Source organism: Mesoplodon bidens (assembly GCF_964165515.1).
Source record: "Mesoplodon bidens genome assembly, chromosome: 3".
Taxonomy (NCBI): Eukaryota; Metazoa; Chordata; class Mammalia; order Artiodactyla; family Ziphiidae; genus Mesoplodon; species Mesoplodon bidens.
This window is the reverse complement of record NC_138178.1, coordinates 141,226,115-141,348,010: the sequence shown is the minus strand read 5'-3', so window position 1 is coordinate 141,348,010 and position 121,896 is coordinate 141,226,115. Positions and strand designations below refer to the sequence as shown.

Here is a 121,896-nt window from a genome sequence, read left to right as displayed (position 1 = left end):
AAAGAAATCCATGCCACTCATAACCAACTGAAATGCAATTACTTATTGAGATCCAAGTTTTCTCAAATCTAGCAGATCTGGGAGTTTGCAACAATTTCAGGCAAAAATAAGATGAGCTTATGTAGATGAAGACAGGGTAGAATAGCTGTCTTATTAGGAAGTAACTGGAAATGAAATCAGCGATAGGTTAAAAGCAATAAAGGCCATCTTAATGACTTGTAAGATCTTATCCCACTTGTTCTTCTTAAAAAAAACCCAACTACTGAAAGGGAACTGAAGAGTGGTTTGAGGTAAGAGGTGAATTGATTTTGTATTTGAAGGGCAGATTTCTGTAAGGTGTATTACATATAACTCATCTCCAACCTCCAACACACACACTCACAGAGTACAGAACTATAAATAAAATACTGCGCTGTCGTTTTTCTTTAGAATATAACTAGAACCCGATGCCATATCTGAGTTTGAAAAAAATGTATCCAGTATCTCATACATGAAAGAAACCTGTCATCCTTGAACTCACTTAAGTGACAGTTAGTAAGTTATTACCCATATCATTGTCTGCTACTCAGTTAGTAGCTTTTCATTATATAATGAGAAACAGGCTCTAAATATATCTCCAATCTGATGAGAAATTATCCTACCTACAGCTTATCTTGTTAACATCACCAGATACAGCGTGCCAATAAAATCACTTGCTTATTTATCTGATCTCTACTGATCATACTGTTTCTCCCATCCTGGTCCCTATTCACCCACAGGCTGGGCCTGTAGCTACCAAACCATGAAACAACGGTTAAGTGTCCATCAGGACTGTTTAAATACTCCACAGCCACAAGAAACAAGATGAATCCCAAACTGCTGATGGAGCAAGACCTCCAAGGTATATTGCCAAGTGGAAAAAGCAAACTGTACCATTTGAATTTTTACTGAAGGCATATTTTACTTCTAGGAAAATTCTTGCATTAGTCCATTCACTCCAAGCAACACCTGGTAGAAACGATTTGGCTTATTTATTGTATTAGGGCTGTTTATAAACTTCTATCAATATTAAAGATTTAAACCCACACAGCAGGGACTTCCCTGGTGGTCTAGTGGTTAAGACTCCGGGCTTCCAATGCAGGGGGTGCAGTCGGGGAACTAAGATCCCACATGCTGTGGGGTGCGGCCAAAAATTTTTTTTAATTAAATAAATAAATAAACCCACATGGCTTTTGGTGATATGAGGAAGCCTAAATTCCTTAAGGTGATCTTTAAGTCACCACGTCTGACAATAGACTGCTTTCTTCCCCTGTTTACAAATTGAATTCCCAGCAAGTCCCATCTAGATGAGGTTTTATAGGACATTTTAAAAAACACTAGAAACAATGAACTCCATGCAGACAGACATCACTGAGTGTGTACAACGTGCCAGGCAGTATACAAAGCATGGTGGGGCTGGGGGTCCGTGCCCATGACCCCTTTGCCATATGCCCTCCGAAGCACTGTCATCATTTCTTTAAACTGCAAAACCGACACTATTACAATCACACCTAGGGGATTAAAAATAATAAAACCAAGGACACCAGGAAAAACACTGCCCTGCCCATGCTAGCAGTCTTTTAGCACTGGCACCGGTGGGGATGCAACATCTTCTGGAAGGATCCAATGCAGGAAGAAAAAGGGGGAAAGGGAGGAAAGATGGGAGAGGAAGAACAGAGATAGAAGATAAAGAACAAGAAGAGAAGGGAAAACATGTGAGGGAAAAAACATCCTGTAGGGAGGGAGAGAGAACTCAGGCACAGGGTAGAAGCTCAATAAATATGTGCTGAACCAACAGAGCAGAAAGAGCTACCCTACAGTTAATGTTGTATGACCATCCTTCCTGAGGACTTATTAAAAATAAATGGTGCTGGGCTTCCCTGGTGGCACAGTGGTTAAGAATCTGTCTGCCAATGCAGGGGACACAGGTTTGAGCCCTGGCCCGGGAAGATCCCACACGCTGCGGAGCAACTAAGCCCGTGTGCCACAACTACTAAGCCTGCGCTCTAGAGCCTGAGAGCCACAACTACTGAAGCCCGCTTGCCTAGAGCCCGTGCTCTGCAACAAGAGAAGCCATCGCAGTGAGAAGCCCGTGCACCGCAAAGAACAGTAGCCCCTGCTCTCCGCCACTAGAGAAAGCCCGCACGCAGCAACGGAGACCCAATGCAGCCAAAAATAAATATAAATAAAATAAATTTTAAAAAAATGGTGCTAAAGCTGTGACAGAAACGGGAATTCTAAGGAAATTCAGGACAAAAACCTGTGTAAGCAATACTTTCTCGGCGTAAAAAAAAAAAAAAAGAGGGCTTCCCTGGTGGCGCAGTGGTTGGGAGTCCGCCTGCCGATGCAGGGGACACGGGTTCGTGCCCCGGTCCGGGAAGATCCCGCATGCCCTGGAGCGGCTGGGCCCGTGAGCCATGGCCGCTGGGCCTGCGCGTCCGGAGCCTGTGCTCCGCAATGGGAGAGGCCGCAACAGTGAGAGGCCCGCATACCGCAAAAAAAAAAAAAAAAAAGAATACAGAAAAGTATATGACAAAAAGGCACGTCCTCCAGACTCTACTTCTCCCTCAGCCCTCTCAGGAGGCCTCCTGTCCTCCCAGAAACACACAAGCCATGCACCTTTCCCCCTTTAAACACAATGTATCACATAGTACACACTACAACTTGCTTCTTCAGTCCCAGGGGTCTCCCGGATCACACAGGACAAGAGAGCTAGGGCAGCAGTCTGTTAATGCTACAATTTATATTTGAACACCGAGATTGCAAAATTATTTACTTTTATTCTAGGAATTCAGTAAAGTAATGAGGCATGTGCATGAATGATTTGTGTTGACTTATACACGATGGTGGGAATTAATACTGAAGAAAGGCTTCTGGGGAAACTCCCACTACTTATTTTTCAGAAAATCTCTGGGGCCAGGACTGACTTCTCTCAACTTCCACACACTTCCTGATAGGAGGCCCAATAAACACTGGCCAAACTTTCAAAGTTGCTTCTTGAAGATGGACAATCTGGAAGGAAAATGAAACATGAAATAGTTTTCTCTAAGCGCTGAAACATCTCCTCTTCCCTTCCACACAGCACCATCACCCTCTCTCACTGTCAAAGTTGTCAATATTTACCTCCCTTCCCACTGCCAGCTCTTCTGGGGTCTGTCCATAGACTTGAAGACAATGCACAGCATTTACATTATGGCTGTGTGAATACTGTCAAGGGCAGACCAAGCATGAGCCAGGATGACATTTCTGTGTGCTCCCCCAGCATCTAGCACACGGTCTCTCTGCTGTGTAAGCAGAGGTGCTTCTATGAGCAATCATCCTTACAGTTGCCCAGATGATGGCCACGGTTTGCTTCCACCTGGACCTTTGCATTCTTAAACAATGTTAGAGCTTTTCTTTTGCATAATTACCCTTTTGACACCCTTGTCTTTCTAGCTCTCTCTACTCTTTGTCAATTCCTCCCTCCTCCTGTTCCATGTGGGATTTGTAACTCTGGGTCACCTGCAGTTGTCAGGACTCCCCTTCTTTACAGTCCAGACCAGGCTTTGGTTTCCTGAAAACCGGGTCTCCCTTTTCTTTGTTTGGTCTTCGCTGTGCTGGAGTACACTGCTAAATCCCTTCCTAGGAAGAGGCGTCGGGGTGCCAAGCTGTGCGTGTCTGAAAACCTCTGAATAGATTTGGTGGGTGTAAATACAGGTGGAGAGTCATCTTTCCCCGTAGACTTGGAGGGCATTCCTCCACTGTCTAGGAGCCTTTTACTGCTAAGAAGACAGGGGTTCAGGCTAATTCTCATTTTTTTTCATAGGCAAGCCATTTCTTCTTCTTTGGAGAGGATTTTTAGGATTTTCCTCTTTGATGTTTCTGAAATTTCACTTGGATATGTCCAGGGGTGGCTCATTCATTGTGATGAGTCCTTGGGGGCCCTTCACTTAAGACCCAAGAACTCCTGGACTGGTCCTGCTTCCTTCTCTTTTCTACTTTCTGGGACATTTACCACTCTTGTGTGCCAACTGTCTATTCAGAGTATACAGACCTTCAGCTGCTCCTGCCCTCCAGTGTGCCATCAGCTCCAAGCCCGGAGCCTCCTGGGGCTCCACAGAGGAGGTCTAACCTACACTGGGGTCCCTCCTTAGTTCACTGGATGGCACCTTTCCACCCTACACTGACAAACTGTGATGAACCCTGCTCTTCTTCCAAAAATGTTGAAATATAAGTATTTCATTCATTGGTTACTGCCAACCCTCACTACTGCCCCCTCTTCTCTCACTGATGTCTGGAAAGAAAACTTTTGAAAGCACTGAATTTGCGCTTTCATAGCTTTAGCTGGAGTCCTATAATTCATAAACATGCCTCATAAGGAAAAAAGCAGAACTTTCACCAGAAACAACTTACCTGTTTAGAACAGCCCATTCACCTGCTCAGTTTCAGGGTCCAAATCAATATCATAGAAACAGGGCCGGGTAGGGAGTCCAGGCATGGTGCTCATCTAGGAGATGCAAAATAGCATTAAAAACAAACTTAATATGATGTTTTTTTTCACCTTCCCTTCAGCTAGAAAGCTCAAGGCACAAAGACAGAATATTATTTTATAGTTAACCATAAAATGGCACGCTTCATGTTACATATTAAAAACCAAGTCACTGATCCTGTTATGATCTCAGAGAGAAACCCTCGAGTCCTCCAGCAAACCAAACACCAGGCTTCCTCATGGGCTCCCACACAGACTGGTGCAACAAGAGGCTGAGGAGGTGCCTCCACCTTCGTCCCACAATGGCAGGTGCTGGGGGTGCTGAGGAGTCAGTTATTCACCCCCTCGGTCCTCACATCACAAAATCAAAATGAGGTGCAGGGCTTGTCTGCTGTTTAATTTTGTTTTAATGAGTCTTGTGTAGATACCCATATTATTTTTGCTTCAGCAACACAACATTAGGAATCAGTATCCTTTAACTTGGGCCAAGACATTTCTGTACCTAATCTAGATGGTTTTACAATCACTGTTCTTACTGGTCCAATTTGGCCTTCTAAACCTGAACTTGCAATGCTCATGGATTTTATTTACACTTGCTTCTTTTTCTAAAGAGCTGGCTTTGACAAACATCTACTTAGATATAAATCTGTAAGGCTTGTAAGTGGAAAACTCAGTATATTTTTAACCTGTAACAATGTCCTTTATAATGAATACATACATACAAGTTTCAAATCAGATCTAGACAGGAAAAGAGTTAAAGTGGAACTTCTACAACTTAACTATAAAAATGTCATAGAAAAGGATGAGTCACCTTACATAACAAAACACTTATACTTTAAAAAACCTGGTTCTGACATCTGAGCGCCAATCAATACTTCCTAGAACGTACTACAGGTAGCTGACATCGGTCTCTGTTCTCACATTCTGTAAGAGATAAGCGACTGCTGAGTGTGGGGACAAGGAGGAAAAAGGAAGGGACTGGTCCTCCGCCCTAGCCTAAGAGCCTGAAGATGACACTAAAGATGAAGGACAGGGCTTTCCTGGTGGCGCAGTGGTTGGGAATCTGCCTGCCAACGCAGGGGACATGGGTTCAAGCCCTGGTCTGGGAAGATCCCACATGCCGCGGAGCAACTAGGCCCGTGAGCCACAAGTACTGAGCCTGCGCTCTGCAACAAGAGAGGCCACGATAGTGAGAGGCCCGCGCACCGCGATGAAGAGTGGCCCCCGCTTGCTGCAACCAGAGAAAGCCCTCGCACAGAAACGAAGACTCAACGCAGCCAAAAAAAAAAAAAAAAAAAAAAGATGAAGGACAGGTGCCCACTGATGTAGACACGCATGTGCACATGGGCAGAAAATTCTGAAGATAATCCCCAAAATAGCGATTAGTAGAATTATCAGTACTACTCTTTCCCAAAGAGGACTTTTTTCCCCTTAAACATTGGTCATGTTGATAATCAGAAAATTTTTTTAAATGAAAAGAGTATGTGTACATACATATAGGAACTTAGATATAAAACTCCAAAAAGAAGCCACCACACCTTGAATTAGTACATAAAATGCTCAAGTCCTCTGAACCCTGTTCAGGCCCCAACAGCAATCAGAAACCCTGAAGAACAGTAACTGTTAAGGCGTCTAGATTATGTGCGGAAATGTCTTGGTCCAGGTGGGCTTCTAAGGTGAGAGTCTGTTCTGGATGAGAAAGTCCCAGCCTGACACTTTCAGCTTTGCCTTCGTCTCTACAGCCACCCCTCTGCACCCACACATCAAAGTAGCAGCGACAATACTGCTCCTTCAGCTGCCAGGTTCTGACAATTTCTCTGGAAACACACATTCTGCAATATTCAAGGTGCTGGGGAAATGGTTTAACGTTCCTACTGAAAGGGAATTTCTACAAACCCCAGGCACGGATGGACCTCGGAGCAGAGCGATGCACGCCTCGTGCCTCTGGAGGGAGGGGCTGAGGGGCACTGGTGCACACGCCCTGTCTGACCACCACTGTGACGCATGGTGCTGCCCCACAGAGAGCTGTCAAGAGCAGGGCTCACACCTTTAAGAACCTGCCCAAGGCCAAAACCAGCAGGGGTGAAAGTGGACTCAGTTTTAACGTTCTGTACTTGCAACTATCCTATCACCTCCTGCTGCTTTTTTACTGAAAGAAGCTCCAAAAGGAGGCCAATCGGTTTTACTTGTGTATTGGCTTAGTTTACTATTTCGATCCTGTATTGCAGTAAGAACAATCTGCAGATGTAGGATACTGGGCGGATCTGTGGGGGAACCTGAGCACAGGATCAATGCAGACTCTGGGACAAAGTCAGTCCAAACTGCAAGTAGGTCCTTAAGCTTTCCTCTACCTCCCTATTAGTAATTTTCCTCCTTAAACATGCATGAAACCTGTAAGATAAGATTTGATAATCAAATCATCTCAAAGTGTAAATAAACCCCCTCACCTTTCATATCTACAGGGTTCACTCACATTTTAAGGGGGAAATTCTTTACTCAAAAATGATGCATTCCCTGAATTTCAGGCATAAGCTCCAGGCCTGTCAAGAAGAACTGGGAGGTGCAGAGCCTCAAAAGGGCTGTTGGGAGGACCGAGTCTGTGTCTGTGAAAGGTGCCCAAAAAACTCAGTTGTGATTATATATAAGCACCACCACAGCCTATGAATCAGGCCCATCCTGGATTCAGTCAAGGTCATACTGCCACTGGGAAACAGAGTTATTATTCAGTACAAGCAGTCATAGCATCATCCTTGAACTGAGGCCAAGATGGTCCATAGCAAGACGGCCGATTCATCGTAACGGGCCCAACTCCAGCTTTCTCCTCAGCAATGAACTCTGCTAATTCGGCATTTGCGCGATGGCTTCAGTAATCAATTTAAGAAGCACGGGTGAACAAGCAACGCGCTCTGCTTGCAGCACTCACTCACCGTTCCCACCAGGGGGTACAGAAAGCCAGCCCCAACGCTGGCGCGGATGTCGCGAATGGGGAGGACAAAGCCCGTGGGCACGCCTTTTTGCTCTGGGTTGTGAGACAAGGACAAGTGTGTCTTGGCCATGCAGATGGGCAGATTCCCAAAGCCCTGGGGAAAGACAGGAACAGAAGTGGGACAAATGAAAGGCTGGCAACGCAACGAAGAACATCCGGGCACTGTGCTGATATGGCTTCTGCAATTTATTTGAAACATCCAACTCCCTTTACATACATCTCTACATCACTGCCCTCCTCCAGCTTAGTTATTCTTGATTAAAAAAAAAACAAAAAACTTTGTTGGGTGAAGGAGGTAAGCACTCACAACCATATCCCACAAGTGAATATTTCACTTTCATTTATATAACCAATTAAAAACGATAGCTTGGGGCTTCCCTGGTGGCGCAGTGGTTGGGAGTCCGCCTGCCGATGCAGGGGACATGGGTTCGTGCCCCGGTCCGGGAAGATCCCACATGCCGCGGAGCGGCTGGGCCCGTGAGCCATGGCTGCTGAGCCTGTGCGTCCGGAGCCTGTGCTCCGCAATGGGAGAGACCACAACAGTGAGAGGCCCGCGTACCGCAAAACAAAACAAACAAACAAACAAAAAACGATAGCTTGGAGCAGACATGAAGGTACGACTGAAGGCTCTCAATAAAGACACCCCATATTTCCTCATGGCTTTCCCACACTCACATACCACCTCTGGGTAGATAAAGAACTTGGGACCGGACCACCTAATCCACACTCAGTATTTAAGAGGGGAGAAGGCTGCCACCCAGAGGAGGGAAGCAATGCCTGGTGGGCTGGAAGAATGCAGGTATTCTGACCTCAAGGCCTGCTGGATAAAGAGGTGAAAGAACCAACCAAACATCTACCTGCTTTGTGTAGACTTCAGCTTTGTGCTGTGCTTCGGGGAGCAATTCAATGTCATCTGCCCCATAGATCTTCTGTGCAATGATCCTGATTTTATCCTCAACTGGGAGCTAACAGACAGGAAAGAGGGGAGACCATGACTAGACACCCATGAGGACACGAACCTTTACTTACAGCCATGTTCCAGGTCAGAGTCCCCAAAAGGGCCAGAGAAGTTTTTATACACATACACAAATAGGCAAATAGTTTGAGGTTTATTGGATTAGAACTTTTTTTTTACTACCAAGCCCCAGATTTTATACGTGGAAAATGTCCCACAGGTGTAAAATTACTGTGTGTGTGTGTGTATTTAAGACCTCACTATCATAAACAATACTGCTCACTACTCAAGAATAACTATTTCTTCATAAATAAAATATAATGCTCCAATAACGAAGATCAGTCTCCTGTCAAAGCAGACCTGGGATACTGTTTATGAACTAAGGCAACTGATATCCATTCACAGAACCCCTGGTGTGTACAGGAGAGGCAGATGCTATCTTTAACACAACATACCGATCGTTAATCGCTGTTACTTAGAAATAGTTATAAAAACAAGATCATCTACATATTTAAACAACCTAGTGACTTACATAATCAACATGCAATGGGTATGATGGGAAAGGATATGCTTTCCATGGCACCTGTGCAAACAGTGCAGCAGAGGGAGGCCAGTGGTCCAACCAGTGACCTCTAGGTCTAACAAGGAAGCCCAGGGCTGCTTGCTCCAGGGCAAAGCTTTCGGATGTGGGGCTTGGCCTCTTAAATGCTGCTGCAGCCTAGCTCAAGGCACTAGGATTCAGAGTAAACAGCACAGGGAGAAACTACCCGAAGGAAATGGGAAGGACAGCTACTCACAGGTAACCTGGGTGAGCAAATCACTGAAATTAGGCAACATCAGACTCTATGCTCCCTAGCAACTAAGGCTAAGAGAATACTGAGTTTTGTTTTGTGAAAGAAATAATTATCTTAAATAATGAAAATAAACATTTTCTTTTGAACTAAACAGTGATCATTTATGAAGGGGCTTTGTATATGGATATAAATAAATATAATTGTCTATTCAATTACAGCTTTATAAAGATCCAATAGGAACTACTTTCATATGCCTCTTATAATTGGAGCTCTATAAATGCCAAGACATATTCAGGACTTCTGAAGCAAAAGTACTTTCGTTGAGGAGTGATTTAAGACCAACAGATGCTTAAGAGAAAAAGTGGCAGCCTCCTGTTTGTCAGAACAGAGAAAAGCTCCAAGTAGACATGGGTTATAAAGTCCTCATTACCCCACTTCTTCAGGCCTCCTGCTCGCCTTCAAGGACTGGGTTTCCTAATTCAGGTACTGTGGATGGGGGCTTAGAAAGGGTGTCTGTAAATGCTTTGTGTTTGTTGCAAACTTGTGTTTAGGGCATTTCCTAAAAAGATGGTTGGTTGAACAGGTTTTCAAACCAGTCTATAAAACTAAAGCTCAACAGGAAAATGTCCATGTCAGTAGGAGAATGTTAATTAATTGTAACTAAGATATAAGAGTATTATACCTGCAAGGGCCAAAGAAAACAAGAGATTGTTAAAATTCAAGAGTAATAGGGTTTCTTCCGTGTACCTTTTTATGGCTATTTTTGAAAGTTTATGATTATCTTCTAAAAACCAAGCCAAAAAGCAGCCTAGATAATACAAGCAGAACTAGCTTCAACATTCATTCCATGTTCCTAACAGTTTCTAATTATCGTGGGCATACTACTAATGTCTAATCACAACCTGAAATACACAGAGAACTGAAAACAAAATACAACCCTATAATAACAACACTTTTGTGAACTGTCTTTACTGCATCCCAGAATAAGCAGTGCTTCTGCCTGAGCCAGATGTACCGTAATTTACTCAGTGGTGGAAAGAATGCTGAAGCCTGCCAAGGTGCTTTGGTTTTGCACCTGAGTGCTTCTCTGAACTTGAGGCAGCATCCGTACCAGGAAGTGCACTTTGGACCACACTGCTTTCCCCTATATTGGGGAAAATGTTTCTGAGTTTGATGTAGCCCCTTGCCAATTTGCCATGACTGTTGCTTCTATATGTAACCCTCTCTCCTGCCAGCAAAGGGACTGTACTGTGAGTCTTTTCAAAGTTAGGATGTGAGCCAACCTCCCGGGGTGTTCTTGCCTGGACGCCCTCCTCTGCCCGTAAGCAGCAACGTGCGTTGGTAAGAAAGCTGTCTGGAGTTGAGAGTCCAGGCTGTGGTCGTGTAACTCACCTACATGGGAATCAAACCCACAGGATGAAGCTGCTAAACATAGGCTCTAAGCAGAAGCAGCCACACAGAAACTGCATTATGCTTTTTGTTTTTTTGCATACAGCAGGTAGCCCACCTTGAGGTCATAGAGGAGCTGGAAGCTGCTGGGTGCCTGAGCTGCCCTCTGGACGGCCTGAGCCAGCACCAGGGCACCCTTGCCTCCTTCTGCCCAGTGAGTGCACTTCACAGCATCAAAAGCCCCATGTTCTTTGGCGAGGCGGGTGATGAGGTCCAGCTCCGCCTCCGTATCTGTCCTGTAAAGGCAGTGCTTCATGTTAAAGCATTGACGATGGCTGGAGAGGACAGAATCTGTCATGTTTTTGCCATTAAAACCCATGTGAATTACCCACTGATAAACAGACACTAATCAAGTAATACTGCCTGGGTTTGAACCCTGGCTCCACAATTTACTAGCCGGGTGACTTTCAGCCAGTTACTTAAACTTTATGTGCCTTGGTGTCCACATGGGTAAAATGGGCATAATCATAGCACTTATTTCATTGGGATGTTATGAGGCTTAGACGGTAAATACATGCAAAGTACTTAAAACATTCTAAGCATATCATAAGGAATCGATAAATACTAGCTTTTCAAAAATGTTGCTTCCTATTTTGCTGTAGTTAGACCATCAGAACAAGACCAAAACCAGCATTACGATAACTAAACAACCCACACAAGTTCTCTTACAGGAACACTTCCAGCTCAATATGTTTAACAAATTATCAAGACAACATCCTACCAGACCTGGTGAACTAATGGAACTGTGTAGGGCTATGACCGTCTCTTAGCACAAAAGGCCTTTAAAGACCAAAAAGAACAGTTAACTTCTGGCCTGTGTGTTACCCACTTCACCTGGTGGAGAAGGGCACCCAGAGGAGCCAAATCTGACTCTGGACCCTCAGCAAGTGAGGTGATGAGTCCCCTGTGACATAACGTGGTGCCTGTCATATGGCAGGCTCTCATCAACAGCTCCCAAAGCACAGGCTTAATAACCAACAACAGTAACTGAAGAGAACAAAGCTAAAAGCTGGGCTGCACAATCAGCACCAGGAGATGTTTGCTGGCCGTTTTCCACAGTCCCCCTGGACTCTTACACTTTATACTTACTTGAAGGCGTTCACGGCCACTACCACTGGAACTCCAAACATCCTGGCATTTTCAATTTGTTTCTTCAAGTTACTGAAGCCTTTTTCAACCAGCTCCAGGTTCTGCAGAAACAACAGTGGAAGGTCTGTGAGGTCAGAGAGCAGAACTGAAAACAGTTGCAGGTTCTTCTTAAAAGAGGAACTGTCTCCTTGACCCAGAAGCCACTCACTGGCAGGACAAGCCAACAGAGACACGCTGGAGCCTGCAGCCCTACAGTGAGCTGTGCTGCCGTCCTGGCTGCACTGAAAGGGTGAGATTTGCTGGTGCATCTGCCCTCATCGTGCTGTATCTTAATAGCTTATTTGCTGTTTAAACAGAATCAGCTGCCTTTAAATAAATTATATTTACGACCCCTGTTTTATAGATTGTATGTATTTATATGGTACAGCAGTACAAACCGACTCTGTTCAGCATGGCACAGACCCTGCCATCAGAAGACAGGGCCTAGCACACATAGTGTGTGGCATTTGTCAGAAAACATGGAGTCATCAGTGATGCTTTCATCAGTGATGAACTCAACCACAAACCTTTTTTTTTTTTTATTGGTATACAGTTGCTTTACAATGTTGTGTTAGAACCATAAACCTTCTTGTGTCAGAAATGAGATAAATACCATTTTTAAGAACCAAATACTATGAAATTTAAAGGAAAGTAATTAAGGAAACACATTTTAAAATATGCTTCCTGGAGCACTGCTTGCAGCATGGGAAAACTGCAAACAACACAAAGCTCCTTCAGTAGGGGACTGAGCCAGTGAATCATGATATACACACTCGATAAATATGTATCAGGTACATGTTATGAAAAGTGAGAAAATCTGTATTAGCATGGAACCTCTCGAAGATGTACTGAAATGGCAAAACTATGAAGAGATTAATTAATCCCATTGTTGGACAAATACAAAAATACATGTGCATATTCATGGAATTTTTTAAAATGTTGAGATATACGCACCAACTGTTAACAGGGGACTCAAATCATATATATTTTATATTCTTGTATTATTTAATTTTTTTTACAAAGGGTATATTAATATATAAGCTTAAAATACATTAAGTATTTTAAAAATGAAAATATCATAGTCTTATATAAAAATAAGTACACTAGATCATGAGTAAAACCCAGCAGTAATAGCGCTTGGTTTGTGGATTCCATAAAACAGCAGAAAAAAGGTAAGATATAGAAAACAACTGAGATAATTATAAACATGATTTATGCTTTTTCCCCCTTTAATAACTGAAAACTGAGATTAGAATTTAGTTGACATTCTAAAGAGCACAGCTAATTCCTTACCTCTAGTCACATGAAAACCAATTAATACGTAAGATTGATTGAGAATAGTTTTAAATAAGTAGAATTTCTTAAATGAAGACACCAGCTGGGCCAGTGAGGGGCAGTTGCTCTAATTAGATGCAGGAAAGGCTGCTGGGTGGCAGGAGGGCCAGAACTGTGAATTCCCCTCCTACGCATGAATCAGACAAATGACCATAAAAGGCAAATCATAACTCAGAAGACAGGCAAACTGAAGGCACCAGCAATTCTTTGCTAGCTGCGTTTGAATTACTTCATTTGGGGGCTGAAAAGTGACCCTGTACTGCCTGACAATTTAAAAGCCTCCAAAAAAGGCAGAAGACTTGAATCAACAGTGATAGCAGCCGAACTTACCATCTCATTTGGGGGCCTAATCTCTCACACGATAACCCCAAACTGGTGCTAGAGATGTTTCTTCGATGGTTACTGATATAAATATGAAAAGGTTTGAGCTCACAATTCCTTGAGCTCCTGATTAATGCCATAAACCAAATCAGTTTATGAAAACTGCCTAGAAAAATAACCAGGATGCTGACCCTATCTTGGCCCCTTAATATGGATTTAACTCTGCAGAGGAAAAAGCATTTCAAAAAAGGCCCCTACTTGCTTCTGATATGAACGGCATTTGAGAATCAACGAGCTAATGCAGGGAAGAAAAGGAAGCTTCCATGAGATTAGTGCAGGGTTTCTCAATCTCAGCACTACTGACATTTTGGGCTGAATATTTCTTTATAGTGGAGAGTGTCCTATGCATTGTAGCATCCCTGGCCTCTACCCACTGAATGCCAGCCAGTAGCACTCCCCACCTCAGGTTGCAACAATCAAAAATGTCTCTAGACATTGCGAAGTGTTCTGGGGTGAGGGTTGGGATGGGGGGAATTGCTCCTGGTTGAGAACCAACCACTGGTCTAGGGGAGCGGTTTTACTGACATCCTATGCGGGCAATTGCTTTATGAGAATTTTCTTCCCTGTTTCATTTAGTACAGTTCTTCAGCACACTGCAGGCCTGTTAGCACACCCTGCTCCCAAGAGCAACCCTGGGTCATAGCGACAGCCCAGTCATTTCTAAATGGGCCAGGTTGAGAAATGCTGATTCAGAATGTGGTGCTTTCTAGGCCAAGTAATTAGAAGTGACTGAAGTTACCTCCTCTATGTAAGCCTTGGGCAGAGGAAGTCCAGCAGTAACCTGGAAGGAAAAGAAGCAAAGTCAGAGGCATTTTCTACTTACAATTAGAGTTCAGCTTCAAACAGTGCTTTGCCATGTGTTAAAGGCCAGAAGCTGCATGCTTGGGGGATACACAGCAGTAAAAGGTTGTTTTCTGCCCTAAGGATTTAGAGCTATGACCAATACTACGGCACAGAACAAAAATGACTGCTTTGAGCAGAGTGGGAGACCTTCGTGGCCTGAATTGAAGAGGTAAGAAGGGATGAATCTATGAAGGCAGGTGAGGGAAGGGATGTGTCCTTGGCAGGGGCAATAACCCCAGCGAGTGAAGCACACAGCAGTGGGGGTGGAGGTAAAGCTGAGTGTAGAGAACAAGGCAGCTGTGAGCCCTGCAAAAGCCACCCTGAGACATCTGCCGTGAAGTCAGACGCCCTGTGACGGGTCCGTGGGCTGGTCCATGGAGCCAGCCCACCCCCTTGCGGGGCTGAATGGGGCACGTGAGCAACAGGAACAAGAGGGAAACAACACACAAGGATTTTCTTCCTCTGTGAGTGCTCACTGTTCCAGAGGTACCTGGTGGGTCAGCCCTGATACATCCACAGGGAAGTGCAGCAAGGGTGAAGGCGCCAGTTCCAGGGACGCCACTGGGCAATGGACAGTGATTAGGAAGCCTTCAGCTTGCTTGGCTCCCTTTCCTCAGAGACACCACGGTGCTCCAGCTCCAAAGGGGCCTCGGAGAGGCGGGGCACGAAGCAGGGACCTGAGCCCGCGGTCCAGGCCGCACGTGGCTCCAGCAGGTAACAGGAGCAGCAGGCGAGGGTCCCGGCAGAGCTGTGCGCAAAGCTCTCCTCTCAGTGCTGCCAGCTTACGCACCCCAGTGTTTTCCAGACATGAGATCAGGAGAGGAGGTGCAAAGGCGTGAGGGTGAGTGAGGGGGTGCAAGAGAGAGAAATGTTGGTTATGATCAGGAAGGAAAAGGGAGTCCGTCCTGCACGCCTAGCACAAAGGGGCATCCTGGGTTAGGAGCGCCTCGGGGACGAGTACGACTGGAGAGGTGTGCTGGGGTTGTGACAACAGGGGCTCTCCCCTTAGTGGGGACCTAATCCTTTCATGGGGTCCAAGAGTTCAAGACTATTTTCATAATTCTAAGACATTATGGCTCTTTTCACTCTCATTATTTCCTGAGTATACAATGGACTTTTCCAAAGATTATGTGACATGTGATATCACAACAGATCAAATGCCAAAGATGAGAATCCATCGGTCTTTGATTAAGCCAGATACTGAAGAGATCTGAAAAGCGTACAATGCCTAAATGTTGTTTTGGAAAATATAGTCACTTTTCACTTAAAAAAATGTTATTTATGTTAATATTTATGTCAATATTTAATTTCTAATATAGTAAATATCACCTGAACAAAGAGCTCTTTTAGGCCCTTAATAATTTTTAAGAGTGTAAGGAAGTTCTGAGATCAACATGCTTGAGAACTGCTGTAACAGGAAAACCGCTGATCACTACACTAAGAAACAGTGATTTTCTTCTGTAGGTGAGGGAGGTCTTATTTATCAAGTTACTAGACCAGATCCCGGAGGACAGGAATTTAATACTTCAACTAATTTCTGAAAATGAGCACCATGTCTTCACATGCAGGTGCTGAAGAAAAGGTGTTAAAATAATAGAGCAGAAAGTACTATTTCTAAGCAGTATGAATTCAGGAAAACACAAAGTTCAGGTCGGAGCTGAAGATAAACCATGCTCACCTGTTTCTCCCCATCACCTGGAGGCAGTCTGGAGCTCCTTCTCCCCCGACTCCAAGCTGTTAGCGGTCCTGCCCAGCACCCACCTCCCAATAAGGGGCTGACCTCGATCTCAGCTAAATGGTTTGGTTGGCTGGCTGCCAGCATCACCATTAGAGGGAAAAGGAACTCAGATTTAAAAAGAACAGTCTGAACATAAAGGAGTTTTTTGTAAATATAGCCAAGCACATGTCCTTGGAGGGGTTTTGATATTATCAGGTGTTTTGCTCCGAAAGGTAGGCCATGAAGACAACCTCGGCCCTCTTAAAATGCCAAGAGCTGGCACTGCCTAGGAGTGATAAGGCGGCCAGCACAAGAGCCGTCTGAACATCCCCTGCTTCTGGCAACCCATTAGTCATGAGGACAAGAGCAGCTTAATGAAGAAACTGGCACAAGTCATCCAGTTTCCCTTTAGCCTTCAGAACATTTCTGAGAATCAGACTCTTCCAACTCCTGATCCTCACCGTGGGGCCACCTCCGTGCATTTTCAGAGCCCTGACAGTGGCAACAAGCACCACCACATGCGGGCGGAGACCAGAATACCGGCATTTGATGTTAAAGAACTTTTCCATTCCAATGTCTGCTCCGAATCCTGCTTCAGTCACTGTCACGAGAAAAGCAACTGTAAAAATGCCATCCCAACTCCCTTGATGTTAAAAGAAAGAACAGTCTATCACTGATTTTGCAAAAGCACTCGCCTACAAACCCTTCGGGACCAACAAGCTTGAGTGCAATCCGGTCTGCAATGATGGAGGAATTCCCGTGTGCGATGTTGGCAAATGGTCCCGCATGAACAAATACTGGAGTGCCCTGTGGAAATCAAGACATCATGAGCGAAGCTGCCCATCCTGCTTCAAAAGGGACCACTTGGTAAGGGGACCAAAATTAGCTGGAATCCAAAAGAAAAAGACTTCCCAAGGGAAAGTATGAAGCCACCTCTTTTAGATTTCAGTAAAGTCCCAGTCACAACTATGAGAAAGAATGGGAAGAGGTGACCAGGGAGAGAAGGTCTCTGACTCCCCAGGATCAATCTGCTTTACAACCAGTCCAGGAAGGCAGGAGTCACTCTGCTCACCTCTAACGTCTGCATGAGATTGGGCTTGATGGCGTCCTTCATGAGTACTGTCAATGCCCCGCTCACTCCCTGCAAAACAAAGGCATGAAGGGTTGTTTCCCACCAGCCAAAAACCTACCTTTTGAAGCCAAAATTCAACATTCTTAGGTCTTCCTTTTTTAGCCATCTTGGACCAATGAGTACTTTTACCTAAACTAGACCACCCATTCATTTGTCTATTTATTTTTCAGGATATACAATAAAGTTGCCAATTATCTTAAGGGAGAAGAGAGAATGAAAATGACATCCATATGTAAATTCTGGAAAAATACATAACCCTGGAAACAAGCATCTCAGTGAAGCTCTGTTGCTGATCGATGTGGAGAATCCATTTTAGACTCATTTACGGTATGGAAATGCTATTTCCTAAGAATACTGAATTATAGGTAACTTTGGTGTCTGGGCAGAATGGCTCTAAACCTGATTTAATATGTGTCTCCTGTACCTTAAACTGAAAATTTACCCAGGAGTTCAACACCAACTCTTATGTATCAGGTTCCTCTTTTTAAGCCATCCAACCACAGATGAACAAACCGGTATCACTGTAAGATAAAGCTATGGATCCCACTTATATTCAGTTTTAATGAGTTTCTAAGTTCCTGGCTTGGTGTAAAAATTTAAAACAATTTCTGTTCTTATACACATTAACTGTTGAAAACAGGAAATTAATATTTCCCCCCTTTTACGGATTCATCTGACAGACCGCTAATCATAGGCCAACCATTTTGGTGTATGTGAACACAAACAGGCTTTTAAAAAAGTAATCTAGGGGACTTCCCTGATGGCGCAGTGGTTAGGAATCTGCCTGCCAATGCAGGGGATACGAGTTTGATCCCTGGTCCGGGAAGATCCCACGTCACAGAGCAACTAAGCCCGTGAGCCACAACTACTGAGCCTGCGCTCTAGAGCCTGTGCTCCGCAACAGGAGCAGCCACCGCAATGAGAAGCCCGCGCACTGCAATGAAGAGTAGTCCCCACGTGCCCCAACTAGAGAAAGCCCACGCACAGCTACGAAGACCCAACGCAGCCAAAAAAAAAAAAAAAAGTAATCTATAAGATTATCTCATTTCAAACTCCATAATACCATGTAGATAGTTCAGAAATAATCCTGATGTGGACAATGAGTATAGCAGGATCATTAGAAGAACTGGCTGAGCTGTTCCCAATGTGGTCATCAGCGTGGATATGGTGCCGAGCCTCATGATGAGCGACCTCTGTGCAGGGAGGCCTGTTATGGGGAGAGTCCAGGGGGTGACTCAAAGCTCAGCTCTAAGGGCCTCATATGGACTCCTGATGCTCTCTGAAACCGAAGTCAGACACCCTCTCTTGGAAATACTCACAGGCTGAAGATATTGCTCAAACCACCCGTGGTCTATTATTGGAGCATACCATCTATCACTCACTATGAAGTACTTTTTATAAACTTCATAATTATCTAGTAAGTAGCAAGATCATATGAATTTATTAGTTAATTGCAGCATCTTAAGTACGCCACAGTTTTTGTCAGTGGTAACTGCTGAGACATGCTGGGACAACAGACACAGATGGATTGCCAAGTCTGGAGTGCCTGGGTACCCACCAGATCTTCTGCACTAATGGGCTCCCCTTTCCTGCTGGATGCCACCACCATTTTGCTCAGTCTCTCTCTCATGTCTTCTAGAGAACTGGTGAGAGCCAGGACTGCCATGATTTCACTGGCCACGGAGATATCAAACTGGGCCTGTTGGCAGGGAAAAGACGCATCAGGGAAAACTGTGTTAAACAGAAGCGTGGATTGCAAAAGTAATCCTTGTTTGCATCCCAGGCTTAAACAAATAGCTTAAAAGGACAGAATAAAAGAACAGTACAAAAAGAACTTAATGAAAATAACCTTCCAACAGCAAAAATTTGTAATAAATTATTCTAAGACCTTGAGTAGTCAATTTTTACAGATAAATGTTCTAGTAGGACCAACAATCCCTGTGAAGGCAGCTTGTAATCATATGATCATGGTTTCCCTAACATACAAAGGACTAACTCAGAAGCTCTTTCACCGAAGAGACATACTGCAAAATGGCCACAAAAAAGAAGCAATTTTAATCAATTCATGTACAAGGATATTCATTTGGGGCACTCCACCTCCAGGAAAAAATACTGGGGGAAAAATACACAGGTGACACATGGGATTTACTGCAAAACCTGTCAGGAGTGCTCAATACCACACACCTACTCGCTCTCATTTTACAAGGGAGAAGGCAGAACACCACCTGGCAGTATCAGCTGATCAGGAGGGGATGGAGGAGGATAGAAGCAGCAAGGATCTAGTGCCCATGAGCTAATTTACTTAGAAAGGAACAGGCAGTTACCGTCCGTGTGTGCCCCTTCTCCGTCGGAGCCTGTCCAATTGTGATCTTCCTCAGGAATCTGTCATTGGTATCCAGCACTACGGTAGAAAAGGAAGATACAGTAGAGAGGGAAAATACAGCAGATATAGTAGAGACGGAAAAGGACCATAAAGTCAAAGGAACCAGCAGAATTTTAAGCAACAAATCTAACTTAATGACTATAATATTTGATTTCAAAAAGCTAGAATATGGGTCCAAGTTTAGAAATGACGTTTGCATACCAGGAATTAAAGAACAAGACTGTAGAGTGGCTTGGTTTATTCTTCCTAGAGAATTCAAACAACTAACTAGAAATCTGGAATCTGTTTCAAAGCATATTCCACACTCCACAAAAAACAGAGCAGGACAGTTTTTCAAAAGGCCAAGATTTATGTTGTCCTGTGGGATGACTCACTGATCTTACATAACCCTGAGACACACAAGGCCCATAAACAGAGGGCAAAGGCAATGCCTTTTGAAGCAGGCTGGGTAACAGACCTGCTCTTTCCTTTAGCACACTTAGAAGAAGTAATTTCCATTCTGATGACAGAAATCTTTCCAATTGCATACCCTTGAAAACATGGCAAAGATCAACCTACTAACTAATCTTAATCCCACCTCCTAGGTCTAACTACGGTGAACATTTTAGTGTATTCCCAATTTTGTTTTTTGTATGACATACCAAAAATAACAAAACACAAAATGAAAAACAGCAGCAAACCAGTTCACACTCTTTTAGGGTGGGTCAAAGAGGAGAGGCACTTTCAAGGTACTTGATAACATGCCAAATTATTTTCCTTAAAGACTGTAATAATTTAAACACTAAAAGCAGTGTCTTGTGCAGCACTTGGAGAAACACACACACCACTCCATTTGATAAGGATGTAATGAGTTGCTGGAGTTTATCCTTATTATTTTTTTTTAAATGGTGTCTAGTTCCTTGCATCTAATTTCTGTGTATAAAACAGCCAGTCAGTGGGTATGATCCATGTTTTCCCTTGTCTGCTTCTACTTTCTTAGAAAGCATGAATTACATATAAAACAAAGGAAAAATGATTGCGATAATAAATTTTCGAAATGGATCTTTAGCTTATTCCTCATAAAATATTATACCATATGTCTAAAGCTATTGAAGCAAAGGAAGAGAAATATCAGTGTGGTTTTAGATATTAGGAGAGTTGCCTTAAAAATGCCATTAGCTAGCACAGTTACTGAGCCAATGACAGTCACAAAAACAGTCAATAAATTGCCTGTTAGCTGCATTCTGTGCATCTAGATGAAAATTTCTTCTCAGCAGTGACAGAGTTTAGATGCATACACTGTTGGTACAAAATAAAACTCTAAGCCATGCTAGTTGACACAGAGAAAAGCAACATCTGGCAGTGAAACCAGGCAAATCACTCACCAATCTGCTGGATGTTTAAACCTTGAAGGCTACCTACTTTGTTACAAGAGAGTTTAAGAAAATGAGGTAAAAGTGAGTAGGCAAGCTCCAGACCTACAAGAAAAATCAAGTCACTTATGCCAGACAAGAGTTCTAAGAATAAAGGGCAACCTGATTTAAGAAGTGATTAAACATCACTTCTCTACTTAATGACACCAAAACTTTCTGCATAAAATGAAAGTTGCAAAATGTTATTTTTGGTTTATGTATGAACTTCCTTAAAACCCTCCTCACGCCAATGAACACTGAAGAGCCAGCAAAATGTCCAGCTAACCGAACAAAAGGAGGTTTGATTACAGCTAATAAGGAGGGAGATTGATGGAGGTGGCCAGGAAAACGAGTGAGTCGCCATCTTAGTCAGGCCTTAACCATGAAAATACCAATACACAAGCTATGGACCTCCCATTTTACCAACTCTAAGGGAGGGCATGGGGCGTGCAGTATAACCAAACCAATGGGGTGTACACCCTGCTCTGGTACCTCTTTGCCAAGTTATAGTTTCTGGATCAATGTCCAATCTTGCAAATCTGTTTATCTCTTCATCTGTCAGTGTGGTAGGGTCAGTCTTTTCAATGCCTAGTCTCTGGAGAGGTAGGAAAATTAAAACAAAAATAAAACAAACCAAACAAAAGCAGATATGATTTTTTTAAAAAATTTTTTATCCCTATCTCCAGATAGGGGAAATATAAACCATGTTAAATTCAGAAGGGAAAACTATGACCCCTTTGGCTAAATCTTTATTTCCCATTCACACATGTACAAAGGTATTATTAACATGTTTGTCCCTATCACTGAGCACCAGAGGCATTTCCCTAAACCGAAGCCCTATGTAAACACAGTGACCAAAAAGTGTTGTACCTAACTCACCATATGCAAACATATTGAAAGGAAAAGCTTTTTCAATCAAACAGTTGAGAAGCCCAAGTCAAATGCAAAATTAGAAGGGCAAAAACAAACATCGATCAATAAAAATCAATGTAAATCACTTTTAATGCCTTTTTTAAAACGAATACGCTGACCTTTTGAATATATTTAAAGGGATAAATAGTCCTTTCAATGCAGAAGAACAGAACAGACATTGCTCTAGCACAGTACATGCTTTTTAAGTAGTACTATCCTTTCTCTGCCTTCTTACTATTCCAAAAGGCACAAGGGTTTGTTTCTTCCTCCTCACGGAACTTGGAAATTTATTTATTTACGTGTACCATGGTCAAATACTGAAATGGAAAATGCCTTTAAAATGTACTCTCTTTTTCTCTTAACTCATGGTAGATCCGAGTGGCCCCAGCAAACCCTACTCTTCCCATAGTTCCCTTCCTGTGTTACGAGGACTTTGTTTTAAAACCTCAGGTGTGTTTTCAGAGCTGGTGCTCACTGGCTTGTCAAATAGCGTCACAAGCCTGGAACATGACATTGTTTACAGAAGTCAGCAAAACCCTCAGTCACTAAGCTGAGAATTTGCTGCTGAGAACCCTTCTTGACTGAGTACCTGGTGGGTAGACTGTGATAACACAGCACAAGAGAGGATGCCTGGGGACCAGGAAACAGAAGATCAACGTTCTAGTTCCAACCTGGTGAGGGGTGCTGTGGCCATGGACAAGTCCTTTGATCTCAAATCCTAGAGCTTTTTAAAGGATCATTTAAACGTTGAGTCCAGCCCCTCCCCACACCTGACAGAAAGTTCCATCAGCAAAGGTAAGATTAGAAGTTGCCTGCTCTTCTACAGTACTTGCTGCCTTGCAGAACACAATTCTTTTACATAACAAGGTAATAGCTGACTTACCTTATGCAAGGATTTTTTGTGGGGTGTGAGAACAAGAGAAGCTAAAAAATATCAAACTGTGTAAAAGTCACTTTTTCTCAAGTCCAGAGAAAAATGCATATATATAAATAGTGACAGACTGTAAAGCAAGTAGGGCAAAATATAAATCATTACTGCATCTGGAGCTTGTGTACTATTCTTACAGCATTAAAATATAAAGTTGCAAAAAATTAAAAATAAGGTGAGTGTAACTACTTTTGATAACAAGGTAGCACATACCACTTATTGAATGCTTGTATGTGTCAGGCAGTCTAAAGAATATTTACAGATATATAACATTTCTTTCACATGTAAAAGTAACACAAGAATATATTTTGAATTTTATTTTGAAAATTCCCTGTGCTACCCCTTTATAGCCACACCTTTCCCCGACCCATAACTCCTGGCACCCACTGATCTATTTTCCATCACTATAGCTTTGTCTTTTGAGAATGTCATATAAATGGAAGCATACGGTATGCAACCATTTGCGGCTAGCTTCTTTCAAGCAACATAATGCCTTTGAGATTCATTCAAGTTGTGTGTATCAACAGTTCATTCCTTTTTACTGTATGGATGTACCAGTTTGTTTATCCATTTATTACAGAAGCATATTTAGGTTGTTTGTAGACTTTGTTTCTATATGAATACAAGTTTGCCTTTCTTTTGAGTAAATACCTAGGAGTAGAATTTCTGGGTCATATGGCACAGTGTATGTTTAATAACTATGTATTTGTAATAGAAGTTCAAATAAAATACAGAAGTAACCACTCTTGTTTAAGGCCCTGATGCTGCAAAGAGCAGGTATTCAAACTCTAGAAGCTGCTATGCTGCCACACTGGCATCCTGACTCCTATATCCATGCTATAAAGAAGTGTCTTTCTTCTTAGCTGAGAGCAGGTCATCAGTGCTCTATTGACTCTGGGACTAACCACTAAAAATTCAAAGATAAGTGAGAAACAACCTCTGCCACCCATCTTTATGTATATCATAACCTTATGACTATGGTTATGGATGAACTTGTCCAAAATAGGCTACTCTAAGGAGATTATAACCTCCTTATCGATCACCTAATTTCACACAATATCAAAAATGAACAAGGGAAAAGCTTACCCGTAACCTCCGGATTTGGATATCAGAGAACTTTCTCACTCCATTTACTGAGGGTACCAAACGATTAAAGAGAGCCTTAGAGAAAAGGAGGAAAAGGGCTTTTAAGAGAGAGGAACGCCACTGTCTTGCTACCCGCATTATTGGTACCCAAGGGTCCAACATTAATTCGAGTGCTTCAAACCTTCCGAAAGTGCCTGTGGGGGTCTCAGCAGCCTACCTTGTCTGTCTGGGTCTGTTCGTGGAACATCCGGGCATCGATGGCCGCAGCCACAAGGTTATTAGCCGCAGTGATGGCATGGATGTCACCAGTGAGGTGGAGATTAAACTACAAAAGGGTAGAAGCCACATCAGTCTTCCAACTTCTCTGCATCTTTTCACATTCATTCTATTGCAACCAAACCAGTCCCTATGTTAAAGCCAATGGAAAACTGATGGCAGCACAGCTAGTGGACAAACGCCAACACAGCTATCTCTTGAAAACAAACTGCTACCTGTCCTCAGAAGGAACACTGATTTTCCCTAAGAGACATGGCCAATAATCATAAACGCCACACTCCTGGGATCAACAGCAACACTGGATTAGTAAGAACATGCTCACGTCCTTTAAACAGTGAGCGAGAAGTACACTGGAGCGACCCAACTCCACGCCTATATGCTGCTCCCACTTCTGTGGTTATTACTTTGAATTCACTTCATGTTTGTTCTTCCCTGTCTCATGCTTCGTTTAATCACTTGCTTATTATTTTCACTGCAAGCCAGGCTTTGAAGTCCTTGTCATGTCAAAAAAGTAAACTGTTTAAAAGTTGGCAAATTAAGATGTTTTTCTCTGAAGTACTGCTTCTGTTGAGCAAACAAGTAATTTGCCTACTAAGATCTCTAAAATAAACTTTAATCCCAGGAAGGAAATCCCAGACCACATTACCTCTTCCATAGGAATGACCTGTGAGTAGCCGCCGCCTGCAGCACCACCTGGAGGAGAGGTCAAGGTTGAAGACTCATGTTAAGCATGTTTCACCATGACTTGCAAATCAAATGAAAGCAAATCGGTTTTTGTAACTGCTCCGCATATTATTTACTTTTTACAACCACTTTGACAGATTTGATCAAGTGCTTTCTAATTTTCTTGACCAAACTAAACCGCTTGATCTTGTTCACCCTGAGTAGTCTCTCAACTGAGATCTGAATCTAACTGACAAAACCATAAACACATAACATACCTCCTCATTATCTTTAGAAACAGGTTCCCCTTGATTCCTAACATTTGTTAAAAAAAAAAACCAGCCTACAGTTACATAAAGGCAAACCTGTTCAATTTCCTACCCTCATAAATGCTATTCTGGCATTTTAAAAAAGGAATATTTAAAATAAACACAGCAACACAAACAGAGAGACTGCAATTCTTCCTAAATAGGACACATATGGTAGAAAACAGCTTAACTGCTAGATTTTTGCTGGTGCATTTGGATTACTAATCAAAATCCAGTTAAAAATGTCCAGGTTATCAGGTTAACAGTGAGATAAATGTCAATCTGAGGTAGAGGTTTTGTGTGGGGTTTTTTTGTGGGGCAGAGATCACGCAATGAAAACGGGGCAATTTGTGATAAGAGGAAAAGGAGCATATTGGGTTCAATAAGGGGGAAAAGGCTCATTGTGAAATAAAAGGGGGTTATTAAGCTCAAAAGCAGAACTGAGTTAACGCACTTATATCAAAACAATAGGCTGAAGAAGGACAAAGGCGTACCCCGTGTCAACATTTGTAGTAATTGTTAGAACAAGCAGGATATGTGATACCCTATCGCCAAGCAAATGATGAAGCTAACTCTGAGAACCTATTTTAATTAAATGAACATGTCTGCAATACTGTTGGTATCAAAAACTGAAGGTGAAGTAGTTATTGATGTTGTGTTTTCATCTAATCAGAAGAAACACTGGGTTGATGGTATTATCTTAGAGCTTGAAGTAGACGTGGGGACTCACCCTGGTACTTGATAACACTGCCTTGAATTCAAACTACCTCTGAATCCCAGTTGCTGCTATTGTAAGTGGTGATAATACTAACCATCCTAGAAGATAAAGTAATAGGCATAAACTGCTTAGCACAAAACCTGGCACGAAGCCTATACTCAATAAGCATATGCTTTTCTTATTCCCTGTGTGAAACATCTGTAGGGTTTGTCTTTGTCTCTAGAAAGTCAGCATGGTGATCAGCAGCTGTGATTACCTTTACTGTTACTATGAGGGTCGACTATCAGTCATATAAAAGCACCCCTGGCTACATATTACCCATCCCAGGGAATCCCTGTGCAGTGTCAGACAGTGACAGCAGGAGTTGGGGTGATCCAATGAAAGCCTTCACCAAAAGCACCATGATGCTTTTCTGGGAGGTGATGAAGCTGTTCCTAGTGTCTAAATGAGCTGAAGACCCCGCAAACATTCATGGGCCAAGTGGGCCAGGAGGAATGAAGGAGGTGCAGGCGCCCTCTGGCCACCCAGGTCTGGTCTCACTAATACCTTTTATTCCGAAGGTGGGGCCCTGAGAAGGCTGTCGCACACATGCGAAGACGTTCTGATGGAGATGGGCACTGAGGCCCTGCACCAGCCCAATCGTGGTTGTGCTTTTCCCCTCTCCCAGGGGTGTTGGAGTTATTCTTCAAGATGAAAGCAAAATAGGAAAATTACGTTTATGTAAATTAAATTCATGTGTATCACTAAGTCAGCTCTGATCCTAGAGAGTGACTCTTAATCTGAATAACCAGAAAGATGAAAGACATGAAAGGGATCTTTTCCAAGGGTCTTAGTTGTAACTTCCCCCCCAGTTTTAAATTAAAAAAGACTTCTGCATTTTAGCTCTTCGGACAGTTAGGGGCAAATATACTCTACTTTGTAAGAGACACTGCTATACTTTTAATTTCTCAATTTAGTCTCAAAAACTAGCTTTTACCTCAGCCAAACAAAAAAATAGATGAATGCTCAACAGATCTACAGAATTAATGATCTGGGGTTAAAAAAAGGCAATTCCATCTGAAGATCAGATTTTAAGATTCAAACTCTTCCACCTACTAGATGAATAACCTTGACAAATTTTCTCATCTCTATAGAGTTATCTACTCTTCCTCACAGGGTCGCTGTAAGGATCAAATTAGATAAAATACATATGAAAATGCTAAAACCTGGGCTTCCCTGGTGGCGCAGTGGTTGAGAGTCTGCCTGCCGATGCAGGGGACATGGGTTCGTGCCCCGGTCCGGGAAGATCCCACATGCCGCGGAGCGGCTGGGCCTGTGAGCCATGGCCGCTGGGCCTGCGCGTCCAGAGCCTGTGCTCCACAACGGGAGAGGCCACAACAGTGAGAGGCCCGCGTACCGCAAAAAAAAAAAAAAGCTAAAACCAAATTAAAGGAACCTCCACATATACATGGCTAAGCACAAATGCAACCCCTGGTAATAATAATCAGGATTAATATTAAGATTCAACTGGCAAATGGACAAAAACCATACCCGGTCACCACCACGTATTTCCCGTCGGGCTGGTGCTTCAGGCGTTCCAGTACTGACAGCAGGACTTTGGCCTTGGTTTCACCATACAATTCTACCTCTTCAGAGCTCAGACCAATTTCTCGAGCCAGCTTACCAATGGGTTTTGGCTTGCAAGACCGTGATATATCAATGTCACTTAGGAGAAATACAGAAAATATGTATCAACCTTTATTCATGGGACTCAATCAATGCCATCCTAGCAATGACCCACCTCAACCACGTTCGGAGGGGGCATACACATAAACATGGTATCCATCAGCTAAAACCCCACCATCCACAGTGTGAAAACAGCAAAAGCTTCTTTTTACCTTGGCACGGGTGTCTTCAGGTTAAGTTTGTTATACTGAATGATCCACTTCCCTGGCTTAAATTTCTCCAGGAAACGCTTTGCACTCTCTACCGTGCTCTAAACAAAATGACACAACTGGAACTGAGAAGAGCTGATGATTTTAGCCTCCACCTCAGTTCCTAGTCCTGGTCACTCAAGTTCAATCACAAAATGAACAGCTTCAGGATCCACCTGTTAACATGCTTCAATTTGAGGCCGGAGTCTACAGGCAGCAGGATGCCCTGGGCTGCACGCCTCACCCCCACCAGCTGGTTTGTGTTACAAAGGGCAAGAAGCCAAAACATACTGAGTGAAGCCAGGCTGCTCGCACTTTTTTCCCCTTAAGTTATCACATTCCAGAGTAAATCAGAATCATGCTACCCCTACTTCCCTCTATTAATACGACTGATTCTACTTCTCTCTACTTCCATTTCCTTTTTTTCTTCAGAAGATTCACATCCTTACTTAGATTCTGAGTAGGTTCTATGACATTTCTACTTCGGGAGAAATGCAGTACCTGGAATTCTATCAGCTTCGTAGAACTGTTACAGAAACGTCCATTCACACTTACCTGCATTAGCATCACCACTGTCATTGGCCCGACGCCACCAGGGACAGGAGTAATGAAGCTTGCCTTCTCCTTGGCCTCCTTGTATGCCACATCACCCACAATTTTCCTCCCACTTGGTTTTGTATCATCTGGTCAAAGAGGTAAAAAAATCAAAGCACAGTCTCAGAATCACAATCCTGGGGCTTATTTCTAAGTTAGGTGATCAATTACAACAGCTTGTTCCAAAAACTAAGTCGAGTTTAGGGTGTGTAGTCCCATCTGGTTCAAGTGCCTACTTTACTTAAAAGCTGTGGGATGCAATAAAAGCTCCCCATTTATGATAAAAACTCTCCAGAAAGTAGGCATAGAGGGAACTTACCTCAACATAATAAAGGACAAATGTGACAAACCCACAACCAACATTGTTCTCAATGGTGAAAAACTGAAACCATTCCCACTAAGATCAGGAACAAGATAAGGTTGCCCACTCTCACCACTATTCTTCAACAGAGTTTTGGAAGTTTTAGCCACAGCAATCAGAGAAGAAAAAGAAATAAAAGGAATCCAAATTGGAAAAGAAGAAGTAAAACTGTCACTGTTTGCAGATGACATGATATTATACACAGAGAATCCTAAAGATGCTACCAGAAAACTACTAGAGCTAATCAATGAATTTGGTAAAGTAGCAGGATACAAAATTAATGCACAGAAATCTCTTGCATTCCTATACACTAATGATGAAAAATCTGAAAGAGAAATTAAGGAAACACTCCCATTTACCACTGAAACAAAAAGAATAACATACCTAGGAATAAACCTACCTAAGGAGACAAAAGACCTGTATGCAGAAAATTATAAGACACTGATGAAAGAAATTAAAGAGGATACAAACAGATGGAGAGATATACCATGTCCTTGGATTAGAAGAATCAACACTGTGAAAATGACTATACTACCCAGGGCAATCTACAGATTCAGTGCAATCCCTATCAAACTACCACTGGCATTTTTCACAGAACTAGAACAAAAAATTGCACAATTTGTATGGAAACACAAAAGACCCCAAATAGCCAAAGCAATCTTGAGAAAGAAAAATGGAGCTGGAGGAATCGGTTTCCCTGACTTCCAACTGTACTACAAAGATACAGTAATCAAGGCAGTATGGTACTAAAAACAACAACAACAAAAAATAGTATGGTACTGGCACAAAAACAGAAATATAGATTAATGGAACAGGATAGAAAGCCCAGAGATAAACCCACACACATATGGTCACCTTATTTTTGATAAAGGAGGCCAGAATATACAATGGAGAAAAGACAGTCTCTTCAGTAAGTGGTGCTGGGAAAACTGGACAGGGACATGTAAAAAAATGAAATTAGAACACTCCCTAACACCATACACAAAAATAAACTCAGGGCCTCCCTGGTGGCGCAGTGGTTGAGAGTCCGCCTGCCGATGCAGGGGATACGGGTTCGTGCCCCGGTCTGGGAGGATCCCATATGCCGCGGAGCGGCTGGGCCCGTGAGCCATGGCCGCTGGGCCTGCGCATCCGGAGCCTGTGCTCCGCAACGGGAGAGGCCACAACAGTGAGAGGCCCGCATACCGCAAAAAGAAAAAAAAAAAAAAAAACAACTCAAAATGGATTAAAGACCTAAATGTAAGGCCAGACACTATAAAACTCTTAGAGGAAAACACAGGCAGAACGCTCTATCACATAAATCACAGCACGATCCTTTTTGACCCACCTCCTAGAGAAATGGAAATAAAAACAAAAATAACCAAATGGGACCTAATGAAACTTAAAAGCTTTTGCACAGCAAAGGAAACCATAAATGAGACGAAAAGACAACCCTCAGAATGGGAGAAAATATGTGCAAATGAAGCAACTGACAAGAGGATAATCTCCAAAATATACAAGCAGCTCATGCAGCTCAAAAAAAACAAAAACAAAAACAAAAACAAACCAACAACCCAATCCAAAAATGGGCAGAAGACCTAAATAGACATTTCTCTAAAAAAGATATAGATTGCCAACAAACACATGAAAGAATGCTCAACATCACTAATCATTAGAGAAATGCAAATCAAAACTACAATGAGGTATCACCTCACACCGGGCAGAATGGCCATTATAAAAAATCTACAAACAATAAATGTTGGAGATGGTGTGGAAAAAAGGGAACCCTCTTGCACTGTTGGTGGGAATGTAAATTGATACACCCACTATGGAGAACAGTATGGAGGTTCCTTAAAAAACTAAAAATAGAACTACCATATGACCCAGCAATCCCACTACTGGGCATATACCCTGAGAAAACCATAATTCAAAAAGAGTCATGTACCACACTGTTCACTGCAGCACTATTTACAATAGCCAGGACATGGAAGCAACCTAAGGGTCCACTGATAGATGAATGGATAAAGAAGACGTGGCACATATATACAGTGGAATATTACTCAGCCATTAAAAGAAACAAAATTGAGTTATTTGTAGTGAGGTAGATGGACCTAGAGTCAGTCACACAGAGTGAAGTAAGTTAGAAAGAGAAAAACAAATACTGAACACTAACACATATATATGGAATCTAAAAAAAAAAAATGGTTCTGATGAACCTAGGGGCAGGACAGGAATAAAGACACAGACAGAGAGAATGGACTTGAGGACACAGGGAAGGGGGAGGGTAAGCTGGGACGAAGTGAGAGAGTGGCATTGACATATATACACTACCAAACGTAAAACAGATAGCTAGTGGGAAGCAGCCGCATAGCACAGGGAGATCAGCTCAGTGCTTTGTGAGCACCTAGAGGGGTAGGAGGGAGACGCAGGAGGGATGGGATATGGGGATATATGTATACATATAGCTGATTCACTTTGTTATACAGCAGAAACTAACACAACAATGCAAAGCAATTATACTCCAATAAAGATGTTTAAAAAAAAAAAAGCTGTGGGATGACAGGTGTTTGCTATTTCCTAGTGAGAAACTTACTTTACCTGCAAAATTCCACAAGATGCTTAAGTGGTTTTTCAGAACCAGGAGAATCCTTTTGTCTTCTGTCAGGTTGGCAAATAAAGTACCAACTGTTTTTTATTCTTAAAGCCAACCACCAAGTATACAATGAGCACCTTTTAAAATGTTAATTTGCCAAGGCCTTCAAAGGAATTTTTTAGGTGCACAAAGCTCCAGCTATATCACAGCTGCCAGATACGGTTTCTACAGCAACTGTCAGCATTTTGTAAGCTCCAGGCATGAGCTGGAGGAACAATTCAACATCCAGTTCCAAAGACGAGCAGCTACTTAAATGTATGCAAAAAGGCAAAGAATATAATTGCACTCCCATTAAAAGGATACAAGAACAACTACAAATCTTAGCAGCAAAGAATAGCTATTCACGAGAACAAAACCCCATGATGCATCACTGCTCACTCACTCCTACACTTGGCTTCAGTGTACTTCCAGGAGGGGCTGGGGACAGGGCTAGACCTTGTGGTTGGTTCTAAGGCAGGACCTGGTAAGATCTTAGCCATTTCACCTCTTTGATCAGATTGCCACAACTAAGAAAGGAAGCCTCAGGATTCAGCCCAAAAGCCAGAATTAAGCGACTTCGGCTCTAGGATCAGCTCTTTCACTAACCTCGAGTCTCCAGTCCCTGTGGGCTCCTTACTGATCAGAAGTCCAAAGGGGCAAAGAAGGATGAACACTACCTATTTCACAAGCTTGAGGAGAATCAAGTAAGAAATTGTGTGTGTTTCTTGAGGTTGAAAAAACACTCTCCGGGCTTCCCTGGTGGCACAGTTGTTAAGAATCTGCCTGCCAATGCAGGGAACACGGGTTCGAGCCCTGGTCCGGGAAGATCCCACATGCCACGGAGCAACTAAGCCCGTGCGCCACAACTACTGAGCCTGAGCTCTAGAGCCCGCAAGCCACAGCTACTAAAGCCCACACACTTAGAGCCCGTGCCCCGCAACAAGAGAAGCCACTGCAATGGGAAGCCTGCGAACCGCAACGAAGAGTAGCCCCCGTTCGCCGCAACTAGAGAAAGCCTGCGCGCAGCAACAAAGACCCAACACAGCCAAAAATAAATAAATTAATTTAAAAGAAAAAACACTCTCCAAACATAAGGGTTTCTCTTCCTACCCTAGATACATTAGATATTTTCTATATGTACTCTCAGGATCTGGTGAACACAACCCCTTGTGATGGTTTCAGGCTTCTAGATTATAAGGCAGCAAGCTACGGCAATGGCAGAACATTTCCTCTCATAATCACTAAGGTCGTTTCAAAATGCCAGGGAAATAACGATTGAGGGTTGCCCTTGTATGGGTTTCAATTGTCTAACACTGAAGTTAGCTAAAAATACCCCCGTACCTCCTTCTATTTATGAATGTTAGTCACTTTCTCCGTGTGTTTCTGCATATATAGGAGACACGTCAATGACTGCACAACCTAACGCTGCACTGCGTGAGCTCAGCTCTGCTCCTTAATCAAACGCTATCAGGCCTGGCTTCAGTGCCCTCTGATGTACGTACAGGGTTTCACGGAAGGTGTGATGTGGTCAGTGGAAAAGGGACCCCGTCTCTAAGCACATGGCTCCAGAAACCAACAAACATTTTGCTTATCTATCCCAGCCTTAGAATTTCTCTTTCATCTGGAACTATTAGTGCAAAACTACTTAAGATCCAGCTAAGGGACTTCCCTGGCGGTCCAATGTTAGGACTTTGCGCTTCCACTCCAGGGGGCATGGGTTTATAATCACTGGTCGGGGAACTAAGATCCTGCAAGCTGCACGGTAGAGGGAAAAAAAACCCCAATCCAGCTGAGCCTTGAGTCCTTCACATGTAATTTGGGGGCCCCAATAACAGGGTCCAGTATAGAAGACACTACGCTGGATAGGTTGAGACTGGATTGAGGGGGGTTAGGAATCTTTTCCCCCCTTTTATAACCCTTCCAAATAAAACACTATTAATCCAGCCCTTTTCAAATTATCTTTAATAAACCACCAGGAAGAACACTTTTACATGTTTCTCTGGCCAATACTTTCTGCTCTGTACTTGAATCTTAAAAAAATATTCCTCAAAAAAAAAACCACAACAAAACAAAAACCCGTAACAAAACAACAACAACAAAAAAAAACTACGTACCTTAATTCATCCTTAATTTGGAAAATAACTTAAGATGCTATCCCTGAAAGGACCAAGCAAACGATTTAAGTAATCAAAATATGAACCAAGAAGTGGCCCAGTTGTGGAAAGTGGTGTTTCAAGAATGAACATTTGAACCCTCCTACACTGTTGGTGGGAATGTAAATTGGTACAGTCACTATAGAGAACAGTATGGAGGCTCCTTAAAAAAACTAAAAATAGAGCTGCCATATGATCCAGCAATCCCACTCCTGTGCATATATCCAGAGAAAACCATAATTCAAAAAGATACATGCACTCCAATGTTCACTGCAGCCCTGTTTACGACAGCCAGGACATGGAAGCAACCTAAATGCCCATCAGCAGAGGAATGGATAAAGAAGATGTGGTACATATATACAATGAAATACTACACAGCCATAAAAAAGAACGAAATAATGCCATTTGCAGCAACATGGATGGACCCAGAGATTGTCATACTGAGTGAAGTAAGTCAGAGAAAGACAAATATCATGATATCACTTATATGTGGAATCTAAAAAAAAGGGTACAAATCAACTTACCTACAAAACAGAAATAGAGTTACAGACGTAGAAAACAAACTTTGGGTTACCAGGGGGTAAAAGGGGATGTGATAAATTGGGAGACTGGGATTGACACATTCACACTATTACATATAAAATATAGCTAATAAGGACCTACTGTATAGCACAGGGAACTCTACTCAATACTCTGTAATGGCCTATATGGGAAAAGAACCTAAAAAAGAGTGGATATATATATATATGTATACCTGATTCACTTTGCTGTGCACCTGAAACTAACATAACATTGTAAATCAACTGTACATCAATAACAATAAAAAAAAAAAAAAGGAATGAACACTTGCAAAGAGCAGTCTTTAGGTCCTCCTGCTCACCCTCGGGTCTGTAACAGTGATCCTGCCTTCCTTGGCCAACAGTAACGATACTTATTCACCTATATCCCCAGGATCAGAAAAAGTACAGCTGACCAGGAGGAAAGATACTGCTCTGACCTTATTCATATTTTACCTTCTACATGAGGAATAAATGTGAATAGGAGGTTAAGTTTCATGTGTAAGTCAACATTTCATTTCATAGGAGACTCAAGAGCCCTACCCAGGTTTTTCTTCTTCCCTCTCTCAAATCCAGTCTAAAACAAAAAAAGTCAAAAGCAGAAATATGATACAGAATATGCAAGGTTTTAAACAGAATGAGCTTGAATGTCACGTTGCAAGTACTGAAAGTGAGGAGTTGTAGGAGAGCAATTTCTTTATCACCCATCAGATAATTATACTACAAGAAAATGAGTGATCAATTATGAGCTACTGTCTTAAAAACATGGTACGGAGAGTGGGAGGGAGGTTAAAAACGGTGAAGGCTTGACAGTGACTCATGTTCCTGGCAGCTTAGTGTCTATATTTCAAACTTGAGATGGGAGGGGAGGAAAAAGAATATTCTTGCTATAACTCTTTTTAACATTCCAACAGATATGGGTGCCAGCAGTCAGAAGGCACAAGCTGGACACGGCACCTATAGGCAGATTAGTGGAGAAGAGGCACAGGACACCAAGCATGAGAGACACACAGTGAGAGAAACACCAAGTTCTGCAGGAGGGGAGGGAGGGAGAGAAGGATTTTCAAAGAAGGAGAGATCATCTCTTGCTGAAGGAAAATCAGACAAGGTTTGGAAGGAAGAATGGACATTTTGGACAGAGAGGAAGTGGGGAGGAAGTCACTGAAAGGGAAGATCACGGTTGAGCTTTATTCAGTTGTGTAGCCCAAGGCCTGGAGTGGTGCCTGATGCACAGAAACAGTCACTTGATTAAACATTGTTCCTTTTTTGAACCCACGAGGTATGTATACAAGTATTCACTGAATTGTCCTTTCAGATTTTACGTTTGAAAACTTCATGAGCAAAGGACAGCCTGCCCCACTAAAGATGCAGGCAGAGGAGCAGCAAAGTACAAACAGGCATGTGCAGGAGAGCATGTGGTCCATTTTACAACAGTTTAAGACAGGTATTCACAAAGTGTGTGTGCGAAAGAAGGCCACAGAGGTGGCTGAAAGTAGTATGGGGCTAAGGAGTCTGGCAAGTAACATGGAAGAAAGAGGCTCACAGGTCCACATCAAGACCCATAAACATGGCAAGAGCGCACAGATGGATCTGAGTGGGAATCAGCTGGCGGTAGGGAGACCAGGGAGAAATTTATAGCAGTGCATCCAGCAGAGAGGGTGACCCTCAGTGGTGACACTGAGAACAGAGAAGAAAGGGAAAAAAACTCATAAGATTTAAAAACGGATCCATACATGGAACGATTGGGAGGGAAACTAAAAGGTTTCAGACTTGTGGGAAGGAAGAATGGTGATGATATCACTAACCAAACAGTGCAGTGAGGGGTAACTTAGGGACGAGGATGCAAGGACAGTTTTGGACATGACTATAATGTTGGCTTTATCCTTGGCCTAGAAACAGCCCAGGCCAAACATCTTTGCAAAGCCCTAACTAGAGGACTCTTGACACAATGTGTCCCTCTCCTGGAGTCTCACAGCACTTTGCAAAGATCACACTATATTTTAACCATCCTTTGTTAAAAGCCATCTCTACGTGATGATAAAGCGAGAAATCATCTTGCCTCCTCTCCCACCTTCTCCCTGGACAAGGTCATCTTGGACTGCACGGCATGGCACAGTGGCTAAAATCACAGGCTCTTCCTGCAAGGGGCAACTATGCCGTCTACTAACTTCATGCCCCCATGGGTAGGCTGATCACTCTAAACCTTAGCACTTCAAGCCTAAAATGGGACAAGGGGTTCTTGCTTGGGCTTCATCTTCCTCTGCCCAGCCCGCCTCCAGAAACCACCTTCTTCCCCCAGCAACACTCACCTGGGACATAATTGATTCCACAGTCGATGACTATTGCCCCTGGTTTGATCCATTCCCCTTTCACCATTTCAGGCTGACCAGTTGCAACTACCAGGATGTCACCTTTACTTATCTAGGGAAAGACAGTTCTGACTTCAGAAACTAAACAGTGAAACATAAAAAAAATCTAGAAGTGGAAAGGACATCTGTAAGCTTTGTATGAAATTCTTCATTGTCGTCAGTTATTTTATGCAGGCCACACACTGTCTCTGACAGCTCTTCATATACTGTGCTCATTCCTACACACGCCAAAACCTCCCCTTTCACTAGATATTTTACTGAATGGGGAACCTGATGAGAACCTTTGAGACAGGGAGGAGTACAGGCTTGGAGCCACAGGCCTGGGACAACGTCCCTGAATTACATGACACCTGGAGACTGCCCCCTCTTCCCCCGAATGTGGGGACCACCACCTTCAGCAGAGCATTGCTTGGGGAGGATTAAAGAGGTGCTAGGCCTCTCTCCTGGTCTCTCCCCACACTTAACAGACTGCACTGTCAATTGGATGTGTCCATGTGAGAATTTCTGGGCTCAGGAATCTGATGCAGGGGTCAAGAACAAGCTGTGACCGAGGTCACAAGACCACTGTCCATAACCCGCTCTGGACACCTCCACCTCTGAGACCACCCACTGTCGCATATGTGGGATCTGGCTGCCATGGGTCAACCCCAGTTCCTATACTGCTAACCCCTATCTACCACGAGATGGACTGGCACAGAAAGAATACAGTCCAAACAAAAATCTGCATAGACTTGGACAAGTTTTAAATTTGAATTTATTTCTTCATCTTGTAAAACAGACAAGAATCACAGAATTGTTAGAGGGGTTAAACGCGGTAATGAGGTAATAAAGTACATGGCAGCTTCTGGCACTTAAATATGAACCATCCCCATTAGGCAAGAACCCCCGCCACACGCGGGAACGGGCATGCAAACGCGCGCGCACGACCCCTTACCTCCTCGCCTAGGTGGGCAGTCTTGGAGTGGCAGGTGGTCACTGTGGCGTGGCTCCACAGAAGCAGGTCATGCATTGGGGCACCAACTATTTTACTGCGCCCGACCACCACAGCGTGCCTTCCAGCGATCTGCACCCCTGAAAGAAAAGCCAGCGTGCATCAGAGAACTGGGGGAAGCTGCCCTCCTTCGCATGCCACCTAAATGGGAGAACTCAGGACAAGTGCACAAAAGCAGGTTCTTAGCATCAAAAAGCTATCTTCCTAAAACCATCCCTTCTTTGGCTACCCAGGGTTTCAGCTACAAGTTGGGACTTGTACATCTGTCCTTCTTGCTGTGGGTTTTTGAGAGGAGCTTAAGCCAAGATCCATTCATTGAGTCATAGGAGAGTGGGGAGAAAACCTACACTCAAATCAGAAAGAAACCCTGACATACAGCTAAACAGCCATATGGAAGAAGAGGACATATTACATTACATGGGAAAAACAGTTATAAAAAACAGGGTGAATGTAATGGGGTGGAGGGAAGGTAGATTAGTATCAGTAACTCTTTAGTTCCTCATCCAAATTTCTCTTTTGGCTTAGGGCCCGAGCCACAGGGTTATTTGTAGGGAAGTGATAAAGGGGAACTTAACTGTAGCAAAAAATTTTCTTTTTGTTTACTGAGCACCCATTCTTCTGGCATTATCCCAATGTCCTTTTCAGGACTGACATACTCTCCTCAGTAGAGATGGTGTGGGTGAACACCCAAGAGTGAACAAGTGACCATATTTCATCCCCTGGACAATGAGATCCATCCCATGACTCTTAAGCACAAGGATGCAACAGGCTGGAGCTGCTCGGGGCCACCAAGTAGAGCTCAGAACGAGCCACCACGCAAAGGGGAGCAGAAATAAGGTCCTGAGGACTCTACTGAGCCCTTCTACCCAGCCCCACTGAAGCAAATTCTTCCTTAAGGCAGTTTGTGTTTAAATCGTGCTTCTTGTGTAACATTAACTCTATCCAAAAAAGTTAAGTTTCTGTATAATGCTAACATCATGAACATCTAGAAGTAAAGCCCTCAAAGTGTGAAGTGTTTACAAGGTAACTTTCTATACTTTTTAGGATACAGTAAAGGACCTGAAGCTGCATTAGGGCAAATGGTCGCTTCAATATCAACAAGTGGAGGTGGGGAGCCTACAGCTGCCACGGCTCATGGGATTTTTTTCTATCAAGTTGGAACACACTGTGTGCTAAACATGCCATAGAGTATAAATTTTGCTGTAGGACTGAACAATAATAGCTGTCCCAAGGCTTACAGATTGACCTTTCCTTGCCAGCCACAGAAAATTTTAACTTACGTTAGCTAACACTTTCCACTTGAAATTTCTGATCCACTTCCTTTAAACAGGGCGCACTTCCTTGTAAAAAATAACCTCTGCTAAAAAGTATTCACGATGAAATTAAAATACCAAGAGGCTGACTAGGTAATGGGGTAATACGGCCAATTATCCAAGGAATCCATTTCCTAGATCTACAACGGTGACTCGGGGCCCATTCTGGGATTCAGACTTTTCACTTTGCACCCTATGGACTATCTGAATCTTTATTATCATATAGGTTACTTTTTCACACAAAATAAATTGCTTTGTACTCAAATAACTCTGAGTTCAAATCTTGGCTCTGCTGCCTCTTGGACAAATTACTCAATCTCTCTGAGAGTGTCTTCTCAGCTATTAAACAATACCTACCTACTTCATAGGGTTGTTGAGAAAATTGAGAATTTAGGTAAAGAAGCCCCTAGCACACAGGTCCTTGTGCCAATCAAGCCCACTTATTTAGGGCTCACAGTGTATCTCCCCTATACCTCTGAAGGTCAAGATCAGGCTCCATGAAATGGTGCTTTGTTTTTGTCTGGTTGTTTTTACCTGTCTTCTTGATGAGTTCCAAGCATCCTTTGGGTGTACAAGGGATGAAACAGTCATTTAGGTTACCTCTAGCAAGTTTTCCAGCACTGATGCTAGTCAATCTGAAACAAGGAAAGTGATAGGTGTCTTTACTCTTTAGAACCAAAATTATGTGTTCCTGAAGTAGAAATATATTATAGTCACAATCATGCAATGTGGTACAGAAAGCCGAGTCACACTCACCCGTCCACATCCTTTTCGGGTGCAATAGCGTTGACCAATGCTTCAGTGTTAATGGGATTCTCTGAATCTAAAGGTAGCTGCACTATGAAACCATGCACATTGAGGTCTTCATTCAAAGATGTAATGCACTTTAACACCTAAAAATAATACCACATATAACTTATATACCACACAGAAATCAACAGGGTGGAGAAACACTTTACAAGTCAGAAGTCCCATTTTCCCCCCCGAGAGTTTAACTGCAGTCCATCTCAGAATGTACCTTGCCTTGGATCCTGAGAGCAACTCTACCTTAACATGGAATGTAACCTTCAGGTGTCTTGCAAGAAATCCAACAAACAAAAGAGCTAAGAACTTTAATAAACTATTACTACAACAGTAAAATCCATGGTACCATCACCCAAATCAAGATTTCTGTGATGATAGAAATGTTCTGTAATTTGTACCTTACAAGTGGCTACTAAAATACTTGAAATGTGGCTTAGTTCAACTGAGGAACGGAATTTTAAACTTTATTTCATTTTAATTAAATGACCACATGGGGTTAGTGGCTATCCTGCTGGACAGTGCAGATGGAGAACATTTCCACGACCTCAGGAAGTCCCTTTTCCCTCCTGCCGCTTCCCAGTTAATCCCCCACAGTTCTGACTTTACTCACCCATGATCTGTTCTGCCTATTCTTGAACATCATAGAAATGAAATATACATTTCGTTTTTCAAGTGCAGGTAACAACAGGCCAGTGATCAGTTTTCAATGAACATCGCAGGTGATTTGCAAACAAATGATGCAGCAATCACACTGGGAGTACCACACATTCACGCCTAGCACTGCCCCATGTACTCTGTGGGTATTTTCAAAGATTTCCTGAAGCCTGAGTCTATGAAGAAAGAATTACCTGGAGGTCTCTTGTATGCTGAATGCATCAGTCCCTTAAAGTTCCACTAAACTAAAACCAGAGAGGAAAGCACTTCAGCTGCCCTCTTAACAGTTGATTCTTAACAGCTCACCTCAGATTCTGTGGCCGTTCGTGGTAACTTAATGTGCGTGGCTTTGATCCCGATCTGCAAGAATGAACATTTAAAACAGGTACATGGCAAAAGGACTTGAGACATGGGCCCATTTCTTCTACAGATGTGACTAAGACAAACCAGGAGGTGGCAGGCATCATTTCACCCTCATATATCCTGAAGAATGAGTCTCTCACTTTGACCCATCCATCGTTTACTTGTTAACTGTCACCACGGCACTTAAGCAGTTTTATGTCCACTATTCCTGCTCTTTAGAAGCAAGCGGATCACTTATTAGAAAACATTCCAGGGCAAACCAGAGGCTGAAGCTCTGTCAGCCATTTCTAACTTGCGAAATACAGAAACTGAAGTCTGCTGTGGGCGATAAAAGTTTTTGTCAGGGGAGCACAAAGGGGAAGGGGTGGCAGACAGGACCTGGGGAGGGGGAGGGGTAAGAGTGGAGGGGGGGCGTTGGCGCCGCTGTTCTGGGCTTTACCTCTTCAGCAGCCTTCAGCTTCACGTTTATATAAAGATTAGAATCATCTCTGTTGCCGACCTAGAATAATAAAGACATGCAAATCAGACGATTAGGGAAAGGCAAAGTGTATGGAAAAGCTTCTAAAATTTTAGTTTTGATAAAAGGAATATTTAATCACAAGACTCCTGTTAGGGTGGACCTAATCCTAGCTCACACGGAGCAGACGCCCACGCCAGGCAAAGGGCAGTCTGCTGCCCTCAAGACAGAGGAGGAAGCACGCAGAAGCCAAGTCCCCTGCCCCACCATGCTAGGTCTCACTATGTTCCCTGCTTCTTTAATCACGGACATATTTAGTTTTTCATTGTAATCATTTATCTAAAATTTTCCTTTACAAATATTTTTCCATGTTTCGGTGGTTGACATTTGTCCTTTTCAAAGTTGACATGTCCTCTCGGGGTGATATGCCACAATAAGTTTGGTTTCTTCCAGAACTGCAGAGGGAAAAACGGTACGTCCTTGACACCAAAGGTAACTGATGCATGGTTGCTTTAAACAGGACAACCGTGGAGAAAGAAGCTGGCCCTAGGAACAGAGTATCTCCAGGTCTGGTCATGCTGATGCTGTTACTGGAAGCTCCCCTCAGGCTCACAGAACACAGCCTTACTCTTAGCTGCAGGTGTCCTTTATAGAGAAGTCTCAGTTTTGCCAGTGCTAATTTGAATTTCAAGAGCCAGATGAATGTGGTGAGGGGAATTTGATTTTTCTATGGGTTATTTGCACCTAAGTGCATTAGGTGCTTCCTGTGGGGCTTCCCTAGAATTTTAGAGCCTCTCATGTTTTGTTTTCGTCATTTTATATATATGATCTTTGCCCCTATCATCCAACCTTCATTGATTCAGTTACCAGATTTAATACACTCTGGGATTTTTAGATCAAAGTAGGAAATAGAGTACTGTTTTTTCATTTTTATTAATATTGTAAACAAAGAATTTTGCCTGCCATTTCAGTTCTATAAGGATCAAGTCATTAGCCCCTGCAGTTGCTGACCTGCAAGTACACCCTGAAAGGAATTCAAGGTGAAGCATTCCATGTTTTGGAATATATGGGCCCCTTAGATAGTTCAAATGCTTGTCTTAGGAAGAATTTCAATGACCCCAGATTCTTGCATCTTCCCACACATAGAAAAGCCCTAAAAGTATTAACTGAGGGGACTTCCCTGGTGGTGCAGTGGTTAAGAATCCACCTGCCAACGCAGGGGACATGGGTTTGGGCCCTGGTCTGGGAAGATCCCACATGTGGCAGAGCAGCTAAGCCCGCGAGCCACAACTACTGAGCCTGCGCTCTAGAGCCAGCAAGCCACAACTACTAAGCCCGTGTGCCACAACTACTGAAGCCCACGCACCTAGAGCCCGTGCTCTGCAACAAGAGAAGCCACTGCAATGAGAAGCCCGTGCACTGCAATGAAGAGTTGCCCCCGCTCACCACAACTAGAGAAAGCCCGCGTGCAGCAGCGAAGACCCGATGCAGCCAAAACTTAAACAAATGAATACATTTATTTAAAAAAAAAGTATTAACTGAGAGCTGATCCTGTGACCAGCAGTAGCCTTTCACTGAGATCTTGGCTGCCTGTATCCCCCAGCCCAAATTCACACACACACACATATCTATATACTGGCTCCCCCCCTACCTCTTTGGAAGTTTCTCTGAGCAATTAGAGACTGTCACTGTCTCCTAGGCTACAGCACTCAGTAAGACATTGAATAAACTCAACTCACAGCTCTCACATGGTACGTTTTTTAAGTTGACAATATTTATAACTACAATTAGTTATTTCGACTTAACTCGGAGATTAAATGGTTTTATCAGTCACTGCCGGTTTGCTTTTGTTTTTTTTTATAAATTACAACTTCTCTGTTCTATACTTTATCTTCACCTCTCATGTAGCTAAATGCAACTGTAAGTCACTTTTCCAGGAAAGGTGTGTGGGCATTTTCCTGAGTCTGTGTGCACCTGAAAATATTTCTCTGCTGTCTTTGCACTTGAAGGCACATTTGGCTGAGTTTGGAGTCATGACATTTTCCTTCAGAGTTGCTGTCTTTGGCATCTAGTGTGACAGAAGTCTGAAGTCTTTTGTTGTTCCTTTATAGGTAACTTTTCTGTCTGAATGTTTCTGAAGGAATTTTTCTGAAACTCCAAAACTACCACCAGTTTTTTAACAGAAAGCTTAACAGTTATGAGCATATGTCAAAATCTTACTGTAATCCTAATGCAAAGAAAAAGACCTCTTAAGTTCCAGTTCAAATATTCTCATATAGGCATTTCATAGGGAAAAATGGTTATATAATCATTGATAGACTGGATGCAAAAAGAATGTTTAGTTGAAGAACAGTAGATTCTTGACTGACAGGCAAGTGGGTGGATGGCCTACTGGTTTCCCAGAACACATCTTAATCCCATTATAGTTTATTTAAAAAAAAAATCACTTAGGCATTTTATCAGAAATAACAATTTCTTCCATGAAGGAGGTGAATTACATCATCCAAAAAACGTCCTATTGAGACAGAAAAGGAAGTGGGCAGGGCACAACCATTCCAAGAATGACACAACCATTAAGAACAGGATACCACAAAGATCGGTTAGAATACATTAGGTCCAAGATGGAGCAAGAGTCTACTTCCAGTGGACCTTGAGCCTCATTATACACTCACTGTAATACATTAGCATATGCTAAATGACACACCCATGGGTGCCATGACAGTTCCGAGGCTGACCATAAAAGGCCCAAAAGCAGCACGGTGGCCCAATCCCTGGAAGTCCCTGCCCCTCCTCCAAAATACCTGGACTAATCCTCCCACTTGTTAGCCTATGAAATTACCCAGCCCATAAAAACTAGCCACCCCCACACCACCGAACCACTCTCTCCTTTTAAGATGGCATACGCTGTCTATGGAACGTGTACTTCTCTAAATAAACTTGCTTTCACTTCACTATGGCTCACTCTTGAATTCTTTCCTATGAAAAGCCAAGGACCCTCACCTGGCGGCCTGAGGGACTCACCCAAGACCTGGGATATGACCATCCTCTTGTGCCCCATTTTTCCTACAACACTATCTTGGAACAAGTTAGGGATTTTTTTTTTTTTTTTTTTTTTTTTTACACAGGAATCTACAAACTGTTTCTGTAAAGGGCCAGGCAGCACATATTTTAGGTTTTTCAGGCCACATACTCTGCAACCTTCTTTTACTCTGTCATACCTTCTTTTTTAACCATTTACAACCTGAGCAGTTTTGGACATGGGCCACAGTTTACCAATCCCTGTTTTACACTATAAAATATCTTGGGTATTGGTCTACTGATTAATTTTTCTTCTGCTCCAGGAGCCTTTTGTAAACATTCAGGCCAATTGAGTTTATTTGTTTTTGTTTTGTCCATGTCTTTTGTGAGGATTGAATAAGTTACTATATATAAAGCACTTTAGGGCTTCCCTGGTGGTGCAGTGGTTAAGAATCCGCCCGCCAATGCAGGGGACACGGGTTCAAGCCCTGGTCCAGGAAGATCCCACATGCTGTGGAGCAACTAAGGCCGTGTGCCACAACTACTGAGCCTGCGCTCTGCAACAAGAGAAGCCACCGCAATTGTACACAAGGAAGAGTAGCCCCTGCTTGCTGCAACTAGAGAAAAGCCCATGCGCAGCAACGAAGACCCAACACAGCCAAAAATAAAATAAATAAATTTATAAAAAGCACTTTAAATAATACCTGGTAGGAAGCAAGTGTTATTATATTATTAATAACTATTTTATGGAAATACAGCCTCATTTGTATCTCTTTTTTTAAATTTTTATTTATTTTTTGACTGCGTTGGGTCTTCGTTGCTGTGCGCGGGCTTCCTCTAGTTGCAGCGTGCGGGGGCTACTCTTCGTTGTGGTGCGTGGGCTTCTCATTGTGGTGGCTTCTCTTGTTGCAGAGCATGGGCTCTAGGTGTGTGGGTTCAATAGTTGTGGCTCGTGGGCTCCAGAGCACAGGCTCAGTAGTTGTGGCACACGGGCTTAGTTGCTCCGCGGCATGTGGGATCTTCCCAGACCAGGGCTCAAACCCATGTCCCCTGCATTGGCAGGTGGATTCTTAACCACTGCGCCACCAGGGAAGTCCATCATTTGTATCTCTTGTGATGAAAAGCCAAGTCTTAATTTCCGTTAAATATTTAACTATTTGTAAGTTATCAGTCCGCTGTTTTAAAAGAAATTCCAACTTGTAGGTATATATGCCTGGACCAGATCCTGAATATCCTTAATACATGCTAATGAATTAGAAAAATGAATGGGAAAAGCAAATTGATTTTGGAGACAGATAGAGCTGGGTTCATATCCAGACTCAGTAGCTTCATGTCTGTGGCTTTGGGCAAGCTACCCAAGATCTTTGACCACCAGTTACTGTTACTGAACACAAGTTAGGGTGCTCCAGGCACAGTGAGGCCAAACAAACTGAAACGTTTGGAGTTTGGAGCAAAGAAAGGTTTATTGCAGGGCCAAGCAAGGAGAATGGGTGGCTCGTACTCTAAAACCCCAAAGTCCCTGATGGTTTTGAGGGAAATGCTTTTATAGGCAAAATTTGGGTTGAGGGCTACAGGGTATGTGACTTTCTTCTGATTGGTTGATGGTGAGGTAACAGGGCGGTATTCCAGGAATCTTGTGCTCAGCCTGAAGTTGCCATCCTCCACCTGGGGGTCTCAGTTCTGCAGAACTCAAAGATATTGTTATGTATATTCCCTGAGGAGGAACTAGGACCTTGCCCCAAGGCTGTGCTACACCATTGTTTCTAGACTGTTCCTCCCATGTGTCTGCATCCCCTCCCTTCCCTGATTAGCAACTGTTTGAATCTGTCCTATGGAACTCAGGGAAGGTCAAGGAGGCTGAATGAAGCCTATTTCCAACAAACAAGATATGGGGGACACAGGAAGGATTTGTACCAGGGAGGGCCCCATAGGGTCCTGCTCGGTTTCATACAGCTCCCATCTTGTAGGGGTAGAATAAAAATCAGAACAACTAGTAATATATACAAATCATTTGAACTACAGGAGTCACTCTACATAAGCAGTACTGTTGTTCCTTCTGTAAAGGATGGGGAGAGTGGGTGTAGCTGGATGGATTGTGATCAGATTTGCATTTTGACAAGGGCTACATTTGCAGTTAAAAGGACTGGAAGTATCCAGATCAGAAGGCTGTAAGCAGTTGACTAGTGGCCCAGAGGGTGGGAGCAGTAGAAATCAAAAGGAGGGAAGATATCCCAAGGACTTATGAGAGGCATTACCAATAGTACCTTAGTCCCTAAGGGAATGCAGAGAGCAGGGAGATGCCCAAAAGAGACAGCTCAGGTTTCTAGTTTGAGCATGTGGGAGAATGGTGGTGCCTGTCACCAGGATGGAAAAAAAACAAGAGGTCTGAGGTGGCACAGATGTGATTACAACATAATCTGTGAGCCTTGCATCATAGAAAGATGTTGATTCTGGTGCTAAAGTACAAGATTAAAATATTCTACCACTGTTTTATTGCAAGGACATAAGAGACAAGCTGCAGAACAGTGTTTATGTAACAAAAACACTTTGCAATCAATAAATTTAAAATAGGAGTTTGGAAGTTAATTTTTAAAAAGCAGGAAAAAAAACCCTCGATATTGCTACAAAAAGGTTTACAGAAACAGGTATCTTGCCTACGACATTTACTCTTCCTACAACAAACAATTCACAAGAATAAGCCAAGAAATAACTGGTCCCACAAAAGTACCAAGTGGACACCCACAACATATACCTTCGATTCTTAGTAATTTGCAAAAATGGAAAATCCACCACAGCACAGGACATACCAGGCAGAATGACAGGCCTTCTGTGCTTTTCTTCTCAACTAAGGCCTCTCAGATAATGAATAGCAATGGGGGAAAATATTTAAGTACTATTCACTCTGAAATTCTTGATGAACATGGAACAGAAACTTAGCAAGGGATTAAATGATATACATGGAGACATACATACAGAGAGAAGTGTGAAGTGAGGAAGCAGGTGTTTCTGAAGGGAATTTCAAATGCAAGCTATCGGTTTCCTGTCATCCCAATCAACCCTTCAAACATTCATTTGTACATCTGGCCACATGACACATATTTATTAAATACCTCCTACCTATTTATCGAAGGCCTCTTACTGGATGAATCTGGAGCTCTTGAAAGAAACCTCAGATAGAAAGTATTCTCCCATGTAGCTATGGGACTGGGGAAGCTCACTTAGGGAAAAAATAAGGTAGAAAAGAAATCTGAGGGCTGAGCGTTGAGGTATTCGAGTGGTCTAGGTATCAGGAACAACAAGCAAAAAAGATTAGAGAAGGAGTAATGTCCTAGAAGCCAAGAGCCTAGAACCAGAAGAGATCCAGGTTTACAAGTTCCTGACCTACAGCTGGTATCTGGGGTCAGATAAAACTGCATAAGGCAATGGTTCCCAAAGTGCAGTTCACACACTCTTGCGGGAACCCCAACACCCTTTCAGAAGATTTGCAAGTGCCATAATACTATGATGTCATTTGCCTTTTTCACTGTATTGATATCTGTTTTGAGGCTGCACAAGTTAGGCTGTGTAAGACTGCTGATGACTTAGCACTAAATCAAGACAATGGCACCAACCTGTACTAGTCACACAGTCTCAGTAAAAAAAAAAAAAAAGACACCAATTTCACTTAGAAGTGCTCTTGATGAAGCAGTAAAAATTATTATTAAACGTTGACCCTTGAGTACATGTCTTTTTAATATTCTGCATAAAGAATGGGGAAGCAATCACAAAGCACTTCTGCCGCATACAGAAGTGGTTGTCACCAGGAAAAGCACTTGAGCTTTCTTGCCTTGCAAGCAGAACTAGCAGATTTTTAAATGGAACACCATCTTTACTTAAAAGAACAACTGACAAATAATGATTATTTGGGCTTGAATATTTGGCAAATATTTTCTCAAAATTGGATAAAGTGAGCCTGTTACTTCAAGGAAAATAAGTAATAGTATTAATTACCAATGACAAAATTTGAGCTTTCAAGCAAAAATTGGTATTTACGTACTCCTGTGAGCTTGACAACTTCTCAACAAAGACTTTTCTGATAAGTTTGTTGGTGATATTAATGATTATGATTTTTAAAATATTGCATAATGAAAGGTGTTAACATTTGGAAGACCTGCATAATTCAGTGAACCATTATTTTCCAAATGGGGAATGAAGGACATAACAAAACCAGACACAGGTAAATAGCCATTCAAACTGCAACATAAAACAAGATTTTGATTTAACAAAGTATGAAAGTTCACTGATGACAGTTTCAGAGTCCACACTGCAGCTACCTTTTAAAAACTTTACTTACTGAGTCCTTATAGTATTAAAGAAAAATATCCACAACTATCTGGGAAGACTATTAAAAGAACTCTTCCTTTTACAACCATACGTCTGTGTAAGGTCAGATGTTCTCCATATATTTCAATCAAACCAGCATAGCAAGAGATTGAATATAGAAGTAGATGGGAATCCAGCTGTCTTCGATTAAGCCAGACAGTACAGGGTTTTGCAAATATGTAAAACAATGCCCCTCTTCTCACTCAATTTTGTTTCTAAAAGTTACTTTGTCATAAAAATGTTACTTATGCTAACACACAGTGAGCTTACTCTTGGCATTTTTAAATATACAAATGTCTTTAAAACTCGTAGTTTTAATTTCTAAATAGTATATATCAATGGATAAATCCATATAAATGAAAGTTTACGGGTGTAAAGGGTCCTAAGACCAAAGGTCAAGAGATACTGGATTAGGGAAAGGTACCCACAGAGAACAGCAGAGGGCCAGGACAGGCCAACACATACAAGTTGAGCTGAAGAGGAGGAGACTGCAAAGAGAAACTTGAAAAGGTCTGAGGTTTCACAGAAGCCAAAAAAAAAGAGGAAGAGCTTTGATGTGCCTCTTGTCTTAAGTGCTATCCAGAGATTGAGAAAGGAAGAAAGATATTAGTAGAAATACACTATCACAATACCTGTAAAATTGCCAGGCCTGGTGTGAAATCAGGTGCTTGCTCCTTCATCTGAATGACTTGGTTCTTCAGTCTCTCCCTTATTTGCCTAGAGAAACAGGAAAAAATTGGAGTTAACATTTAATGTTTCAAGCCACAAATAAGCCATGTGTATTACTGGATGTATTTCTCTTTTAAATTAAAAACACCTTAATTAACAGACATTATCTGATATAATATGTAGTACCTTGTACCACCCATCAATTTTCCAGGCCTCAAGTAGACATGGATCTTTTCTAACTCTTATTGACACTGACTGGGCCATGGGGCATGGGCCAGTTTAAAACATACTAGTTGAATATATAAAATAGACAATCAATAAGGACCTAATGTATAATATAGGGAACTCTACTCAATATTCTGTAATAACCTAAATGGGAAAAGAATCTGAAGAATAGATACACGTATATGTATAACTGAATCACTCTGCTGTACACCTGAAACTGAAACATTGTAAATCAACTAACTCCAATATAAAATTAAAAATAATTTAAAAAAATACTAGTTGATGGCATTCAAAATCATACAGTGAACAAATAAAAACTTGGACCAACACTTCTGGAAGGCTGCTAATCCTCATCTTTTTCAGCCTTTCCACTCTTCAGGTGCTATAGGAAAAAAGTTTGCAGGAAAAAACTCAAAGCTCACACCTTCTGCTCAACCTACCCTACCTAGTAAGATGATCACAGGGTATCCACATAGGCTGAATGATAAATCAATGAATCCCACTCTGAATTCAATATGAATTTACAAATTATATCCTAATTCACAAAAGAATTTCCTTACTCAAGGTTGAAAGTATAACCTCTTGTGAAACAAAGATACATCAATTTACTAACACACAACTCTCAACAATACAATAAGACATCAAATAAATTACATTACATCTATAAGTAAACATGCAAAGTAGTCCAACCTTGTCCAGTTATGATACAGTTATTAACTTGAACAGGATCTGTCTCTCCTGAAGAACCAGTTTTGTCATTTATCTTTTTTCATCTTAACCACACTTGACAAACAAATATACCCGGACATTAGCAAGCATCTCTTCCCTCATCCTAATTTGGTTACTCCCTTCCCCAGTTCTCCACACTTGACAAATATCTGGCATAAAAAGGCACAGGAGTCACAAAAATAGATTATGTGTATTAGCCTAGTAAATGGTAAGAATGTTGAACGATACAAGAAGTCATACAGAAGGCTTCAAAATCTTCTAAGCTAATAGCCTTGTTTTTTCAAATCAGTATTCTATAAATCGTTTCAAAAGAAGTATTAATGGACGGTTGGATTTCCTTTTACTGGGATTTGACCTGAACAGAGGCCACAATTCTGCTCTGACACAAGATAACAGGAGATACTATAGTTGCCAAGTTTTCCCTAGGCTGCCACTGAAACTCCCTAGCAGTTCCAGCCACAGCTGCTTCTCCTGCATGATGATCAGAAGTGCTGCCCGGGGAGCTGCAGAAGGTCTCTCCCAGGGCCCAAGTTTCCAGACTCCACTCTCTCCTCTCCCCTTCCTTCCCCCAACCACTGAATGAACACAAAGTGCTAAGCAAAGGTTTCCACTGCTTCTCCTTAACCCTCTCGACCCAAACAAAACCCACGGTTTGGGGTGGGGGTGGGGGTAAAGAGCCCGCCATTCCTGGCACAATGTGAGACAGTAAGGAGACAGAACAGTGAGAAGAAGTGAACACATCTGAGACTCTCAATAACCCTCTGAAGTATGGGAGGGAGAAAAAGCTTTCTTATTCCTGCTCACAGATGTGGACACAGGCTCTAAGCAGTCAGGTTGGGTGGCTTTCCCAGGGCCAATTTACAGAAAGAACAGCAAGTGCAAAGGCCCTGAGTGGGTAATTGAGGCCCAAGGGGAAGCCGTAATCAAATGAGGTATACAGTCATTTATTCGGAAGCCATTAGAGGGTTTTCAACAGGGCTGACATGATTGGACTTACATTTTTTAAAAAATAGATCTTTATTGGAGTATAATTGCTTCACAATACTGTTAGTTTCTGTTGTGCAACAAAGCGAATCAGCCATATGCATACACATGTCCCCATATCCCCTCCCTCTTGAGCCTCCCTCCCACCCTCCCTACCCCACCCCTCTAGGTCATCACAAAGCATCGAGCCGATCTCCCTGTGCTACACTGCTGCTCCCCACCAGCCAACTATTTCACATTCGGTCGTGTATGTATGTCGATGCTACTCTCACTTCGCCTCAGCTTCCCCCTCCCCCCATGTCCTCAAGTCCATTCTCTATGTCTACCTCTACTGCTGCCCTGCAACTAGGTTCATCAGCACCAAAAATATGGAACACTTCATGAATTTGCATGTCATCCTTGCACAGGTGCCATGCTAATCTTCTCTGTATTGTTCCAATTTTAGTATATGTGCTGCCAAAGTGAGCACCGGACTTAACATTTTTAAAGGAATATTCTGGCTGCTGAATTGGGAACAGACCCGAGAGGGGACGGTGAGAATCAGGGACAGCAGCAAGAAGTCAGTGCAATTGCAAAATCCAGGCCAGAGGTGATGGTGGCTTGGATTAAGGTATCAGTGGTAAGCTGGCAAGAAGCAGATGTATTCTAGATATACTAAACATGAAACACAGAGGAAATGCCAGGGCTACAGATGACTCTCAGGTTTTGGGGGTTGTGAAATGGAGCTGGGAAGACGGACAACTACAAATACTTTAAGAACAGAGCAGATTTCATACTGATACAGTGAATTTATTTACCAAATCTTACAAGGATTGTAGAATAAGTAAGCATTTGAGACCCAAGGAAGGAATCTAGGGACAAATGAAAATAATACTTGTGCCCAGCAGGTAGCAAGCTACAGGAACCCAGTACTATAAGGTGGTATAGGTGGAAAATGTTGTTTCAGCCCAGTAGGTTAAGAGCAAAGAATAAAATGTTCTGTATTTTCTATGCTATAATTTAAATGGCTCTAAGTACGCATTTTTTTTCCCTAAAAAAGATTACAGCTTGAGATCAGTTGTACTGACTCCCTTAAACTTTTTCTAAGAAGCAGGGCTGTTTTAAAAGTTGCATTAGCGGGGATATTCTTCCAACTACAAAGATTTGTTTAAAAGCTAACACTTGGGCCTCTGAGACATGACCAGAATAGCAATGAGACATTTTTAAGTGCACATAAACCACAATCAGCAAGAACTAGACAGCCCAGAACACTAAAGCAACCAGTGGAAAATTTTCTGCCCTGGTGAGGAAAAAAGAAAAAAAATCAAGACAATTGTAATTACGTCTCTGTTAAGTCCCTTAAAATTTTTTTCCTGTCTGGTTTTCTTGGTTGGCCACTAACCGAAGCACCTTAAAACGAAAAGTGGAATAACAAAAGCCAAGTGTCAGGTGTGTCTGAAGTTGAAGAAACTACAGAAGAAGAACATGGAGAGAAAAATTAATACTCCCCCCCTCGTCTATGTTTATTTTAGGGTCATACAGCTGTGATGAATTAAATGGTGGGAACCCCTTTAATTTTTATAGCTCATTTCCAGAAAGTATAAATGCTATAATGGAACAACTTTCAAATCACTGAAACCTCCTAAATAAACAGAAACTTCCTTGAATTGCAGGTGCCTCCCATTTCTATCCTCAGCCCCATGAGTTATACCATCCTGGTAAAGATTCTGGGGGCAGAGTGAGGCAGAAGTGGGCATGTGGGGAAACACCCCTGATCCCTGAATAGAACTACACATGCCAGTCACACCATCTTCCATCAACATTCTCTAAAATCTAAGGGAAGACATATCTCAATCTTGATGTAGGAGAAATCAGTACTAGAGTGCCAATGAAGGTAGCAGGACCAAGTAGCAGTAAACCATTGAAGTCTCTCTGGTCCTGATGGACAGATACTAGTAAAATAGTCATAGCTAATTAAACATGAACAGACACAGATGCAGTTTTAACTAAGTTACTACTGGTATCTAGTGGGTAGAGGCTAGGGATACAATTACTTATCCTACAATGCACGGGACAAAGAACAACAAAGAATTATCCAGCCCAAATGTTAACAGTGCCCAAGGATGAGAAGCCCTGCTACTGGCCAATAAAATGCAATCTTTGGGGTTATCTTTTCTAAGGTGCAAAAATCACAGTGGAAATCATTTATAGCTCAACCTGTCAAAATTTGTTTGAATCTCTATGGATAAGAGTTACTTGCGTGACTATCAGTTTTCTCCAAGTTGACTTCTCCCACATATAGCTGTCAAAGAGCCTAGTCAACAAAAGTCAAAGGTGTACATCCCTACAGAATCGCATCACCCTTGAAGAGTCCTAGTCAGAGCCTAATATCTCTAAGTCACCCAGATCTCGTGCCTCAAGTCTTGTACAGTTATTCCTGAAAAAGTCCATTATGAATTCCAACTCATTCTGTTTTATATAATGGCCTATTTTCAAATTTTGGACATTTTATGACTGAGAAAAAAAAGCATTGCTGAAATATAATGTAACAAGGACATTTCAACAGAAGGCACAGGTAGGAAAAAGAGGCGGTAAAGGGTATTTAGCTACATGGCTAAGAAATCTACATGATGGGAAAAAAGCTGCCCAGTCAACAAACACTGAAATGTAGCACAGGCTTAGAGGAATTTGCAAATAATCTTCAAAAGGTCCACAGAGGGGACTTCCTTCGTGGCACAGTGGTTAAGAATCCACCTGCCATTGTGGGGGACACGGGTTCGAGCCCTGATCTGGGAAGATCCCACATGCCGCGGAGCAACTAAGCCCGTGTGCCACAACTACTGAGCCTGTGCTTTAGAGCCTGCGTGCCACAACTGCTGAGGCGCGCACGCCTAGAGCGTGTGCTCCACAACAACAGAAGCCACTGCAATGAGAGGCCAGCACACCGCAACGAAGAGGAGCCCCCGCTCGATGCAACTAGAGAAAGCCCGCGTGCAGCAACGAAGACCCAATGCAGCCAATTAATTAATTAATTTAAAAAAAAAAGGTCCACAGAATGGGCCTTTAGAAAAATCAAGAACATTCATCTTCAACATGCAGGGCTATTCTAAACAAGGACATACATTTCTCACCCTCCCCCATCCCCACAAGGAGACTGTTGTTATAAGATTTTACAATGCAGTACAACACAAATGTCTGATTTCATTTGCTTTACTGTCATTTTGTTCATTTGCTGTTTTATGTTTCATTACAACTGTTACACTGCTAAAAAATTCTTCAAATTTTCTGAAAAACTTAACATGTAGTTCCTTGTAAAAACAACTGAGGCCATCTAGTGTTCCAAGAAAGGCATATATTTCAAATTCCTAGTTAGTTAAGTCAAATTAAAAGATTAATTACCTCCTTGTTGAAGAACATATTTGCAAATGATGCAACCAGCAAGGGCTTAATTTCCAAAATATACAAACAACTCACATAACTCAATAACAAAAAAACAAGCAACCCAATCAAAAAACTGCTCAGAAGACCTAAATAGACATTTCTCCAAAGAAGACATGCAGATGACCAACAGGCACATGAAAAGATGCTCAACATGACTAATTAGAGAAATGCAAATCAAAACTACAATGAGGAATCACCTCACACTAGTTAAAATGGCCATCATCAAAAAATCTACAAACAATAAGTGCTGGAGAGGGTGTGGAGAAAAGGGAACCCTCCTACATTGTTGGTGGGAATGTAAATTGGTGCAGCCACTATGGAAAACAGCATGGAGCTTCCTCAAAAAAACTAAAAATAGAGTTGCCAAATGATCCAACAATCCCACTCCTGGGCATATATCTGGACAAAACTATAATTCAAAAAGATACATGCACCCTTATGTTCATAGCAGCACTATTTACAATAGCAACACACCCAATAGCCTGGCTGGGTGGCCTCGTTAAGACCCAGCAGAAGGTCCCACTCTCAGCAACTCTCACTTGCTCTCCTGCACAGGCTCCCAGAGTGAAGACAGCTTTGACAGTCAAGGTTCCACGGGCCTTCAGAAAGGCCTACACTTTGGAGCTCATTACAGGCAAATCTTTTTAAGCACAAAAAGGTCTTCAGGTACTTTATCTACAGGACAAAATGCAAAGCTTATCAACTTCACTGTGGTGAGCAAACTCTTTCTACAGAAAATAGTTCTTCTAGCCCTGTAGCTAAACATATAGTCATGGTTCCATTTTTATCTTTGAACAATAGGATACATTCTAATTTTAAGGCTCAAGATAATAAGCCAGCTGCTGCAGATAAAGCTTGGAAAAACACAAACATCACTTGCTTATTCAACAGGTGCTCTCTAAGTACCAATTTATTAAAACTTAACTATGTGCCAGAGACTGCTCTAAATGCTTTACAAGCCATGACTCATTTAATTTTAACAACCTTATGAATTAGGTGGCCAACATATAGATGAGGAAGCTAAGGCACAAGTAGGTAAACTAAGTCACCCAGTGATTCTGGAGGAGGGAGCAGCACTGTGACTAGCTCTGGGGATACCACCCACAGGGAGCTGTGTTACAAACACACCAACCCGCTCTGCTCAACCCACACCTCAGAGCACCTTCTCTCAGTGGCCTGACAAGTGGCAAACCATCTGTCTCTTCAGTCTTTCTAAAAGACTTAAGAAAAATGCCACCGATGGAGGGAGCAGGCTCAACTATAGCAAACAAACAGAAGGAAAGGTCAAACAAATCATACAGCACTTAGTAGGCCCCACTCTGAAAAGCACACGTATGTAAGAATTGTGGTTTCTGGTCTAAAAGCCAAATCAGGGCGGTTCTTCTGACACTATTTTCCACCCCCCCTTTGTATAATCTCTTTAGGAGCTCCTCCCTTAAGCCAGGGTAGGCTCTCACCACCATCAGTGCTCTTTCTCTCAGCCCCTCTACTCATCTTCAGCTTCTCGGAGGCCATCACTGCTGACCCCAAAGCAGTCATTTAATAACTGGTGAGGTCAAAGGTCCATGGCACAGGCTGTGTTTTTGGTCAGGAACCCTCTTACATTGGCAGGCTCACGGCCCCGCCTCCTTCAAATCTTTGCCCAGAAGTTCCTTTCACAATGAGTATGAGCTTAATTCCCATATTCAAAATTATAACCCCCATGCCTCAGAAATCTGTCCCTCTTCCCTGCTCTGGTTTTCTCTTTGGCATTTCTCACTACCTTACATTCTGTTTTACCAATTTTACCATCTGTCTCTACGTATCAGGACAGAGACTCCACGAGGGTAGGGATGTGGGCTGTTTTGTTGACTGTTATAGTCTTGTGGCTTTGAAGAGTGCCTGGCATATAGGAGGCACACAGATATTTATTAAGTGAATAAATATCCAAAAACAGGTATTTGTCCCTAACCCTCAGATCTCCACCAATTTTCAAATCCAGGCTACAATCTTGGAACTCCCCTAAGGAAGAAATGGAAGTGTTCCTTCCAAAGGGACACAACTGGCAACTAGATCCAGGTTTCCCACAGGCAGAGAAGGAATCTGGAATGATGAATTTTGTCCAGTCCTGGCTACCAGAAAGATATAAAGGGAGAATAAATAAAAGTAGAGAAAAGTCAGGGATGGCCTTCTCAGCAGAATGGGAAGCATGGCAACAAGAGGAAGACTGCTATAAAGAAAAAAAAATTAGCTTATGAAATTCCTTTTAGCAAAAGTAGTAAGTGCCTGACAAAGTAAGAAGCACCATGTACTGGGTGAAGACCTTGGTTCTAATTGAGCCTCTGCCATTAACCAGCCGAGTAACCCTTGGCCAGATGACATCACTTTTCTTGCCTCAACTATTTCCTCAGCTTGCAGGGTAGGATAGGCAGTGAACTAGATTTTGGAGAAATTCTGACTGTGGAATTCTTGACTTGCCCCATCCTTCCTCCCTCAAGGAAGAAATTTTACAATTCAAATACTACATCAGAGAAGAAACTGCCCAGGGAGCTTGAAGGCTTACAAATTGGTCCCCAGAGAGGCCCAACAGTGGTGGCAAACAAGGAAGCTGACCTGCAAATCTGGGGAATGAGGGACCCTTCCCTTTGACTCCAGGATCCCTGGCTGCAATGCAAGAAGTTCACTTACCTTTCCTCTCAAGAGTGTCCCTGGCCTAGTAAAAGAGGAAGGTAGGGACACCCTGCCCAGACCTTCTACCTGCAGCCCAACCTGCTCAAGCTCTAAGAACCATCTTCTTGTTCAGGATTCCCCCAGGGCCATGGCCAAGGGTCAGCTGCCTGCTGCGGCCTCAGCATGGGGAGCTGAGAGACTGCACTACTTCATGAACCAAGCAGGCTGTCCCCCGTTCCAGAGCTCCTCTTCCCTGAGGAACTGTGAGCTCTACCTGCTCCTGGAGTCAAGCTCTCCATGAAGGTCAAGGTGCCAAGCTGTGGCAGCATCTGAAAGAGCCATTTTATAAGCACATTAAAGAAAAATCTTCTGTAAGCACAACATCCTTAGTCTTAGTGCTTGTTTATGAATTGTGTTAGTAGGAACTGGTATCAATTAGTTCAATTGATTGCTCAACCACGGGGCACTGTAAAAGGTTAGCTATGTTACTTCTGAGCCAACAAGGGAAAGGAACAGTACCTGGAACAGTCATTTCCAGAGAATGCTTTCAGTATCTGCCACCAAATCACTGCCCTATTCCTCCTCATTGATGAAACTTGGACTTAAGCATTAAGGCTTTAGGGACTTCCCTGGTGGCACAGTGGTTGAGATTCCATGGCCCCAATGCAGGAGGCCTGGGTTCAATCCCTGGTCAGGGAACTAGATGCCGCATGCATGCCACAACTAAGTTCGCATGCCACAGCTGAGGAGCCCGTGTGCCACAACTAAGACCCAGCGCAACCAAATAAATTAAAAAAAAAGAGTTAAGGCTTTAGATAAGTGGTTCTCAACCTTCAAGATGCATTAGAATCAAAGCATGAGCTTTTAAAAGATTTTTAAAATACTGAGTCCAGTGGCTTATTGCTAGCAATTCCAATTAAATCAATCTGTGTGGGTACCAAGCATTGAAGCTTCCTATGAATATAATTTAGTAAAACTACCTTGGAAAAGATTGGCAATTTCTACTTATATAAAACTGCTCATATATATGTCCTATTACTCCACAATTCTACTCTTAGGGATGTAATCAACAGAAAGGTATATATTATATGTTCCATGAAAAGACATATGAAAGAATGCTCATAGCACTATTCATAATCACCCAAAACTAGAAACCAAAATGTCCATGGATAAGCAAATAGTGGCATATTCACATAGAATACAAAACAGCTATGAGAGTAAATGAACTACAACTACCTGCAACATGAAATAATTTAAGAAACACAACATTGACTGAAAGAAGCCAGACACAGAAGACTTTATACTGTATGATGTCATTTATATAAAGTTCAAAACCAGGCAATACTAATCTGCAGTGTTGGAAGTCAGGATAGTGATTACCTTTGTTGGGGATGGTGATGGGATGGGAGTGAGAGAGGGGCTTCTGGAATGCCAACAATGTCATTTCTTACTGGGTGCTACTCAAGTTCAGTAATGAAAAACTCATTGAGCTGTACACTGATGACAGGTGCACTTTTCTGTATGTATTCATATGTAAATAAAAAGAAATATCAAAAACAAAAAGCTCCCAAGGTGATTTTAATCTGTAGCTAATGTTGAGAACCATTGAAATAGATCTCAAGGCCAGACTTCCCTGGTGGTCCAGTGGCTAAGACTCCATGCTCCCAATGCAGGGGACCTGGGTTTGATCCCTTGTCAGGGAACTAGGTCCCACATGCTGCAACTAAAGATCCTGCATGCCGCAATGAAGACCCCGCAGGCGGCAATGAAGATCCTGGCACAGCCAAATAAATAAATAAATATTTAAAAAAAAAAAGGAATGAATCTCAAGGCAACTATCACTGTCAAAGAGATAATGAATCAATCATCTCTGTATACATTAACTAATTTCTAATCGTTAACAGCTAACTTGTGCTGAACACTTATTATGTACCAGAAACAATTCTAAATGCTCTTCAGTTAGGAACTCATTTAATTCTCCTCACAATTCAATGGCCTAGATATTATCTTTATTTTACATTTGAGAAAATTTTGGCACAGAGGTTAGCTAATTTGCTTAATGCCACAAAACTAGTAAGGAGTGAAAGAAAGTTTCTAGGTGTTTTGGATATAGACACAAATAAGACAATGCATGTATTTGCCCTTATGGAGCTTACAAGTATATTTAACTTGCTCTCCACTCAACCAAAACATATCCAGTAAGCACCTATTCTCAGTAGCCCGCCAAGAAGTAAACCTAAATTATCTCTTCACAACCAGTCTTTCTAAAAAGAGGATTTTTATCAAGAAAAGCCACTGATTAAGGGACTGGGTTTGAAATACAAGCAAACAAAAAACGAAGGTCAAGCACAAACAATGCAGTTTAGCAAACCACATGCAGAAAAGCACTCACATGTACGTACTGTGATTTCTAATACGTTTGGGGCTCCTCCTCACCAATGTGAAAGATTCACCACCATCTAATTTACATCTCACCTTCTTTACCCACCATCTCTATCTTCCAGGAAACTCAAGGTGGGTTTCACTGCCAATGACTCTATAATTCACTCAAAAACCTCTGCTCACAAAATTAGGGCTTCATGGGGCAATTATTGTTGCCAGGTACAGTTGTTACTAAATAACTGGTGAGGTCCAAGGTCCCAAGAGCAACCTCCAGGTGGATCACACAAAATATATCCTTTCCCCTTCTACTTTCATCTTTCCCCACCAGTCACCTCCCAGACAAAAAACAGCCAGGTGTTACTCCCTGGGAATTAAGTCTGGTAATCATATACACTAGCTAAGCATTTGGATTTCCCATAGGGTAGAAATGGCAGAGGTCAAAAGGAATAGAAAATACTGTCAGGACTCAAGAGCCAAACTAGAAAGTAAATCTAGGATCAGGACACAGGAGATAGTTGTTAGAGGGGCATGAAATTGACGGAAAAAGAAAACGTTTAGTGGGTTCTACTTAGCAAATGATGACTCTGGTGCAATGGGTAAAGCTACGGTCTGGAAGGAGACTCTGCCACTAATCAGCCTTGTAACCTTGTTACCTCACTAACCTCAGTCTCCTCACCTCCAAATTACAAGGCAAGGGAATTAACTGGATTTCTGAGTTCTGACTGGGATGCTGCAGGCAACCCAAACTACTCTCTCGTCTGGCAGCTGCACTTCTGGGAGCATAGTCGTCGGGGTGCGTAAGAGGACTTGTCCCAGAAGCATAGGAGCCAGCGGGCACAGCCACCCTTTCTTTGGTTGTAGGGAACCGGTCTTCAGGTGTGAAGGGCTCAGGACAATGTCCTCTCTCCCCACCCAGCTGGCCAGGCTCTTAGGCTACAAGTCTCCCTCCCGCAAAAAATAAAAGGGGGTCCTTAGGGACCTGCACACGCTGCTCACAGCCCTCGCCAGCAGCCCAACAAGCCCTAACAACCATGGCATGTCCTTACGCAGAGATGACCTTCCCGTTCAGGATTTCCGCCGGCGCCATGACCTCTATAAGTCCGCTGCCCACAATGGACACCGACAAAACCAAGGCTCGACTCTCTCCACTGCAGCGTGGGACTGCCCAGCACACGCGCTTGCCGACCCTGCTACTGCGCGTGCGCCCCCCTGGACATGGATGCGCGCGTGCGCGGTCCAGACGTACGTAGGCCCCTTAGACCGCGAAAAGCTCAGGAGTAGAGGGTCTGAAATGCCACGGGAAGATGAGGGAACTCTGTGGAAGACTGGATGGAGGAAATGATTGGCTGGTGGAAGGACCCTTTCCAGAATGCGCCATCGTGTGGGCAGGGAAGCAGTTGAAGAAGCAATCACCCCCCTATTCCAGCCTTTCGGTGGCGGGGCAGTGGGCGGAGCCAAGGGGCGGTCTCGCGGGAGACCAGTTTGGCGGGCGCCGGAGGCCTGCGTGGGCTGAGGGGGCGGGGCTTCTGCTGGAGTGTTGTGGCCCGGCTTCCGCGTGGGGAGCTAAGGTGGGCCCCGGGCTGGCCGGCAGGGGCTAGACCTGCGGAGTGTGGGGCGGCGTCCGGCGTTCTCGCTCCCCGGCTCCGTCACACTGGTGTCGGGGCCCCCACCCCGAAACTGAATCGGACAGTCTGGGTGGCGCCTCTGACTGTTTTTAAAATCTCCTCAGGTGAAGCTGATGCTCCGCCATGGTTGAAACCCAGCCCGCTGTTTCAGGCCGGTGGAGCTGGAGCGCCGCGTGGCTCCCTCAGGGTGTGTATAACCCCAAGTTGGCCAGTACGGGGAGGGTTGTCAGCTCTGCGAGTCTAGATTTTGCTAGATTCCCCCACGCAGATCTGGGGTTGGAGCAAGGACGCGGGCCTTACATAAACTGGATGCCTAGTGACTGACAGGGGCAGACACTCCTCCCTCTTGGAAGGCAGCCGGGGTGTTTGCAAGGATTGGGCCTGCAAGTTTCTGATTGGTTCCAGGACCGACACACAGATACTAAAATCCTCAAATGCTGAAGTCCGTTATAAACAATGGCGTAGTTTTTACATATAACCTAAGCACATACTCCCGTGCATACTCCTGAGATTACTCTAGATCAGTAATCTCTAGATGACTGATGCAAGGTAAATGCTATATAAACAGGTGCTGGTATGCTGCAAATTCAAGTTTTGGTTTTTGGAATTTTCTGGAACTTTTTTTCTTTAAATAATTTTTGACCCAGGATTGGTTGAATCTGAGGATGTGGGACCCAAAAATACTGAGGGCCAACTGTGTAATAACTTTAAAATGTTAAGGGCTTCTGAATACATACTGTCACATTATGTTATACCTGGACAACTGAAATTAAGACGAAAATTGAAACATGTTCCTGGAAAATTACAGGTAGTGAAACTTTTGTGATTGTAATACTAAATAGATATTGACTACAGCTTCTTGTTTGCTGAGGAAGATGACATAAACCCCGATTTACAGATGGAGAAATAGACTTTGAAGGATAACTTAGTCAAAGATACATAGCTGTGCCTAGAATTAGGACCAAAACTGGATGTTTCAAATATGTTGCCTTTTCACCTTAACGGCCTGGTTTCCAACTATAATATCTCTATGTGACCTGTACAATTCATTCATTCATTCACTGAGCAGATAGTTATTGAGTAGCTACTGTGTCAACAACACAAGACACTGCTCTAGGTGCTAGAGATACCACGGTGAACCAATAAAGTTGCCCCCCCCACATCAGCTAATGATCAATTAAAGAAATATGTACTCATTTTAGATATTGAGACCTAGCATTTTTAAAAAATAGGCAAGCTAAGAGGATAGGGAATGGTGGTGGGAGGCAGGAGAGTGCTGTTTTAGAAGTGTGCTAAGAGAGGCTTCTCTGGGGAATCTGACTTGAGCAGAAACCTCAATAAAGAGAGGAAGGTAGGGTGTAAGAAAAAAAAAAAGCAAGGGATTGGTTTGAGCAACTGGTAGATGGAGTTGCCATTACAGAGATGAAATAAGTTTTTAGATGTTTTTAGATGCCTCTTAGACATCCAGATGTCTTAGTGATATTCATATAAACGAGAGATACGATAGTTAAATCCATGAGATTGGATGAGCGCCCAGGAAGAGAAAGAGTGTAGTGTAGGTAGAGAGAGGACCTAGGACTGATGCCTATGACACTTCAATGTTTAGAATTCAAAGAGATGAGGAGGAGCCAGGAAGGAAGATTGAAGAGTCCAGCGTGTTATGAGAAAAAACTCCGAGAGCATGCAGCCTTAGATGACAAGTGAAGAAGAGTTTCACAGGAGTAAGAGGTAACTAATTCTGCCGAGTATGTTGCAGATTGGTCAAATAAGATAAAGACTGAGAACCGATCATTTCACAGAGAATAGAAAGATAAAATATTTTTATTCAAATCCTGTTAATGGCAGTTGCTTGAAAAAATGTGTATCCTTTCTGCAGAAGTTCCATTTTTACAAAATTTTTGAGGGTTATTTGATAATATCTATCAAAACTTTAATGTGTGCTTTCTTTGATCTTGTAATTCCGCTTCTAGGAATTCATCCTAGAGTAATAATTACACGTATATACAAACATGTATAAAATGTTCCTCACAGCATCAATTTACATAGTAAAAAACAATAAAATCTCCATCAGGATGGATGAAGTAGTTAAAAGAACAATGGATATATACTATAGATGCACTGTAAGACAACTTTCACAAATTGTTAAATGATCAAGGCAGGTTATCCAGTAAAATGTATAATATGATTTATGTTAATATATTCAAAGCAGGCCTTCTTTGATTACATGATCAAAAACTGCCCCCTCACTTACCTCCTCGTTACTATCACATTAGCCTATTTTATTCACAGCACTGAACACTATGTAAAATGATTTTATTTATTTATATACTTGTTTACTATCTTTTTCTTTTTCCACCAGAATTTCAGCTTTATAAGAAATTCCCTGTCTTGTTCATAGTTATGTTTCTGCTGCTTGGGGATGTAATTTTTAAAATCTAGTTTTAGAGGGAAAAAAACAGATATTTCTTATTTTCCTGGTTTAGTTATTAAACTATTACTCTCATTCTTATTAGTACTGATTTTATCCCTGCCTCATTTTTTTCATATGTAAATGAAGATAGGGGGACAGTCATTCTCAACCCTAAAGTCACACTAGAATTACCTGTGTAGATTTTTTTTTTTTTTCGGTACGCGGGCCTCTCACTGTTGTGGCCTCTCCCGTTGCGGAGCACAGGCTCCGGACGCACAGGCTCAGTGGCCATGGCTCATGGGCCTAGCCACTCTGCGACATGTGGGATCTTCCCGGACCGGGGCACGAACCCGTGTCCCCTGCATCGGCAGGCGGACTCTCAACCACTGCGCCACCAGGGAAGCCCCCAAGTACTTTTTAAAAGCAATTTTCTACATGTACATAAAGCATTTGGTACCTATACATATTTTTCATCTATTTGTCAAAACAGATATCTAAAAGGCTCTACCAGGTCTCATTTTGACTTGATTTTAGATACTATATACATTAAAAAGTATTCCATAGCTCATATTGGCATTTTCTGAATTTAATAAAAATTAGTGACAGTTTAACTGTGTCAAACTTATTAAAAAAAAAAAAGTCTAGTGATTTCAGTAGAGTACCTTCATCATGAGCCATCTTTCCCTTTTCCAATAACCTATTATTTAATCCTACAGGAACACAATTGTCTTGATGAGACAGCTTTTCTCTTCACGGCATACATTTAAATCTTTTGTTATAATTAACTTTATCTCTTTGTGGGACATACAAAAATAATTATCATGTGTTTCTGTCTAATAATGGAGAAACAGGTGCAAGAGAGCTATATTTAGGAAAAGCCAGGTATAGAAGGGATAAATATTAAAGTATTCAGTTGGTGATTGTGTTGTCTAGTTTAGGCAATATGATATTGAGCTAAAACTCTTGCATAGTGCTAGGTGGGCTGCTGTAGTAGTAAAAGTTAAACAGGGAATTCCCTGGTGGTCCAGTGGTTAGGACTTGGCACTTCCACTGAAGGGGGCCCGGGTGTGATCCCTGGTTGGGGAACTAAGATCCCACAAGCCATGAGGCACGGCCAAGAAAAAATTAAAAAAAAAAAAAAAAGTTAAACAACTTGTAAAAAAAAATTACTGATAATATGTATAATAAGGCCTAGTGTCTTAAATTGAAGATAAATTTAATGTGTTTTGCCAGTATTTTTAATTTGATTTTCATGGAAACTTGTATTTGTGAGAGCAATATGACAGTGTTTTTTGCAGATAAGATGTTTTCTTCCCTTAGTGTAGTAAAAAGGCAAGTAGTAGAAAGCTGGTAGATGCAGCCAGCTCTGGAGGGGCGAATGGAGGCAATATAAATTTTGCAGCTAAAGAAAAATATATGAGAACCAGTTATTATTAATTTTAATTGAAATTTTTATTGAGGTAATTGTAGATTCATTTGCAGTTTTAAGAAATAATACAGAGAGATCCACTGTAAATTTTGCAAAGTTTCTTCCAAATTTTGCAAAACTATGGTATAATGTAACAGCCTAAATATTGACATTGATACAATACAATCCACCAGTATTATTCAGGTTCCTTCAGTTTTACTTGTACTCATTTGTGTGTTTGTGTGTGTCAAGTTCTAAACAGTCAAACAAAATACTGAACAATTTTTTTTTTTTTTTTTTTTTTTTTTTTGCGGTATGGGGGCCTCTCACTGCTGTGGCCTCTCCCACTGCGGAGCACAGGCTCCGGACATGCAGGCTCAGCGGCCATGGCTTACGGGCCCAGCCGCTCCGTGGCTTGCGGGATCTTCCTGGACCGGGGCACGAACCCGTGTCCCCTGCATCGGCAGGCGGACTCTCAACCACTGCGCCACCAGGGAAGCCCCGAACAATTACTTTTAACAGCACAAAGATCCTTCCCATTGCCATTTGATATCCACACCCACTTCCTTCCCATCCCCAACTCCTGGCAACCACTAATCTCTTCTCCATTTCTAAAATGTTGTCATTTCAAAAATATTATATACTGAAAAAAAAAGTCATATACTCAAAAAGCTAAACATAGAGTTATCATATGACCCAACAATCCCACTCCTGCATAGATAGACAAGAGAATTAGAAATATATTCACATAAAAACTTGTAAATGAATGTTCACTGTAGCATTTTTCATAAAGCCAAAAAGTGGACACAACCCAAATATCCATCAGCTGCTGAGTAGATATGCAATATGTGGTATATCCATATAGTAGAATGTTATTTAGCCATAAAAAGGAATGAAATCCTGATTCATGCTCCAACATGGATGAACCTTGAAAACATTATGCTAAATGAAAAGAAGCCAGTCACAAGAGGCAACATATTGTACAATTCCATTTATATAAAATGTACAGAACAGGCAAATCCATAGAAACAGAAAACAGATTAGTGGTTGCCAGGAGCTAGGAGGAGGGGGGAATGGGGAGTGACTACTAACAGGTATGGGGTTTCTTTAGGGGATAATGAAAATGTTCTGGAATTAGATCATGGTGATGGTTGCACAACTGCAAATATACTAAAAACTGAATTGTACACTTTAAAGGGTGAATTTTATTTTATGTGGATTATATCTCAATTTAAAAAGTAAAAAATTGTTCAATATGGCTGTACAAGTCTATGAATATACTAAAAACCACTCAACTGTATACTTTAAATGGATGAATCCATGAAATATATCCTAATAAAGCTGTTTTTAAAATGTTATACAAAAGAATCATGCATATGTTACCGTTTGAGATTGGCTTTTTCATTCAGCATAATTTCCTGGAGATTTCTTCAAGCTCTTGTATCAGTAGTTTGGTCCTTTTTATTGCTGAGATTGTGGTATGTATATACCACAGTTTGTTTAACCATTCACTTGTTGACTTGTTGGTTTTTTAGCTATCACAAATAAAATTGCTATGAACATGCATGTACAGGTTTTTGTGTGAACATAATTTTTCATTTCTCTGGGATAATTGCCCCAAAATACAATAGCTGGGTCATATGGTATTTGCATATTTAGTTTTAAAAGCAACTGCCAAGCTATTTTCCAGAGTAGCTGGACCATTTTATCTTCCTACCAGCAACGTATGAGTGATCTGGTTTCTCTGCATCCTCACCAGCATTTGGTGTTGTCATTATTTTGTATTTTAGATATTTTTATATATGTGTAGTGGTAGCAAATTGTGGCTTTAATTTGCATATCCTTAATGACTGGTGATGTTGAACCTATTTTTTAAAACTATTTATTTATTTAGGCTGGGCTGGGTCTTAGCTGTGACATGTGGGATCTTTTTTTTTAGTTGCATCATGAGGACTTCTTAGTTACGGCATGCATGTGGGATCTAGTTCCCCGACCAGGGATCGAAAACAGGCCCCCCTGCATTGGGAGTCTTACCCACTGGACCACCAGGGAAGTCCCTGAACCAATTTTTATGTGCTTATTTGCCATCCACATATCCTTTCTGGTAAAGTTTCTGTTCAAGTCTTTTGCCCATTTTTTAATCAGATTGTTTTCTGAGAGTTTAGAGTCCTTTATATATTCTAGACATAAGTCCTTTGTTGACAATTTTTATCAACAAGCTGTATCTGAGTGTGGGGGTTACCTAAATTTAGCTAAGTTCTGAATATATTTCTGGTTCATTATGTCCAAATCCAACATCAAACTATTCAAAAATTTGGATTCTTTAATATAAAAGATAACAGGCATACCTCTTTTATTGTGTTTCACTTTATCGCACTTTGCTGATATTGTGTTTTTCACAAATTGAAGGTCTGTGGCAGCCCTGCTTTGAGAAAGTCTATTGGCACTATTTTTCCAACAGCATCTGCTCACTTTTTGCCTCTGTGTCACATTTTGGTAGCTTTCACAATATTTCAGACTTTTTCATTATTATATTTGTTGTGGTGATCAGTGATCTTTGATGTTACTAATGTAATTGTTTTGGGGACCACCAACTGTGCCCATATAAGATAGCGAGCTTAATTGATAAATGTTGTGAGTTCTGACTACTCCACCTACTGCCATTCCCCATCTCTCTCCCTCTCCTCAGGCCTGCCTATTCCCTGAGACACAACAATATTAAAATTAGGCCAATTTATAACTCAACAATGACCTCTAAGTGTTAAAGTGGAAGAATGAGTTGCACATCTCTTGCTTTAAATCAAAAGCTAGGAATGATTAAGCTTAGTGAGGAAGGCATATCAAAAGCTGAGATAGATAGGCTGAAAGCTAGGCCTTTTGCCCCAAACTGTTAGCCAAGTTGTGAAAGCAAAGGAAAAGTTCTTGAAAGAAATTAAAAGTGCTACTCCAGTGAACACACAAGTGATAAGAAAGTGAAACAGCCTTATTGCTGATATGGAGAAAAGTTCTTGTGATCTGGATAGAGATCAAACCAGCCACAGCATTCCCTTAAGCCAAAGCCTAATCCAGAGCAAAGCCCTAACTCTCTTCAATTCTAGGAAGGCTGAGAGAGGTGAGGAAGCTGCAGGAAAAAGTTTGAGGCTAGCAGAGGTTGGGTCGTGAGGTTTGAGGAAAAAGCTGTTTCCATAACTTAAAAGGTGAAGCAGCAAATGCTGATGTAGAAGCTCCAGCAAGTTATCCAGAAGAACTAGCTAAGATCAAGATGAGGGTGGCCACACTAACCAACAAATTTTCAATGCAGCCTCCTATTGGAAGAAGATGCCATCTAGGACTTTCATAGCTAGAAAGAAGTCAATGCCTGGCTTCAGAGCTTCCAAGGACAGGCTGACTCTCTTGTTAGAGGCTAATGCAGCTGATGACTTTCAGCTGAAGCCAGTGATCATTTACCATTCCCCAAGTCCTAGAGCCCTTGAGAATTATGCTAAATCTATTTTGCCTGTGCTCTGTAAATTGAACAACAAAGCCTGGATGGCAGCCCATTTGTTTACAACATGGTTTACTGAGTCTTTAAAACTTGCTGTTGAGGCCTACTGCTCAGAAAAAAAGATTTCTTTCAAAATATTACTGCTCTTGGTCACCCAAGAGCTCTGATGGAGATATACAATGAGGTTAATGTTATTTTCATGCCTCCTAATACAACATCCATTCTGCAGCCCATGGATCAGGTAGTAATTTCAACATTTTTTTTAAGATTTTATTTATTTATTTATTTATTTATTTTGGCTGCTCCGGGTCTTAGTTGCAACACACGGGATCTTTTAGTTGCAGCATGTGGACTTCTTAGTTGCATCATGTGGACTCTTGCTTGCAGCATGCATGCGGGATCTAGTTCCCCGACCAGGGATAGAACCCGGGTCCCCCACATTGGGAGTGCGGAGTCTTACGTACTGGACCACCAGGGAAGTCCCTAATTTCAACTTTCAAGTCTTATTATTTATGAAATACATTTCGTAAGGCTATTGTTGCCATAGTGATTCCTCTGATGCATCTGGGCAAAGGAAATAGAAAAACTTCTGGAAGGGATTCATCATTCTAGATGCCATTAAGAACATTTGTAATTCATGGAAAGAGTTCAAAATATCAACATTAACAGAAACTTGTAAGAAGTTGATTCTAACCCTCATGGATGGCTTTGAGGGGTTCAAGACTTCAGTGGAGGAAGTCCCTTCAGATGTGGTGGAAATAGCAAGAGAACTAGAATTAGAAGTGGAGCCTGAAGATGTGACTGAATTGCTGCTATCTCATGATAAAACTTGAACAGGTGAGGAGTTGCTTCTTATGGATGAGCAAATAAAGTGGTTTCTTGAGATAGAATCTACTCCTGGTGAAGATGCTATGAAGATTGTTGAAAGGACAGCAAAGGATTTAGAATATTACATAAACTTAGTTGATAAAGCAGGGACAGGGTTTGAGAGGATTTACTCCAATTTTTAAAAAGATTTCTGTGGGTAAAACTCTTTCAAAAAGTATTACATGCTGAGAGAAATTGTTTGTGAAAGGAAGAGTCAACTGATGCGGCAAAATTCATTGTTGTCTTATTTTAGGAAATTGCCTCAGCCATCCTAACCTTCAGCAACCACCACCTGCTTAAGTCAGCAGCCATCAGCATGGAGGCAATTTCAATTGCCTCCATCAGCAAAAAGATTATGACTCACTGAAGGCTCAGATGATGGTTAGCATTTTTTAGCAATGAAGTATTTTTAAATTATGGTACATACATTGTTTTTTTAGAGATAATGCTATTGCACATTTTATAGTATAGTGTAAACATAACTTTTATATGCACTGAGAAACCAAAAAATTGATGTGGTTTGCTTTATTGTGATATTTGCTTTATTGCAGTGGTCTGCAGTATCTCTGAAGTATGCCTGTAATGCAAAAGTGGCGGTTTTTGTTGTTGTTGTTGTTGTTTTTTGGGTTTTTTTGGTAATTCATAAAGTCATGACTTTTTAATCACAATAAAATATTGCTCGATGCCAGTTTTTTGTTATATAAGCTGTAATTTTTTTGGACTTTCCTAAATATTCCACTACATGTGTCAGACTATTTTTTAAAAATTTTTATTGGAGTATAGTTGATTTACAACGTTGTGTTAGTTTCAGGTGTACAGCAAAGTGAATCAGTTATACATATACACATATCCATTCTTTTTTAGATTCTTTTCCCACATAGGTCATTACGGAGTATTGAGTAGAGTTCCCTGCGCTATACAGCAGGGCCTTATTAGTTATCTATTTTATATATAGCAGTGTGTATATGTCAATCCCAATCTCCCAATTTATTCCTCTCCCCCTTACCCCCTGGTAATTGTAAATTTGTTTTCTACATCTGTAACTCGATTTCTGTTTTGTAGATAAGTTCATTTGTACCCTTTTTTAAGATTCCACATATATGTGTTATCATATGATATTTGTCTTTCTCATGAAGGAGTGTTTTTAAATCTTAGAGTTTGCAAATCACTGTTTATCTGGAGGAAGTAAAAACTAGAACTGTCAAGTCCTCTGGAGGGCTAATTGACAAAGTTTGGTCATTAAAAGGAAAATTAAACTAGATCTAGAATCAATGTTGTGTGAGTCTGAGACTCATGCTACCTTAAGTACTTTTAAAGAAACCTGTTACCTAACATTATCTTAAAAATACCCTAACAATAAGATAACTAAAAATAAGATCTTAAAACATAGTTCTTATATCCTAGTACAGGGAAATGGGACCACTGCATTACACAGCTCCAGGGGACATTCATTATTTACATTGTATCACTGAACCACTACAGTTCAGAGAACCCCCTGACTTACTGGTTAAAATAATGAAGATAATGCTGACAGACTTGAGCAATTATTGTGATTACCAGAAATTGGGATCATTTGATAGGAATCAAATTTCAGCTTAGCATTTGTTGAGGTTCTGCCATGTGAAAATTACTAAAATAAGGCACTTGGGAGGTGAGGATATAAAAATAAATTAACCATGATTCTCATCCACAAAAAAATTAGAAGGTGGGGAGATAGGCATATACAATGAAAGAAAATACCAGGTAAACTCTGAGCATAGGCTTCTTGGAGGTAGGGGCAGTTAAGGTGAAACTTGAAGGGCATAGAGGTTGAAGATAGGGGTGTAGGAGGACTCCTCTGGTGGTCCAGTGGTTGAGACTCTGTACTTCCACTTCAGGGGGCATAGGTTCAGTCCCCAGTTGGGGAACTAGGATCCCACATGCTGTGCGACATGGCCAAAAATAAAATAAAATAAATAACTGAAGATAGGGGTGTAGAACTGTAAAAGTAGGTTGGAGTCAATGAAGTAGCCAGAATAACATGCTATAATGAGTTTGAAGTTGATGGGGAATCATCACAGTGTTCTGTTGTGTTTTTTAAAATTAATTAATTATTTTATTTTTTAATTTTTGGCTGCACTGGGTCTTCGTTGTTGCACGCGGGCTTTTCTCTAGTTGCGGCGAGCAGGGGCCACTCTTTGTTGCGGTGCGTGGGCTTATTTCTGTGGCTTCTCTTGTTGTGGAGCATGGGCTCCAGGCGCTCAGGCTGCAGCAGTTGTGGCACGTGGGCTCAGTAGCTGTGGTGCCTGGGCCTAGTTGCTCTGCAGCATGTGGGATCCTCCAGGGCCAGGGATCGAACCCATGTCCCCTGCAGGTGGATTCTTAACCACTGCGCCACCAGCGAAGTCCCCAACACAGGGTTTTGAGGAGAAGTGATATTATACAATCTGAAACAGCTAAGGGCAGAATTGATATTCTTTGCTTGTGTTCTTGGAACATTCTGTTCATACCACTGTTATTGCACCTGTTATGGTATATTCTAGTTGTTTCCAAATTGGTCTCCCTAGTGAGCTGGGAAATTTTTGAGAGTTCTTAATCTTCTCAGGATCCCCAGAGCCTAGCACATGCCTGGAACACAGAAGACACTAAAGGCTTGTTTGTTGAATAAAGAATGGCTCAGAGGGTTGCTAGAATGGAGGTGGGAAGACCAAGTACGATGTCTTACAACAAACAGTGCATGAGATGGACAATGAAGCCCTGAAACAAGACAAAGACAAATGGAAAGAAAGGGGTAGATATGAAAGACATATTAGAAGTACAATGAACAGACTAAATGACTTGAGGGGGAGAGTTAAAAACAAAAGGGTGAGTAAAAAATTACTCTGATCTAATTAACATGTTTTTAAATGAATGAATTTACATATAAATGAATTTTTAACTTTTTTTTTTTTTTTTCCACACTGAACTGTTTGCGGGATCTCAGTTCCCTGACCAGGGGTTGAACCCGGGCCACAGCAGTGAAGGCTCAGAATCCTAACCACTAGGCCACCAGGGGGCTCCCACTTTCCATTTTTTAAACATTTGATCTTGCTATTAATAGGTATTTTCTAAACAGATCTTTCATAGAATATTTAACCCATTATTTTAAGTAAATTAATTCATGATTAAATAAATAGGTCTTAAGACAGGATCTGATTTGTAATACATAGACTCAGAGGTGAAGCAAATCACATATTTTGATAATAAATAGAAACTGACGAATGAAGAGTAGAAGTGCTCAAGAAATGCCGTAAAAGAATAATTCCTTTACACAAGGAGTAAAAGTTTCACTTGTGTGAAAAGTAAGAAGGGGGTAAAAAATCTGATCCTAGAGTTTAGTACAAGGTAAAAAGATTTAAAACATTTTGTTATCAACCAGTGACGCTGAGTTCTCTTAACTAGTGACTTCACTCTTTTTCTCTAGGGAGAATTTGCTAAATTTATTTCACTAATGATTCTATTCTATTCTAAGAACTTTTAGTTTAATAATGCTATAATTTTTAAGGACTCCTGTCCTCACTACTTTATACTGCAAAACCAATTTCTCTTTAGAATTTTGCCAGAATATCCTAAAAACCCAATTTTAGACTATAAGCCATTTCCATTTCCTCTATGGTAGGAAGGTTATATTTATTCTATGAGGATTGCTCAAGGAACAAAACTATAGAACATCTTTTAATATGCATATTTTGGGGGAAATGGAACAATATTTTATAAAGAAGATTGGTCATGTGCTGGAAATGGCATTAAAAAGCAATCTAAATGATGAAGTCAGTGCAACCCTGGAGGCTATGGTGCTGACCATGAAGAGTTTATTGAATTCTGAAGATTCTTCTTCACGCTGAGAAGCTTTATCTGGCTTCTAAATTGTAAAATTCATTAAAAAAAATTTACCTCTCGTATGGTCATTTAAAGGAAAACAAAACACAACATAGGATTTGTCACGTCCAGATTTGCATTGTTCTTTGATACCAGCACTAATGGAAAGAAAACCAGGGAGGGAGATAAAAAGGAGACAGATGGTTTCATGAAAGCCAAGGATCAGTCATGGAATCACTGCAGAAAACAGAAACCACTCTGACTTTTCCAAAAAAAATTACTTAATACAGAGAATTACATGTATACAAAATGATTGGAAAGTCTTTGTGTGGGAGCTGGGGCCAGCGTTGGATGAATGTGTTCAAAGACACACCACTGTAGATGAGATCCGAAGGTCCAGAAGTTGCTGCTACTGCCGTTGAGCATTTCTTGCATAGCCACAGCTGCCTCTCAACTTCCACAAAACTGGTAAATAGGTAATGGAATGTTTTTTTCTGTCCATTCTCCAAGGAGAATGTTTTTTTCTCCTTGAACTTGCTTACCAGCAGAAATAGCAGTGGGAAGATGGTCTTTTCTCCTTTAAATTTAATGAGAATGCATCTCTCTTTGGTGCAGCTCAGTTTACATAAAGCATGGGTCTCAAAGTGTAGTTCTCCAGATCAGCAACATTAACATCACCTGGAAAAACCAACAACAACAAAAAAACCAAATTCTTAGTCCCAGGCCAAACTAGAAACTCTGGGGGTAGGTCTAGCAATCTGTTTTTTTTTTTTTTTTTTTTGCGGTACGCGGGCCTCTCACTGTTGTGGCCTCTCCCACTGTGACGCACAGGCTCCGGACGCGCAGGCTCAGCGGCCATGGCTCACAGGCCTAGCCGCTCCACGGCACGTGGGATCTTCCCGGACCGGGGCACGAACCCGTGTCCCCTGCATCGGCAGGTGGACTCTCAACCACTGCGCCACCAGGGAAGCCCTAGCAATCTGTTTTTAAAGAAGACTTCCAGGTTACTCTGAAGCATGCTAAAGTCTGAGAACCATTGGCCTAGAGAATCCCAGCCTCCAAAAACGAGTCTGGAAAATAACAGTTTTATTTCTAGTTCTATGGAACAAGAAAACATCAGGAACGGGAATGGATACCAAGTGCCAGTGACTGTACCCAGCAAAAGAGCATGGCCAATGGTGTCAAAAGCTTCAGTGACATGTGGAATATGATGACAACTGAAAAGAAGTGTTGAATCTGACACAAGAGGAGAGTTTCCATGGTGAGGCATAAAGGATGAAAGATGGAATGATATAAAAATTGATTTATAGTAGATAAAGAATGAGCACAGAGGGTTCTTACCATCAGTGTGGCTGGACAATGAAGAGGAGAAATGGGTTTTAGCCTGAGCTCAAATCTTTCACTTCATCTTCACGACCTTGTTTGAGCACCACTTTGCTCCATTTCAGATACTTTAGTTCCTTCTGCAGCTAATTAGCAAAGTTTGTGGAGTGCTTTTTTGGATGACTTAATTTCAAGTTCCAAGGGAGCACAAACTGCAATTTAGTGTACATCTGAAATTTAACATATGCTTATAATTTAGTGTATAGTTATAGTCTAATATGTGCCAGACACTATGCTAGGCCCTTGATATATGTTATTTTTATTTCTTACAACCAGAATGTAAGGCGGGTAAGAAAATTTAACTTATTTGTCTTGGCCACAGTCTGTCTTATTCCTCCAGATTTTGAGGTCTTTCCACTCTTCCATATTTTCTTTCTCTGTAAATTACTGGCTTCACAGGGGTGTGTTTTTTAAATAGCAGTATGATTAGAAAATACATAAAGGTATGTGTTGAGAACATATAAGGTTTATTTCATTGTTTGAATTCCACAGAATGTTTTAGACACTGACGTATACACATACTGTATTAAAAATTTAGTTTTAAGTGCTTGATCGTCATACCTCCTTTGCTTCTGGGAATTATAGCATTTCTAATTAATGTAATTTTATTCAGTAACAAAGTATTCCTGAACTTTTTTCTTGTTATAAAGCATATGCTGTTTTACAAAGTCAAATGAAAGCATTTCCTCTAAAATCAGGAACAAGACAAGGGTGCCCACTCTTGCCACTATTATTCAACATAGTTTTGGAAGTCCTAGCCATGGCAGTCAAAGAAAAAGAAATAAAAGAAATCCAAACTGGCAAAGAAGAAGTAAAACTGAAACTGTTTACAGATGACATGATACTATACATAGAAAATCCTAAAGATGCCACCAGAAAACTACTAGAGCTAAACAATGAATTTAGTAAAGTTGCAGGATACAAAATTAATACACAGAAATCTCTTGCATTCCTATACACTAACAAAGAAAGATCAGAAGGAGAAATTAAGGAAACAATCCCATTTACCATTGCAACAAAAGGAATAAAATACCTAGGAATAAGCCTAAGGAGGCAGAAGACCTGTACATAGAAAACTATGAGACTCTGATGAAAGAAATCAAAGATGACACAAACAGCTAGAGAGATATGTCATGTTCTTGGACTGGAAGAATCAATATTGTGAAAATGACTGTACTACCCAAAGCAATCTACAGATTCAGTGCAATCCCTATCAAATTACCAATGACATTTTTCACAACACTAGAACAAAAAATTTTACACTTTGTATGAAAACACAGAAGACCTCAAATAGCAAAAGCAATCTTGAGGAAAAAAAAAAACGGAGCTGGAGGAATCAGGCTCCCTGACTTTATACCACAGGGCTACAGTAATCAAGACAGAATGGTACTGGCACAAAAACGGAAATATAGATCAATGGAACAAGATAGAAAGCCCAGAGATAAACCCACACACCTATGGTCAACCAATCTATGACAAAGGAGGCCAAAATATACAATGGAGCAAAGACAGCCTCTTCAATAGTGGTGCTACTTGTGGACATTAGTGGACTATTAGTCCAATAGTGGACAGCTACATGTAAAAGAATGAAATTAGAACATTCCCTAACACCATACACAAAAATAAACCCAAAATGGATTAAAGACCTCAATGTAAGGCCAGACACTATAAAACTCTTAGAGGAAAACATAGGCAGAACACTCTAGCCAACTCCTAGAGTAATGAGAATAAAAATAGAACTAAACAAATAGGACCTAATTAAACTTAAAAGCTTTTGCACAGCAAAGGAAACCATAAACGATGAAAAGACAACCCTCATCTTGGGAGAAAATGTTTGCAAATGAAGTAACTGACAAAGGATTAATCTCCAGAATATACAAACAGCTCATGCAGCTCAATATCAAAAAAACAAAAAACCCAATCAAAAAATAGGCGGAAGACCTAAATAGACATTTGTCCGAAGAAGATATACAGGTGGCCAACAAACACATGAAAAAATGCTCAACATCACTAATTATTAGAGAAATGCAAATCAAAATCAAAGCTACAATGAGATATCACCTCACACCGGTCAGAATGGCCATCAAAAAATCTACAAACAGTAAATGCTGGAGATGGTGTGGAAAAAAGGGACCACTCTTGCACTGTTGGTGGGAATGTAAATTGATACAGCCACTATGGAGAACAGTATGGAGGTTCCTTAAAAAAACTAAAAATAGAACTACCATGTGAACAAGCAATCCCACTACTGGGCATATACCCAGAGAAAATCATAATTCAAAAAGACACATGCAGGCTTCCCTGGTGGCACAGTAGTTAAGAATCTGCCTACCAGTGCAGGGGACACGGGTTCGAGCCCTGGTCTGGGAAGATGCCACATGCCACAGTGCAACTAAGCCTGTGCGCCACAACTACTGAGCCTGTGCTCTAGAGCCTGTGAGCCACAACTGCTGAGCCTGCATGCCACAACTACTGAAGCCTGAGCTCCTAGAGCCTGTGCTCTGCAACAAGAAAAGCCACTGCAACGAAAAGCCTGCACACTGCAAAGAAGAGTAGCCTCCACTCGCCACAACTAGATAAAAAGCCTGCGTGCAGCAACGAAGACCCAACACAGCCAAAAATAAATAAATAAATTTATATTAAAAAAAAAAAGACACATGCACCCCAATGTTCATTGCAGCACTATTTACAATAGTCAGGACATGGAAACAATCTAAATGTCCATCAACAGAGGAATGGATAAAGAAGATGTGGGGGCTTCCCTGGTGGCGCAGTGGTTGAGAGTCCGCCTGCCGATGCAGGGGACATGGGTTCGTGCCCCGGTCCGGGAAGATCCCACATGCTGTGGAGCGGCTGGGCCCATGAGCCATGGCCGCTGAGCCTGTGCGTCCGGAGCCTGTGCTCCACAACGGGAGAGGCCACAACAGTGAGAGGCCCGCGTACCGCAAAAAAAAAAAAAAAGATGTGGTACATATATACAATGGAATATTATTCAGCCATAAAAAAGAACAAAATTGAGTCATTTGTGGAGACGGGGATGGACCTAAATGCTGTCATACAGAGTGAAGTAAAGTCAGAAAGAGAAAAACAAATATTCTATATTAATGCATATATGTGGAATCTGAAAAAATTGGTATAGATGATCTTATCTACAAAGCAGAAATAGAGACACAGACGTAGAGAACAAATGTATGGGTACCAAGGGGGAAGGGGGGATGGGATTAATTGGGAGATTGGGATTGACATATATACACTACTGATATTATGTATAAAATAGATGACTAATGAGGACCTACTGTACAGCACAGGGAACTCTTCTCAGTGCTCTGTGGTGAACTAAATGGGAAGGAAATCCAAAAAAGAGGGGATATATGTATACGTATAGCTGATTCACTTTGCTGTACAGCAGAAATTAACACAACATTGTAAATCAACTATACTCCAATAAAAAATTTTTTTAAATAACAATAAAAAGAAGAAATTTGGCTTTACTTTCTTACTAGTTCATCAGGTTTACACACAGCCTATTAAGAAATTTGAACAAATTAGATTAAATTAAAAGATAATTGACCCTTGAATGTCAGCAGTGCCTCAATTTTCTTCATCTAGTGAACTTTCTTCACTTATCAGATAGAAGAGCAGAGATTTTTTACATGCTACCAAGAGATAAATAACTTACCTCACAGCAGCTGCACCCCTTGCCTCTCCAATCCTTTTTGGACTCTTCCTCTAGTGGCAGCCATTGGTGGCTCTTTTATGTCATGTGATGTCTCATATCATTCTTGGTTCTCTGTATAGCTTTATGATCTCTTCTTTCCTTTAGTTGCCTTAAAATATATATATATATAATCAATTTAAGCCTGGCTCTTTCTCTTGATTCTTCTCTCTACCCATTTCTCTGATCAGCACAAATAAGGCCAGGAACCAAGTGGTATAAACATAGGCTGCTCTTTAGAAGAGCAGCCTGTGACCACATTCCCTTTTACAACCCATCATAAAACAAAACATCCACGGCCAAAGCATCAAGTATTTCTTTTCTGCTAGAAATTATAAAATTCATTATTTGTCTAATTTACTTTTATAACAAGATTTAAACAAAGTTAACTTTGATGAGAATAAAATCACATATTCCAAACCCTATGTGTCAACTTGACATGATTTTTAAAATGTATTTAACATTGGAATCTACTGTTAGGAGATTCTGAAGTCTTCATTTTATTGTATAATAATGTATAATTTAAATACTCATAATGATCCCACTACTGGGCATATACCCTGAGAAAACCATAATTCAAAAAGAGTTATGTAGGGCTTCCCTGGTGGCGCAGTGGTTGGGAGTCCGCCTGCCGATGCAGGGGACACGGGTTCGTGCCCCGGTCCGGGAGGATCCCACATGCCGCGGAGTGGCTGGGCCCATGAGCCATGGCCGCTGAGCCTGTGTGTCCGGAGCCTGTGCTCCGCAACAGTAGAGACCACAGCAGTGAGAGGCCCGTTTACCAAAAAAAAAAAAAAAAAAGAGTCATGTACCAAAATGTTCATTGCAGCTCTATTTACAATAGTCAGGACATGGAAGCAACCTAAGTGTCCATCAACAGATGAATGGATAAAGATGTGGCACATGTATACAATGGAATATTACTCAGCCATAAAACAAAATGAAACTGAGTTATTTGTAGTGAGGTGGATGGACCTAGAGTCTGTCATACAGACTGAAGAAAGTCAGAAAGAGAAAAACAAATACCGTATGCTAACACATATATATGGAATCTAAAAGAAAAAAAAAAGTGGTCATGAAGAACCTAGGGGCAAGACGGGAATAAAGATGCAGACCTACTAGAGAATGGACTTGAGGCTACGGGGAAGGGATAGGGTAAGCTGGGACAAAGTGAGAGAGTGGCATGGACATATACACACTACCAAACGTAAAATAGTTGGCTAGTGGGAAGCAGCCGCATAGCACAGGGAGATCAGCTCGGTGCTTTGTGACCACCTAGAGTGGTGTGATAGGGAGGGTGGGAGGGAGGGAGACGCAAGAGGGAAGAGATACGGGAACATAAGTATATGTATAACTGATTCACTTTGTTATAAAGCAGAAACTAACACACAAACACACACACAAATACTCATAATGATTTAAAATCATGAAGTTTCTAAAACCAAATTTATAAATGATTTTTTTACATCTTTATAAATGATTTTTAAATAACACTCTTCCTTTCTCATTAGCTAAGAAATCTTTGAAACAAACTTTTCATAAAAGACACTTCATTGCAAGAGATGAAGAATGAGCTAGAAAGTTACAAAGAAAATAATGTGCAACAGTCATTCCACATAATGTCCCTGAAAGATGATATCAAGGACCTAGAACTTATTGCTTCTCTAACCAGAATTAAATCTTTGAAAAACACCAATATTCAGAGTCTTGAAAGAGGCAACTGGGATCTAACTAGAAGAATTATAGAACTAGAAAACCTTCTAAGGTAGGGAATTTTCTAGTTTGTTTTCAAAAATGTCATTTGTCATAAGCTTGCAAATAGTATATGAAACTCATATCCTGATTGATCACAGAATTTAAATCTAATGGAATTTTAAATACAGACTCAAAATTATATTTAAAAAATTTTTTTTACTGAGATATAATTTTTGTTTCATTAAAATTCACCCTTTTTCGGGCTTCCCTGGTGGCGCAGTGGTTGAGGGTCCGCCTGCCGATGCAGGGGACACGGGTTCGTGCCCCGGTCTGGGAGGATCCCACATGCCGCGGAGCGGCTGGGCCCGTGGGCCATGGCTGCTGGGCCTGCGCGTCCGGAGCCTGTGCTCTGCAGGGGGAGAGGCCACAGCAGTGAGGGGCCCGCCTACCGCAAAAAAAAAAAAAAAAAAAAAAAAAAAATTCACCCTTTTTCAATACACAATTCAGTAGTTTTTAGTATATTCACAAGGTTGTGCAAGCATCACCAGTCTCTAATTTCAGAATGTTTCCATCAACCCCTAAAGAAACGCCATGTCTGTTAGGAGTTACTCCCCATTCCACTCTCTCCAGTCTCTGGCAATCTACTTTCTTTCTCTGTGGACTTGCCTTTTCTGGACATTTCATATGAATAAAATGATACATACAATATACGGCCTCTGTGTCTGACTTCTTTCATTTAGCGCAATGATTTCAAGATTCATCACTGTTTAGCATGAATCAGTACTTCATTTTTTTTTTATTGCTGAATAATATTCCATCATAAGGATACACCACATTTTATTTATCCATTCATCAGTTGATGAACATTGGGTTGTTTCCTTTGCAGGGGACTTTATGAATAAACTGTTATGAACATTCTTATATGAGCTTTTATATGACTATGTTTTATTTCTCTTAGGTATATGCCTTAGGAGTAGAATTGGTCATAAAGTAACTCTATGTTTAACTTCTTGAGGTTACTTCTGAGCAACTTCCAGGGTGGTTTCCAAAATCTTTTAATTTTGATGAAGTTTATCTTTTCTTTTTTTTTTTGTCATTTGTGTCTTTGGTGTTATATCAAAAAAACCATTGCCTAATCCAGTATCACAAAGATTTACACGTATGTTTTCTTTTAATAGTTATTGTTTTAGTACTTAAATTTTTGTCTTTGATCCATTTTGACCAATTAAAAAATTTTATTTTACTGAAGTATAGTTGATTTACAATGTTGTGTTAATTTTTCTGTACAGCAAATTAAGTTATACATATACATACATTCTTTTTTATATACTTTTCTATTATGGTTTATCACAGGATATTGAATATAGTTCCCTGTGCTATACAGTAGGGCCTTGTTTATCCATTCTATATATAATAGTTTGCATCTGCTAATCAAAAACTCCCAATCCATTCCTCCTCCACACTCCCTTCCCCTTGGCAACCACAAGTCTCTTTTCTATGTCTGTGAATCTGTTTCTGTTTTGTAGATAAGTTCATGTGTACCTTTTTTTAGATTCTACATATAAGTGATATCATATGGTATTTGACTTTTTCTTTCTGACTTACTTAGTATGACAATCTCTAGGTCCATCCATGTTGCTACAAATGGCATTCTTTCATTCTTTTTTTTATAGTTTTGTCCAGATATATGCCCAGGAGTGGGATTGCTGGATCATATGGGCAACTGTATTTTTATTTTTTTGAGGAACCTCCATACTGTTTTTCATAGTGGCTGCACCAATTTACATTCTCACCAACAGTGTAGGAGGATTCCCTTTTCTCTACACCCTCTCCAGCATTTGTTATTTGTAGACTTTTTAAAAAACTTTTTATTGGAGACAAATATACATGTAATAGTTTTTCATATCTTAAATGTAAATCCTAATGAATTGTGGACTTTTTAATGATGACCATTCTGAGCCGTGTGAGATGATACCTCATTGTAGTTTTGATTTGCATTTCTCTAATAATTAGTGATGTTGAGCATATTTGCATGTGCTTTTTGGCCATCTATCTGTCTTCTTTGGAGAGATATCTATTTAGGTCTTCTGCCCATTTTTCGATTGGATTGTTTGGTTTTTTTTTGTTGAGTTCTGTGAGCTGTTTGTATATTTTGGAAATTAAGCCCTTGTTGGTCGCATCATTTACAAATATTTTCTCCCACTCTGTAGGTTGTCTTTTCATTTTGTTTATGGTTTCTTTTGCTGTACGAAAGCTTGTAAGTTTGATCAGGTTCCATTTGTTTATTTTTGCTTTTATTTTTATTGCTGTGGGAGACTGACCTAAGAAAACATTGGTACTATTTATGCATTTTGACTAATTTTTCTATAGGTGTGAGTTAGGAGTCCCAATTCATTCTTTTTAAAAAATTTTTTATTGGAATATAGTTGATTTACAATGTTGTGTTAGTTTCTGCTGTACAGCAAAGTGAATCAGTTATACATATACACACTTTTTAAGATTCTTTTCCCATATAGGTCATTACAGAGTATTGAGTAGAGTTCCCTGTGCTATAACAGTAAGTCCTTATTAGTTATCTATTTTATATATAGTAGTCAAATCCATTCTTTTTCATATGAAGATCCACTTGTTGTCCCAGCACCACATGTTGAAAAGATTATTCTTTCTCCCATTGAGTTGTCGTGACAATTTTGCAAAAAAATCAATTGACCATAAATGTATTCATTTAATTCTGGACTCTCAATTCTATTTCACTGGTCTATATGTCTATTCTCATACCAGTACCACACTGTCCTAATTACTGTAGCTTTGTAGTAAGTTTTGAAATGTGAGTCCTCAAACTTTTTCTTTTTTTTTTCAAGAGTGTTTTGGCTACTCTGGGTCCCTTACTTTTCTATATGAATTTTAAGATTGGCTTGTTGGTTTCTGTAAAAAAGGGAGCTAGGATTCTGATAGGGATTGTGTTGAATCTGTAGATCAATTTGGGGAATACTGTCATATTAAGTCTTCAATCCATGAATATGGGGCATCTTTCCATTTATTTAGGTCTTTAATTTCTTTCAAAAATATTTTGCAGTTTTTAGTGAATGTCTTACATTTCTTTTGTTATATTTATTTCTGTATTTCTAAGTATTTTATTCTTATTTATGCATTGGAAAGAGAACTGTTTCCTTAATTTTGTTTTTGGATTGTTCATTTTCAGAGAATAGAAATATAGTGGATTTTTCTATATCAATCTTGTGTCCTGCTAACCTTGCTGAACTTGTTTATTAGCTCCTATAGGTTTTTCTGTGTGTGTGTGTTTGTGTGTGTATTCCATAAGATTTTCTCTATACAAGACCATGTTATCGGCAAAGAGACTTACTTCTTCCTTTCTATTTATTTATTTATTGAAGTATAGTTGAATTACAATGTTGTATTAGTTTCAGGTGTACAGCAAAGTGATATATAGATATAGATATAGATATCGGTATATATATATATTCTTTTTCAGATTCTTTTCCCATATAGGTTATTACAAAATATTACTATAGTTCCCTGTACTATACAGTAGGTCCTTGTTGTTTATTTTATATAGAGTAGTGTGCATCAGTTAATCCCAAACTCATAATTAATCCCCCCTCCTCCACCCTTTGGTAACCATAAGTTTGTTTTCTATGGCTGTGCGTTTTTTAAATAAGTTCATTTGTATCATTTTTTTTTAGATTCCACATATAAGTGATATCATATGGCATTTGTCTTTTTCTTTCCGACTTACTTCACTTGGCATGATAATCTCTATGTCCATCCATGTTGCTGCAAATGGCATCATTTCATTCTTTTTTATGGCTGAGTAATATTCCACTGTATATATATAGCACATCTTCTTTATCCATTCATCTGTTGATGGATGTTTAAGTTGTCCATGTCCTGGCTATTGTAAGTAGTGCTGCTATGAACATTGGGGTGCATGTATCTCTTCCAATTAGAGTTTTCATCTTTTCCAGATATATGCCCAGGAGTGGGATTGCTGGATCATAAGGTAACTTTATTTTCAGTTTTTTTTTTTTTTGCGGTACGCAGGCCTCTCACTGTTGTGGCCTCTCCCGTTGCGGAGCACAGGCTCCAGACGCGCAGGCTCAGGGGCCATGGCTCACGGGCCCAGCCGCTCCGCGTCATGTGGAATCTTCCCAGACCGGGGCACAGACCCATGTCCCCTGCACTGGCAGGCAGACTCTCAACTACTGCGCCACCAGGAAAGCCCTATTTTCAGTTTTTTAAAGAGCCTCCATACTGTTCTCCATAGTGGCTGCACCAATTTACGTTCCCACAGCATAGGAGGTTTCCTTTTTCTCCACACCTCTCCAGCATTTATAATTTGTAGACTTTTTGATGATGGCCTTTCTAACCTGTGAGAGGTGATACCTCACTGTAGTTTTGGTTTGCATTTCTCTAATAATTAGAGATATTGAGCACCTTTTCATGTGCCTATTGGCCATCTGTATGTCTTCTTTGGAGAAATGTCTATTTAGGTCTTCTGCCCATTTTTTTTATTGGTTTTTTTGTTTTTTTGATATTGAGCTATATGAGCTGTTTGTATATTTTGGAAATTAAACCCTTGTCGGTCACATCATTTGCAAATACTTTTTCCCAGTCTGTAGGTTGTCTTTTTGTTTTGTTTATGGTTTCCTTTGCTGTGAAAAAGATTTTAAGTTTAATTAGGTACCATTTGCTTATTTTTGCTTTTATTTCCATTAATGTAGGAGACCCATCCAAAAAATTATTGCTGTGATTTATGACAAAGAGCATTCTGCCTATGTTTTCCTGTAGGAATTTTATGGTATCTGGTGTTACATTTAGGTTTTCAATCCATTTTGAGTTTATTTTTATATATGGTATTAGAGGATGTTCTAATTTCATTCTTTTACCTGTAGCTGTCCAGTTTTCCCAGCACCACTTGTTGCAGAGACTGTCTTTTCTCCATTGTGTATTCTTTCCTCCTTTGTAGTAGGTTAATAGACCATAAGTGCATGGGTTTATTTCTGGGCTTGCTATCCTATTCCATTGGTCTACATGTCTGTTTTTGTGCCAGTACCATACTATTTGGATTACTGTAGCTTTGTAGTATAGTCTGAAGTCAGGGCACATGATTCCTCCAGCTCTGTCCTTCTTTCTTAAGATCGTTTTGCCTATTCAGGGTCTTTTGTGTTTACATACAAATTTTAAAATTATTTGTTCTAGTTCTGTGAATAATGCCATTAGTAATTTGATAGAGATTGCACTGAATCTGTAGACTGCCTTGGTTAATACGCTCATGTTAAATAATATTAATTCTTTTGATCCAAGAACATGGGCTATCTTTCCATCTGTTGTGTTGTCTTCAGTTTCTTTCATCGGTGTCTCATAATTTTTGGTAGGTTATTTCTAGGCACTTTTTTTTTTTTTTTTGGTATGTGGGCCTCTCACTGTTGTGGCCTCTCCCATTGTGGAGCACAGGCTCCGGACGCGCAGGCTCAGCGACCATGGCTCACGGGCCCAGCCGCTCTGCGGCATGTGGTATCTTCTTGGACCGGGGCACGAACCGGTGTCCCCTGCATCGGCAGGCAGACTCTCAACCACTGCGCCACCAGGGAAGCCCACTTTTTTCTTTTTGATGTGGTGGTAATGGGATTGTTTCCTTAATTTCTCTTTCTGTTAGTTTATTTAGTGTATAGAAATGCAACAGATTTCTTTAATTTTTATCTTACATCTTTACCAAATTCATTGATGAGCTCTAGTAGTTTTCTGGTGGTGTTTTTAGGATTTTGTATGTATAGTATAATGTCATCTTCAAACAGTGACGGTTTTATTTCTTCCTTTTGAATTTGGATTCCTTTTATTTCTTTATCTTCTCTGATTTCTGTGCCTAGGACTTCCAAGCCTATGTTGAATAAAAGTGGCAAGAGTGGGCATACTTATCTTGTTCCTGATCTTAGAAGGAATGCTTTCAGCTTTTCACCATTGAGTATGATGTTGTGTGTAGCTGTGGGTTTATCATATACAGCCTTTATTATGTTGAGGTATTACTTCTTCCTTTCTAATCTGGATGCTTTAAAATTATTTTTCTTGTCTATTGCCTTGACTCAAACTTCCAGTGCAGTATTGAAAGAAAGTCGTGAGAAACAGACATCCTTCTTTTGTTCTTGATCTTAGGTGGTGGTGGTGGGGGTTCAGTCTTTTACCATTAAGTATGATGTTACCTATGGGTTTTTTGTAGATGTCCTTTATCAGGTTGAGGAAATTCCCTTCTACGTTTGTTGAGTGTTTTTATCATTAAAATGTGTTGGATTTTGTCAAATGATTTTTCTGCATTTATTGGGATGATTATGTGGTTTTGTCCTTTATACAATGTGTTATTCTTAGACCCGTGGTTACTTAATTGGTTTACAGACAGAGAAGATATTTGATCATGTGCCCTTGGTTGATAGGAGGAGAAACAAAGTCATTAATTTTCCCTCTTATAATATGAATAATATTTAAGTAAGTCATACAATATGAAAAGCTATTGTATTCAGATGTGAATGTGTATTCAGATGTGAAGCTGTTTCTATTCTACATTAGTTAGTATATGTTGCCTCAATGAATAGGTTGAAGTTTCTTCTGGGTCTTGCATTTCCAAAATCTCTTTAAAAAAATATATATAGGATCTTGGGGCTTCCCTGGTGGTGCAGTGGTTGAGAGTCCGCCTGCTGAGGCAGGGGACATGGGTTCGTGCCCCGGTCCAGGAAGATCCCACATGCCGCGGAGTGGCTAGGCACGTGAGAAATGGCCGCTGAGCCTGCGTGTCCGGAGCCTGTGCGCCGCAACGGGAGAGGCCACAACAGTGAGAGGTGGCCTGCGTACCGCAAAAAAAAAAAAAAATATATATATATATATATATACATAGGATCTTAAAACTAAGTGATAAAACAAACCTTTACTCAGGCTGAAAAATTATTAAAATTAAAGGCTAGCAAGAGGGAGAGTAGTATTTCCTTTTTTTCTGGTTGTGCAGTGTATGAAAAAAGAAGACTGACAAAGTTCAAATGAAGAACTGTTTAAAAGAAATTCATCATTCCAATAATTATCTTCTCAGTGATAAGCTACCACCTGAAGTTGGTCTATAGTTTAACTCCTAATAACTGACCAAGCATTGCAGGCTCTTGAGCACAATTTTTAATATGGCTTTAGAGTGATTCACTCTGGACTTTTTGTTTTCTCTTTGATGCCAACAAGAAAGATGGCTATGTGGCATACCATTTTTTTTCATATTTATGTTCATGTTGAAGAGGGAGAGAATTGGAAGCTGTTCCTATGGAGTGAACTCTGGAGGAAACTTGGGACAAAAGATTGTTCTTAGGCCATATCTGGTCCTCAGCCCCTTTAGCTGTCCTCTCTTTGCATTTAGTGCAGTTGAGAATAAATTTTCAGACCCAGCACATTTTGCTTTTGTTCTATTGGTTACTGAAAGAGGTATGTTGAAGTCTCCAATTATGATTGTGGATTTGTGTCTCTCACTTTTAGTTCAACTTTTGCTTTATGTATTTTGAAACTATTTGCATTCTAATATAGGATATCTATATCTTTCTGTTGCATTGTAACTTTTTTTTTTTTTTTTTTTTTTTCTTTTTGCGGTATGCGGGCCTCTCACTGTTGTGGCCTCTCCCGTTGCGGAGCACAGGCTCCGGATGCGCAGGCCCAGCGGCCATGGCTCACGGGCCCAGCCGCTCCGCGGCATATGGGATCCTCCCAGACCGGGGCACGAACCCGTATCCCCTGCATCGGCAGGCGGACTCTCAACCACTGCGCCACCAGGGAGGCCCGCATTGTAACTTTTATTATTATAAAATGTCCCTTTTGTTTATTTATTTATTTATTTGTATCTATCCTGCTTAGGATTTGCAGAACTTACTGAATCTATCAATTGATGTCTTTCATCAGGTTTCAAAAATTCTTGGGAAGTATTTTTTTTAAAATATTGTTTCTGTCCCATTCTGTGTCTACTCTCATTCTAAGACTACAGTTGCAGGTGTTAGACCTTTTGAGTGTGACCTACATGTTTCTAATATAATTATTTTAATTAAAATTTTCTCTTTAGATAGTTCAGATAGTTTCTTTGATCTGACTCAAATTCACTAATTCTGTAGGATGCAAATCTTAGATAGAAGAGAACATAAAAAACATGGAAGATGGACTGAAACTTTAACCTAGCCTCAAGGTAGAAAATGTTACCAATACATACCAATGGTTAATCAAAACAAGAACCAAATAATTAACTGTTTGTATATTTGATAATAAAACAAGTTTTTACATATTCTATTCTCTATTGCTATATTATTATTTCTAATTCCTTTACCTCTCATGCAACCCCATTCAGGGATTCAGTTGAAGAACCCATGCAAGTGTTACTAAAATGGGAATATATTTGTCCCTCATCCCTTGTCCCTCAGTGTTCCAGGACCCCTGAGGATACCAAAATCTGAAGATGCTAAATCCCTTATATAAAATAGTATAGTATTTGCATATAACCTGTGCACATCTCCTGTGTACTTTAAATCATCTCTAGATTACTTCTAATACTTACTACTATGTAAATGCTATGTAAATGATTGCTGGTGTGAGGCAAATTTAAGTTTTGCTTTTTGGAACCTTCTGAAAAGAATCTTTTTGAATATTTTCAATCCATGGTTGGTTGAATCCATGGATGTGGAACCCTCGAATACAGAGGCCCACTGTGCTTGTACACATGTGGAACCTCCTGATCATCACGATATTACCATAGTAGCAGACAGATATTCATAGTCAAATTTCCTCTTGAAAAGGATGGTTTCAAAATTGACCTCCCCCTGGGGAACTACTACAGGACTTAACACTGGATTGTTGTTCTCTTCATTTCTCTACCATTTCTTGTCTTTCCCTACAAGTAGTTGGGTAACTGCACGGCTCTTTTCATAAGAAATACATTTTTACTTGATACACATGTTTAATATACTTTAAATGGAGGATATTTCTTTTTATTATTTTAATTGAAGTTTGAAAATTGGTTTCAAGATATCATTACCTGCCAATATCTTACACAGAGTACATCTGATTGAAAGAAAAAAAACAGAGCGAAAAGTAGACCTTTTGGAGAAAAAGTTAGCAGGTGTTAATAGATTCACCCCTTATATGAGTATGAAAGAACAAGAAGACAGTTTCATGACGAAGGTGAGAACAAATTTTGATTGATTTTTGAAGAAACAGAATTTTTTATTACCTTGTGTTACTCCAGGCGATAATTGGCAAATGTTAAGTGGTTTATTGGTCCTCTTCTTATGGAAGATAAAAGGAAGCAGTACAGCATGGCTGACTGGAAGAGTTTCTGAGGTATGGAGAAAAAGTGCAAGGCAGATCTGAAGGTCTCTGTGATACTAAAGAAAAGGTTAGAGGGAATGGAGCTTTGAGAGAAATGGGAGGAGGTGGTGGTTAGAGAGTGAAATATTCAAGTTTTAAATTTCTGGTCTGGGTTAGTTCCTGCTGCAGACAACATCTGGGTTTTTGGATTTGGGTGTAAGGATTGAATAGGGGTGTAGGTGAAGGTCATTGAAACTGAAGCACAGGAGTCACAAAACTAAATTGGTGGATCATCTACACTGGACATTGAAATCTAGAATTATGGCATGAGTTGGGTTTAGAAGGAAGAGGTTATCCTGGTCCCTAGTAGATAGCAATTCACAGGATGAATGGAAGTTTTATGGAAGAATGTTGGAGGAGGATGGGAGATGGACTACTGTCAAGGAAGTGGTAAAAGTTTATCTTGAAATCCATGGACCCAAACTGTTTATTATATATTCTGAATGTAAAATAAGGCCCATCGTGAACTCCCTTAATGTGAGGAGTTCCACTTTAAAAAATTCAGCAAAAAGCTTCCCTGGTGGCGCAGTGGTTGAGAGTCCGCCTGCCGATGCAGGGGACACCGGTTCGTGCCCCGGTCCGGGAAGATCCCACATGCCGCAAAGCGGCTGGGCCCGTGAGCCATGGCCGCTGAGCCTGCGCGTCCGGAGCCTATGCTCCACAACGGGAGAGGCCACAACAGTGAGAGGCCCGCGTACCGCTAAAAAAAAAAAAAAAAATTCAGCAACTACTTTCAGAGTTTAAAGTAATTCCAATTTTTAATCACCTCTTTCAAGTAATTCACAGTAACACTTTCCATGTTTCTGACTTCTCTGTCACATCTCCGAAAAACTCTCCCACACCGGAGTCCATGAAGCTGTGACCTTTTCTTCCACTGCTCTTTTATTCTACCTCTTTTTTCTGGGCTTTTAGTGAGACAAACCCATCATTACTTCAACAACTCTAGCTCCCCTTCTATTTCCCAGTTTCACATGACAAAAAGCCCAGAAACTAAACTTGTTTACTCAGTTTTCAGAATAGAAGGTGGCAAGAGGTGAAAAGAAGACTAGAATTTATAAAGGCAGAATATTCCTGGGAGAAGTGGGGGGAAGGAGAAGTACAAGCATTATCTTTTATTTTTTTCCTGTTTACAGTGGAAACAGGGTGCTTAAAAGGGAAAGGCTGGGGGAAAGAAATGTGAGTTATTTATGCTTTTACTTTATCAAAGCTGTTACTATTAAATGATGTTCTATAATCATAATTAAGTCTTTATGAAAATATCCATTTCCCTGCCAGCTTTTCACTTAATAGTCTTAGCATTCATTGACAATCCTTGCCTGAATCAGTTATTTTGTTAGGAGAAGTAAATGCTGAGTTTTAGAATTCTATCATTATTCCTACATTTATTAGCTCAAAATATGCTGTAAACAGTTCCTCTATAAACTGGAGCAGTTCGGTTAGCTGCTTCTCTAAGCTAAATTTCCTATGTTCTCAAAGTAGTTTCTCTATAACATCATTTTTTTTGGCCCTCCCTACCTGCCCCCACATAATATTTTAATACCTCTTGATGTTCTAGTTTACCCTTTTGAGTATGTCCTTGTCTCTCTTATGACTCTGTAACTCTTTATTTCTATTGAGAGCCTTTTCTCCTGAAGCTTTGTATTATGACTATACTTATATTTCAAAAGGAGGGAAGTAGATGTCTCAATATTAAATTCCATATGGGAAGTTTAACATGTGTGTCGGCATATTTAGGACAAGGATGAAGCTATCCTGGTCAAGAACTTTGAGAGAGACAACATTTTTCACTCTGAAGGACCAAAAGATGGACAGAAAATTTGGGATAAATGTCAACAAGATTTGATCCATAAGGAAAAACAGTTACCTGAGTTAGACAGACCTCCATATTCATTCAGCTGGGAAACTAAAACTCTGCCATCCCTCTATCAGAAATTCCTCAGTCAGTTGTCTACTCTTCCCAGCAACAGCGTTGAAGCCATACCAGCCACAGAGGAAGGTGTGAAAGAGAGCATTCAGGAGACTGGTGCAAATGAGCAATCTTGGAGGTCCGTAAGTGTATTGACAGATGAGTTACTCTTTCAAGTTAGTTTTAAGATGTGGGTTTTGATGTTAGCCAATTTAGTAAACTCTGTGGCTCTGAGTTTATTTTTATTACTACAGTGATAAAAGGGAAGAGGATGTCCATTATCACAGTAGAGGTAGTATAGTGTGTTTGTTAAGAGCCGAGAGGCCTGGTATGAATCCCAGCTCTACCATTAGCAACTGTGTCCTGTTGGGCAGGTTACTTATGCTCTCTGTGCCTCAGTTTCATTTGTAAATTTTGGCAGGAGTGGGGGTAGGGTTGGGGTAGGTTTAGTTCCTGTCCCACAGAGTGGTTGTAAGGATTAAATGGATTAATACATGATAAATGCTTCATTTCAGTAAGCTCAATGAATGCTAGCTTAAAAATAGTGGTGTGGGGCTTCCCTGGTGGCGCAGTGGTTGAGAATCCGCCTGCCGATGCAGGGGACGTGGGTTCGTGCCCCGGTCCGGGAGGATCCCACATGCCGCGGGGCGGCTGGGCCCGTGAGCCATGGCCGCTGGGCCTGCGCGTCCGGAGCCTGTGCTCCGCAACGGGAGAGGCCACGGCAGTGAGAGGCCCGCGTACCGCAAAAAAAAAAAAAAAAATAGTGGTGTGGTGAGGATAATGTTTCCATCATGATCAAACACTGGTCAGTTCAGTCGGTGCAGTAAAATAAATTATCAAGTCAGTCATTTGTTTGAATTTACTGGTCAAGTCTATCGAAAGATTGATCCAGCAAGTTTAAGTGGATATATCTCCTTGTAATGTCCAAATCATTTTAGTAAAATTTCATGACTCTTCACCCTAAAATTCATATGAAAATAGGTATTGCTTAAATTCAATGTGTTAGTAAAACCTACTACACAGTAGTCTGTGCAGTTACAAATTTTTTACACTCTGCTCTCTTAAAATTCATTATACAGTTTTATTTCTCAGTACTCACTAAAATGTCTTATTTTTATATATCAAACTTTTCTGTTTCTTTTTTAAAAACTAACTTATACATGTGAAATCTTCTTAAATGTCTTCCCCATTCATCTATTTTAGTAACTTAATGTTACTACAATGTCAATATAAGTAGAACTTGCAAATAGTTTTGAAAAATACAAATCATGGACCATCAGGATGTGTTATCTATTTTTTTTCCCTGCAGAGAGCTGAAGGCCTCCAGCAGGAAGTTCAGATGCTCACTAAGCAATTGGAGAAGCAGTATCATCACTGTGAAGAAACTGCGGGAGAATCATCTGACACTGAGGAAAAGTATAAGGAACAAAAAAGACCCTTGAAACGTCTGGAAGGAAAAATTGCTATTAATTATCTTTTTCCAGGGAGATTAGACTTGGACACGAACAAAGTAAGAATTTCCTGAAGTATGAGGCATCTCTTTGACAATGAAAATGATCATCTTTTATTATACTATCTAATGTTCAAAGCTGTTAATGCTATTTGTACTTTTCTTTCTTTTTTTTTTTTTTTGCAGTATGCGGGCCTCTCACTGTTGTGGCCTCTCCCTCTGCGGAGCACAGACTCTGGATGCGCAGGCTCAGCGGCCATGGCTCACGGGCCCAGCCGCTCTGCGGCATGTGGGATCTTCCCGGACCGGGGCACGAACCCGTGTACCCTGCATCGGCAGGCGGACTCTCAACCACTGCGCCACCAGGAAGCCCTGTACTTTTCTTAATATTAGGAAAGGGAGGAAAATTTGCTACAAACTTTTGAACATTCTGATTGTATCAAAAAGCCTTTCCTTACTCCATATCTCCCATTTCTCTACATATTTGATATTTATTGTAAGCATTGTTAACATATTTCTTAATTTACTTTTAAAAGAGGATTAGAGGGAAAGGAGCTCAAAGGAATGACTCTCTAAAGGGGGACTTTCAGGTGTACTGTGTCAGCTAGATATGATGGGAATTGGAAAGGGGCTGTTGGTGAAATTCCTCAATAATTACCTTGTAGACAATTTCCTTCTCTATTTTCTGCTTCTCTGCATCTATAAGGAAAAGGTCAATCCTAAAAGTGGAATGGGAATAGGTAGGATGATTTTCAGGAGATTTTGATTCTGTTTCACTACCTCTTCACAGAATTGCTTGTCATACCCATACCTATATTATACTATTTCTATAATTACTGTGCCCCAAAACATAAACTTACTCACTCACTACTTGCTCATTTAGTTTCTTATTCCATTCATTCATTCATTGATCCAATATATTTTGATCACTGAGTTTTTTTTTTACTATAGAACATTAAAAACATTTTTTTAAATTTTATTTTTGGCTGCATTGGGTCTTCGTTATTGCACATGGGCTGTCTCTAGTTGCAGTGAGCAGGTCTTCGTTGTGGTGCGCAGGCTTCTCATTGCGGTGTCTTCTCTTGTTGCGGAGAACGGGATCTAGGCGCACAGGCTTCAGTAGCTGTGGCACATGGGCTCAGTAGTTGTGTCTCGCAGGCCCTAGAGTGGAGGCTCAGTAGTTGTGGCGCACAGGCTTAGTTGCTTCGTGGCATGTGGGATCTTCCTGGATCAGGGATCGAACCCGTGTCCCCTGCATTGGCAGGCGGATTCTTAACCACTGCACCACCAGGGAAATCCTGATCACTCGGTTTTTAAAAATTTCCAGCACCTGGTGAAGTGGTATCGACAATGTACTCCAGAGAGTCCAAATATGAATCCAGCTTCTACCTCTGCTCTTGAATCTGTAATTGATGATGGTTCATTTCCATGCAAATTTTAAAAATACTATATTAAATTTTAAGAATATACAAATAGCGCGTGCTTTCCGCAACCCTTGAAACCATGTTAAAAGGTTGAAGGAAACAATAATAATCTTCTCTAACCCCCTTTCTTCCCATTTCATGTTGGTAACCAATGTGTCTATATCTTTTACAACTATTGCAATGATTATGGAAATATATGAATATATATATGTAGGTGTTGGTATTTTTACAAAACTGTGACTGTACCAGTCAAAATACTCTTCTTACTTGCTAAGTAGTAGGTACCTCATGGTCTTTCCTTAGGTCAAAAGATATAGATTTAACTTATTCCCTTAACAGCTGTACAGTATTCCATACTGTGTATATAACTTATTTATTCAACCAATTCCCTATTAAGAATTATTGATGGTCCTTCTCTTATTTCCACTTTTTATGCCACTACAAATAATGCTGAAATAAGTATGTTTATACATATATCTTTCCACACTGGTGCTTCCTCCCCCTATGAGATTGAGTTCTAAATGTGGAAATATAGGATCACAGTGTATGAGTATTTTCTTTTTTAAATTTTTTTCTTTGGCTGTGCTGCACAGCTTGTGGGATTTTAGTTCCCCAACCAGGTATCGAACCCGGAGCCCCGGCAGTGAGAGCTTTGAGTCCTAACCACTGGATTGCCAGGGAATATCCTGAGTACTTTAAAGTTTAATAGCCATTGCCAGAACACTACCTTGCAAAAGGCAGGAGTTCACTTTCCAAATAGCAATACATGAGTGTTTCCTCCTCACATCCTAGCCAGCATTGGATGCTGTCATCCTTTTAGAGTGTGTGTTTGTGCGAGTTAGGTTAAAATGGTACAGTTTTTACATTTACCTTACTACTAGTAAGGTTGAGTAACTTTCTTTTTTAATGCTGTTGACCACTTGGATTCTCTTGCATCCCCACTTCTCACAATTGGACCTCAGATACAGAAGGTTGAGTTAATCAAAGTCCATGGTTTTTAATGCATTAATTTGGGCCACGGAAGGTTTCTCTCTTATTTATTTATTATTTCCTTGGATCTTGTCCATTGCCTCCCCAAAAGGAAGTCAATCTAATATGTTTAATGTGTATTTCTTTGTTTATATGTGTTTCTTTAAATGTAATTTTTGTGCATGTACTTTAAATTTGCATAAGTGGTATTGTGTTAAAAATCTCATTCTGTTACTCAGCACTGTATTTTTAAGAGCCACTTAAGATTGCTATTTGTTCATCTAATTCATTGCTTCTGTCTACTGCATGGAGTACTACAGTGCTCATATCTGCCATGGTTTTAATTTTTTATTTTTATTTATTTATTTATTTTACCTGTCTCTTCCTCTAGTGGTAAATAGCCTCGTTACCTCTATTTTTATGCTACCACAAACAACATCACTGTTAGCATCCGTAAGTCCCCTTTATGGACCCAAGAGAGAATTGCTTAGGGGTGTTAAGTCAGGATTGGAATTGGTGGCTCACAGTGTATACATACACTTAATATGACCAAGTACTGCCAGTCAGCTCTCACAAAACAGTAAATCGTCCCACCAGAGATACAGGAGGGTTTTTGAATCTCCACATTCTTGTCATTTCTTGACACTAGCAGCTTCCTAACTTTTGCCATTCCATCAGGTATAAAATGATTGTTAATTTAATTTGCATTTCTCTAATTATTAATGAGTTGCGCATTTCCTTAATGTTTTTCATCTTTTGGCTTTTTAGTCTCTGCCTGTTTGTTTCCTTTACCCATCTTCTTATTTGGGTTCCTGTCTTGTTCTTGTTGATTTCCAGAATGGTATACACATCTTCCTTTCCCTGTTCAGGTTCTAACACTCCATGACAGGTCACCTCTCCATATGTGATCAGGCTCTGAGTCTCTCTGCAGGGCAGCCCTCTTCTGCAGACACTTTTGTCACCTTGCTTGGGCTCATAGTAGGCCTGCTATGAGCCTCGGCATTTCCCTTCTCATTCTGTGCAGATGCCTATGGCTTTAGGACTGAATTGTTTAGAATGGGAAAGGAAGGAAAGGAAGAAGAATAGGAGGAAGAAAAATAAGAGCAACTGGTTTATGGTTAACCTTTTGAATATTCTGATAAATGCACTCATTTAAACCATAATTTTTCTGTCAAGAACTACTTTTGCTTTGTTCCACAAATATTGACATGTACTGTTTCCCTTATCTTTTATTTTAAATATAGCAATACATTTTTATGTTTCCAAATGTATAGGATTTTTGTTGTTGTTGTTGTTAAGAGATTTTTTTTTTTGGCTTCATTGGGTCTTCTTTGCCATGCGCGGGCTTTCTCTAGTTGCGGCAAGCAGGGGCCACTCCTCACTGTGGCACGCGGGCCTCTCACTGCAGCGGCTTCCCTTGTTGTGGAGCACAGGCTCTAGGCGCACAGGCCTCAGCAGTTGCCACACGCGGGCTTAGTAGTTGTGGCTTCCCGGCTCTAGAGCGCAGGCTCAGCAGTTGTGGCGCATGGGCTCAGTTGCTCCGTGGCATGTGGGATCCTCCCAGACCAGGGCTTGAACCCGTGTCACCTGAGTTGGCAGGCAGATTCCTAACCACTGCACAACCAGGGAAGCCCCACAGGATTTTTTTTTATTTGTATTTTATTACAACATGGTAGAAGTATGATATGATCCCTGGGAATTTATTGAGGCTTCCTATATGGCCAGTGATTGGTCGGTTTTGGTAGCTGTGCCATGTGTGCTTATAAAGAGTGTGTTCTCTCTTGGTTGGGTATAAAGCACTATAAATAGCTAATGCTCAAGCATATTATTCGTATGGTTCCTGTACCTCTGATTATTTTTGTTTACTTGATTCTGGAAAAGATATGCTACATTCTTCAAGTATAATTTTTTTTTTTTTTTTTTTTTTGCAGTACAGGGGCCTCTCACTGTTGTGACCTCTCCAGTTGCGGAGCACAGGCTCCGGACGCGCAGGCTCAGCGGCCATGGCTCACGGGCCTAGCCGCTCTGCGGCATATGGGATCTTCCCGGACCGGGGCACGAACCCGTGTCCCCTGCATCGGCAGGTGGATTCTTAACCACTGCACCGCCAGGGAAGCCCCAGGTATAATTTTTGATTCATCCATTTGTCTGTGCTGTTCTATCAGTTTTTATTTTGTAGGTTACTGGAGCATATGTGCTTAACGATGATTTTGCTATCCTGTTCTTTTAAGCACTATAAAACATTATCTTATTTGTCCTTTATAAAATATTGCCTTAAATTCTGTTTTCAGAAATTATGATTACTAATGCAATTTTGGGGGGGTTCATGGTTGCATGATATATCTTTTATTTGGTTTCTTTTACTTGGTCCTAATTTTTTAGACAACTACCAAATTTGACCAATGTGTTTGATTACTCTTAGTTGCATATTTCTTGAAGCCTCCTCCTGGATTTTTCTCCTCATTTGAGTATTTCCACAAGAGAGTTTTAAAAAATTGGATCTTTGTGTGGCAAACTTTCTGACACTACATGTGCCTGATAACACTTTTAGTATGCCCTCATATTTGAATGACAATTTGGCTGGATATAAACTTCTAGGTTCAAAGTTCCTTCATTAAATTCTTTAAAATTATCTCCTTGCATCCTCTGTTACTGTTGAAAAGTCTAACAACAATGTGATTCTTATTCCTTTGTAGGTGATCTGTTCTTTCTCTCAGAAAACCTTAAAATTTTTCTCATTTGCTTTAATGTTCTTAAATTTCACTATAATGTGCTTAGGTATATTGTTTTACCTTATCTCTCTTACTTGGCACTCCATGAATTTTAAAATCTAAGTCTTTCATCTGTCAATTTTACCATTATTTATTTAAACATTTTCCTCTGTTTATTTTCTTTTGATTTCTTTCTTTTGTTTTTTTTTTACTTTTCTTCTTTTTCTACTCTTTCTCCTTCTGTGACTCTTAACAGAACGTTGGCAATTCTAATTCTATCCTTCATTTCTTTGCATGTGTCAACTTGACCAAGCTATGGTGCCCTGATGCTTGATCAAACATCAGTCTAGATGTTGCATGTTAGATGTGATTAACATAACAAGAAGGCTTTGAGTGAAGCAGATTACTCTCCATAATGTGAGTGAGCCTCATCCAAGCAGTTGAAGCCCTTAAGAGAAAAGACTGAGGTCCCCTGAGGAGGAGGAACTCTACCTCTAGATTGCCTTCAGACTTGAGCTGCAACATCAGCTGTTCCCTGGGCCTCCAACCTGCCAGCCTGCCCTGAAGATTTTGGACTTGTCAGACCCCACAGTTGTGTTAGCCAAATCTTTCTCTCTTTATACAGACACACAAACACACACACACCCCTATTGATACTGCCTTTCTTGCCACCTTCTCAGAGAGTTTCTCAGTCTGATTTTCTAACTCACTCAATTTGTTCTCAGCTTTATCCATCCTATTTATCTCATCTATTGTGTTGTTCATTTCAGCTATTATATTTGTCATGTCTAATAGTACTATTTGGTTGTTTTTACTTTATAATTTCTTGACCTGTCATTGTAAAGGTACCCTTTGGTAAAGGTAATGTTATAATTTTTACATTAAACTGAAAGTGATCAGGAAAAACACGGCCTTGTCCTAAGTTTCAGATAGTGGCAAAAGAAGAATTAGCTCCATAGAATGAATTTAAAGGAACAACAGAGGACAAAAATAAAGTAGGTTAATGATTACACTGTATGAGTTGAATGTTCAATATAAATTTTATACCTGTCAAAGTAGCAATTTGTAAATATTTTTTGTAGTTTACTCAGTTGGCTTTGTAATGATATGATTTTTGAAAATTGATAATTTTTGGTAATTTGGTACATGTCCTCTTTCCCTTTAGCAGATCTTATTTTATGTACTGTAATAGGATTTTATAATGTTCTTTCATACAAGTCCTATAAAAGTCCTTCACGTAATTTTTTCTTGTAAAATTTACTCCTAGCTCTCTTATAGATTTCCTGCCCATTATGAGTGGCATATTTTCCCTACTTCTATTTGAAATGATTATTACTAATATAGATAAAAGCCTTTGATATGTTTATCTCTTTCAAAATTATCTACCACCTTACTGAATTTACTTATTAAGTCCAATAGTTTTCTTTACTAGAGTTCTTGGATTTTCTGGACACAGTTGAATATTATATTGTTTTCTAGGAAACAATGTATTTCTTTTAGGTTTTCAACTTATTGCCACTGAATTACAAAGTAGTGTTTAGAATTATTTTCATCTTTTCTATATCTATGCATTCTGTATGTTTCTCCTTTCTAATGTTTTACTTTCTCTCTTTCTTCCTTAACCAGGCTTACCTGGGGCATCTATTTTATCTTTCCAGAGAGCTAATGGTTCTTTTTCCTATGCATTTTACCAGTTTATTTTTTATGTATAAGTAATGAAAATATATGGTATCTGTATTAAATCTACACCCCTAATTTCTCTTTTTCTTTATGTAAATATGCTTTTTTTTGGTCCCTTGTTTTAAATCATAAAAGCAGCAAAGGCTATAAATATTCCTCTGTGGCTTGTCCAATAAATTTTAATAAGAAGTGTCCTTTTAGTATGTTTTATATGTTTATAATTTTACTATTGGTTTCCCTTTCTTCTTTGAGCTGAAGTTATTTAAGAGATTTTTTTTTACCTTTTACACTTATATGTATATATTATACATATGCACATTTAAAAAAAATTAAATATACCAAGAGTCTTCTGTTGAAAAGCAGCAGCCCACTTCTGTACCTCCACCTATCCTATTTCCCAGAGGGAACTACTTTTAACCCCTTTAGCTGTTGCTTCTGGTAATAAATTCCATTTTTAAAATAATTTGCTTATATTGCTGTATCTTGAGTTATTTATTTTAGACATTATCTGTTGACTTCCTATTATATGACAGATGAAGGTTTACCTTTTTCCCAACTCCCCCTCCATATTCCCAGTATTGTTATATCAATATTTTTAGCTAAATCCATAATCAGCATTTACTTCACTATGACACTAAATAATGTTTACAAAATGCCAAGTATTATACTCTTGTGACCTTTCCTTTCTTGTAGTGCATGTTATTTTTCCTAGAGTTAATACTTTTCTTGTGTTTTCATATGTATAATTTTCAACATTCACTTATTAATTTTTTCCCCCAATACTGTATTGGATGATCTTCTAATCTATAAAAATCTCCCATTCTTTCTCATCCAAAGTCCTTAATTCTCTTGTGTCGGTCTGGACTGTTTGCTCTGTTGGCCTGGGCACAACTATAATCCTGTGACTTTTCTTCTCCAATCTCCTGGTTAGGTTGCACTGTTTCATGAATCTCTTATCTTCCTCTCTTTTGGTTTACTTTCTTATTTTGCTAGGGTATATCCTCTAATAGATTCCTAAGAAATGGTGTCTTGGAGAGAAAAAAATTTTGGAATCCTTGCATAAATGACATTTTTTTTAAACTTCAGGCTCAGTTGATAGTTGAATTTAGACTTTATTTTCACACAGAGATTTGAAGGCATTACTCCATTGCCTTCTAATTTCCAGTGTGTTATTGAGAAAAATGGTGCCATTCTCATTCGTGTTCCTTAATATGTTACTTGTTTTATTTCTTTTAATGGATTAAGACATTTGTAATAACATTTTAAATAACTTTTTTCTCTTAATAAAATTAATTTATGGACATTCGTTCTGTATATATCTCCTTCCTAATACTGTGTATTTTCACTTTCTCTTCCTTCTTTAACCAGTCTTGCCTGGAGTATCTGTTTTCTTTTTTGAAAGAACTAATGGTTCTTTTCAATATATTTTACTAATTTTTAGTTTGTATATAATGAAAATATGTGGTATCTTTATTAAATCTACACCTCTTCTCTCTCTCTCTCTCTCTCTCTCTCTCTCTTTTTCTGGTAGTAACTTTATAAAGTACAAAATAGTAGAAAGAATACAATTAAAACAACCAGTATTTCTACCACTTTGAGATAACCAGTGTTAACATATAGGTATGTCTTCCTATGATTATTTTCTAAGAATATTTTAACATAATTGAGATAGCATATTTTTTCTTCATCCTGCTTCTGTCATTTAACTATATCATTAGTACTTTCTCTTAGTAAATAGTTTTGAAAACTTTATTTATAATGAATGTATAATCAATCACATGTAATTTATTTAACTATTTTTTGACATTTGCATTGTTTTTATTTCTTCATGTTATGAATAATGTTGTATAGAATATCTTTGTGCTTGAGTCTTTATCTAAATATTTTATTATTTCCTTATAATACATTCTTAGAAAAGTTGAACTAATCTCTACTATCACCTGGTGTTTATAACATTGTCTACTTAACTGTACCCTTGTTAGCCTTAAGCCATCACTTTTACTGTCATATTTTATTTTCTGGATTATTTTAATAATGCATATTTATGGTGAAAACTATTCTACTTATGTAAGAATTAAGTCTAAAATTTGTCCGTCTAGAGTAGATCTGGTATGCTAGTGTAGAACACCATCTTAAAGTGTAACTTCTTTATTCTAATACTGCTGATTTCTGTAAAGGAAAACTCCCAGACTAAGATTTCCCAGATGGAGCATGGCAAAACATTCAAGCAGCTAGAGAAAGACAACAAGCAAGAAACATTACTGATTATTCAGCAGAATTTGAAGGTTGTTACAACTCAAAGATTAGAGGAGAAAATTCATAAACTTCAGAAACAGCTCAGTGACTTGAAATTGTCAAATAAAAATATGAAAACTCAACTGACAAGAGTAAATGTCCTTAAAGTAAGTAAAAGAAATGAGGCTTTCAAAAATTCACTTAAGCTTTGATCTGTTTCTACTTTTGCTGCATGTTTCTCATTGAACTTTTAAATTTAACATTAAAATTATTTTAGGGCTTCCCTGGTGGCGCAGTGGTTGAGAGTCCGCCTGCCGATGCAGGGGACACGGGTTCGTGCCCCGGTCCAGGGAGATCCCACATGCCGCGGAGCGGCTGGGCCCGTGAGCCATGGCCGCTGAGCCTGCGCGTCCGGAGCCTGTGCTCCGCAACGGGAGAGCCCACGACAGTGAGAGGCCCGCGTACCACAAAAAAAAAAAAAAAAAAAAAAAAAATTTTACATACATATAAAAGAATATATATATAATATTAAAGCATATAGAATAATAAAATTAGATGCCGCAAATCTACCACTCATGTTAAGAAACAGAGTATTATCAATCCCACTGAAGCCCCCAGGTATCCTCCTCGAAGGTAACTGGTATTCTAAATGTTAGGTATCTAGATCCCTTGCTTTTTGTTTCAGTCATACTTTTGTCTTTCTTATTGGGTTAATGGTTAAAAGTTTTAGTGATTTTGGGGGGGATGCTCTTTGGATCTTCTCTATACCAAGCTTCAGTTGTAGTATTTCAAACATACATTTTATGCTTGAAACCAAATATACACTAGATACTTACTGATCAACTGTTTTTTTTGCCAGTTGATTATCAAGAATATTTCTCTTATTGCAGGCAGTTATTTTCTCTATTTCTGTGTTTGATTAGCACAGACTGTAAGACTTTGGAGGACATGGAACATGTGTTAAACCTCTTTAAATCCCAAGTGCCTAGTTTATAAAAGTGCTCAGTTAACTGTTGGTTATTGATGAGCATCATGGTGGAGAAATGTCCTCTTAATTCATAAATTGTGGAATTTTCTTTCTTTTCCATTATCTAGCTCTTCCAAAAAAAAGAAGGAAAGAAAAAAGAAAAAGAAGAAAAAAAAAAGCATGAGTTATTATGTATCATGCCTGTTATTTAGAGGAGTTTTAATCACGGTCATTTCCCTTTCCCCCAACCTTATACCCTCACAGGACAAAACAATTGAGAAGCTCAGGCAATCTTTAACAAAAGTTGAAGCAATGAAAGGGAAGGCAGTTATGGAAACAGACTTGAAAACGATAGTAGACTCTGCTGAGCAAAATGCAAGGTGGGACAAAGAGAGGGCCCATCAAATGTTAGAAACTGTCACTCCTGAGCTCTGCACAGAAAAGAGCACACTTGAAGAAGTACTGGGACAACAAGAAGAGTTTTTTTTTTTCTTTTTTAATTACTATATTAAGATTATTTAAGTTGAAGTGATAAACACCCACCTCAATTTAGACTGTACCTTAGACAAAAGAGAATTGATTGGCTTGTGGAATCAAAGGCAGTTAAACAACCAGAGCTCTGAGAAGGCAGGGATGCACCTGGGCCACGGATTAGCACCTGGAATTTTCAAGGCCTTTCTCACGTTCTTCTTGGCAGCTCTCTGTCAACTTGTCTGTCTGACTGACAGCCACAGAGTTTTACAGTTAGATTTTCTGTGACAGGAGAGAGAATTCCAAGAATGGGTCTTACAAGCCCAGCTTAGGTCAAATGCCTATCCTTAGTGAATTCACAGTGGCAGGGGATGGGATATATGATTATCATAGCTTAGATTTGTGTACACATCCTCTGACTAACAAAAGACAAGGAGGGTAGGGATGAGAGAATATGAAAGTTCAGAGGAAACCATTTTTTGGGGGCTGGATCACTTTCTTGGACAAGAGGGTAGTGCTTCTAAACTTGCTTAGATTCTCACTAGATTTATAAAGCAGATATTTTAAGAGAATTTTCTAAAGCCTAAATGATAATTTGGGGCTATTGTGGGATTACATGTCATACCTCCAAACATGTTTCTTAAGAAACATGAAACTTTAACGAATTTCCTTAAGAGATTCTTAAAACCAAAAATCATGATATTACCATTTTCTTTTTTTTCTCTTTTTTAACTTCTGCATATTCATTTTCTTAGTTGTTTTTATTCTTCTCTCAGTGTCCCTCCCTTATTATATTTTCATTCTGATCTCTTCTTTGGGCATTCTGTAGTTTACTCTTCATTTCTGAGATGTCTTGTTCTTGCTTGTGTTTAATCATCACATCTTTCTTATCCATTAGGCATCTAGATATTTTTTTTTCCATTTCTATTCCAAATTATTGCTTTTTTTTTGGCTGCGGCAGCATGCTGGATCTTAGTTCCCCGACCAGGGATCGAACCCCTGTCCCCTGCAGTGGAAGTGCAGAGTCTTAACCACTAGACAGCCAGGGAAGTCCCTCCAAATTATTGCCCTCCAAATTATTATCCCTCCAAATTTCTGATTCAAAAGGTGTTTTTTCCCCCATGTCTGCAAATCCTTGTTTAATTGATATTTAATTCATATCAGGTGTTATCAAGCATGTTGCCTCTGCTTCATGGTAGTTTTTCTGGGGGGAGTATTTTCACCACCTGAACAGTTTGGATGATACTGCTTTTCTGTTTTCTTCTCATAACAATTTAAAATGGATATTTGCCATTTATCTATTCACTTTAAAATTCCCTTTGATTGCCCTGCCCTCTCAATTTCAGGTGTTTCTACCTCAGGGTACTTAGCGGGCAGGGTGTACTTACTAGGCTTCTTAACTCAGTACCACCCTCTTCTGTTGACACGGTGAGTGCAGTTACTAAAGTTTACTTAGGAAGTAAAGCCTTTTATTTTGAGGTGGGGGGTTATGTGATAAGTTTTTGCAATACTCTCTTATTTATATAGGTGCCTTAATTTCCAGTGCTTGCTTTTTTTCTTTTCCCTTGTCACGAAGCCTCTAGGGAACACCTCACCCTTCCAAGTAGCTCCCTCTCTGCTCAGAATCCTTGCCCTCTAGATCGGCCATTTCTGTCTCACATGCTTCTAAGCCCCTTTCTTTTCCTTCCCCAGTTGCCAGTATTCTGATTCATCAGGTCTCAGACTTGTTCTTCGTATTTCCCCCTTTATGAACTGTCCCTTTTCCGGGACACCAGAGGAAACTAACTGCATACTCCAGCGTGGGTTCTGGAGCTGCCTCTGTTGGTTTAGAATATTTATTTCCCCACTTATATGAAAACTGAAGTCTGTGGTATTCTTTACTTGCACTTTAGGCATGATTTATGGAAAGTTTTATCTGCTCTCCTTGTTGGTCACTATAGTTTTTAGAGAATGAGTGGAGAGATATGTATTTAGGGGACGGCTATTACCTACAGCAAATCAGAAGTCCAAAAAATAATTACCTCATGGATGAAAAACAAGCAGCAATAAAATTAGGTTTAGTCTATAAGATTGTAAAAATAAAAACAAATCTTAAAATGCAAAGGTAATTTTAGATTTCTTGTACTTTTTTTTGCTTAAAAATACATTTGAACATAGAATAATGTATACTTCATAAATAAATGTTTAATAAAACGAAATTTCTAATAACAATTTCATTGTACATAGTTAAGTAGGTGAGCAAAACTAATGACATGTCTTGATTTTTGTGGTTCTTTGTAGCTTGTTGACTTTCAAGAAACTATTATGAAGATGTTGGGATTTAACATGAAAACAGCAGACAAGAAAATAGTCAATCACCTAAGGCTTATTATACAAGTATATGAAGCATCTGACAAATCAAAGATTGCTTCTGCGTGTGAGACTGGATAGGATAACGAATAAAGAATTTCTGCCAACCAGAACTCAGCAGACATGGACACTTCCTCCAGCATCTTGAATATGGCTACGTTATGAATAAAACACATTTGAAATTTTTCACTTAAATTTCTTCTCTCCTTTGATATTTGGCAATTAACTTTTCTTTGTTGTAATCTTGCTTTGTACATTTATTTGTGGTCTAGTCTGGATTGTTAATTGTAATATATAGTATCTAATTATATTTATTAACTGTATTTTAAGCAGGATATTACTCAAAACTTGTTCTTAGTTGGAATATTTATAGCTATAGTTAATGGCCTGTTTCTAGAATGAGTGGTTTTTTGGGTTACCCCCTTATGAATCTAGGTAAAGTTATATTCTATAATTTGAATCTATCTTATCTATTTGATTAACTGAGAGTTTGAAAATCAGATATGAAGGGTAGAAAAGTCATTAAGAATTCTTAAAAATGTGCAATAGACTATATTGTGTTTTTAATTTTCTTAGTATTTAATAGTGTCTGCCAGTTTTCCTAGATGTAGGCCGATATATGTTAATGGACTGTTTTTAAATATATAACCTCTAATTTTTTTCATTTAGAATAGGAAACTGCTCATCTTCCAAGGTAGTTTTAGATTTATCCAAGAAGTCCTCTATAGGAACAGGTCAGAATCTAAACAGGCCAGAGTGGACACTCAGCGCCTGCTGTGGTCATTTGAAAAGGACTCCTGTGGGGCTTAGTTTTAGAGGGATCTTCAGGGTGGAAGGTGTGAAGTTACACTGGACCTTATAAAAGTAACACTTTGGAAGAAAATGGTTATCTTGAATACTCATTCAAGGAAAAGATGAGAACAACTTCTAAAATGACAGCCATCGGTCTCAAATGTGTGCCAAGGCACTCTGGAGCTCAGCATGCCATGGAGTATTTCAAATTTTAAAGGGAAACAGTGACATTTGACACTAGTCAGGAAAGTGCTTGAACTGTTAGCTCCTACTAGTTTATAGTTTGAACACTGGCTCACTCTTCATTCCTTTTGATGACATATATATATTTAACATCTTTATTGGAGTATAATTGCTTTACAATGTTGTGTTAGGTTCTGCTGTATAACAAAGTGAATCAGCTATACATATACATATATCCCCATATCTCCTCCCTCTTGCGTCTCTCGCCCACCCTCCCTATCCCACCCCTCTAGGTGGTCACAAAGCACCGAGCTGATCTCCCTGTGCTATGCGGCTGCTTCCCACTAGCTATCTATTTTACGTTTGGTAGTGTGTATATGTCCATGCCACTCTCTCACTTCATCCCAGCTTACCCTTCCCCCTCCCCGTGTCCTCAAGTCCATTCTCTACATCTGCGTCTTTATTCCTGTCCTGCCTAGGTTCTTCATAACCTTTTTTTGTTTTTTTAGATTCCATATATATGTGTTAGCATATGGTACTTGTTTTTCTCTTTCTGACTTACTTCACTCTGTGTGACAGACTCTAAGTCCATCCACCTCACTACAAATAACTCAATTTCGTTTCTTTTTAGATGACATATTTTTAATGAAAACTGCCCAGGGCTTCTCAGGACTTTTGAATTTCTTGCCAAGGGGGGCCCAGCAGTTGGTGGTATCACTACCAAGTAAGTTGACTCCAGGATCCATGGATGCAATGTACGAAGTTCACTTACCTTTCTTCTGAAGAATATCCTTGAGGAAATGAAGGGACACCCTGTCCAGAGTCTCCACCTGCAGCCCAACCTCTAAGAAAACCACCTTCTTGTTCAGGATTCCCCCAGGGTCATGGCCCAAGGGTCAGCTGCCTGCTGCAGCCTCAGCACAAAGAGCTGGAAGGATTGCACAACTCAACGAGCCAGGCTAGCTGTTTCCCCACTTCTCCAACTCCTTCTTTCTGAGGAACTGCAAGTACTATCAGCTCTTGGGGTCAAGTTCTCCATGAAGGTGAACGTGCCAAGATGCGGCAGTGTCTCAAGGAGCCACTTCATAAGCATGTTAAAAAAAAAATCTTCTGCAAGTACAGAGTCCTTAGTCTTAATGCTCCTTTATGAATTGTATTCATAGAAACTAATTGTTCAACGAGTTAACTGTAAAAGATTAACTATGTTAACTCTGAGCAGACAAGGGAGAGGAACCCTTCCACTTCCTGGAACAAATCTTTTCTAGAACTGCTTTTATCTTGTGGCCAAGTCGCTGCCACTCTATTCTTCAATGATGAGAAATGAATTTAGATTTAAGGATTTAGACAAATAGTTCTCAACCTTCAAGATGCAGCAGATACAAAAAGAGACGTGTACCAAAATGTTCATTGCAGCTGTATTCACAATAGCCCGGAGATGGAAACAACCTAAGTGCCCATCATCAGATGAATGGATAAAGAAGATGTGGCACATATATGTACAATGGAATATTACTCAGCCATAAAAAGAAACGAAACTGAGCTATTTGTAATGAGGTGGATAGACCTAGAGTCTCTCATACAGAGTGAAGTAAGTCAGAAAGAGAAAGACAAATACCGTATGCTAACACATATATATATGGAATTTAAGAAAAAAAATGTCATGAAGAACCTAGGGGTAAAACAGGAATAAAGACACAGACCTACTTGAGAATGGACTTGAGGATATGGGGAGGGGGAAGGGTAAGCTGTGACAAAGCGAAAGAGAGGCATGGACATATATACAGTACCAAACGTAAGGTAGATAGCTAGTGGGAAGCAGCCGCAGAGCACAGGGAGATCATCTCGGTGCTTTGTGACCGCCTGGAGGGGTGGGATAGGGAGGGTGGGAGGGAGGGAGATGCAAGAGGGAGGGGATGTGGGAACAGATGTATGTGTATGACTGATTCACTTTGTTATAAAGCAGAAACTAATAAAAAAATAAAAATAAAAATAAATGTTCTAGTGATAAAAAAGATGAAGCAGAATCACCTAATTAAAAAAAACATTTTTTTTTCTGGGCTTATCCAGAGATTCCAGTTCAGTGAGTGTGGTGTGAGGGTAAAGTATGGACATTTTTTTCAAAGCTCTCAAAGTGTATGAATTGATAAAATTACTTTGGAAAAGTTTGGCAGTGTTATCAGTTTCCTGCTGCCGTAACAAATTATCACAAACTTTGTGGCTGAAACAAATATTTATTATCCTACATTTCTGGAGGTCTCAGAGCTAAGTTCCTTCTGGGGAGGGGAGAATCCATTTCCTTGTCTTTTCCATCTTCTAGAAGATGCCCACTTTCTTGGCTCATCGCCTCCTTCTTCCATCTTCAAAGCCAGGGTGATGAAGTCCTCCCAGTCTTTTTCATACGACTATTTCTGTTATTCTCCCCTCCTGCCTCCCTCCTCTTTTAAGGATCCTTGTGATTACATCAGGCCCACTTGGACAATCCAGAATAATCTCCCTATTTTAAGGTCAGCTGATTAGCAACCTTAATTCTCTTTTGCCATGTAGCCCAATATACTCACAGGTTCCGGAGATTAGGACAAGCACACTTTTAGGGAGCCATTATTCTAGAAACCTCCCACAGTTCGCATCTAAAATTGAACACATGCATGCCTTATGAACCAGCAACTCCACTCCTACATATATAGGTAACAGAAATATGTATATATATTCTACAAAAAGACATTTACAAAATTATTCATGGCAGCATTGTTTATAATTGCCCCAAACTGGAAACTAGCCAAATGACCAAAAGTAAACATGACAACCAGATCCACTAGTTTAAGCATTTAGATCTCCTTCAGGTGTGGGACAGGGAGAGGTCAACTGGAATGCTGAATTTTCTTAGGGGCCATATAAGAAACTGACCCTAGGTCCAAGACTGGGGAGACCACAATATGGAGGGCAGCAAGAGTTTGAGGAGAAATGGTAAATTTATGGAGCTCCATTTAGCATGTGTTCCACTCAGCACGGTGGAAAATAGCAATGGCATGCAAGAAAACTTTAGTTCTTGTTGAACACCTGTCTCTAACCAGCCATGTAACCCTTGATCAGGTCCTGGGCTGAACTCGAATTTTCTTAGAGGAAATAAGGTTTGGGTTTCTGAGTTCGACTCTAGATTCCAGGCATCCCCAACTATCCTGGCAGAAACATTTTCGGGTCAGATTAATGGAGCTTGCTACCACAGAAGTACAGGAGCCCGCAGGCAGCCACCAGGTACTTTCTTGCCCGGGGACCCTTTCCTCAGCTGCAAGGCCCCTGTGTGCAGGTCTGACAGGCTGGGAACAACCCCTCCTTCCCAGTGTACCAGACTCGGAACCTCCAACTACAGACGTCCCCTTCCGCGAAACAAAGGTTATTAGGGCCCCTTCCCTACTCTGAACCTTTGCCTGCGCTCCAACACACCCTAGTGCAGCTGCAGAGGCGAACTCCACCTTCCTGTGCAGCACTCCTACTCAAGCTTCCACTGCGGACTTAGCCAAACTGGCGGAGCCACTCGCACCAAGACGCGCGGAACCATCCATTCCTCTGCCTTACAGCCGTTCGCAAGTTTGCGCCTGCGCTCTGCTAAACCAGGTTGCGCCTGCGCAGCCCACTGAGGCGGGAACGCGGGTAACCCTTAGCTGTAGGGCGAGTGCCGTGTGACACTGCGGACGGAAGAGGGCGAAGGAGATGCGGAGGAACTGGTGGTGACTGGTTGACGGAAATGATTGGCTGGTGGAAAGAGCCGTTCCATATCTCGCCTTCGTGTGGGCGGGGAACCAGCTGAAGAGAGAATCGGCCCTTCGGTGGCGGGGCAGTGGGCAGAGCCGAGGGGCCGTCTGGCGGGAGACAGTTTTGGCGGGCGCGGGAAGCCAGCGCGGGTGGAGGGCGCAGGATCTGTGCTGGAGCGTTCTGGCCCGGCTCCCGCGTGGGGAGCTTGGCGAGCGTCGGGCTGGCCGGCAGAGGGTAGAGCTGCAGAGTGTGGGGCGGCGTCCGGTGTTGTTGCTCCCCGGCTCCGTCAGACTGGTGTCAGGGCCCCTACCCCGAAACTCAATCGGAGCGACAGGGTGATAACCCCTGACAGTTTTGAAAGCCTTCTCAGGCGAATCTGATGCTCGGCCAAGGTTGAAGCCCAGCCCGCGTGGTTCCCTCAGCGTCCGGGGTAACCCCAGGTTGGCCAGTGCGGGGAGGGTCGTCAGCTTTGCGAGTCTAGGCTTTGTCCAATCCCCCACTCACATCTGGGGTTAGATGCCAAGCGACCAAAGAGGGCGGACACTCCTCGTAGACGTCCACTCTGGAGAAGTGAGATTGGGCGTTTGCTTGGGTAGCGGGACTGCAGGACTGGGGAGCAGTCCTCTGGTCCTGTAAGTTGAGTCCGTTGAGTGCTGTCTGTGCTCGAGCAATTTGGCTGGTTGTTAGACGCTCAGCTTACAAGTAGTTATCCCGATGCAGTTCTCTAATTTATCTGTTACTCAAGTAGCACCAAATATCTGGGTTTCTTTTACAGACCATTTCTTAAGATGGTGTAAGTCAATGGCAGAGCTCATCTATTGAACTTTATTCATTTTCTGTTTTGGGGTTTTGGTAGATGGCTTTTACTTTATTCTTAAATTCTGATGATATCTTACGGGAGCCACATATATGGAATTAGAGAATCTCTAATTTCTTATTAACAGTTTTCTTGAGATGTAATTTACGTACCATGAAATTAACCTGTTTTGAGTGTACAATTCAATGATTTTTAACATATTTAAAGAGCTTTGCAACCATCACCATAATGGAATTAGGCGATTTTTTTTTTTCCTGGTAATTGCCTTTACAAGTCTCAAAAGTTTGTCTAGGGCTTCCCTGGTGACGCAGTGGTTGAGAGTCCGCCTGCCGATGCAGGGGACACGGGTTCGTGCCCCGGTCCGGGAAGATCCCATATGCCGCAGAGCGGCTAGGCCCGTGAGCCATGGCCGCTGAGCCTGCGCGTCCGGAGCCTGTGCTCCGCAACGAGAGAGGCCACAGCAGTGAGAGGCCCGCGTACCGCAAAAAAAAAAAAAAAAAAAAAGTTTGTCTAAGTGGACATTTTGGAAATACAACCTAAGAGCCTCTGAAAATCTACGTTCAAGTCGTGTTATACCCGAGCAGGTGAAATTAAGAGGAGAATTGAAGCAAATGTTCCTAGAAGTTGCAGGTAGTGAAACTTTTGTGTATTGTAATACCAAGTAGATAGTGACCATTCCAAGGTGTCTTTGTTTTCTGAAGAATATGGCATAAACCCCATTTTACAGATGAAAAAAGACTTAGAAGGATAAGTTGCTTAAAGCTCCATATTTGTGCCTAGGCTAGGCCCCAACCTTGGATGCTTTATCTGCCTTTGCCACCTCATTGACCTGGTTTCCAATTATATTATCTATGTATGAACTGTACAATTCATTCATTTATTGAGCAAATAATTATATAGAGTGGCCACTATGCCAACAACAACCAAAAACACTGCTCTAAGTGCTGGAGATACCATAGAGAACCAGCTAGGTTTCTACCTTCAGCTAATATTCTGATGAGGAGACAATGATCCATTGAAGAAATATATACTCTAATTTTACATATTGAGACATGCTTTTTTTGTTGTTGTTGTTTTGGCTGCACCACGCGTCTTGCAGGATCTTAGTTCCCGGACAAGGGACTGAACCTGGGCCCTCTGCAGTGGAAGCGTGAATCCCTAACCACCAGCCTGCCAGGGAATTCCCAAGACATGCATGCTATTTAAAAAAAAAAAGTTAAATTAAGAATGTAGGGAATGGTGATGGGAGGCAGGATATGATCTGAGCAGAAATCTGATAGAAGAGAGGAAGTTGGGGCATAAGAAAAAGAAAACAAGGATTTGGCTTGAGCAACTGGAAAGATGGAGTTGCCATTTACTGAGTTGAAATATATTAGGTGACACTGTGGAAGGACCAGGTTTTAGGGTTAAGATGATGAATTCAGCTTTAGATATATTTAGATGCCTCTTAGTCATCCAAGTGGAGATGTGGTATTTAAATCCATGAGATTGGATGTGATCTGACCAAGGGAGTGGGTGTAGGTAGAGAGAAGACTGAGAACTGATCCCTATGACTCTTCAATGTCTAGAATTCAAGGAGATGAGGAGGAACCAGGAAGGAAGATCGAAAAGATGAGTCCATTGCGTTAGGAGGAAAACAGGTGAGGATTCAGCCTTAGGAGACAAGTGAAGAAAGTGTTTTGTAGAAGAAAGGGTAATTAACTATGTCACATGTTACATATTTATCAAATAAAATGAAGACCAAGAATGACCCATTTGTAAGAGAGATAAGTAAAATCTTTTGATGTAAATGTTCACACTAGCAGTAACTACAGAAGCTCTTTCTTCCATTTTGAGGAGGTGTGCATTTTTACAACCTTTTTGAAGGGCAGTTTGATATTATCTAAAATTTAAATATGTGTTTACTTTGACCAAATAATTTCACTTCTAGGAGTTCATCCTACAGAAATATTTATACATGTACACAAAGATATATGTATACAGGTGTTTATCACAGCATTATTTACAATTGTAAAAAAAAAAGGATACAGATTTCCATCAAGATGGATGTAGTTTTAAAGGAAAGATTAAAATGTATAGATATGAAAGATAGCTGCTATAGACTGAATTTTTTATTTTTATTTTTATTGGAGTATAGTTGATTTACAATGTTGTGTTAGTTCCAGGTGTACAGCAAAGTGAATCAGCTATACACATACATACATCCACTCTTATTTAGATTCTTTTCCCATATAGGCCATTACAGAGTATTGAGTAGAGTTTCCTGTGCTATACAGTAGGTTCTTATTAGTTACCTATTTTATATATAGTAGTATGAATATTAGACTGAATTTTGTCTGCCCCAAGTTCATATATTGAAGCCCTAACTCACCCTCAATGTGATGTTATTTGAAGGTGAACCTTTGGGAGATAATTAGGTTTAGATGATGTCATGAGAGTGGGGCCCTATGTTGGGATTATTGTTCTTACAGGAAGAAGAAAAGAGATCTGAGTGAAGACACTGCAAGCAAAGAAGTGGGGGCTTACCAGGAACTGAGTTGACTGGTACCTTGATCTTGGACTTCGCAGTCTCTAGAACTGTGAGAAATAAATGTTTGTTGTTTAAGTCATCCAATCTATGGTATTTTGTTAGCAGCCCTCACCTCATTAGATGATAAAGTCAGATTTTCTAATAGAATGTATAGTATGATCTGTTATATTAATATATCCATAGGAGGCCTGTCTAATCACACTATCAAGAGTTACTTCCTCATTTCCCTTCCCTGATCACTGTTACATTATTCTTTTCTATCTGCAGCACTTATCACTATTTAAAAGTATTTTATTAATTTTTATACTTATTTACTGTCCTTCTTGTCATAGGAGGTAAGTTCTATAAGGTTTTTGCCTCTGTCACTTTTCTTTGTATCCCCAGTGCAGGAGTATATAATTTTTAAATACATTGTTTTACGTGAAAAACCCAAACAGACACCTATAGTGGTTTTAAAATGAGACCACAAGTTCTTTGATACTCTTTCCTTCAAAGCGTGGTGGCTAATTCCCCTCCTTTTGAGTGTGGGCTGGATTTAGTACCTAGCTTCTAATGAGTAGAATATGGCAGCAGTGGAGGCATGTCTGTAGGTCATAAAAGGCATCATGACTTCCTCCTTGCTCCCTCTCTTGGATCATTCATTCTGGTAAACCAGCTGCCCTATCCTGAGGACGTATCAAACAGTGCTTTGGAGAGGCCCTTGTGGCAAGAAACTGAGGCCTACTCCCAATAGCCAGGGAAGAACTGAAACATCCTGCCAACAGTCATGTGAATGAGCTACCTTAGAAGCATTTTTTTCCAGCCCCAGTCATACCTTCAGATGTTTGCATCTCCACGTGACAACTTGACAGCAATGTCACAGGAGACCCCCGAACCATATCACTCAAGTAAGCCACTCTCAAAATCCTGTTAGATAATACATTTTTGTTATTTTAAGGCACTATATTTTGGGGGTAGTATCGTTATCACCAATAAATAACTAATAATAATTTTTGATAAATATTATATTCTATTGTTTTAGTTAATACTTATTAGTTCTGTTCCTGAGAAAGTCAATTTCTCCCTGCCTTAGTTTTATCATATATAAAAGAAAATATAAATAGTTGGACAGTTCTTCTCTATCATCACATTAGAATTATCTGGGCAGCTTTTATAATATATATGTCTAGTCTCCATCCTAGATCAGTTAAGATCAATCAGAACTCATGGTAGGGCCCAGGCATACGTATTTTTTAAACTTCTCTTTGAGATTCTAATATGTCATCTGGGTTGAGAACTTCTAGGTGATCTCTGAGCTTTCTCCTATTGATTCTGTTATGACTAATACATAATTGGGATATACTTTCACTGCTGTAAGAGCATTTCCCTGTAATTAGAGTCCCAATTTTTGAGACAACTAATCTTTGTTTTAGGAATAGACAATGGAATTATTATTTATGCTTCTTCCCTGAAGGGGTAAGTATGTATTGAAGAACAAAAATTTGGGCTATTTTAAGAATTTCACAGAAGAATTACCCAAAATTTGATTTTCTCATTTTGGAATTTTTGCTTTTGGTGAAGCATTTTCTTTTTCTTTCTTTCTTTTTTTTTTTTTTAACATCTTGTTGGAGTATAATTGCTTTACAATGCTGTGTTAGTTTCTGCTGTATAACGAAGTGAATCAGCTATAAATATACATATATCCCCATATCCCCTCCCTCTTGCGTCTCCCTCCCACCCTCCCTATCCCACCCCTCTAGGTGGTCACAAAGCACCAAGCTGATCTCCCTGTGCTATGTGGCTGCTTCCCACTAGCTATCTGTTTTACAGTTGGTAGTGTATATATGTCAGTGCCACTCTCTCACTTCATCCCACGTTACCCTTCCCCCTCCCCGTGTCCTCAAGTCCATTCTCTACATCTGCATGGTGAAGCATTTTCTTAATGCTTTTCTGGTGCTTGATGAAATCCCCTTTGTTTTTTCATTTTATTAATCAGAAAAGTAAAGAGTTACACTACTGTTTTTCCATTTTTACTTCAGGGTGCCAAATAATTTTCATTTTACTTTTATAAAGTTTGTTTGGGAGAAGAGTACTATCATCATCTATAAGAATGACAAGCTGATTGTAAAATTCATATGCAAATGCAAAGGACCTAGAATAGCCAAACACCGTTGAAATTCTCTGAAAAAGAGTAGCAAAGTTGAAGGATTAACACTATCTGATTTCAAGATTTATTAAAAAAACATTTATTTAAAGCTACAATAATCAGTACAGTGTGATATTAGTATAAAGATAAATAAAAAGATAAATGGGATGAATAGAAAGTTCAGAGAGAACCACACATATATGGACATGTGTTGTTGTTGTGTTGTTGTTTTAAATAAAGATAGAAGGACAGTTTAGTGATGAAAGGGGAGTCTTTTCAACAAATGATTCTGGAACAATTGGATCCATATGCCAAAAAGAAAAAAAAGAAAGAAAAAGAGAGAGAGCAAGCAAAAACTTTGATTCATGTCTTGTGCCATATACAAAAATGAACTGAAAATGAATCATAGACCCAAATATAAGAGCTAACATTTGGGGCATACAATTATATCTGAATCCAGGTATGGGTTCAGATATAATTGACATTCATGTTTGCAAGAGTGAATGAAGGAGAGCTTGTGTATTGGTTCCTATTGCTGCTCTAACAGATTACCACAGGGACTTCCCTGGTGGTCCAGTGGGTAGGACTCCACGCTCCCAAAGCAGGGGCCCTGGGTTTGATTCCTGGTCAGGGAACTAGATCCCGCATGCATGCCGCAACTAAGAGTTTGCATACCGCAGCTAAGAGTCCACATGCCACAACTAAGAAACCTGCATGCCGCAACTAAGACACCTGCTTACCACAACTAAGAGTCCACATGCCACAACTAAGAGATCCCGCATGCGACAACGAAGCTCCCATGTGCCGCAACTAAAACCCAGCAAAGCCTAAATAAATAAATAAATTACCACAAACCCAGTGCTTAAAACAACACACATGTATTATCTTACAGTTATGTAGGTTAGAAGTCCTACACAGGTCCACCAAACTAAAATCAAGGTAGTGGCAGAGGTGCATTCCTTCTGGAGGTTCTAGGGGATAATGTGTTTGCCTTTTCCAGCTTCTACATGATGCCATAGTATCTTCTTGTCCTTTCTTATTCACATAGGGCCTGGTTTCTTTTTACTCTGACTTTTCTCTTTCTTTTCACTCTGGAATGGTCTCTTTACTCTGCCTTTTCTCTTTCAACCAAATGTACCCGGTGTCAGTAGACTAAAAGAATTCAAAGAATTTTCAAATGTCAATTAAAGTAATAAAAAGAAACATATCCTTGTATATATATAATATTAAATATTCTGTTTCTCATCAAACTTTCCTCCATGTATCTACTTCCTACCATCATTACTTCTGTATTACTGGCATTCTGCTGCAAGGAAGAGCTTTCTCCTTTCTGAATTTAACTTTAGAAATTGTCTCTTGGGGGCTTCCCTGGTGGCGCAGTGGTTGAGAGTCCGCCTGCCGATGCAGGGGACACGGGTTCGTGCCCCGGTCCGGGAAGATCCCACATGCTGCGGAGCAGCTAGGCCCGTGAGCCATGGCCGCTGAGCCTGCGCGTCCGGAGCCTGTGCTCCACAATGGGAGAGGGCACAACAGTGAGAGGCCTGTGTACCGCAAAAAAAAAAAAAAAAAAAAAAAAATTGTCTCTTGACTTCCACCTATGGCGGAAGATTTAGATAACTGGCACTAGCTCTTCATTGCCTTTCTCTCATCTTCACAGTAGAGTTATATATTTTTAGTTCCTCCATAGGTGATCTTTGTGATTTAAATTAATATACTGACACTTTTTTTCTTGTTGTTTCAGCTCTTTATGATACCTCTTGATCTTTAGTTTAGTAAAGTGAAGATTTTTGTTGTCCTTGCTCTTTCCTTTCATTCTTTCTCCCTGTTCTACTTCCTGACTTCTCTCACTTAAACTTTTACTTTTACACCATTGAGGTTGTTATTTACATGATGTCTTGTAACCATTATTAAGTCACTGTGAGATTATCTAGTTTCCCATCAATTTTTCACTTAGTGGCTTTAGTGCTCATTGATGAGCCTTACCTGAATTAATTATTTCACTAGGAATGACAAAATATTGATATTTTAAAATATAGTATTTTTGCTATACAGTACATCCTTATTATCTATTTTATATAGTAGTAGTATATGAATATAGTAGTGTGTAGATAGTAGTGTGTATATGTATATAGTAGTGTGTATATGTAGTAGTGTGTATATGTCAATCCCAGTCTCCCAATTTATCCCTCACCCCCACCTTACCCCCTGGTAACCATAAGTTTGTAATGACCTATATGGGGAAAGAATCTAAAAAAAGAGTTGATATATGTGTATGTATAATTGACTCACTTTGCTGTGCAGCAGAAACTAACACAACACTGTAAATCAACTATACTCCAATAAAAGTTTTTAAAAAATTATAGTATTTGTTCTGCATTTATTAGCTGCCGGACTCTGTTATTCTAACCATCCTAATTGTTGTAAAGTACAGCTTCAGTGTTTCCACTCATGCTTTTAATACTTTCCCATTGACTCAGAAATTAAATTCCAATGCTTCTGTTTTATATCTAGGCCTTTTCTATACTTTCCACCCTTATTTATCTCCCTTACTCCTCTAGATACTATGATCCTGGAAAGAGTTCTTGTGCTCCTTAAAATTTCCCCCCTTCCCCTTGCTTCTCCATCTTTGTTCTTGCTTTTCCCTCTACCTAGATTATACTCACTACTGTGGAAATTTTATCCAAAGTCTTTACAATGGCCTCAGACTGGCCTACAAGGTCTTACCACAGTAAAGTTCCTATCTCCTTGGACCTTATCCGCTTCTGCTTTCTCTCTCTCTCATTCTAGTTGCACTGGTCCTCAAACACACCATTCTCACTTCCACATCAAGCCTTCGCATTTACTCTTCCTACTTCCTATAGCTCTCCCTCCTGATACCTGCAGAGCTCACTCTGTCATCAGCTCTTTCATGTATTTGCTCAAATATCACCTTCTTGGTGAGGCCTTCCCTGACCACTCACTTTGAAATTGCAACACCTCCCTCCCCTTCCTACACTGTCCCCCTTCCCTATTTTATCTTTCTCCATAGTACTTATCTCTGTCGAATATGTATGATTTATTGGTTTAACTTATTTTCTCTTCCACCCTTACTCCTTGCTGGGTATAAGTTCTTTGAGGACAGAGATTTTTATCTATTTTGTTCACTGCTGAATACTTACAGTGTTTGAAATTTAGCAGAATTCAATAAGTATGTCTAAAATACTTAAACTTATGGAATGAATGAATGACCAAACCTGCGATGTGGTGAATTTTTTGGTTGTTGAATGAATGAATCCACTTCTCAAGAACCATCTCAAATACCATCTCTTTTTGGAAATTTATTTTTGTTCCTTGGGTCATCTCTATTCCAGATGATCTCTTTATTCTCCAGTTCACATAGAAAATGTTTATACTTTGTTATGGCACTTATATTTTGTCTTATTATTGTACTTATTAATATAGTGAGTAGATACTATCTAATTTATTTCTGTCCTCAGGAATATGTAGCACTACGTTATGTATACAGAGCACACCAAATAAGTATATGTGAAATTAAAATACAAATATAATGATAAATTCTTTTGCTTTGTTCATTTTTATTCTTTGGACATTTCCTCTCATACCCTGTTCTTGCTTTAGAGAACTTTTATTCCCCTCTCACTTATTCACTTAATACAGACCTGAAAAACCCTTTTGCTTCCTTGGCACACTTTTGCTAAGCTACATGACATTCATCAAACTCTGGTTCAGAGCATTATGTCAGGATTTAGAAGTCTTAGTCAGGATTAGTATTCTAATCCTCAACTCTATCATGAACTGTGATTGTGATCCTGAACTTGTATTTTTTTTTTCATCTGTAGCACAGAAATACAAAATCTTAGAAGTGGATGCAATATTAAAGTTCATATACCAAGTTTTCAGTCAACATTCTTTACGGGTATTTATCTACTTCTATTTCAATATTTCCAGTGACAAGGACTTACTGCCCACCCCCTCCAAAAGCCATTACATTTTCAGACAGCCCTAATTTTAAGAAAATTCTTATTTTTTTAAGCTAAAACCTACTGTCTTCTAACTTTCATCTTTTTGATCTCCTTGAAAATTTTCCTTCTCTATGCTCAGTTACTGAATTCTAGAAATGATTTCCCAGTACCATCATTTCAACCCCTGTTAACCATTCTCATTTGATGACTCATAAGTCTTTCTTTCTGTATGGGTTTTTCTGTCCTAAGGTTTCATACTATGACTGTATTTATATTTCAAAAGGAGGGAAATAGATGTCTTGATATTAAATTCTAAATGGGAGTTTAAAATGTGTGTCAGTATATTTAGGATAAAGATGAAGCTATCCTGGCCAAGAACTTTGAAAGATAACAACATTTTTCACTTTGAAGGACCAAAAGATGGGCAGAAAATTTGGGATAAATGTCGACAAGATTTGATCCATAAGGAAAAACAGACACACCTCTGTGTTCATTCCACTGGAAAACTAAAACTGTGATCGCACTATCAGAAATTCCTTAGTCAGTTGTTTATTCTTCCCAGCAACAGTTTGTCCCCATACCAGCCATGGAGGAAGCTGTCAAAGAGAGGATTCAGGAAACTGGTGCAAATGAGCCATCTTGGAAGTCTGTAAGTATATTGACAGATAGATGAGTTACTCTTTCAAATTTGTTTCTTTTTAAAAATCTAGGTTTTGATATTAGCCAATTTGGTAAACTCTGTGGTTCTGAATATTAATTTTGATTTTGTCACTATAAACATAACTGATAACTATCAGGAAGTGTTTTTTTCTTTTGCTGTAGAGAAAGGAAGATCTTCATAGGAAATTCAGATGCTCACTCAGCAAATAGAGCAGCTGCCCATCTTTATGAATAAAGTGTTTATGAATTATCCCAGGCTGAAAAAAGTATAGGGAACAATAAAGACCCTTGATATATCTGAATGGAAAAATTGCTTTCCATGAGTTTTTTTCAAGAAAGATTTGCCTTAGATTAAAAAAAGATTTTCCTGAATGATAGATGTTAATTTGGGCAAAGAAAATGATCGTATATTATTGTAATATTAATAACTTTAATTTTGTTTATTGTAGAAAACTGATAAAACTTTATATTTCATCTATGGTTGAAAAAGTGAAGAAAAACAGTTATAAATCCTTAAAGTGATGCTTCTATCTTTACCAAAAAGCCTTCCCTTTTTCATATCTTGTGCTTTTTCATTGTGTACATATTTGGTATTTGTTGTGAGAGCATTTATATATAATTGTTAACGTACTTATAGGAAGACTCTAGGAAAAGGAACTCAAAAGAATGACTCTCTTGGTTGAGAGTCCGCCTGCCGATACAGGGGACACGGGTTCGTGCCCCGGTCTGGGAAGATCCCACATGCCGCGGAGCAGCTGGGCCCGTGAGCCATGGCTGGAGCCTGCGCGTCCGGAGCCTGTGCTTCGCAACGGGAGAGGCCACAACAATGAGAGGCCCACATACCGCAAAAACAAAAAAAAAACAAAAAAAACCAAAACAAAACAAAAAGAATGACTCTCTAATAGTGGAATTTCAGACACTGTGGTACCTAGATATGGTGGGTATTGGGTGGGGGGTCTTTGATGATATCCCTTAATAATGACCATGTAGATCATTGTTTTTCTACTTTTTCTTTCCTTGCATCTGTAAAGACAAGGTCATTGCTCAAACAGGATAGGAAGTAGGATGTGCTATCATTTGTTTTTAGGAGATCGTGATACTGTTTCACTACCTCCTTAGAAAACCACATGCCTTACCCAAACCTATGTTTTACTGTTTTGACAATTGCTATGCAGTGTCATTTCATGTTCACTCACTAATTTGCTGTCTATATTATCTATTAGTACATAACAGATGACCCTAAAACTCAGCGGCTTAGAATAAGAAACATTTATGATCTCATGCAGTTTCTAAGGTTGGGAATTCAGGGGTAGCTTAGTTGGGCTGGATGGTTCTGGCTGAGGTTTTCTTGTGAGGTTGCAGTTAATAAGTTGGCTGGGGAGGCAATCATCTGGATGCCTGACTCGGCTGCCCCTAGACCTCTCCATAGGGCTGCTCACACCATGCCAGCTAGCTTTCTTTAGATCAAGCAACCATACTCATTTGTTTTGCTCCTCACTGGCCGATTTATTCATTCATTTGATATTTATTGAGTCACCAGTTTTTAAACATTTACAGCACTTTCCTTGTGAAAGACAAGGATGTCCACTTTTGCCACTTCTATTCAACATAGTACTGGAAGTTCTAGCCAGAGCAGTTAGGCAAGGAAAAGA

The 121,896-nt window shown here is 40.4% G+C and overlaps 2 protein-coding genes across 5 annotated transcripts; one reads left to right on the top strand and one right to left on the bottom strand.

The window, feature by feature from the left end:
- Positions 1-2,778: 2,778 nt before the first annotated feature.
- MTHFD1 (methylenetetrahydrofolate dehydrogenase, cyclohydrolase and formyltetrahydrofolate synthetase 1) lies at positions 2,779-60,637 on the bottom strand. 4 transcript variants are annotated; one of them, XM_081228125.1, is made up of 29 exons: positions 60,496-60,637; positions 49,024-49,108; positions 40,994-41,053; positions 40,498-40,551; positions 39,490-39,626; positions 39,268-39,368; positions 37,364-37,500; positions 36,370-36,481; positions 28,340-28,467; positions 27,749-27,846; positions 27,402-27,575; positions 26,418-26,554; positions 24,829-24,875; positions 24,124-24,231; positions 23,907-23,981; positions 21,473-21,575; positions 20,954-20,989; positions 19,531-19,607; positions 18,765-18,905; positions 17,147-17,215; positions 16,770-16,881; positions 16,536-16,675; positions 14,254-14,295; positions 11,760-11,860; positions 10,729-10,906; positions 8,330-8,437; positions 7,414-7,566; positions 4,411-4,504; positions 2,779-3,030 (listed from the first exon to the last, which is right to left on the bottom strand). In XM_081228125.1, exons 1-28 carry the CDS (start codon positions 60,534-60,536, stop codon positions 4,415-4,417), a joined length of 2,844 nt encoding a protein of 947 aa, XP_081084251.1. In that variant the 5' UTR covers positions 60,537-60,637; the 3' UTR covers positions 2,779-3,030; positions 4,411-4,414. The 4 variants fall into 4 exon arrangements, with proteins under 4 accessions (XP_081084251.1, XP_081084250.1, XP_081084253.1 ...); XM_081228124.1 differs by lacking the exon at positions 60,496-60,637 and adding an exon at positions 57,342-57,424; XM_081228127.1 differs by lacking the exon at positions 20,954-20,989.
- Positions 60,638-61,197: 560 nt separating this feature from the next.
- On the top strand, positions 61,198-103,224 carry LOC308614095 (uncharacterized protein; the record flags this gene model as incomplete). Its single annotated transcript, XM_081228291.1, has 8 exons — positions 61,198-61,285; positions 79,724-79,943; positions 88,951-89,077; positions 90,998-91,308; positions 92,479-92,608; positions 97,048-97,134; positions 101,581-101,805; positions 102,870-103,224. The coding sequence occupies 8 exons, from the start codon at positions 61,198-61,200 to the stop codon at positions 103,125-103,127; spliced, it is 1,446 nt and encodes a 481-aa protein (XP_081084417.1). The 3' UTR covers positions 103,128-103,224.
- Between the last annotated feature and the right edge of the window lie 18,672 nt (positions 103,225-121,896).

Bases quoted from the DNA above. Each gene is read 5' to 3' on its own strand.
- MTHFD1 (XM_081228124.1), bottom strand. From the start codon at position 57,409: ATGGCTCTTTCAGATGCTGCCACAGCTTGGCACCTTGACCTTCATGGA. The intron at 41,054-49,023 runs GTATTGTGATAG...TTATTATTCTAG, and splicing joins CAGGCCTGGCAATTTTACAG to GTCGGCAACAGAGATGATTC. The intron at 27,847-28,339 runs GTAAGTGTGAAT...CATTTTGTTTAG, and splicing joins CAGTGGTGATGCTAATGCAG to AGCACGGTAGAGAGTGCAAA.